A 135,138-nucleotide genomic window follows, 5' to 3' on the forward strand; every position below is an offset into this window, starting at 1 on the left:
TGACATGTGCAGTCTTCATATCTAATATCTTCCTTCGGGAAAATTTATATTGTTAGATTAAAATTCGGTCACCTAGTTAATTAGGTGTTTTCTTTGTTCTGATTGAAAAAGGTGTATTTATTTGTTCATAGTCATTTTACAGGTGCTCATATTAGTCATATATTATTGTCTTTGTTCATATTCACAATTTCTGAACATATTGTGAGTGAATTATTGTGATTCTGCAGGTATTGTAAAAATGTTCTGCTAAGAGTATCGAAGTTTTTTGGGGGTCTTGGCTCCCACGTGTGTCAACTTCTATATGGATTTGTTGCCCTTCTTCGAAAACTTATGTTTCCAGGTCGGGGATGGGGACACCTATGGCTAAACCTTATGTACAGCAGGTGGGGTCTTTAATCTTAGTCCGTAAGCATTCTCATTCACTTATATCTTTGAAAAGGTTAACCTTAATAAGTGAAAGGACCTTGGCCGAAGTTTGCCAATCTTGCAGCTTAGTTTTAACTTTGGTTATTACTGCTTCATATAGGTTTATCATTGTGGATATATGTTATTTGCTTCTTCTTTTGTGCCGTGCTGGCTCGGACTAGTATCTGATCTTATAGCCCTAGTGATGTCAAACCGGGTACTAGCTCACTCTTAGACATACTATATGCTTCAATGTTAACATTTTAATGTAGCAAACCTCTTAGTGCATTAATGAAGGATCTGTCTGGTTCTTTAGAGCAGATGTTGTCAAGGTACAGAACTGTAGTTGCTTTAAGCACACATCATTATTCTAAAGTAGGATTTCAGTTACCTTATTTCTTTTGAGTCCAACTTGCATCACCCATGGGTAGTAATAAGAAAATGAGGTATATACTCTCTCCCCCCCCCCTCTTCAATATCTATTTTTATGATTTTTAACAGATATTGGTATGTAATTGGTACACTTTGTAAGATATTTGGTGAAACAAAGGGAGAATTGAAGGCAACTGTATAGATGCACTACTAGAAAGCAAATGCCTTATTGGCTTAAGCTATCTAGTTAAGTAAAACTTACTACAACAAAAATCTATCGTACTCCTCAATTTTCTTATTACATTTTGTTGGATTAAGTAGGTTTGAAGTGCTTGTAAGCTAGGTTATATTTATCTGGTTGGATGTTTGTGGGTTCAGTAGAAGCCATGAATCTATAGTTCAGTTGTCCATAAGTTTTAGATTTGTATGATTGTGCATTAGCTATATCGTGAATGAGTAATTGTTGTTGCTGCCTATTATCATTAGACGAGTTAAGCGTGCTTAATTACATGTTATGTAGTTGCATATTGGAGTTTAGAAAAATATGTGCTAAGTTTCAGTGGCTTGGTGATGGCCATGGTATGCAGCGGCCTGTCAATGTCTTGTATCAACTTGGCAGTGTCATGTAGTGATCTGTACTCTGTAGTGTGTCCTGCAGTAGCCTAGAGTGGCTTGCAATGTGGACTTTAGATACATACACCTGAAGCTATACCTTGGAAGGTAGTTACGCATGCCATAGTGATCAAAACACAAGTTCTTATCGAGTTATGCAGACTCAAGCTAGAAAAACTTATTAATGAATTATGATAATTAACTTACGGGTATGACAGGGTGTAAAGTCCTGAATTATTATTAAGGGTATTTTTGTAAATTTCATATTAGATCTAGGGTCGTTTATGTAAATTGGTCGTCGGGTTTATATTTCAAACGTACGTAACTTACTGAAACTTAACTCCGACTCATAAGTCACGTTAGGTAAGCGACCCATATGCTAAAATTTGACAAAATGCCGGTTAGCGATTTTTCAAGTTCAAGTCGGCACGAAGTTAACGGCTTTACACGCATGAGTGGGTTATTGTTATAGCCTGCGGTGAGATAGAATGTAGGAAATTAAATTTAAGCGGAAGGGGCCGGAAAAATAATCACGACGCGAAGTCTAATTATGCCTTAAGCCTAATTGGGATATATTGGGCTTGGGCCTTAATAACTTAAACCAAAAATCGGCCCAACCAAACAAAAATCGCACAAACCCAATTCTCCCTCTTCCCCAATTTCGCTATTACTGAAAACCTAGGAGAGAGAAAATTCATTCTCCCAAATTCGATCGATCCAAACAAAAAAATTCAAACACCCAATCACTAACAACACTCAAATCAAGTGTGGGGATTCAAAATTTAGTGGAATTTGCATCGTAATTTCGCGAAAGGTGAGTTTAAATTCGTTTCAAATAAATAGTTAGATTCAATTTCGATAGCTTGAGGGTGTATTGCTAAAATTGATTGTATTGGGGGTGTTGAAGGTCGGCAGTAGCAGTTTGGAAGAGCTGGAGTGGAGTGAAATAGAGGTGGAGCCGAAAACTAAGGAGGGATCTTGCTGACTCGGTAAGAATTATCTATATTCACTTTATTTTAGAGAAGTTATGTTAGTTTAAACTTGTTTAGGATTTGATTGAGTAATGCACGATTGATAAGGAACACGACAGTAATTGTTGTTAGATTTAATATGAATCGAAGGGTGTGGAATTGGTTGTAGTTGAAATGTGGACTTGGATTGGGATTTTATTACAAATGGAAATTTGTGTGGGATGGGAGGAGAGTGAATATGAAGCATCTGAAGGGGTTAAGTTACTAATAAAATATATGTAAGAATTGGAAATGGCATGTAGTCGACTCGCTGGCAAAGAAATCGGTGTCGGTTGATCAGAACGGTTTGTGGTGGCCTATAGCAGTCTAGAACAAAAATTTTGGTAACTAGAAGGGTAGTACGTTAATAATTACATTAGTGGTTAATATAATCAACGAGTAATTATTTCTTTCGACTTATGTTGAAAGGAAATATTAGTTGTCTTCTTCGGGTTCTAATAGATTTACGATTGGCTTATATGATTTTATAGGAGTTGGATTTGGTTAAGTGGACTTGATTCGGTTAAGTGGGCTTGAGGAGAATGGAGCTTGCTAAGGTAGGAACCTACATACCAATATATAGTCTGCTTATTTTTATGCATGATTTGAATCGTTTAAATTGTAAATAGATAGTTTGCGTATCAACCATGCATGTATATATGATAGTCATGTTTTGTACTGTATTTCCTCGCTATAAACTATATATATATATAGATAGCTTTTGTGTGAAATGGTTTTTTTGAAAAAAAAATCGGGGTAGCGGGATTTGGTTTCTTGGTTAAAAGAGCAAAAAAACTGGTTTTGGGAAGGGTTCGCGTCTCTTGTCTCAGTAAGGAGACAGAGAGATGGATTTTGTAATGCGGGTAAGGATTACCCGGTTGTTTGTAACTAGGTGTGAGGTTCTGGATTGTTCCTGGGGTGGTGGTTGTTATTTACGATGATTCGCCGTTTGGGAATCATCGGTTGTTATTTACTATGACTGGCCCGTTTGGGAGTCATAGGTTGCTTGTACTTGATGGCGGGAAATCCAGGAAATCACACCTACAGAATCAACAGTTTTAAAAGAAAAACTAAATTTGTAACTAGAGTATTTGGAAACAATCGGTAATACGAGTATATATATAGATATTACTATGCTTATCACGAGGGGATTTAGAAAAGGAATTGTGAATTCCTATAAAGAAGGAACTGTTGTCTCAATTCCAGAGACAGCAGTTCGCTCTAGGATTCCAACTGTAGTGTACACCTTTCGAGGTGGTGGGCTACCTTTAAAGGGATGCATCACAGGATGTAGTCCGGGAATTCTTTTTCTACTTTTCTAGATAACCATGTTTGTACGTGTCACGCTGTATGGTGATTAGCTTGTGTGAGGTTACATGCTACCTCGATGAGGTTTAGACGCGGGGAGTGAGAGTTTAGTCCACTCGATGTGTGTCGATCCCGAAAGCGAAGTAGCGGTCGTCGAACGGTTGACCACCGTAAGTTAGGTGACAGCCCAGATGGGGGTGGGTCACATGGCCCACCGGAGACCTAAAAGCTTTGGGGATTTTGTGTGTGCGAAACACAACAACGGCATTTCATCTCCCCGCCGCGGTAAAATCAGGAAAACAACGGTGCATGGTTCACACCGGAAAGTATCTTGAACCGAGATTGCCCGCGGATCAGGCCGAAAATTACCGGTCGTTACCCTCACCATTCTAATAGGATGCAGCGGCCACAATAGTTGTATGATGACTGTGAAAACTATATTTTGAATATTAAAGAAGCATGCCGATATGATTTATGCTAGCTAGTGATTTATTGTATAGTCACGATATTTGGATATTATTATAAAAACCTGCATGTTTTAAATGTTTTGTTATAAGTAGTCTAGTATTGGTTATGTGCGTTTCTACTGGGCATAGTTGTTTGCTCATCCTACTTAACATTTCAGACGAGCCAGTTGAGGGAGGCTTTTCCTAACCCTAGCGATGATGGTTGTGGGGATTTGGGAGGATTCCCTTATGCTTGACGAGGACAGAGTCAAGTTCATATTTTTGGTTGTATAGAGATAGTCTAGTTCATTCTTTTGTTGTATATATTGAGAGCTAGCTCATTTTGGATGTAATACCCGATGTATTAGAGTAATAGTTACCTTAAACCTTTTGTGGATATGTGTATATACATCTGGGTTGTTTAGAAAGTGGATTTTGTATATATATATGGTTGTTGGAAGGGTATTATGAAATGTCCAGGTTTATGACAGGTTTTAGGGTTTACGAATGTCGATTAAACAAAGGAAACTCTATCAAAATTTCGGTAGAATTGGGATGGGTGTCAGCCTCGAGATTCACTCCTCGTCCTCGGGATGTGTGTGTTGGGTCTCGGGGCGTCACACAGGGTTTAGGTATTTGAAATGTTGGATATATATCTTAGAAGGGTTGATCTCTAGAGATTGTATTATTTTGATTTTCAGGTTATGACATGGTTTAGGTATTTGAAATGTTGAAAATACAGAGGAGACTGTTGAAATTTTTGTAAAACTAAATTATGCTAACGTAATGCCTCGAGATACATCTTCATGTCTTTGAGATGTGTGTTGGATCTGGAGGCATTACAACATTCAACGAAGTCCATTGGCTTTGCTTCTTGTCTCGCAATATGCACCTTTCAATGTTATCAATGCTTGAGGCATATACCATATTCTATTTGTTAAGTTGTTGTCATTTGGTTTAGTGTATGAACCCTCATTCTTCTATCATCCTAAGTTATCAATTTCAATGTTTAAGAATTGCGTGTGTTTGAGACTTATTTGCATTTGCTATGTTTTAATTGTAGTTTCAGTTTGCTACTTCATTATCATGAGTTGATTCTAGGTTTAATAATTCTACATTTATTGTTTTTTTTTCCTAAGGGGTTTTTTGTTGTTTTGCTTCTTCCCAGGCATTGTATCCGGCATAGAAGTTTTGCTTTAAAATCGTGGGTAAGTATTTATTGTCTACATCATTTTTACAAGTTTCCAGTTCTTGAATTTAATTTTGTTACCTTAGCTTGAATATAGATATTAGCAATTTAATAGGCCTTATTCATTTAGTTCACGAATATTTTTTTATGAGTTCATCGACTCTAGTATTTTACGTCTAAGGATTTATCTACTAGTGCATCATGACATAGAAGCTTTTTGTATCCTTATCTTTGTAGGCACGAAAGTAAGAGTTCTTATAGTCTAGTTCAACCTTGATAATATTCTCATGGATGAATTGTTATCATGAGGAGTCTTCTAGCTAATCTTTATTGGTTTGCCGTAAACTCAGTTGCTAAGAATTGATATGTCTAATCTTGAGGAGTCTTCTAATCGTTATTGGTTTTGTAGTTTTACTGTTACCAATTAACTATACAGGATTTTGTCGCTTTATGATATATTAAATCTAACTAGTTCTTTTGTTTTGTTTTTTTTTTTTTTTGTAGATTGAACTTAATAGAACGAGGCTATGATGGTTGGATGGATGCATGGATAAGCTAGACGTGAAGTCATTTTCTCGCATGGTGTAAGGCTAGGTTGATTAGATTTTATTTTGTTGGTTTTGTACGTAAACATTTGAAGTTGTATTTTGGTCGTTGGTTGGTTGTAAACTGATGTTGGATGATAATGGAATTACATTTAGTAATGAAAATGAGTTTGTTTTCCAGACTGTGGTGTTATATAAATGTGGATGGCAATGCTTTTATACATGTCAATTGTTATTGTTGTTCATGTGACACAAGAGACATAGGTGATCTACTAAAAGTGAGACAAGAGAGGATCATATTGTGTGGGTTTGCATAAGAACTAACACAACAGTCTATTTCTTGTGTCAGTTTCTGCTTTCCCAGGACAAATTTGTAGAGGTGTACTACTAAAAACCGACACAAGTAGTATACCTGTTGTGTCAGTTTATACTTACAAACCGACACAAGTGCTATATTTGTTGTGTCGGTTTTACAAAAACATGTTGTGTCACCACTACTTATGTCGCTTTGTAAATCTGAAAAACCCGACACATCAGGCTTTTTGTGTCGGTTAAAAAATGACACAACAAGCCTTTTTTTTAGAAGAGGGGTTTGATCACAAAATTTGGTGATATATAACGATTATATCAGATTTTGGCCTCTATATGACCTGTGTAGGATCAGGCTGAAATATCCAAAATGTAGTTGATGTATAAATACTGATATAGTATTTCGAACCTTGGTAGAGCATAATAGTTCACTTGGTATAATACACATTTCTTATCTACGTTTTGCAGAATATATGCAGTTTGATTGGTTGATGATAGAGAAAGATAAAAACAAATGAGTAAATGTCCTCAGTGGCAATGGAGACACGATTTTGCATTTACTAATTAATATCCACTTTTTTGTCTTCTCTTTACGTAAATTTTGGCCCTAGACAGGAGGTGGTGTATTATGATTTTCCCCAACTTTTATAAAGTTCCTAGGTGTTTGTAGTGGATGAAGACATAACACTTCGCACTGGAGAAGCCGACTGCAATCGTAAAGTTCTTTCCCTTTCTTTATGCACATTGAGCTAATATACATCAATTGGGTTGTTTAATTATGGTAGAACTATTGACTGCCACGACTTTATGGTTTTCATCACAGTTCATGTCTTTTTGAGAATGTAAATCTGTCTCAGACGTACTCATAGGAGTAGTATTCAGTGATCTGCAATTCAAAATAGAGCCAATGAGATTTTAATTACCATAAAACAACAAGATGAAAAGTTTCTAGTAGTAACGAGACTTATTGGCTGCCCTTGCAAAGAAGATGATCCAAGTTGGAAGTTGGGGGGAAATCATATTTCCTATTACGAGTTTTTTTTTTTTTTTTTTACAAACATATTTCACATGGTCAAATAAGTTGTTGGGATATATTAGCATTTTTTTGTAGCCCCGTCATCGACAACTCGGCCCTCAGTCATCTAATTCTGACTCAAATCTTATGTACGTATATGACTTAAGAAATTAGCTCAAGTTATCTTAGTGTGCTATTTCATTTGAAATTTATTATGTATGTAAGTTTTGGGAAATTATAAATTTTTTTTTCTCATTAGGTGTATTAATTACTGTCATTTTTCACTCTGATTTATTTAATATTGCAGCAATTACAGTCAAATTTTGACACATTTCTATGGTAATCTCTATAGTAGTCTACTCCATTACCATGATGCTTTTAATTTACACCGAATGTAATAGTAGCAACACCAACATCCACAACTATATCACCTCGAACAACATCAGTTCCATCATCTAAAATTTGCATTTCGACTAATTTTTTATTTCCATATTTAAATATAACTATCCATATTCACCTATTAAATTTCCTCCTCCATATCTGCAAATTAGTGGATCCGAAAGGGAAGTGAACAATGTCAGTTTTTTAAATCACACACTCTCTTCTTTAATTTAGGTGGTCCCTAATGTTGAAATGTTGTTGCAATTCTGCCTTTATGATTTCCTTATTCATCCATGTAGATTGTCAACTGATGAAACTCCCGGTGGAGCATGCATGATTGTTAAATATAGATGCGTACAAATACAGAAACAGATATGCTTAACTTTTTCTGGGCATGCCTTTTAATGTCATTTTAGCTTTCTCAAATTTTCAAACTATTTTCAAGTCTTGAACCTTCAAATCAACATTTTCTTTATTAAAAAACAATAAATAAAATCCATAACGGACCCACCACTTTTAACAAGTCTCTCACTCCCAAAAAACTAACGTCATCCCGAAAATTTTCTCAAGTCTTTCTCTCCCAAAATAAATCACTCCACCCAATTTTTCCAGTACGACCCCAAAATTTTATTTTCTTCTTCTCATACTCATACGTTCTACCAAATAATTAAGGAGAAGATGACAAAAAAACATGATACAACCTTTCTCTTTACAAGGTATTTGAAATTTTGTCATAGCTGGGCAACCCCACAAGCACTATGTATCCTATTACTTTTATATTTTGAATTTTGTTTATTGCCCCACCACTCTCTTTTTTCCTATCAAAAAATCCAAATTCTAAATTAAAGTTAATAACAAAATTGATTATTTAGAAAAGTTGAGTTCACTAATCACTATATATATATATATATCAAAAAAAGAATACAAGTGAATACACATGGGTACACTTAAATTTAGTGAGTGTTTCTCATAGTGGACCCAATGAATTTCATGTTTGTAGTTCTTCTATCGTGTTAGTGTATGTTTTTGTATATGTGATAATAGATGTGCATTTCACATTTCAATCTTCAAGAGTGAGTAAATTCATACAAATATCAAGTGAATCAAAACTTCACAAAACCAGCACAGACACCTGAGATACATCAATCATTTGCATATATAATTGGTGTTTATACCTTATTGTCAAAATAAAACATCAATCATTTGCATATATAATTGGTGTTTATACCTTATTGTCAAAATAAAACATCCAATAAGATACATCTCACATTTCGTGAACTTATAGAAATTTTTAAAAAATAAAAGTAAATAATAATAATAATAATAATAATAATAATAATAATAATAATAATAATAATAATAAATTTCAACTTAATTACAAGCACAACATAAAAAAAGCCCAGTATGGCGCAAATAAGTATAGATCGCACTAGTATTTTTCAGGTCTCTCTTCATCTCCTGGCCTCTTCAACAGCTCCTGAAAAGTTTGTTTTTTCTCATTTCAATCTCCTACCAATCATCAGCCATTAAGTAATATATATTTTTTTTTCTTATTCTTACTATTCATTTTTCCATTTTTCTTATTCTCATTTTGGTTCTACTTATTATTTATAGTTGTAGTTACCAAGAACCAAAATTTTGTTCAATATTTCACGATATCAGAGATATATACATTGAGAAATGAGGTACGCGATATGGATATATGCGACATACTAGTGCCAAATATTGAACCAAGCGATATATATCCCATATATATATATATATATATATATATATATATATATATATATATATATATATATATATATATATATATATGGCCGATTTTAGAAGTACATACTTATTTTAAGTTAAAAGTAAGTACGTAAGTAAAACTTCACTTAGACAATGTAATTTTTTGTGGATATGATATATTCACCATAAAAATCATCTCCATAAAATTTTAGCTCATTTGGAAACATCTAACCTAGATAAAATATGATTGCAAAACCTCAACATTTCTAAACCGTTAGATTTCTTTTTAAAGATGACATCAATTTTTATCTAGGTTAGAGATTTCCAAATGAGCTGAAATTTTGTGGAGATGATCTTTATGGTGAATATATCATATCCACGAAATATTACGTTTGAATTCATTGTCGAAATGAAGTTTTACTTACGTACTTATTTTAACTTAAAATAAGTATGTATTTCTAAGATCGGCCCTGTATCTATCTATATATATATACAAAGATATTCTTTATGAAAAGGAAATTGAAGACGCTAGAAGAGTCTTAATATTAACGTTGTGTATTTGTGCCCTATTGTTACTACAAAAGCTAGTATTAGATGTCTAAATTTATGTGAATTGTTCAATGTACGTGTTTATTTTGTTTAAATAAATAAATATTATTGTGTTATTATATTTTGTAGTATTTTTTTTTAATTGTAAATTTTATTTCTTATATCTCGAATGGGAACTAACTTAATCTCCGGAGTTTGTGTTAGTTACAACAGAATAGACTATACTATTATATCTAGATTTTTTTTTATGTACTATTAAGTTACAACAAAATAGTGTACTAACTTAACCGTCTTATAGTCAATTAAGTATTTCCACTAAATTATTTAGTAGAAATTATTCAATTCAATTGATATACTAAAAAAATGCCTAAATTACTCTGTGCTATTGGCACTGGCAATACCTAGTCAATGAAAGAAGAAAGCAGAGTCGACTCTAAGCTGTCCATTTCAATTGACGCACAACATAAAAGGTTTGATACAATGGTAAAACGTACGTGCTGAAGCCCGAAGGTTCACATCAATAATGCAAGGCTGAAGGCTCCCGTGAATTGGTTTGGGATCACGTGATCATAAATTGTCGTTCAATAAAACTAAATGAGGATATCCTCACGAAAAGTCCACACGAGAATACACTTCTCACGTCTCTATTAGTATAGTATACCATAATTAACATGGACCTTTAAATTAGACCAACCTTTTTTCTATCATGAAATGCCCTTAATCAAAAATTAAAATCAATTATTCAATGTCTTTGAAAAGGACTGTTTAGTCATTTAATAATTAACTACCATCTATACCCTCAAGATTATATAATAATTTAAGGACGTATGTGTAAATTCAAATTGGAAATCAACTATACGCCCCTATTCAATTGTTCGCCAGATACCCATCATTGATTGCCCACATAATTACGTTTTATGAAATTAAATTCAACATACCAACCGTCTCTCTTCCACTTTACGGCTTCCCCTCTTTTGCAAACAGAAAATACAATGATATCAACCATCATTCTCTCTCTTCCAATTCAGTTCTCCCACAAATAATCGGACGTCTCAACCAAGCCTTCAACCAACCCTTCAGTCAAGACAATTCAGGTAGGCCTTTTTGTTTCTTAACCTCCTTTTTTCTGCTTCAGCTAAAGTTTTGATCGCACTTATAGTTCTTTGGTAATGGATATCTCCTCAGTGCGATCTTAGATTATTAGTTCCTTTATAGTTCTTTTAGATTATTTGAAGAGAGTCGGTTTACCATCGACTACAATGTCCGACATTTTGAGGAACGTATCCAGTAATGAAAACGATGGTTGTAATACTGGTCTTCATAAGAAAGAGTTCATATAAACCAATTTGTTTTGAACTTCTCATGTGCAGGTCAGATGTCAACTGTTGCAATGTTGGTGATCTGGATAAAAGGATGCATAGGATTATAGGAAATTTACACTTGCAGATGGAAAAGTTTGGTACCAATATAGACAACACAATGACAAGTGACTGCCGGACTTCAGGATATTCAGATGGATTAGTAAATCAATACAAACTAAGAAAAGTAAAGCTCAGAGTGGGAGGCATTACTCGTACGACACATACCAACTTCGTTGCAGATGATACCTGTGCTGTTGGACTGAAGCCTTCTTGCTCTCTGGATGCTCAGTCATAAAAAAGGTGAATCTTCAGGTGATCCCTTATTCACTCTGTCAAATTTTGAAATGGAATACAGAATTGGAAAAGGTCTCCTTGTGTAAATAATGCGTTCTCATATGTTTTTTTTTGTGAGGGTATCCTCCTCTCTGATTCTCAAACCCGAATCATTTCATAGACATGCACTTGGCAATTTTGGGAACCATCTCGCATCCCTTCGCCTCTCTATAAAAAGTACAAACTACAGATCCTCTGATCACCCAAACCAATCAGTGTGAGTAACCTTTACATTTTCACTTTCACCTAACAACCCCTCTGATCACTAAAATGGAGCAGATACAGCACAAATATGTTGATGTAAATGGCCTTAAACTTCATGTTGCTGAAATTGGAACAGGTTTGAATGCATTACTTGGTTATCTTAGACATTACCATAAAAACTTACGATTGTAGATAACATACTTTGTGTTTATATTATGCAGGTCCTACAGTGGTCGTTTTCTTGCATGGTTTTCCAGAAATATGGTATTCTTGGAGGTACCAAATGATTGCCGCTGCTCATGCTGGATTTCGAGCAATTGCGCCTGAGTTCAGAGGATATGGACTATCTGAACATCCTCCTGAGCCTGAAAAGGCTACATTCAAGGATTTTGTCGATGATGTTGTTGGGATTATGGATTTATTTAACATTCCCAAGGTAGTAATTACTCTGGTTTGGCATCTTGTGCCTATGAATGGGCCTTGTTAAATTCATCGACAGAATTAAAAGAACCACCGTACCTGTGATTAAAAACAAGCTAGGGAACAAAATGTAATACCATGAAACTAAACGAGACTAGAGAGAATGGGGTGACACATTCGAAGTTTTTCTATCAGTATGACTTGGGTACAAAGTGCATGTTCGATTTGGAATTGGAGAAATCAGGTTTCAAAGATTATGCATTAAGTTTCAAATAGAATCTTGACCAGGATTAAGTTATGGGATATCCTTGAATTTGAATGTGTATAATTAATCAAGAAGATGGCCCATTTACTGCCTGAATTTGCATTTCTAAGAGAGCAACTTGCAAGCCCCACTTTTCCCTTTGGCTGCATCCATGCCATCCTCAATGAATCATTGAATCCACAAATACTGTATAACAACTGCATCTACAACTTATGAGTATTGAGTTTTTACATTAATTTGTACCTATTAATCAATTTATTCGATAGCAGAGAAGATGGACTGCCAGATACCAACAATGATTGTTATTATCTTCAAACGAAGTTATACTGTATGTTCTAACATAAATGATTTTTAGGCTTTCCTGGTGTCAAAGGACTTTGGAGTTAAAACGGCTTACCATTATGCTCTGCTTCATCCTGAAAGGGTGATGGGTGTCATAACACTAGGCCTACCTTTCGTCCTCCCAGGTCCAGAATTATTCCCTCGCGAGCTTTTCCCTAAAGGTTTCTACATGTTGAGATGGGAGGTAAGCAAATCTGCTTTACGCTTTCCTACTGCAGCGCTGAATAATTACTGCTACGGAAGTGCTCACTCTCTTGGGCATAATATTTTTGTAGGAGCCAGGACGAGCAGAAGCAGATTTTGGTCGTTTGGATGTCAAAACAGTAGTAAGAAACATTTACATTCTCTTCTCAGGAAGTGAACTTCCTGCTGCTGAAGAAGATCAAGAGATAATGGACTTGGTCGATCCTTCTACACCTTTGCCATCTTGGTTCACTGAGGAAGATCTTGCAAATTATGCTACATTGTATGAGAAATCTGGGTTTCGCACCGCATTACAGGTCCCATACAGGTAAAGCATTGATAAAAACTATGTAAGCCAAGTGTCAACAAGCTGAAAACGCTTAATGACGCTTGACTACATTCCAGGATTTTATAGTAGACAGTACCTTCCGTATGACATACATACCTAGAACACGAGCCGGAAAATTGTTCCAAAGATTCAAGGAACACATACTAATAGGTGCCTTTGAATTCAAACAGGACATGGCTGGAAGGCTATGGAACAACTGATATGAAGGTAAATCTACCTGCCTTGCACATCCAGGGTGAACAGGACTATGTTTATAAATACCCAAGAATGGCGGAATATATGAAGGGACAGGTGAAGGAGTACGTTTCTGATTTGGAGATCACGTTCATACCTGACGGATCTCACTTTGTTCAGGAGCAGTTCCCTGACCAGGTGAATGAGCTGATTATTTCGTTTATGGAGAAACATATTTAATAAAAATACAGTGCCTCCTATTGTTATGGTTCGGTGTGTTAGAGATTCAAATTGGATAACTGTATTTTCTGTTGGAGTATGTAGTAATGAAGCTTATGGTACATGTAAACTACATGAAATGCGCATCTTAATTGTGCATCGGAAACTTCATGGGTCATGTAGCTCCAAGATATTTGCTTCTGTTAAGCTTTTAGATTAATATGTTTGAACTTTCAATCTATCTTCCCGAAGAATCGGATGAAACATTTTCGGGTTGTTGCAATATAATGGAGGAGCCCGGCTATCCCAGGGATTTCCTTATAGGGACGACCTGGGTAGACGGTTAGAAATTGAATGAAACAGAGTAAAAATTGGAAATCTAGTATTTGACTAGCATGTTTACCTGGAATCAAAATATGGATGGTGTTTGAAAAGTGAAGCCTGTATAATCTTAAGAGAAGAGTACAGTGAAACGAATACACCCTCAAGGAACCTCCAATATAGCCGCATACGATACACTACAATCTCACCACCCTGAAAATCACTTGTTATTTGTTCTTTCCGGACAACCTGAATCAGAAGTCTGTTGAAACTTTAATAATACTCAATCTTAATCAAGTAGAAAGGATAGATCTTCTAATTAATCAGTTGATAAACTCCATGATTTCAAATAGAATATGTAGACCACGTAAGGACGATTTTACATATACAGTAGAATGCTGTTAGCAGAAACATTGCTCAAGTTTCCCCCAGCAAATAATTAAAAGACATATATGCCAAGCACAATTATTGCACTCATTTAACAGATACTGTAGAGCTTGTTTTCAGTCACTCTCTCTGTTGTATCCATACAGTTATATTGCTATTGCTTCATTCTGCTTTTGTTTGAATGCAACATAGTAAATCTAGGTAGGGAACTTGTTTTCAGTCATTCTATGTGTTCTATCTAGCACTGCACTCTACTCCCATTCCAATCTACTTTCTTGTATTCATCTTCATGCTGTCAATTTCAGCCACTGGCCACTGCATTATACTCGCTCCTTCCAACATAGTCCACTTCCAGCATTTGAATCATCAAGAAGAGGATCCAAGAAGACCAATTTTGGGCCTAAGTAACTCTAGAGGACACCACTTTTGTTTAGTAAGTCACAAGGACAAATTCCAGCATTAAGTAACCTATGAATCCACAATTTCAGTTTTAGTAACTCTCAAAGACAAAATAAGTTGGTCCGGCATTTTTATATTTTTTAAATGCAAAATCTAGCATAGGCAGGGTGTACCTGCGCTATGGAATCTGGGCCTTCCATCACACAAGGGGTGCGTGTGCATTGCATGGCAGAGTCTTTATTCAAGGTTCTAAATGCCAGCGCACCAATAAAGTTGCGCACTCTAGAAGCTCTATTTTTTAAATACCAGTTTTACCCTTCCGTGTTATTATAGATACAAATCATAGTTTTTTTTTTTTAAAATACTAGTTTCACCCCTATGTGTTATGTTTATAAAGTAGAGAAATTTGGTGATCGTTCGTACCCAAATAGGTGAACATACCTCATATATTATGTTGATAGGGTATGAACATTGATTGTTCATATATACTCCAATAGGCGTTCTTACTAATCATATATTATATTGATGTATGAATAGTGATTGTGCATAGCTCGTGTTGAGGTATGAACAATAATTGTACATAGCTCATGTTGAAGTATGAACAATGATTGGTCATACGAATAGTGATTGTTTATAACTCATGTTGAGGTATGAACAGTCAACATGTTAACTTTGATTGTTCATATAGCTCATGGTTAAAATATGAACAATGTTGTTGTATGAACAATGATTGTTCATACCCCAAATAGGTGTGATTTTACTGATCATACATTATGTTGAAGTATAAACAAGATTATCCATAGCTCATGTTGAGACATGAATAGTGATTGTTCATACTATATACACTAGGTTGTTTCGGTTAGGTCAAGCTGTTTATTATTTTGCATTAGGGGTATACTTGACATTTCATCTACCCGGGCCATTTTTTATTTCGCATCAATAGTATACTTGACCTTTTATCTACCCGGTCCTTGTGAGTGATTAAAAAAAAAGTATGTGGTGTTGAGAGTTACTTTTTCGGTGTTTTGTCCTTGAGAGTCACTTCCTGTTGAATCATTATGTGTATTTAGCTTCAAATGAAACTTACCATAAGTAAGGAAATTGGTTATGGACACTGAGGTAATTATCTGATGAGTCCGTTATAGACATAAACTTATAACCTAAAAAGCAAATTAGCAAAGACTACTATACTTTACAGATTGCATGTGTACAATTGAGATTATTTCTCTGAACTTCATGAAATAAAGAAATATTTATGCAATCAATTTGATTATCAAGAAAGAAGCAAAACATGTCAAGTGGTTGTTAAAGTAGCAAATTACAACAAAAAAAGCAATTGAACTATAAATCTATAACTATTTTACATATTATGTACAGTTATACTATTTTCCTTGATTTTGGTTGCATTGAAGTAATGAAAAAACTACTACGCAATTGATTTGAGTAGCAAGAAATTCCAAAAAGAAAATGTTGTTCATACCTCAACAAATGTCTACTCTTCAAGTTCCCACCTCTTCTTTCATTCTTTATAATATGCCTATGATTGATCACTAGATTTTGTGAAAGTTCAAAACCATAAGGCTAGCAACAATAATTAGTTCTGAAACAAATAAAAATGTAATTACATATCCAATGACAAAGCTTCACATTTCAAAATGCTAACAAAAAACCCACGCAAAGACTGGTGAATGCCTGCATTAATATGACTAGTGTAAGATACTATTAGTTTCATGAATGAAAAAGTTGTAGTCTAGCATTTGGAAGCACTAGTCCATAATGAGGCTACAGTATTATAATAAGGTTACCACCCTCTATTTGATCTACTTCATAATAAGGTTACATTATTATTACTCGTAATTAGAAGTTTGTGCTTATTGTATTGAAAATATTGTTAAAAAAATATGTGAATGGTGATCGATTATGATGTTGTGACACTTCATTCTTTGTTCCTCTTACGACTTCCATGTTTGGAAGATTGAGGTAATACTTGAAGCAACACAATACAAAGAAAACTTATTAGTGTGACTGAGCGACAACATTTATTGTTAAATTTCTGGTATGTTAAAATGTTTTTCGAGACAAAAAAGAAACAATCTAATTAGCTACAAAAATATTAATTTGTAACAATAGCACTATCCAATTTAGTAAACATTAATGTAATGCATGGGACTCTATATATGATGGCGCAACCCACTCCTTCCTATCAAGTATCAACTAAATGTAAGCAAATTGTTCCCCTGTCCTTCTTGGCTTATGTATAAAACAAAAAGATTGCACATGTGAAAGTTCTTCATGTGAAAATTAGGCATAAATATAGAATACTACGCAACACTAAATCCTAAAAGATTCAAACTAACTCTATAACATTTTCGGGTATTTCATTTTTTTCCCCTAATATTAAAGATTTGATAAAATAAAAATAAAAAAGAATTTATGGATAGATAAAATTGTTATTCAAGGCACCGTTGTTCCCCTAGTATTTGATTGATGAGTAAACCGTGGGGTCTACAAGGAAAACAAAGAAAAAAAAAATCTCTCTCATACACTCAGTTCGTCTCCAACAATAGTTCATCTATTCTTCTCCAATAATTAATAGTTCTTAATTCTATCGATGCATGCTAGGATGCAATACGGAGATTGTGGAAAATTCAAGTTTACAGATGATTGAATGATTTTGCTGCCCATGATCTCAATTTTGAATATAATAGAGTGAATGAACTTAATTGATCTAGTCTTACTTTATTTGATATTGGTTACTGGCCGGTGGAATTTTCAGTTTCGTAGATTTATTTTTTATCTGCATTTACGACTTCTGTACAAGGCGTGTTTGTTAGCTATTACGATCTGCAAATTAATTTCGTTGATTTACAAATTAACTTGGGTGTTATTAGTTTGTTCATGATTTGCAAATGAATTTCGTAGATGCAAAAGATATAAGCATAAGTTAGTTATCAGTATAAATAGTGTTGTGTAGTTTAGATATGACAATTTGATTATTTTGTTTGTAGCATGTCCTATGGAAGTTGTCCTTATTGTATTAATTTGAATTCACTGCAAGGCTTATGTGTATCTTAGGAACCATAAGAAATCAAATAGCTATTATTCAATTTTTTGGAATTGTTTAGGTCTTCACAGTTGTGAACTTGTGATGCACCTTGTTTTAGATCCTTAAATTTGACATATTAACACGTGTCTTTGCCAACTATAGGCAGGTACAAAGTGATTTTGCCTACTTAAATTTAGTTTCAGACCCGTAATATATTATATAATGAATTCTTAACTTTGGCTAAATCTCAGATAAATATCAAATGGAACACGTATGACATTCCCCCTAGGACAAGTAAGTTCTACAAGCCACTTTAGCGTGAAACAAAGCCTACTCATTTTGGATATTTAACATTGTGGTTTTATTTTGGATATGTGAATGCAGAGGTGGATCAGCTGAGGAGGAGGGCAACAGATGGAGAGCTAGCTTTATTGAATTTTCTTTTATGCCTTCAATTGTTAAGGTTGGTTGGTTCTGTCATGTGTCAGTAGATTGTACATGCAATGACTCAAAATTTTACCTATGAGTAAACTGGTCATTTTACGTGTTAGTTCAGTGCCACTCTAGGTAATTACGTACTATATGGCGAGGTTTAACATTTATCATTTGGCGGGCTTGATTAATTGATATGGGTTTTTCATTGATGGTTAATTTTATGTTGGGCCTATTGTATTTTGGACTTTTATTTATATTACTAGTTTAAATTATGTGGGCTTAAAACTATTTTGGGCTTTATCTTAATGTATTGGGCTTATTTTTGGGTTTCTTATATTATTGGGTATGTTTTATATTTTTGGCCCGTTTTATTAGTTGGCACACATGGCTTCTTTTGGATGAGGATAAAATCAAGAGTTCGGTTCCCCTATAACCGGAGATTGATCTCTGTACCACACACACACACATCTCGGAGCACACACACAGGTATCGAGGCACACACACACATCTCGGATTCGGATCAACGGCGAGATAACACGGTTACAGAGATGATCTCTGTACCCGGTTGTAGAGATCTCGAGTCCTAAAATCAATAGATGCTAGCTGTCACAAGGGGGAGAGAGAGTAGCACACCTCCTGTTGGTAAAAAAAAAAAAAAAAGATGAGTGAGCGAGTTGATTATGGAGGAGAGGGATCTTTCTAGTTTTGGAGTTTTCTTATCTCTTGTAGTGGATATTATCCTAATTAGGATACTTAGCTAAGAATGGTGGTTCTTTGATATATAGTGGGTTCTTTAATATATATCTCTCTGTATGGGAAGCTAGCTAACAAGCAGAAAAGGAAGGAAATTAAAAAAAAAAAAAAAAAAAAAAAAAAAAAGATACATGTGGCGGCCAATAGTGTTCACCCCTCCACTTGTATGCACTCTTTTAAAAAGGGGAACTTGGGTTATATCGCCTCCTGGAGACATAAGGTGGAGGTGGCCATCTAATAAGAAGGGGAGTCCACGTACTAGTAGGGGAAAACCTTTGCGAACTAAGGGGGAAAAAGAGCTGGTGTTCAGGTAGGTAATTGGAAAGGGGGAGTGACTTTGATTATGTTGTTTGAGCACTCACTGTCTCTACGGATCAAGAGCTATTGGAAGAGAGGCGGGCTGGAGAATTTCGGTACCTAGTTTTCATTTTTATCTTGAATGGATTGTGAACCCTGAAATCATTAGTTAGTAGGTAATTTAATTTGTGCATACTTCATCTTTTAGACTTGTCGTAGACATGCATCATATGTATGTATTGAACAAATATAATTTATGTTGGACATTACCCATATCTTCTAATTTCTTTTGTGGCTTCTGCTGTTGTCAGACCGCAGCAAGGTCGCGTCAAACTATATCAACGGGCAGCACTAGACCATCACCAGGCTGTGTTAGGCCATTTTAGGCAGCATCCAAGTCACTTATATTGCCATATCGCTAGGGCCAACACCAGGCCACGCGTAATTTATTGTTTGATTTTCTTGCGTAACTATATTTTAGTTAGAATAGTATGAATTAATATTCTTTTATTGGTATGGAGATTTGTGTTCATTGCTTGAGAATTCGGGAAAAACCTCGAACAAGTAGAAGTGAAGTGACATACTAGGTAGAATACCGATTCAATGTTGAGAATCGATTATTAAGCAGCTAAAGGTACGTGTTAATCTAGTGTTTTGTATTCAATTTCATTTCAAGTTGATTATTATATCTTGACTTCGTATCCAACGTGAGCGTTGGAGTATCTTCACAGGGATGAACAGGTGCTCTCATAAGTTAGAAAAGGCATACAGGCAAGTTAAGAACAATTTAAAGTGAATGAAGCGCACTTTGATTGATATAACGGTTCTTTTACCTATTCATTTTATTTTTAAATTGATTTCTTTTAAATTGTTTTGTAATAATTTATTATTTCTTTATTGCCTTTAATAATGAATCCACCTTAGCATGCATATATTAGTTACAAATTATGACGTGGATTAGCGTCCAGGTGTGCAGTACCGATCTTGGGTAAAATATCGGTTTTGGGGCGCTGCAGTTACTTGATTTAACTGACATTTGTCGAGATGGTTAAGTAGCCAGTGCCACGAATCAATATATCTTTTAGTAGTTGGGTATACGGCTGGGGTTTTAATATATCAAATGGAAGTATATTATTTGATTTTTAGGTTAGGACAGGTTTTAAATTTATGAAATGTTGGAAATACAGAGGAAACTTTGCCGATTTTTTTTTTAGAATGCGATGTTCAGAGGTTGTTTTATACTTTAATTCTAGTTTTGACTCATGTGAGTCAAACCCGCTTACGTCTTGGTTTTTTAGATTGTTGAATATTTGGACCGAGCTTTTTTATCTGAATATTCAATTGTTTAGAAAATTGGGGCGCTACATTACATAACTTTCTACTCACTCCTTTGTTTTAGAATCTGTTTGTTGTTCCTGAAAATAGATTTCTCAAGCTTTCCAATGGTACCAACCTTGTTTTATAACTCTTACTGGTTTAGTACAGGATTGCCGGCTAAGTTGAGGGTATATTCGGCTAGCTGTATTTTCTGTTTTGAGTGTTGTCCAATTTGGTTCTTATGACTATAACTGTTGTTCCAATGGGTTTTTGCATTTTCAAATCTGTTCTTGTTCTTGTTTGTTCAGATGTCTTGGGTTGTTGACTTGTTGTGCTATTCGAGATTTTGAAACATAGCCAGTAGGAGATCCAGAGACAAGGAAAGCTAGAGTATGCTAGATAAGGTAATCCTACCCAAATTTTTAGTCATAGCTATTCTAGGTCCCATTGAAGTTGACCCAAAAAGGCGGGTTCATTTATAATGAGTGTTCAGAGTGTGCTTAAAACTTTAATGCGTTGCACACACTCGATGATGCTTATTTGAGTTCACATTGGTTTATTTGCTAGGGTTATTATTGTGCAATTACACCCTATGTATTGTTTATAATAACTTCTTCTCATGCATTACTATGTAATTATATGAATGTTTATGATGATTGTGCTCAATGAGTTGTAGTCTAAATATATGTTGGCATATTTTGGTTTTACATTTCATTGGAGATGAACTAAATGTTTTCATATTTGTATGCAGGTTCTGAGAGTCATGCGGTTTGAAAGAAGTTGTGGGCTTGTTTGGGATTACTTTTTTGGGTAGAAGCTTTGGATAGGATTTTGGGGAAATGTTGGATGTTAAGACAATTTCATTTATGTTTTTGTGGTTTATAAAACTATTATATATGTAATGAATCATATTATACTCGTAAACATGGAAATGGTGATCTTTATATGACTTTTGGGTATGTTGGTTAAATTTAATGTGGTTGAGTTGATTTTGTTTATATGTTTCTTTTAGATTTTGTAATTAAAAAAAAAAATTGTATTGGAAATGTGTGATTGAAAACAAACAGGGAAAGGAAAAAAAAAAATCTGCTTTGTTAGAGCGTCCCTAAAAAACATACTTGTAGTGACAAAACAAAATGTCTCTATAGCTCTATAACTTGCAACATATTTAAAAAGCATCGCCAAAGGTTGATCTCTAGCGACGGTAAACAATATTGCAATATGAATTTTAGTATCTTAAATTTGGGGTTGTTACTACGTAACAAAACATCGGTAGTGTAAACAATTACTGACATTTTCCTATATCGTCCCCAAATAATACTTTTTGCCACGTTTTGAATAATCAGACGAAAATATATATACCGACACTTTTTTGGGCTTTACCGACATTATAAAATGTCGCTAATGCAATACTTTTTCTGACGTTTTTGTTTCGTGGCTTCAGAGCTTTTGCGACTATACAACTAGCGACGATCTAGTGACGATAAAAAAAATGTCGCCATTGACCAGTACCGACGTTTTTCTAACTTTTTCCGACATTTTTTTTCGTCGCTAAAAATCGTATTTGTTGTAGTGACTCTATCTTCGACAGCTACTATTCACACATAAAGGAAAATAACATTCATAACAATTCCTTCTTCCTTCTCATAAGCTACAAGAACTATTCAACCACCCCTATCATCTACCGCTTCTTGAACTTGAACTAGATCAGGAAAAATCACTTTTTAATCCAATCAAATTAAACTCTTCTACTTTTATTGGATATATACTTAGAATTTCCGCTTTAACTCATCAACCAATTCTCTAAATCTTCTTGATTGTTCGGACTCGAATATTCCTTTCTCCCACTCTCTTAAACCGAATGAACGAATGCTCTCTCTTCCCACTCTTCCATTCAAAGGTGATCCGATCTGCTTTCTAACCGATGGTTTAACATTGTCAAGAGAATGAGATCACGCATTGAGTTTTAATTTTGTAGTGGGTTTTTCTGTTCAATCCTATTTGTGTTTTGTATATCGTACTTTAGTCGATTTCCACAAAATAGACAACAACTAAAACTGAGAAAGTGAAATGCCCAGTATCTGTTCAGTTAGTAGCACTAATTGTTAGTTGGGTCCGCTTTCTTTCACTATTCTATCTTACAGTTCCCGTTCATCAGTTATATTTATGAGTTTAAGCCCATTCTTTTGTAAATATACTTGGGTGCTAATTTTGATTTTTTTTTATGGCAATTTGCATATCGTAGGTTCATGATGCAACAATTTTTTCTCTAAAATCTTCTAGGTTATTAATTTTTTCCCTTAAAATATTTGCATCAGTAAAATTATTTCATACTGCCTTTATCATTGGCATTTTCTTAATTGTGCTTTATTTAGAGAAGTCTTTCCGATGCGCATCAAGTCTTAGACAACATTCAACTTAGAGTATGATTGTAGAAGCCTTTAGCTTTGTTAAAGGTACTATTTCACTAAGTATAGACACAAATTTAGAGTGTCACTGTCCACAATTAGGCTATCCATGTGAGTTATTTAAGTTTCTTTTAGCGTGAAGTAGTTGTTGCTTTGGAATTGGATGTTAGAATTCTATTAGTTAGTATTAGTTAGCTGGTGAATCTTATAGTATTGCTTCTTTTTCGTACTTTTAAATCTTAATACTTAAAAGTCTATTGTCCCTAATCACGCGTAGGTCTCAAATCTAAATTTTTTCCTATGGTTGAGTTTTTGGATTTTGCCACAGTTGGGATTGAGTGTAGTACTGCAGTTAGTGTGCTTAGACTAGATATAATAGCTGAAGTAGGATTGCCAGCAGGGACATAGCCATAGCTCTTGAAGGGACAATGAAAATAGTTTGAAATCCATTGATAATCAAGTAAGATTTCTAAAATTGAATAAATGATTTTTAAGCATTTGCCTAATCTTTCAGTAACATTTGCTGGGTTTTTATGATGAATCATGTGATTGGACTATTCAACTAAGAATTTCATTATGGTTTCCATCCAATCTGAAATTATATATGTATTTCATGTGATATGAATTGGTTATTGCTTAATATTGTGATTCATTTATGGTTAGAAACCATTTTAGAGCTACCAATTTCAGTTTTTCTAAATAGTCAATTAGTGGTGCTTTGGGGGCCCTGCTTTGAGAAAATCATTCTTAACCATTTGTGTTTTACATTTTTTGATGCGCCTATTTGTTTGATGTGTAGTTCATTTTTCTTTTGCTCAGGTGATTTCTGACAATGTTGGTGATAATGTTGGTGATATTACTAGGATGGGTTCCGATCTTTTTGGATCATATGTTGAGGCCTCCTATGCTACTTTGGTTGTTGCCTCCATCTTCTCCTATGGATTTAACCATCAGTTCACTGTCATGATGTATTCATTACTCATCAGCTCCATGGGTATTATTGTCAGTCTGATCACCACCCTTTTTTGCATCCGATATATTTGAAATCAATGTTGTCAAGGAAATTGAGCCTGCATTGAAAAAGCAACTCATTACATCAACTGTTTTTTATCACTATTAGTATTACAATTGTTACCTAAATAAAAAATTGTAAAGGATGATGGCATACGCTGCCATCATCCTTTACAATTTTTTATTTTGGGGAGCAGAAATTTGTGAAAAATTGGTAAGTTACTTTACATGTCACGTGGTATGTCAAAAATTAGGCATGGTGCACTAAATTGATCTTCTTATTTGTAGGGGACTATTTTTTTGTGTTGCCATTGGTCTATGGGTAACCTCGGTCATTGGCTTCATGATCGAGTACTCTACTAGCAATGCATACATGTTTTCTATTCTAATAAACTTTTCTATATTCTTTATTATTTCTTGATCCGTCCTATATCAACTCTTATTTTCCGTTGTTCTGTTGCAGCCCCGTGCTAGATGTTGCTAATTCCTGTAGAACTGGAGCTGCTACTAACATTATTTTAGCCCTTGCATTGGGATACAAGGCTGTCATTATTCCGATTTTCACCATTGCTGATGTGGTTGGCAAAAGCCACCTGATCCGAGAGAGAACTTATACTCTTGATGCTACTGGAATCACTACTGATCTGCTGCTCTAGTTTCTTTGGCACTCCTTGGTGCCTTTGTAAGCCATGCAAAATCTAAGTGCATCTAAGTGCTATTCAAGCAATACTTTGAGCGCGGTATTCATTTGAAATCACAGCTTCGTGCCAACTACTTCTGATAAGTACTGCATGCTCTAATCAAACCTTTGTCCGTGAAGTATGCATCTTTTAATTTGTTGCCCCCTACCTCAGTGAATACAATAAGTGCTACTAATTGAACTGTGTGAGAACTATTTTTTTCCCCCTTCTTTTCTGCAATGAATGTGTAGCTTTATACTAAAACACTGTTTAAATATAATGACGACAATGTGCTATTAGTCAATCGGTGCATGGTGCATGATCAGCTGTGTGATTGTTCTCAATCAGTACTTTTACTCTATTGCGGTACCACAAGAAGCTTCCCAAGTTCATCTCTGCATTCTCCCCAAACCATGTGGTTCTCAAGTCTAAAACCTTTCCATTCGAAATACAATAATCAAAACATGTACAAATTAAGCTTTGGTAACAAATGTTAGAATCTGTCTGTCTAATACAACGTGCACGAGCACATGCATGATGCTAATCAGGTTTAGATGAAACATCTATGAGGGCACCACAAGACCACGACAGACCAGAAGCCCAGGCCACAATCAGTTGAGAAATTATCAAATTAACCAGCAGGCAATTGCGTTAAACCAATTTACTCCGTAGAAAGGTGAAGTTTTGTAATTCGGATGGTTAGTTATATCTTGTTATATTCTCTATCTAGTTTATAACTATTTAGTACCACAAACTTTCATATTTTTTCCTAAATGGTACCTGAATTTTTTTTTCCTGCCTATTAGTACCATGTAATCTCAATTTGCTTAATTTTAGTACCTCGGTTCACTTGCCATCTCAATCTGTTTGATTTCCATAATAGCGAGCTCATCACACGTGATTAAGAGTTTTTAACTATTTAGTACACGATTTTTTTTTTATCACCTATTACCACATACTCTCAATTTGCTTACGATTTGATACCTCAATATATTTATATGACCAAAATATCCTTGTCTTTAATTTCCAAATTGACACTGCCTCACTTAAGTTACTAAGTCATCTAACATGTCCCAATCCGACGGTGATTATATATTTTCTTCATCCACCACCCGACCTTCTTTTAGATAAAAAATAATTTTGCTTTGTGGCGGTGGGAGTGGAGGTGGTGGCAGGGGTGGATGAAAAAAATACCCTTAGTTGCATATTAGAAAAAATAAAAATAAAATAAGGAGTGACATTTTGGTCAAATAAATATCTAAATGTATCAAATCGTAAATAATTGAAAATTCATGGTATTGATAGGCGAGAAAAAAAGTTCATGGTACTAAATAGTTAAAAACTCTACTCGTCACTATGGAAATCAAACAGATTGAGACGGCAAGTGAACTGAGGTACTAAATTGAGAGTACTTAATATTAATAGGTGAGAAAAAAAGTTAGGATACCATTCGGAAAAAAAATGAAAGTTCGTGGGACTAAATAATTATAGAGGAACAATGTTCTAAAAAACGCTAGGCGGTAGTCGGGCGGTGGGAGAGCGCCTAACGCTTAAGCCTTCTAGGCAGCGCCTAGACAGGCTAGGCGGTAGGAGAGCGCCTAGCGCCTAGGCTTTCTAGGCAGTGCCTAGACAGGCTAGGTGCTAGGCGGTTTTTTTTTTTTCAAATATATCTTATAATATATATAGTAATACACACCTATACTATAAGAAATGAAAAAAATCATTTACCATAACTCAAAAAATAAACACAAATAAAGATACTTATTACAAAAATGTGTAGTAGTTTAAGAAAATCAACTTCATATAAAAACATACTCTTTCTTATAGTGACATATAATTTACATTGAACTTTAGTCTTTTAAACTCATTCAAATCTTAAGCCTACACGGGTAATTAATTTTCAACATTTAATCATTCAAAAAAAAAAAAAAAAAACTTGATTGGACCACCTAGAGCCCGCCTAATCGGTCCGCCTAGACCCGCCTAATCAGTCCACGGATTTTTTAAACGAATTGGGCCTAGGCGAGTCAGTTGGGCACCGCCTAGCGCCTAGAGACTGCCTAGACGGATTTTTAGAACAATGTAGAGGAATGCTAGCGAGCTACCCTGTAGTGGGGTAGCATCGTGATACCTCTCTACAAACAAAAAAACTAACTTTGGTAATCTGTTTAGAGCATCATCAACGCATTTCTAAATTTTGTTGTGACATCTCAGCGTTTTTAGTGAATGAAAATGGTTAAAAACGAGTCAAGTACCAACGCGAAATCCAAAAATTTCTTGTTTCGATTTCGCACGATACAAGTTGTCTCGTTCAAACATTTTTTTTTATAAACGGCAAAAGTTGTCCCGTCCATCATTTCCCTCCATTTCTACAGCACTAAACCATTTTTGCGTCCATTGTTTTCCTCCATTTTCTACGCTATATATCAGATGAATCACTGGTGAAGCATCCATATTTTTTTTTCATTTCTTCATCTCCTCTCATCAGTCATAAACTTTTTATATTTTGTCATGGGTTCTAGTAGTCATAATAGCAATTGGTGCGAAAGAGTAAGTGAACTAATTTTTGACGACGATGATGAAAATGTCGCAAGCGTTCAACAAATGCAAAGTGATGTAGTTGTAGTGGCGTCAATGATTCCGGCTTTCAACGCTTTGTCTGTACCAAAATGGGGTGGATCTGTTGATGGTAGAGAATACACTAACCGTGATCGTGTTGGTGCGCATGAGCGGTTGGTGGCTGATTATTTTGCTGCTAGATAAACTTATAAAGCAGGTAAGTTTCGTCGTAGGTTTTGTACGAGAAGACCACTTTTTAATAGTATATTGGAAGTTGTCACTAATTTTGATCCATATTTTAAGCCTTCTTGTGATGCTCTTGGTTTGCATGGGGTTTCGTGTTTGGTAAAAATGACAGCTGCAATACAGATGCTTGCTTATGGTTGTCTAGCTGATTCAATGGATCACTGGATAAAACTTGCTGAGAGTACGGCCCGAGAATCACTTCATCATTTCTGCAATGTAGTTGTCAACTATTTTGAAGAACAGTACCTGAGAGAAGCCCAACGGAAGAAGATGTAACACACTTGCTTGCATTCGGTGAAGAACGCGCTTGGCCAGGTATGTTGGGTAGTTTAGACTGTATGCATTGGGTATGGAAAAATTGTCCAACTGTGTGGCATGGAACTCATTTGGGCCATGCTAGAAAAAGCGACGATTTTGGATTTTGGTTGTAGACCGGGGAGCTATGGTTTTGGCACGCATACTTTGGAATGGCTGGATCATGTAATGATCTTAATGTGTTAGATAATTCTCATTTATTTGATAATTTAGTCAGAGGAACAGCTCCAACTTGTGTTTATCAAGTTAATATCAATCCTTACAACATGGGCTACACTGATTCAAACAATCTCATCTTCTGCTACTCCCATGGATACTAACTTTGCAAAAGTGCAAGAAGCAACTTGTAAAGATGTGGAACGTGGTTTTGGTGTTTTGCATGCTAGACTTGCAATTGTTAGCAGGCCTGCTCGTCAGTGGGACAGAGGAGCTCAGTGGGACAGAGGAGCTCTATCCCGTATAATGAAAACATGTATTATACTTCACAACATGATTGTTGAGAATGAACGTAATGTACAACTTCCAAAGTGGAAACTACCTTCAGATGAACGGTTGCGGCATGAAGTTGAGATGTAGAGTAATGACCATCTGTTTGTGCAAAACATGGTAGCCAGGACATTAAGTATTCGTTGTGGAGCTACTAATCAACAATTGAAGAATGATCTGGTTGAACATCATTGGGCATGTTATGGTGCACACCGCAACCAAAGGAATAACTAATAAGTTTGTTTAAGTTTGATTTGTCTTAGTTGAATTTTCTGTTAACTGTGTTTTTAAAGTGTGCTTTCTGTATTTTCTGTTAAGTGTACTTTCATCAAGTTTGTTTTGTTTAAATAAGATTGTGATTTGTTGACTAAGATTTGCACATACTTGAAATTAAAAACGTTACAACATACTTATAATTAAAAACGTTACAACATACTTGAAATTAAAAACGTTACAACATACTTGGAATGAAAAACGTTATAACTAAAAATCATCATCTTCATATTCTTCATTTTCATCCCTCAGAAATGGATTGGGAGAGTGTGCTCGCCTACCACGAGACTAACTAACACTTGCAGTTAATCTAGAAGAAGAAAAAGACCCAAACTGTTGAGAAGGATGGGTTGGAATGTATGGACTAGGAGGGGTTGGAATGTATGGAGTAGAAGAGGTTGGATAATTAGGAATAGAAGGAGCAGCAGGAATACCTTGTTCTTGTTCAACCCACTTACAATAGATAGCCGCTTGCTTAGCTTCCCAAAATGTCAGTAGAATACCGCTAAACTTGCTTAGATTAAGCATCATGATATCTTGTTCTTTCTGTGCTTCAAGCCTCAATATTTCGTAATCTTTTTCCTTTTTCATTGAGAGGAACATTTGTCGTTTTAACTTTGTTTGTTATTGTAGATATTTTACAGTTGTAAGTTGATTGTCTCTGACCTCCTCCAGAGTTTGTGCCATTTGGTGCGCAACTTCATCAGCATCTCTTTTCTTAAATTTTCTTCCCTTTGACTGTTTTTCTAATCCGGGCACTTCCCTCGATGGTTGACTTTCTTCATCTAACGAAATATTGGCTATTCCAATATTATTAGCGGTTGATCTACCACTGATGTCACCACTAACATCACTACTAGAAGTGGTTCTTTGTTTTTTTGAACTACTATAACTTCTAGCCTAATAGAAGTGATTCCATTTTGGACTTAAAATTCAAATCCAATAAAAATGCTCAAATTTAAATGGTTCCTTTTGAACAGTTAAAAAAATAGTACGAACTCGTGACATTGTATCATCCGCATTAGTATACCACTAGCATTCACTCTCAATTGTTGATCATAATAACCTTGAAATAAACTTACCACATGTTGGATGATGTGAAAACGCGCTTGAACCGATTCACCAGTTCGTGGTTGCCCTACATGACCAAGCTGGCTCATACGCTTGTTCATTTCATTAGCAATTTTCTCAAAAAAAAACATGTCTATTTTGGCCCGTTCTAACAACTGCATCTTCTGAAATAAAAATCCAACTATGACATAAAATTTCATCTTCTACAGCTGTGAAATTTTTTGAACGACCTTGAACATAGGTATGTTGGCTGTTTTCTTGGCTTTGGTTTTCACTATTTCTACCACCTCTATTTCCTCTACTTCTAGACCTTTGTGAAAACATTTTGTAATTTTGGTGAAGAATAAAAGAAGAAAGAAGAAAATGAAGTGAATTGGTGAAAAATGAGTTAAGCAAATATGCAGTATATATAGGCCCAGTCCAACGGAACTACATATAGCCGTTAATTCTAACGGTACAAAATCGAGCCGTTTAAATTTTTTATTAAAAAAAAAGAAAAAAATGCTGGACGACAAAACTTGTCCCGTCCCACTCTTAGACGAGACAACTTGTCCCGTGCGAGTCATTTTTATATTCTTGACGAATTTGGTTTTAGATTTGACAATTGTTAAAATGAAAATGATGTTTTGATAGCGTGTTGGTGACGAAAATTGCCAACTGTCACATTGGAAATAGATTATAACAAGAGCACTACTTCGGTGCGCGAGATGTATCGTGCGCAGGAAGTGAGGGCCGTGGATCACGACTTCTTGATACAATACACACGCACCCCCTTTGTGATGAGTGGCCGAGATGTGAGGGCGTAGCCTACATCTCGCGCACAGTAGATTTAGCCTTATAATAATGCGTTGATGATGCTCTTAGAAAGTCGCTCATCCAGTGTGAAAATAAATAAGGTAAATTCTAGTGCTTTCCTAGTATATACATCCGAACCAAAAAGGAAAAAAAGGTAGTTTCTCCTTCATCCATCAAGACCTAGGAGACTGAAAATTGCATTAACTCTTTTTTGATTAAGTGATGGTTTTTTGTGTTGATTAAGTTTGTATCGATCTCTGTTTATAACATCCTATCTTGTTCTTGTTCTTATTGAATGCCACCTTAGTCGTGGACTGAACAAATAGGAATAGGAAGGGGAGGAATTGGCAAAAAAAAAATGTAAATAAATTGAACAAGTCAAAAGAGCCTCCTCAAATGAGTAAACCAAGAAGGGAAACCTGGAAATTATTGTGTTTTAGGCACTGTCAATTGTTATTCATTTCTTATTGATTCTTTCTTGCAATTTTCTAATGCATACGCCCCAAACTCTAATTGTTATGAACTCTAAAAAACTTCTTCGGCTGGCAAAGCCGAAAATCAATTTGGTTGTTGACATCGAATCTTGTTGAGTTGTAGCATTGAAGGGTAGCTCGCTAGAATTTCTCATAGTTAATAAAACAACAAAACAGTGCCCATTTTCGATCAGCTGTCCATTTCAATCAACGCACCACCTAAAAGTTTTGATACAATGGTAAAACGCACGTGGTCAAGCCAGAAGGCTGACATCATCGAAGGACAATAATTTCACGCATGGCTGAAAGTTCCCGTGAATTGGTTTGGAAATGGATCATGAGATCATATATGGTCGTTCAAAATGAGAATCAGAATTAAGTGAGGATATCCTCACGAAATGTCCACATGAATAATGCGTTCTCATATGTTTTTTAGTGAGGACGCTCCTAAACCCCAATAACCTTGGCAATTTTAGGACCCTTTTCTTATCCCTTGGCCTATATATATATATATAGATTACATACTGCAGATCCTCTGAACACCCACACCAATCAGTGTGAGTAACCTTTACATTTTCTGTTTCACCTAACCCTCTGATATCACTAAAATGGAGCAGATACAGCACAAATATGTTGATGTGAATGGCCTTAAACTTCATGTTGCTGAAATTGGAACAGGTTTGAATTCCATTACTTGGTTGTCTTATACATTACCATAAAAACTTTTTTTTTTTGCTTAGTAAGTTAAAAATTGTATTAAAGAGAATGAAAAAAACAAAAAATTACAAGGGAAAAAAAGGAGAATGCAAGATTGCATTCCCACATCCAGAAAGCATGTGGTAAACATGATATGGAACCTCCCATTTATACACCCATCACCCATGGGGGCTTGATCATGTGTTTGAAATATCCACCTATAGGCATATTTGATGCTTTCTTAGCTAATAGGTCTGATACAAGGTTAGCCTCTCTCTATATGTGTGACACAAAAATGGATTGAACTCTCCTCAAACAACACTCCCATCTTCCTTTTAGTTTCCACGGCATGGAGCCATTCCTATACACTATGATTGCTGCTGCCGAATTGGACTCAATCCACATGTTAAGCCATCCTCTGTCAATTGCTATTTCTGCACCTTCAATAATTGCGCAACACTCAGCTCAATAGTTTTGCCCACTATGAGCATGAAGTTGCCTTCATAATCTCTAAAAGACAGTCCATAGCCAGAAGGTCCCAGGTTCTCTTTCAATGCGCCGTCAACATTAATCTTGACCTGACCATGAGCTGGGGAAGCCATATACAATGCTGTAGACAAGGGATAGGTCTCGGTCTCATAGATACTCTCTATGGTCGGAGAATCTCCATATGTCTGAAGTGGTATTGTGCATGTATCCCTTCGATAGATGGGCTGCAATGGCAACATGTTGCTTGGTCACACGGTTGCATTACTGGGTTGATGCTTTCATGTCGAAGTAAATCGAATTCCTATAAGTCCATAAGGCAATCATGCCCCCAACCACTGCTGCATTCCACAACTGTTTGAATAATAGAACTCTGCTCAACTGTATGCTTCATTGCCTCCTAAAAAACTTATGATTATAGATAACATACTTTGTGTGTGTATATTGTGCAGGTCCTACTGTGGTGGTTTTCTTGCATGGTTTTCCAGAAATATGGTATTCTTGGAGGTACCAAATGATTGCTGCTGCTAAGGCTGGATTTCGAGCAATTGCGCCTGATTTCAGAGGCTATGGACTATCTGAACATCCTGCTGAGCCTGAAAAAGCTACATTCAAGGATTTTGTCGATGATGTCGGTGGTATTATGGATTTTCTTAACATTCCCAAGGTAGTAATTATTCTGGTTTGGTATCTTTGTGCTTATGAATGGGTCTTATTAAATTCATCGATAGAAATGAGAGAACCACCTGTGATTAAAACCAAATGTACCATGAAACTATAACAAGACTAGAGAGAAGGGGCCGTGGTAACACGTTCCAAGTTTTTCTATCTGTCTGACTTGGGTTCAAATTGTTGAATTTGGAATTGGAGAAATCAGGTTTTGAAGATTCTGCATCATGTCTATAAGACATGTCTGTCTATAATTTATCAAGAAGATGGCACATTTACTACCTGAATTTGCAATTCTAAGAGTTGCAACTCGCAATCCCCACTTTTCCCTTTAGCTGCATCCATGGCATCCTCAATGAATCAACAAGCACTATATAACAACTGCATCTGCAACTTATGCGTATTGAGTTTTCGCGTATCATAGATAGCACAGAAGATGGACTGCCAGATATCAACAATTAGTATGATTATCTTCAAACGATGTTATACTGTATGTTCTAACATGAAATTAAAGGTTTTCCTTCTTAACATAAATGATTTGTAGGCTTTCTTGGTCTCGAAGGACTTTGGAGTTAAACCGGCTTACCATTATGCTCTGCTTCATCCTGAAAGGGTGATGGGTGTCATAACACTAGGCCTACCTTTCGTCCTTCCAGGTCCCGAATTATTCCCTCGTGAGCTTTTCCCTAAAGGTTTCTACATGTTGAGATGGCAGGTAAGCAATTCTGCTTTACGCTTTCCTACTGCAGCGCTGAATAACTACTGCTACGGAAGTGCTCACTCTCTTGGGCATAATATTTTTGTAGGAGCCAGGACGAGCGGAAGCGGATTTTGGCCGTTTGGATGTCAAAACAGTAGTAAGAAACATTTACATTCTCTTCTCGGGAAGTGAACTTCCTGCTGCTGAAGAAGATCAAGAGATAATGGACTTGGTCGATCCTTCTACACCTTTGCCATCTTGGTTCACTGAGGAAGATCTTGCAAATTATGCTACATTGTATGAGAAATCTGGTTTTCGCACTGCATTACAGGTCCCATACAGGTAATTAAGGGGACCTTAAATTATCCCAATTGCTGACTGTTTGAATCAAGTATTTGCTTAATGTTCTAGAACTACACTATACCCTTGCTTGATATAAAGCAAAACATGGAAGAGGTTTCGGGTTGAATGTGTTCGATCAAGTGTTAAGAGCACCTGACTGTGACCTTTCAAAAGGCATCACTACAAGCCATGGAATAGTAAAGGCTTTATTGAAAATTATGCAAGTGTCAACCAACTGCAAACGCTTAATGAAGAGTGGCTAAATCATTCCAGGATTTTATAGTGGACCTTCTCATATGACATACATACTTAGAACACGAGCCGGAAATTTGTTCCCAAAGATTCAAGGAACACATACTATTAGGCAGTGGCGGAGCCACATGGGAGTTACATGGGACACGTGCCCCAGGTGAATTTGGTAGAAAATCTGAAGTATACTTACTGAAGTTACCAATATCTATTATCTAGTGCCATGAAATCCTCCCATATAAATGTACCCAGCCACCACTTCAATACTCACCATCGATAACGCATTGATACCACAATCACTAAAGGACCAAAATGAAATGGACAATTGTTTTCTCATCAACCAATGTATTAAGAATAATATTATTTCTTAACGAAATTTACCTTACCTGACTTTGCAAAATTATTGACTTAAAAGTGAGATGGAGTATTTTAAAATGTCTACCAGCAGCTAGAAGATAGTTTTGATCCTTGTATAAGTTTCACAAGTCAAGTCTAAATTTTCGTATGAAAACTTGATATGTACTTCTCTCATTTCTCATTTTCTGTAGATTTTTCTTTAAATTTTAGTGAAATATGTGATGTATAACATGTCGAATTTCTTGACATTTGGGAAATTTTCATCAAACTTTTGGAATTTCAAACTATATTGATACATATGATTCATTGTTGAATTTTTAATATCTCCATATATGTAAGGTGATATATTACTAGCTGGGGAAAACAGATTGTGATTTAGTTGAGACATTCGGTCCCCATGTGGAGGGGATTCCTGGCTTCGCTACTGCTAATAGGTGCCTTTGATTTCTAACAGGACATGGCTGGAAGGCTATGGAACAACTAATCTGAAGGTAAATCTACCTGCCTTGCACGTCCAGGGTGAACAGGACTACGTTTATAAATTCCCACGAATGGCCGAATATATAGAAGGACAGGTGAAGGAGTACGTTCCTGATTTGGAGATCACGTTCATACCCGGCGGATCTCACTTTGTTCAGGAGCAGTTCCCCGAACAGGTGAATGAGATGATTATTTCGTTCATGAAGAAACATATTTAATAAAAAGACTGTGCCTCCTATTGTAATGGTTCGGAGTATGGTACAATGGTACATGTAGATTACATGAAATGCGCATTTTAATTGTGTATCAGAAAGTACGGTACATGTATCTCCAAGATGTTTGCTTCTATTTAAAGCTTTTAGAATAATGTTTCTGAACTTCCAATCTAACTTCCCGAAGAATCCAATGAAGCATTTTCGGGCCGTTGCATTATACTGAAGTTATATCTTGCTAATGTATCTAGACTTAGGATGACACTACATCTGATGGATCCTCAACTCATGTGCTGTTTATGGCATTTCCATATATTAATTTGTCAAATGCAAATTAAGTGTAGCGAAATTATGTTGAACTCCAGGTCTCCAGCAATAATAGATAATAGTTGAATTGATTTGCCAAAAAAAAAAGATAATAGTTGAATTTGAAAGATGATTGGTTTTTGGTTTCATTCCCAAGGCCAGTCCGATGGGACCTTAACCCCTCGGGACCCAAAACAAAAAAAAAAGGGATATCGATTCTTCCAATGAGATTGCAGCATAACACTTACCGTCTACCGGCATCTCCTCAAATATGCATGTGAGATGTCAGTTCCGGCCGGGTACTAGGGATCTAGATAGGATCATATGATCTTCAGCAACCTCACCCAAAATAATCCTCAATAACCTGTCCTGCACATGAATATATATGTTATCAACCCCATTGACTCTTGGATAGCTAAATTAATAAAAAAAATAATGGGGATTCAAACATATTTGAAACCGAGGGGCTTACATCACAAATTCAAACGTATTCATATCAAAATAAAAAACCAGTTCTTAGCTGTTGATCAATTACTTAAAAAAGAAAAACCAATAGAAAGTAGAAACAACTATAGCGATTCTTAAATTCATTTTATATGTGTATGAAACAAAGATGATAAATGATAGTCTTTCCCCAACTTAATGCAGGACAGTTTAACTGTCTATTGAAGAAGGTGATAATCTATTTTAATTAAGTATATATATATTTCTTAGTAGCTTCTTCAATTTGAGATGAACTCTAGGTGGTCGCGCATTTGAATTCTAAGTAATTAGTAGAATGCAAGCATGCGAAGATTGAAGAAGGTGATAATCTATTTTTAATTAAGTATATATATATTTCCTAACAATCACGACAAGTTGTATTAAGAAACAATGCTTTCGAGTTGGTGTTTGAATCGATTTTTGTAGCATTCTTCAAAATTTGAAGAGTATGCTACCACCACTAGTCTTCACGACAAGTTGATTGATGCTTATTTATGCTTGGATTGATGTTATTTATGCTAGGAGATACATATGGTGGTTAGCTTGTTAGGTTAAATGAATTGAGTGTGTAGAAGAAGAAGAAGAAAGGATGGAGGCACAAGAAGAAGGTAAGGTTTAGAGTCTATTTACCCTAATCTACAATACATATATTTATACTAGAGATGGAATAACCTAAATAGCAACAAGCTAAATAAGGTACGGTCTCACACTTATAGAATGTGTGAAACCGACACTACATACTTCAACACCCCCCTTCAAGCTGGAGCATAGATATCGCTCATGCCCAAACTTTGTTACCAATATAACTCAACCGGACGAATCAATCGGTTTGGTGAAGATATCGCCTAACCGATCTCGAGAAGCCACATAAGAGTACTTATCTCCTTTTGTTTCAACCTTATGTCCGACATAATGACAATCTACCTCTATGTGCTTAGTTCTCTCATGAAATAATTTGATTAGAAGCAATATGAATGGTCATCGATTGTCACAATGAAGAGGGATTGGTAGTCGTACCTCGAAACCTAACTTATGTAGCGGTTACTTAATCCACATTAACTCACTCGGTCCCTTGAGCCATAGCTATATACTCAACCTCTCAAGACTAGACTTTGACACAACCTGTTTGCTTTTACTCTTCCATGTCACCAAATTTCCACAAAGGAAAGTACAATACCCAAATGGTGGAACGCGTCTATCTGAAACCGATCCCGCATAATCGAGATCCAATATCTAACAACATTAAAATTTCCATTAGAACGATAGACCAATCTATGACCAGGAGAACCTTTCAAATACCTCAGAATACGAATAACTGCCTTGTAATGAGGAATCCGTGGTGCATGCATATACTGAGATACTACACTGACTGCAAAGGAGATATCGGGGTGAGTAATAGTAGCATAGATCAGCTTTCCCACCAATCTACGGTATCCCTCAATATCGACATACATCTCTCCAACATCCGACTGGAGTTTGTCGTTCAAATCCATAGGAGTCTCTACTGGGCGAGCTCCTAAATTACCTGTCTCACTAAGCAGGTCTAATACATACTTTCTCTGTGAGAGATGAATTTCACCAGGGAAACTGGTAACTTCAATGCCTAAGAAATACTTCCGCCTCCTAGATCTTTGGTCCGAACCGTCTTGAGAGATTGACTTTAAGTCGATCAATACCCTGTTTGTCAGACCCTGTGACAATGATATCATCAACATACACAACTAAGACAATAATCCCTTGCTGGGTCTTTCGGTAAAACACGAAATGATCATATTCACACCTAGTCATTCCATTAGCCATCAAAACCTGACTAAACTTCGCAAACCAAGCTCTAGGAGACTGCTTGAGCCCATAAAGAGACTTCTTTAATCGACAGACTTTCCCCCCTTGAGCAACAAAACCAGGAGGTTGAACCATATAGATTTCCTCCAGAAGATCGCCATGTAAAAAGGCATTCTTAACATCCAACTGAAACAGAGGCCAGTGATGATGAACGGCAAAAGAAATCACAATACGCACAGAGGCGAGCTTTGCAACCGGAGAAAACGTCTCGGAGTAATCAATACCATATGTTTGGGTAAAGCCTTTTGCAACCAGACGAGCCTTTAAACGAGAAATAGTACCATCCGGATTATGCTTAATAGTGAAAACCCACTTATAAGCAACTGCTTTCTTCCCAGAAGAAAGATCTGTAAGAACCTAAGTGTCATTAGAATACAAGGCACTCAACTCCTCGTCCATTGCTTGCTTCCAGCCAGGGTGAGATAGAGCATCCCCAGTAGTTAGGCGGGACGAGACGAATAAACAAGGGCGTAGCAAAAAAGACTTGACGGATGGTGGTAAATTATCGGTGGAAACATACTTAGAAATAGAATCGAGCATACTTACTAGGAAGACGATAATCGGCGGTGGGCGTTCAAGTTTTTGGAGTGCAATCGAACATCAAGGTCGGATGGAATGGCAATAGGATCCACGGAACCGCGGAAAAGGGAAAAAGGTGAGGCGGCGGGCGATTGAACTTTCGGCCTCAAACTCGGAATGGCAACCGAAGGTACTAGGCGCGCCAGCGCTCCCGAAGGCTATCGGTGGCGCAGTCGCGCCGATCGCTGGAACTTCGACCATCAAGGGGAGCGGTCGCTCTCCTCGGAAGGCTATCGATGGCGCGGTAGCTTCGATCGCTGGAACTTGACCATTAAGGGAGCGCAGGTCGCGCTCTAGAAGGCTATCAGTGGGCGCAGGTAGCGCTCCTTCTTCACTCACTCCCTCATTTTCACCAAGATCATATCCAGCACCACCAGATGGCATAACATAATCCTCAAATGGTTCAGAGGACATCTTCCCTTCTGAAGAGTAAAACGGAACATCTTCAAAAAAAGTAACATCAGCACAGACAAATGATTTGCGCAGATGAGGACTATAACACTTGTACCCTTTCTGTGTACGTGAATACCCAAGGAAAACATACTTAATAGCACGAGAGTCTAACTTATCACGACCTGGCTTAAGATTATGAACAAAGCAGACACAACCAAAAATCCAAGGGGGAAGATGGAAAGAAGATTGACCAGGAAAAAGAACAGAGTATGGTGTTTTGCCTCCTAATACTGAAGAGGGCATACGATTAATCAAGTATGTGGCGCGGCAGTAAGGACTGCCTCTGCCCAATAAAACTTTGGGAGATTTGTTTGAAACATTAAGCATTAGGCGACTTCAAGAATGGGTATGTTCTTTCTCTTAGCAACCCCATTTTGTTAAGGTGTATCCGCACAGGAGGTTTGGTGTGTAATGCCATGGTCATCTAAAAAACTCTGGAATATTGTAGAGGTATAGTCTTTGGCATTATCAGTTCGAAAAACATGCATGTGTGCAGAATACCGATTAGTAATCTCAGCATAGAATTTTTGAAAAACAGAGAATACTTGAGAACGATTTTCCATAATATAGACCCAACAAACACGAGAAAAATCATTTATAAATGTAATAAAATACTTGGCTCCAAAAGGCCGCGGTGGTTCTACAAGGACCCCGACATCCGAATGGACTAACCGAAAAGGAGCACTAGAACACTTATTTAACCTATTTTTGTAAGTAGCATGGCGATGTTTAGCTAACTCACAAACCTCACAACCTAAAGAAACTGAATACTAGAAGAAATACTGAACTAAACTTTGCAAACTATCCGGAGGAAGATGACCAAGACGTCTATGCCAACTGAGCGAGAGAGAGGACTGTAAGAGCACATACGGTGAGAGTGCCCATAATCATCTTGAAAGTAATAGATGCCCCGTGCTCATACCCCCCACCAACTAGTGTCTTTGTTTGTAGATCCTGAAACACAACATGAGTGGAAGAAAATATGACATTACAGTGAAGAGATTGGGTGAGACGATGAACAGACAATAGATTAAAGGGGAAATTTCGAATAAGCATGACTGAGACAAGTGATATATTACGAAGTTAACCTGAATAGTACCCGACCAAGAATACTAGCCTTAGCCCCATTTGCTAATGTGACATATGATGGTGTGTGAGTATCATGCAAGACTAGAAAACAACGGGGATTACCCGTCATATGATCGAAGCTCCCGAGTCAATAACCCAAGAGTTGTTACCACTTGTATGAAGACATATTTTACCCGAATCGGCTAGGGTTCGCGAGTGGGGTAGTTGGACAAACTTCGATGAACTGGAATAGCTTGTATCCGCTTCATCAGGGCTGCAAAGTCTTCTTGAACTCGTTGAAAATCAGTCACTTTCTGATCAACTACTGTGGCATTGTTGGCTTTGTGCAAAGGTGGGCATCTTGTTATATCCCAACAAAAATCAGCACTATGATTTGTGCGCCTACAATGCTCACAAGGCTCAAAACTGCCAATACCAGGACCACGGCCACTCCCTTGGGTACGACCACCCCCACGGCCACGACCTCCTCTACTGCCAATACCACGACCAGAAAAGGGGTTATTATTACTGCTTGGAGGGATCAATAAAGCCGCACTGTCATTGTGCCTTGGAGGAGGTGCAGTAATATGAGACAAACGAGAGTAAGCCTCAAACAGAGTAGGGAGCTTAGATTCAGCTTGAACTTGGGCTTTCACATTAGCAAACTCGGGACATAGCCCAGATAGGAATTTGGAGACTCAAAATTCCTCTCTTTGTTTCTTCAACTGATTTATGTCTGTAGTAAGTGGGTGATATATATTCAGTTCTTCCCACTTGCTACAAAGAGAATTGTAATATTAAGAGATAGACATATCTCCTTGAGTGAGATCAAAGATGTTCTCATACAACTGAAAGATACGAGAAATATTATGAGATTGAGAGTATAATTCTTGTAGATACTCCCAAATCTCCTTCGAGGTTTTACAAACATCTTTCTCCATAGTATTCCATAGGAAATTCTTAACCAAGGCGTCATCTTTTGTCCAGGTTGTCTTTCCTTTATCATCTGGGGGATCTGTCAGATGATTTTCCTTACCTTTTCCAGTAAGATAAACAATAAACAATTGAAGGTAATTGGCCCATTGAAGGTAATTGGCAAAATAAACCTCCAATTTGTCGGATTTTGGAACAACATTACCAAAAGAGAAGAAAAAATAAAAAAAGAATAAATCAATTTATCGGATTTTGGAACAACATTAGTCATTGTAAAGAATAAAGAAAACTAATACTCAAAACTTGATGAAAAAGAATCTCTCTCCAAGCATTCTCTAAACAGCAAAAAAAGCCCGAGATACCATGTCTTTATCTCTTTATCAATTGTTAGGTTAAAAGATTGAGTGTGTAGAAGAAGAAAAAAGATGGAAGCAATACTAAGACACCAACTAATACTAAAACTAGAACCTTAGCAACAAGCTAAATAAGGTAAAGTCTCACTAACCGACACTACATACTTCAACACCGATATTAATGATAACTGGAGCGTTCTTTTGAAATATATTGGCAGTTTTGTTCCAATTTTCAATGGGTGCTTGCATCTTAGTGTTATTCAGTTTTGCTTTCAAGATCAATAGGTTGGGTTAAGCAGAAAGCTTGCCTAATCCCAACTCTCCAAAAGAAAGAAGCATTCGAAAGCGAGAACAGCAATTCTGAATAATCCCAACACACCGATCACAGAGACTTGGCTGTCGAAAGTTTGTGAGTTGAAACTTTGTTTTGGAAACAGAGGTTATTCTTGGTTTCTTCAGTTTTTTATTTTTTATTTTTTATTTCTGTTCTCCATTTGCTTGTTTTAATTAATTTATTAATTTAATTTTTTTAACTTTTTGCTTTCCAACAATTGAACAAATCATCAGCCTGAAGCATTAATTAATTCTTTAGGTATACTTGAGATTAGACAAGATTTTAAACTTTGCAATTTGACTTGCCTCTGGTGATTTGCAATATGCCTCCCGCCTCAAGGTTGTTATTTGACTGTGTTGCTAAACCATGAATGTGCCAAATATGTTTACTAGTTATTTCAGTTTTACTAAATGAACAATTATAATTATCGAAAAAAACTAAATAAACAATTATTCTCCCTGCTTTCAAAAGTTTCAAAGCAAATAAGTAAGTGCCTCCTGATGCTTATATATCTGAAGAAACTTAAAAACAGTCTTAAACTTATGGTGTACGGGGAAAAAATATAAAAATCCTTTAATTTTTTTCTTTTTCTCATCCATTAAATCATTGAATAAAACATCTATAAAGAACAAACCAGCTCCTTAATGAAGAAGAGTTTTCAATTTACTGGAGAATAGATGTCTGTTTCTATTCTTTTATAATCTACTGATATATACAGAGATATATGTCCCCCTTGTTTTCATTTCTCCTTTATTTATTTATGTATTATTTATCCTCTTTCTCAGTTTCAATTCCTTCCGTATCACTCTTCCAGGAACTACTTGTTTTCACTGCTTCCCGTAGCTATATTGTTTAACATAATAAAATGATGGAGCACTACAATGATACTTCAGAATCAATTGAAAAGTACTTGGATGACCTAGCAAATGAGAAGCCACGACCATTTTCATACGAACAACTTAAGAGTTTACATCAGGTTTCAAGAAGCATTTAGGTGATGGTGGGTTTGGAGACGTGTACGAAGGCAAATTCTTTAACAATGTGAAAATAGCTGTTAAGGTTCTAAAAGAGAATACAAAAGATGCTATGAGAAAGCAATTCATGGCGGAAGTATGAGTAGAACCTTCCATCCAAATCAAATCAAACTGTACGGGTATTGCTTTGATAGCAACACCAAAGCACTCGTTTACGAGTACCTGAAACATGGGTCATTACATAAAATTTTGTTTAAAAGTGACCCACCCGGCACCCAGTAGTAGACTGCGAGAAATTGTACAATATTAAGGGGCTCTCCTATTTGCTTGAGCATTGTTGTCCTCAAATAATTCACTATGACATAAAGTCAGAAAATGTGCTTATTGACTCAAATCTTTCTCCTAAGATCATAGATTTTGGAATGGCTAGGCTTTCCAATCAGGTCGAACAATCATCGTACAGAGGGACCAATGGTCATGCCGCCCCAGAGGTGGGAAAGGGGCGACATGTAACTTACATAAATGATATTTATAGCTTTGGAATAATGATGTTTGAATTTTTGAGGAGGAAAAGAAATTCTGAGTGGTTTCCAGGAGAAGTTGGTGAAAGAGTTGAGAATGATGATCTAAACAAAATTATTTTTGTTTGTGACATCAAGGAAAATGATAAAGAAAAGGCAGAGAAATTAAGTCTAGTGGCACTATGGTGTACTCAGCAAAACCACCTAAAAAGGCCTGACATGAGTAGTGTTGTGAAAATGCTCCAGGGTGAAATACCACTTCAGAAGCCACCCAATCCGTTTCCTTTTTACCACTCCTCACCTCAAGGTAGCATGTTTGGTGCTCGACCACTCCCAAAATTCTCTCCTGCTTTTACTAAAGGGGGTAAGTATCATATCATTACAATAGCTATGGTGAGATTTTTCTTAAACTAGTATATCTTTTTCTGCGACTCTCCGATCCACAACTTAGCCTTTCTTTTTCAGCCTGCCTGAGGAAAGTTCTCTTGAAATAGCAGAGGATTCAACCCACAAAGAACCTGGTTCAAGTTCTGCGTCCAGACCACCTTCCAAGAACAGTCCCATTGATCTAAAAAGAGAGAGCGTCAAAACTGATTTGGGCGACACCCGTCCAGAGCAAAATACATTGTTTCAAACAGAGAGCGGAAAGAAGTGCGTTTTGAGGTTTCTGATTCTTCAAAACCCGGAAGTGAAAGAGAACCTAGTAGCAGCAGAACAAATGCATCAGCTTAGAGAGAACCAAGTGAACAATTTAAGAAGGTTTCCGTTTCTCCAAAATCCAAAAATAGTGAATCCTTGCTTGAATAATTCGAAAAAAGGTCTCCTCTTGGAGGTGAAAATTCTGTTATTGTTTACACAACTACAGGGGGGGACAACAAAGAACCATTTAAAGATTCTAATAAAGTTTGTTCAATGATACATTGTTAGAAAACTAATAATATTACCTGATGTCCAGCCAACAGTAATATATAAAGAACCAATAAAAATGGAGCAGTAGCACGAACAGTCGAGGCTTGCATTGTGAAATCACAATATCCTGAGGGTGAAATTGCCGCTGGTATATAAGCAGACCACCTCTGGCACACACCTCCCAGGATTCAACTACAAAGGATCCTACTAGACAGCACTCACGCGGATTCCAGGAACTCTCAGATGCACTCTAGTAGTATCAAATCATAGTTGTAAAGCAGAGAAGAAGAAGATTAATTGTAAAAGCGTGTGTCGTGTTGTGTTTAGACTAGTGTTCTTAAAGAAGTGGTAGAGATGAACAATCAACTCATGTTGCAGTGATTAAGGTTGCAAGCCCATTCCCGCACCCACGTGATGCCCAAATTAAGGATTTTTGGAGCTCCCCCCAATCCGGGAAGCTCCAACCATGTGGCATTGTAGGCTCGAGAGAACCTCCATATCTTTATTATTTTTTTTTTTATTTTTATTTTTTTTTTATTTTTTATTTTTTAATTTTTTCTGAAAACTGGTTTCCTGGGTTGGTTCATTTTGAAAGGTGTTTTATGGAACCGTACCAGGGGGCAGAGAGATTTATCTTAAAACCTGAAAAAAGAAGACAATATGGGGGTATTTCCATCTTTATTATGTTCTTTTTCTTAAAACAAGGGGGTTTCATGGGTTGGTTCATTTTGAAGGGTGTTTTATGGAACCGTTTACCAGGCCAGGGAGATTTATCTTAAAACCTATTTTATAAAATAATCACATCAAATACAGATGTTCGACCGAGATATTTACAAGGACACACGTTTTAGGGAGGAGTTGAAGGAGCTAATGTGGTACATAAAGGTGACATTTACAAGGACACACGTTTTAGGGAGGAATTGATGGAGCTAATGTGGTACATAAAGGTTACGTTGTTGTTTGTGAAAGGAATCGAAGGTTGGTAGGTGGAGCTGATGAAGTGACGGAAACGGAAGAAAAGGGCGACTCAGGTACCTTGTTTGATGGGATTCCGAAGGTGCAGGAACAAGTGAACACGAAGCGAACTGCAAAAGTGCCTAAAAGCAGTGCAATCGCGTGATGGGGTTTTCAACCCAAGCGAGCAAACAGCAAAGTAAATACTATGCGAGGATTCCAAAAAGAGCCTAGAAGTATTGAAGGAAATGCGTCCACTAAAAAGGAGAAAGCTTATGATTCTTCAAAACCCAGAAGTTTAAAAGCAAGTGAATCGGAATCTATGTCGAATTGTAAGAAAGAAGGTGCCCTCCTGGAGGCAAAAATTCTGTTACTGTTTACAAAGTTTCTTGGGGTAGGCCATTGAAGAATCTAAGAGCATCATCAACGCATTGTTATTTTTCATTTTCAATGTGACAGTTCACAATTTTTATAGCAATTTTCATCACCAACGCGTTGTTAAATGATCGTTTTGATTTTAAGAATTGTCAAAATTGGAACCAAATTGGTGAAGAATATAGAAATGGTGTGCATAAGAAAACTTGACCCGTCCAAGAGTAGAAATTGTGTGCACGGGACAACTTGACCCGTCCAACAGTGGGACGGGTCTACTTTAGCCGTCCAACATTTTTTTGTTTTTTTTTAATAAAAAATGAAAATGGTTCGATTTTGTACTGTTGGAATTAACGACTATATTTAGTTCCGTTGGACTGGGCATATATATATTACATATATGCTTAACTCATTTTTCACTAATTCACTTCATCTTCTTATTTTATTCTTCACCAAAATTACAAAATGTCTTCACAAAGGTCTAGAGGTAGAGGAAATAGAGGTGGTAGAAATAGTGAAAACCAAAGCCAAGAAAACAACCAACATACTTATGTTCAAGGTCGTTCAAAAAATTTCACAACTGTTGAAGATGAAATTTTATGTCATAGTTGGATTTTTATTTCAGAAGATGCAGTTGTTGGAACGGGCCAAAATAGGCATGTTTTTTTTTTGAAAATTGCTGATGAAATAAACAAGCATATGAGCCAACTTGGTCATGCAGGGTAACTACGAACTGGTGGATCGGTTCAAGCGCGTTTTCACATCATCCAACATGCGGTAAGTTTATTTCAAGGTTATTATGATCAACAATTGAGAATGAATGCTAGTGGTACTAATGCGGATGATACAATGTCACGAGCTCGTACTATTTTTTTAACTGTTCAAAAAGAACATTTTAAATTTGAGCATTGTTATTGGATTTTAATTTTAAGTCCAAAATGGAATCATTTCTATCAAGCTAGAAGTGATAGTAGTTCAAAAAAAACAGAGAGCCACTTCTAGTAGTAATGTTAGTGGTGGATCAACTGCTAACAATATTGGAATAGCCAATATTTCGTTAGATGAAGAAAGTCAACCATCGAGGGAAGTGCCCGGATCAGAAAAACGGCCAAAGGGAAGAAAGTTTAAGAAAAGAGATCTTTGATGAAGTTCGCACCAAATGGCACAAACTCGGAGGAGGTCAGAGACAATCAACTTACAACTGCAAAATATCTGCAAGAACAAACAGAGCTAAAACGACAAATGTTCCTCTCAATGAAAAAGGAAAAAGAAGACGAAATATTGAGGCTTGAAGCACATAAAGAACAAGATATCATGATGCTTGATCTAAGCAAGTTTAGCAGTATTCAACTGATATTTTGGGAAGCTAAGCAAGAAGCTATCTATCGTAAGTGGGTTGAACAAGAACAAGGTATTCCTGCTGCTCCTTCTATTCCTAATTATCCAACCTCTTCTACTCCATACATTCCAACCCCTCCTAGTCCATACATTCCAACCCATCATTCTCAACAGTTTGGGTCTTTTTCTTCTTCTGGATCAACAAAGCGGTTGCTAGTCGGTCTGGGTAATGCGACCACGCTCTCCCAATCCATTTCTGAGGGATGAAAATGAAGAATATGAAGATGATAATTTTTAGTTATAACGTTTTTAATTCCAAGTATGTTGTAACGTTTTTAATTCCAAGTATGTTGTAACATTTTTAATTTCAAGTATGTGCAAATCTTATTCAACAAATCACAATCTTATTTAAACAAAACAAACTTGATAAAAGTACACTTAACAGAAAATACATGAAGCACACTTAAAAAACACAGTTAACAAAAAATTCAACTAAGACAAATCAAACTTAAACAAACTTGATGAAAGTACAGTTAATAGAAAATACAGAAAGCACACTTAAAAAACACAGTTAACAAACTTATTAGTTGTTCCTTTGGTTGTGGCGTGCACCATAACATGCCCAATGATGTTCAACCCAATGTTCACGATTCCGAACGAAACGTCGGAATTTCGGTGGATATTTCGGTTTTTTTAAAAAACGAAACGATATCGAAACGAATTACTCCGAAATGTTTCGCTGGTGGCATTTTCGGTAAATAAGTTATTATTCGACGGCAAATAACGAAAACTAACCGAATACTTCTCAAATTCGACAATACCGAACTGTTCACTCAAAACTTTTTCTCTCTCCCAAAAAACTATTCACCGGAGTATGGATGATGTGGATATTTTCTAGTTTCCAAATTCTAAATCTAAAAGGTAAGAATTTATTTAAATTTTCTAGTTTACAAATTTTTCTCCGAAAAATATACGAGTTCCTAAACATCATATCGATCTTAAGATTTGTTAAGAGTTCGACTATAATCTTTTTAATCCACTGAATTATGTAATTTTAAGGATGGCATTACCGCATTAACAAGACCTGAACTTGAGGATGAACAATGAACAAGTTCAGGTATCATTAACAAGTCTCCACCAGGGAACACACTTAGCCCGCATCATTGAATTAATCCTCCTTAGCCTTTCACTGTGTCGACCATTTCGAAATTCATATATTGAACGGCTACAAGTTAACATTCCTTGAAATTCATATATTGAACGACTTGAAATTCTAGATCTAAAACTTGTGAGTTGTGACTTGTGAGTCAAACATACTGAGTATGAATCTATGATACAGCCATAGTTCATGATTATGAAATCTCATTTAAATGAAGAAGACTAGCTTTCCCAGTAATCATTTTAACTTTTTCAATTGGGAAATGAAGAATAAAAAGCAACAATGTAGTATACTTGGTTTCGGGAAATATAAGAAACTTGTGTTTATATCTTCAACCAAGGTTTTGTACTGTATAAGAAACTTGTTACTCTTTTTGCTCTTTGTTGGACGTACTATAGTAGCAAGATACCATGACTCTTCAAATCCTTTATCCTTGCTATTTCAACCTCTTGACCAATCATAAACTCTTCTTTCCTCATGCTTGCTTTAATACTATTGTTTTTTTTCTCTGTGAAAAATTAATATCATTTAAGAAGATAGTGTGAGAAAAGAATATTGTAATGGAGACAGAGGAACGGAAATGTTTTTTATATGCAAAAAATGGTGCAAGCTAGTCTTCTTACATTGGTTGATTACTTTATTTAATCTGTGTTTCTATCACATTTAAATGAGATTTCGGTATATTTTTCAATGGTTAAGAATATGTTTTCTCTTAACCAATGTGCCAACATGGTTTCTATCACATTTAAATGATGATTCTTGATATGTGGAAGGTTTTATCAATGTATATTTTTTTTCAAATATAATTTCTAGGTTTCTAGTAAGTAGGTTTGCATATTGTTCATAAATGCTTAGTTTTGTGTAACCATTCATGTTTTATGCGTATGCATATATTATTTTATTTTGGATTTTATGAAAATATTGTGGAATGTGTTGTTTGCAGTGGGAACGTTGTAGAATATTTGTCGAAAATGGTAAGATCTAAGGATATAGGATGGGATCATTGTACAAGGGTAGCAGGTTCGAAAAATCACTTTGAGTGCAATTATTGCAAAAAAATCATTAAAGGAGGTGGCATCACTCGTCTTAAACAACATTTGGCGGGTGCATATGAAGATGTGGAAAAATGTGTTAAAGTACCTGGTGAAGCGAGGGTCATAATGAGAGATTTTTTTTTAGGGAAGAAACAAGAGAAATATGATAAAAGAAGGGCTGACAGAGATATAATGGAAACTATGTGCAATCCTACTATTGTTGATTCAGAAAGTGGGGATGATGTACAAGTCCGTTATACAAGAACTCAATCAAGAAGAGAACAATCTTCTTATCGTGGTTCTGGGCAAGACACTGTGGCACATGGAAGAAAGTCTACATCCTCAGTTGATGGCACATTGCGTGACTTCTATCCTTCTCATAAGAGAATTTATCCTAGGGATGTTGACTTTGATGCCCTTAGACATCAAGATGCAAGGCAACCGTCTGTGAAATATATTATTAACAGGGGATTTGGTGATCAGTTTAAAGACTTGGTATCAAAGTTTGCTCTATGGGCAGGGATTGCCCCACATCTTTGTGTGTAAAAATCCTTTCTACCAGCCTATGATAGATGAGGCAGCAAGGGCAGGAATTGGGGTGCAGGGTCCTTCTCTCCATGAGTTAATGCATAAATACTTGAAGAAAAATGTTGATGAATTGAAAGCTTACATTGATGGAATGAAAAGGAAGTGGAAGCAATATGGAGTCACAGTTATGTGTGATGGTTGGACAGGGCCCACTAGGAAGAATATCATGAAATTTATGGTATATTGTGATGGGCAGATCGTCTTCCATACCTCAAAGGAGGTGTCAGGGCATTGTAAAGACCATATTTTCATACTTGCACATATGAAGGAGGTGATTAATATGATAGGGAAAGAGTACGTTGTTCAAGTTGTTACAAACAATGGGAGCAACTACAAGAAAGCTGGAGAAGTGCGTATGGATACTCCTGGTAAATATGTTTAAATTATAATTGATATAAATTTTTGTTAATCTATTGCAATTGCTTATAAACACTTCTTTTGTGTTTTCAATTTCAGGTTACAATTTGTTTTGGACACCTTGTGCTGCGCATTGTATTGACTTAATCTTGAAGGAGTTGGGTAGAAAAACAGCTGTGAAGAAAAATGTTGAGCGAGCTAGGGAGGTCACAACCTACATTTACAATCATCCTCAAGTTCTTGATTTGATGCGGGCTAAGTGTGGTGGAGAACTTGTGAGACCAGGGCCTACTAGATTTGCAAAGCAATTACATTGCTTTGAAGTGCATGGTGGAAAAAATGGACAAGCCGAGAGAGATGTTTACATCACCTAATTGGTTGGCTTAAATGAAGAAAACCATCGTGATGGCACTTAAGGTTGAGGATACCATAGATGATAAGTCATTTTGGAGAAAGATAAAGACGCTTGTTAGAGTTTTAAACCTTTGGTAAAGGTTTTGAGATTAGTGGATCTTGATGAAAAGCCTACCATGGGATATTTGCATCTTTGCATGGAGCGGATGAGATGTGAAGTGCAAAGGGGCAACCAAATATCATGCTTGAATCTTGTGTATTATTGACCGGAGATGGGACAAACAATTGTCACATGTTTTGCACAAAATTGGGTAAGCAATTATAGGTTTTGAGTTCTTTATTTATAATGAATGAAAAATATATTTTGGAGTTTTCTATCTCATATTGAATGCGTATGTGTTTCTCAGCTTATTATCTAAATCCGAGCAAGCAATATAGTAATGATTTGCCAAACCGGGGGGATTTGAGAGATGCTTTGCAAGTAGTGATTGCAAAGTTGGTTGCTGAACCTGCAAAACAAGCAAAGTGCATGATTGAGGTAAAAAAGAAATGAAACATGCTACTTTATTACTTGCCTTTACTTTTAAATATTTAATATTTACAAGTGATATACAGTTAAAGGCCTTTTTGGATGCAAATGGTTCCTTTGGTACACTAGCCGCTATGCATGGCAGGAGTTCAACTCAACCGGGTAAGCGTGTAGGTTTTAAATAAAAATTGTGGTGTTTAGCTTTGTATTAAAGCTTTACTAAAGTCATGTAAATGAATATATGCAGCTGATTGGTGGTTTTCATATGGGAAGGATGCACCTAATCTCAGGGAAGTAGCCATTCGAGTTTTATCTCAAACGTGTTCGTCATCTGGGTGTGAGCGAAACTGGAGCACATTTGGGATGATCCATTCGAAGAAAAGATACACCATGAATAATGAAACTCTGCGTGACTTTGTTTATGTGCATTACAACTTGAGGTTGAAGATGAAACACTTGAAAAGAGTAAAGGAGCAAGATGATCCAATTGATCTACATCATTACTTTGCTGAGTCTGAAGCCGAGGACCCTTTGTTCGAGTGGATTAGAAATCCCCCTCCACTACCCGACTTAGATAGTGAGGACGGGTTACCTGACCCCCTCATTGCACATATGTTAGGAGAGGATATAAGGAACCACGCGCCCCTACCAAATCGACATCGCTTTGATTGGGAAGAAAAAGAACAGCCACCTAATGACACCATTAGAGATTACCATGATTACACTGATGATGAAGTATTTAATTCCGATGGGGAACTAGATAATAATATTATTGGTGATTCAAGTGATGATAATGGTGGTGGTGGTGGTGGTGGTACTAGTGGTGGTGGTGGGCAGGGTGGTGATATGGATGTTGGTGGGGAGGGCGATGATGATGATGATGGTGGTGATGATGGTGGTGGTGGCGGTGGTGGTGGTCTTGCTGAGGATGCATATAAATTGTATTGCCGATATGACAGGGATGTAGATTTTGACCCTTTCGATGGTGATGGTGAGAGGCGCATGGAAGGAACTAGACGAGTTTCAGGGAGTCGCCAGAGAACTAGGAGAGCACAACCCGGTGGAGCAAGTGATACTTCTTCTTATTATGGGAACTACTCGGGTGAAAGTAGTGCTGCCTCTTCCTATTATCGCTATCCTTCTGGGCAAGAGAGCGAGCCATATCATTCCCGTTCTGGTAAAGAGATCGAGTCGTATCATTTCCAACCACATCAGGAGATGGGCCACCAGTATGCAATGTTTGAGGTATTTATAAAGTTTATTTCCAAGTTTGTTTACATTTCAAATCATTTATTTTTCTAATAAACCAATACTTGATTTTGATTTTTCTTAGGAGCCTTCGTCTACTAGTGAGTCAGGTTTTGTGAAGGTAGGAGAAATTTGGGCTCCGACTGCTATTGTTCAATACAATGGATATCCCATCATTGGGTACCTACTTCAGATGGGCACCTACCTTACTCAGAGTTCTTATGATCAATATGTGTATAATTATAACTGGGAGTTCATGAATACTATGAGTTGGGAGCAATATTGCACTCAATTCATTTATTCTCAGATGAAAGCGCATAACTATGTATTATGAGATTTGTGTTAGTTTAAACTATGCTTCTAATTAGGCTTTTGAACTTAGACTTAGGTTTTGGAATTATGTTTCTAATTGATGTTGGGAGACATTTGGACTTGGACTTTTGAAGACATTTGGGTTGTAATAATTTTTCATATCTTAGACTTCTTTGTTATTTTGTAACTTTGTATTTTAGGTTACGTACGTTTGGATATATATGTTTGTTAGTATAGTAAATAGTTTAGTATTTAGTATTTTAAATGAATTTATGACAGGTTTATAGCGTGTAACGTGAAATTTACAGGGTAGACTATGTTAGAAGTTTTTGTGGCTATGCATATATGTATGATTGTATGTTTGTTAGTTTATGACGCGTATGAATTTATGACAGGTTTATAAAGTATAATGTGAAATTTACAAGAGAGACTATGTCGAAATTTTTTGAGCGTTTTATTAACTTTGTGGTTATTTTGAGCCTTCAAATGTTGTAAACTAATTTTCAAACAATTTGGAGGTCGTTTGGGGAAAAAAATGGACCTAAGAGGCTAAGAGTCTAAGACATGAAAAAAATTGACTTGGTAATTTGTAATTTGTATTTTTAATTTTTATTTGTTGGTTAAAATTTAACCAACAAATTGATTTACAATTTAATTAAAATTCCATTGAATATTTATTTGTTTAAAATTAATTGCTCATGTATTTTTATTTCATTTTCATTTTCATTTAATGTTTAAATGAACATAAAATGATAAAAGATGAATAAAAAATATTTTAATTTCGGCCATGTATAATTTTCCGGTGAAAATGAAGACCTTGCATATTTCGATACATCACCCGAATTCCGGTTTTTCGATTTGTCGGAATTTCGACGATTTCGGAATCGTGAACTATGGTTCAACCAGATCATTCTTCAATTGTTGATTAGTAGCTCCACAACGAATACTTAATGTCCTGGCTACCATGTTTTGCACAAATAGATGGTCATTACTCTGCATCTCAACTTCATGCCGCAACCGTTCATCTGAAGGTGGTTTTTACTTTGGAAGTTGTACATTACGTTCATTCTCAACAATCATGTTATGAAGTATAATACATGTCTTCATTATACGGGATAGAGCTCCTGTCCCACTGATGAGCAGGCCTACTAACAATTGCAAATCTAGCCTGTAAAACACCAAAACCACGTTCCACATCTTTACGAGCTGCTTCTTGCGCTTTTGCAAAGTTAGTATCCATAGGAGTAGCAGGAGATGGGATTGTTTGAATCAGTGTTGCCCATGGTCGATATATTCCATCAGCAAGGTAGTAGCCCATGTTGTAAGGATTGTTATTAACTTGATAAACACAAGCTGGAGCTGTTCCTCTGACTAAATTATCAAATAAATGAGAATTATCTAACACATTAAGATCATTACACGATCCAACCATTCCAAAGTATGCGTGCCAAAACCATAGCTCCTGGTCTACAACTGCTTCCAAAATCACAATCGCTTTTCTAGCATGGCTCAAATGAGTTCCATGCCACACAGTTGGACAATTTTTCCATACCCAGTGCATACAGTCTAAACTACCCAACATACCTGGCCAACCGCATTCTTCACCTACTGCAAGAAAACGTGTTACATCTTCTTTCGTTGGGCTTCTCAGGTACTGTTCTTCAAAACAATGGACAAATGCATTGCAGAAATGTTGAAGTGATTCTCGGGCCGTACTCTCAGCAAGTTTTATCAAGTGATCCATTGAATCAGCTGGACAACCATAAGCAAGCATTTGTATTGCAGCTGTCATTTTTACCAAACTCGAAACCCCAGGCAAACCAAGAGCATCACAAGAAGGCTTAAAATATGGATCAAAATTAGTGACAACTTTCAATATATTGTTAAAAAGTGGTATTCTTGATAAAAGTAAAATGACTAGTTTACCTACGAAATGAACGATGAACTCAAAACGTAAGTAAACTAAAACTATTTACGTGTCTATATTTATCAAAGTTTCTACTCTCAATCCTATGAGATATAGTGGAGTAGAGTGATTCGTTCCACTCCTAGTCCTTCCGCATGCTGTGTTCTCTACGTATAAGTACTCTTAACTAAAAAGTCTAATGAGAGATTTACGAAGTGGCAACTAGACTACAATGCAACTACCCACAAGATGCAACTAGTCGACTATTAGAACAACTATGGGAATGCTACGTTGATTCTATGATAAGGAGTTAGAGGGGGATTGATTCCACCTTAACTCGACTTAATCCTACTAACGACGAATCGTCGTAATCCGAATTGAACTGCTTCGCAGGACAATATGGTTACTCTTAATCCCTAATTACCATGGCATTTCTACCAATTCATAACTAGTATGTGAACGATTAAACCCATTCTCATGGTGAACTAATCGTTTCTAGAGTGGAAAGGAAATTACGACGACTCTATGATAATCGGAATCAAGCTTTCATCAAGGCTTCTCACCCCCTCAATGGAGGTTTAGCTGAGAATCATCAAGCTATCATTCCCAATGGAATTTAAACAAGACACGATAGAAAGATTGAAACTTTGCTTATTTAAACCCAATTGAAAACTACTAATGCAATAATTGAATTAAACTAATAATGACAAATAATTAAATCTACGAATTGAAATTAAACAATTAATAGAAATGAAACTAGATTATGGAGAACACTATTTTATTAATCTAATGAATAATAAAACAATGATTCAAATACTAAATTAATAATCTAACTAATCTAAGTCTAGCTATCTACGTAATAAGGGAATTTAGATATACACAATTGTAAATGACAAGAATCGAAATTGATAAAAATAACTATTTTATTAATCAAACTAATTAAGAATAATGATTCTAAGAGTTTAATCTAAAACAAGAATTGAAAATGGAATTTAACTTAATTAATTTACTGAAAACTAGATCTAGAATTCTATATATTTTTAGGTCTAATTAGCTACCATTAACTATCTACCCTTAAACAAAGAGCTAAGCTTTGGTTTTTATATGTTCAGATCCAAAAATCGTGCATGGGCTTGGAGCCATGTTTTGGGCCAGAGAATCAGGCCCAAAACCCAATTCTTTCATTCCAAAAAGGCCTCTTCAGCTGTAGTTGGCTTCAACAGACTTTTCGTCCACTTCTGCTCCTCTGATTGGATCAAGGCTTATACCATTGGACATCTCTTTCCGAGCCGGTCGTTTTGACATAAGGTAGGCCCCATTCCGAGGTCTGAGTCCAAAGATACGGCCTTCGAAAGTTCTGCTGACTTGTGTGCTGTTTCTGCCCGCGTCGACTTTTCAGCTTTTGACCGGGCTTTAGAAAGGCTTTGTCTTCTTGAATCTTGGCCTTTAATCATGGAACTCCTTAGTAACCGACCTTTGCTCCTTTATCTCGCTAAAGTGGCACATTTCTGCACATAATGGACTTTGAAGCCCGAATGCATAAAACAGTGTCGGTGTTAACTCTTAATTATTACTCACATAATTGGTCTAATAGTATGACTGTTACAGGGTTAAAACTACAGTTTTGGGCTCTTATCAATTCTCATACGAAACCTACGACGAAACTTACCTGCTTTATAAGTTGGTCTATCAGCAAAATAATCAGCCACCAACCATTCATGGGCACCAACACGATCGCGGTTAGTGTATTCTCTACCATCAACAGATCCACCCCATTTTGGTACAGATAGAGTGTTGAAAGCCAGAATCATTGACGCCACTACGACTGCATCACTTTGCATTTGTTGAACGATTGCGGTATTTTCATCATCGTCGTCGAAAATTAGTTCACTTAATCTTTCGCACCAATTGCTATTATGACTACTAGAACCCATGACAAAATATAAAAAATTTGATTGATGAGAGGAGATGAAGAAATGATGGATGCTTCACCTGTGATTCATCTGTGATATATAGCGTAGAAAGTGGAGGGAAACGATGAGCGCGAAAATGGGTTGGCGCCATAAAAATGGAGGGAATTGATGGACGGGACAACTTGTGCCGTTTATAAAAGAATCATGTCTGGTCGTGACAACTTTAGCCGTGCGAAATGGAAACAAAATTTTTTCTTATTTCGCGTTGGTACTTGATTCGTTTTTGACTATTTTGATTTCCTAAAAACTCTGATGTGTCACAATGGAAAATAACAATGCGTTGATGATGCTCTAACGAGATTGTGTTTATATTTCAATTGAAACAAATCATGTTTACTGTTACAAACATGTACGCGGGCCACACTATAGAAAGATGGATGTAAAGGCTCCTGTTGTGTTTATCGAAGGAAGGTTGATCGATAGGTGGATTTGATGATCTAAAGTGACTAAGCTGTCATATATACTAGGAACTGGCCATTTTGTCCCACAGAATTCTGAAGTTGTACAAAATAGAAGTAGAAGATGAAGAAGTAGAAGAATAATAACGTGTGGATTGTACTCCATTTGTAATAATAACGTGTGGATCGTCACGTTAGGGCATCTCCAATGGGGGGTGTAAACCGTATAAAGTGGAAATTTTACATCCCAAATGTCAAAAAACTCTTTTCAATGAGGGTGTTATACTGTAGGTAATAGAGTATTAGTTGATAGAGAGGGTGGGGAATTCCCCCTCTTGCTATCAGCTAATAAAAAGCCCGGGCGACACTCGAATAGACGTCTGAGTAAAAACAAATTCGGACATCACTTGGAGTGTCGTCCCTATCTATTTCTAAAGTCACAATTTAAAAAATTTAAACTCGGACGTCACTTCACCGAGTTTAAAATTGAACTTTTTTACACTTTTCCATTGGGAACAATAGAGAGTGGATATTTATGAACTCTACAATAATTTACAATTGGAGTAGTAAAATCCTAATGGCACCTAGGTGGCGCCTATGTGGAGGTGTAATTTTACACCCCCCATTGGAGATGCCCTTACTTGTATAGTTGTACGAAAAACATCTTTCTTTTCAGAAACTCTCTCATGAAAATAAATTGCAGCTTTAACATAGTTAGGCTAAAGTGCAACTTTAACGTAGTTAGGTTGCGTTTGTTTTAGCGAAAACTAATGGAAAAGAAAAGAAAAGTATGAGGTGGTCTACCTTTTCCATAAGTTTGGTGTGTTTGTTTGCTATGGAATGGAAAGATTTTTTGATTCCGAGGGTCAACCTACGGATTTGAGAGGAAAAGAAAAGGAAATGAAAAATGAAATGAAATAGGAAAAAGAAAAAGAAAAATATGAATAAACACATTTCATTTCCATTTCATTTTCTTTTCTTTATTATTTGTATAACTGATATTAGCTTTTCCTTACGTTAGAGATTAGAATATCTAATTTGGTACAAAAGCAACTCAAAGTTCCTTACTCACGATTTTCGTTTTCGTAAAGCTAAAGTAAGGATTCGAACCAACTAAAATCTAGGACACCTACAAATTAGTTATTACTCCAAGGGAACTAATGAGTAAGGTTATACTACTAATGCTAGGTTTTCTTTCCTACACAAACATTAAGAAAAACATTAAAGGTTGAAATCATGCACTTAATACAAAAATACAATTTACTAAGAAAAGGTGGAGAGTTAATCCTCCTCATGTGAAACTATCATTTAGTTGATGATTTGAAAAGGTTTATTGATTCTTCCTAGACTCATAGACAAGCCCCTAATGGAAGAAAACTTGATCCCTAGCATGCATGGCTCACTTAAGAGCTCATACATGTTAGCAAGTGGAACCAAGTAATGACTTATCTTTAAGCTCATTGCTTTGATTCCTAACTAGACACTACACCAACTATCATTTTGGGATAGGATGTAGAGCTAGTTGTTCTTCCTAACAACCTACCAAACCAACAACAATTGTTTTTCCCTCACATGAGTTGGATTAACTCCCCAAAAGGGAAGTTAGCTCATGATCCTTGGGACAAGGAAATTACAACTAGAAAAACAAAAAGAGAGAGAAAGAGGAAGAAGATAAACAATCAAACTCACTTGCTTTTTATTTTCTAGAAGAAAATAAGTGTTTCCTCCATTAAAACTATTACAAGCTTTTCTTATAAAAACTAAAAACTAAATAATTCCCATGACTAAGGAACTAAAATAATACCATGTAAGGAAAATAAGTCAAAGGAGTAAATGGAGTGTCCCCCACCCTTGTCTAATTTCTTCTCCATTTGAGAGAAATCTCATTTTCTCCCACGTGAATCATCAAACCACATTAATTCATTTTTATCCACCACATTAAAACAAAGTGACACCTTGCCTTTTTTCACTATTAACACCTAATCTAATTTATTACATGCAAGGTGTCAACTTTGCACCAATAATTTGTTATTTTTGTCTTGACATGCTCCATGATTGATGACTCATCCAATCTTGTGGCCCCGCATAGTGGGTCCATGTGCAGTCCAGTGGCGGTCCGGTATTTGGGCAGTTTTACAACTTCCCGCCTATGCATAGAGTTCATCGCCCTGATTGTCTAAGCAGCTCTCTTGTCGCATTCGGAGTCCTGGTTCGAGAGGTAGGAGCTTTGGAAGTTTGATGCTTCTGTGCGGATTTGGAAGAATTCATATATACGCCGTTTCTCGTGCTTTATCGCAGGTTTAACCAATATTTCCATGTTTACTGCAAATACCTGCAAAAGTATGAAAACATATTTATTTTATGATTATTAAACACATAATTAACCAAATTTATATGTCTCAATGGGGTTTCATAATACACTTTTGGGTGCTTATCACACTACCCCCAAACAGCACTTTGCTTGTCCTCAAGCAAAGAAGAGACACTAGAATAGATAAGTGGCCAAAATGTGTAGTCCTAAACTAATTCTCGTTTAGCGAGTGCGGTTGCATTGACCATATGCAACAAGGCCTTAAACCACTAGGAATTCCTAGTGGACTAGTTATAGCCTCGTGAGAGTTTTCGAAAAAGATACTCACAAACTTCATTTATACTTCTGGCGACTTCGATGATGAAACTTCGTTTCCTAAATTAATCTCGGATATCCATACATCTCCTTAGCAGGAACGAGGATTGATTTCTTTGAAACTCGAGTTAATATGTATTCAATAATTAAAACATCTACATATGATTATTCATGTAGTGAACTTTTCATTGAAATGTACTAGCGGGTTATTTCGGATCCCTTGGAGCGTACCTAAATGGGTTCTCACGGTATGTGTCAAAACACAATTCCACTCAAAATTTTACCACTCGGGTTTTTGTTAACTCCGGTTAAGCGGTGGGCACACGTTTCCTCACATCTCAATGACCGGTCGGAGGAGGAGATGTCGATCAATCACGCGTCTACTACTTATTATCACACCACCCTACTCCTAATTGAGCTAGAGGTCTTTATTAGGTATTGTGGGGGCTTAGGTGGATAGTGTACAAGAAAATGGAAATGGATAATCAAAATTCTACGTATGATGAGAATAGGGTCTTCATATATTTACACTAGAGAAATCCTTGTTTTCTTTCCTTCTTCTAACTGAGTTTTATAACCTTGTTCTTAAGCCTCTAATGGATTTTTATTATTATATCTTTTTATTTTTATTTTTATTTTATTTTTATTTTTTTTAGATGGCTTAAAAACATGATTCTATTTTTCTTTCCTGAAGCAAGTAACTAACTTTTATTTGGGACAAGTCTTTCTCTTTATTCTTTCCACATTTCATCCTATTTCTCATACTCATCACTTAGGTAGGTTCTTTTATTTGGTTTAATAAATGGGTAAGGAATTTTTGGTGAAAGTGAAAGGTTTGATGAACGGTTCAGTGGAGTGACTAGCGGTAAAATTTGTAACAGGTAAGAATTTTTAGCTATGTCGATCCAAAGAAGGCCTAAATTCTCGCCTAGGGTTCGGGTGGTGATCAAGTAAGTAGACGCGTGATTTCTCTAATCGGAAAAACTACTCCTCTGTGTCATCACACACAAATCACTCATGTCAAGGTTTTTGGTTAGATTCTCACAGGATTTATAGTTTAAGTAACTAACCGTTGGTTCCAGAAACTTACTGCTATGTACAATCGATGATACTACATGAATATTCATGAAAAAATGTATAAACTATTGCATACGTATTATCTAAAGTTTCTTAAAAACAAATCCTAATTCGGATACTAATGTAAGATTTCTAGACAATTTCCATCATTGAAAAGGAAATAAGACTTTGTCACTAAGTACAATTATTAATATGAAAATAAAAACTATATACAGGCTACAAGATGCCTAATTTTTGCTACAGGTTTAAAGCACCCCCAAACAGAATGATGCTTAGTCCTCGAAGGATCAATAAATAAAGAGAGAAAGTACCTGAGAGCCGTGAGCAAAATTAGGGCTAGATTGCTGGAACAGAGAGGTTGGAGATCATAATATATTATTCAGAAAGAACACTAAAATGTTCAATAGCACACTAAACATAGCACACGATAGATAGCACACGAAATAATGAAAAACAATAGCATACGAAACATGACAACCAATAGCACACCAAACATGAGGTTTATTTAGATATATGTACAATGGCAAGTGCAAGTTTACCATCCAAATAGATGTGAAGGTCCAAGGTCCTCTTTAAGGAAATGCATTTCCTTAGCATCGCTGAATAGATAATAGTCGCCAAATTTCTGCCCATTCTTTTTCTCCGGATTCCCTCAAATTGGTCTTCATCTTTTCGTCCTTTGGGTAACATCGAACATGCCTCGGTATCGAAGGGCGCTTCCATTGATGAAACCTCAATGAGCGAATGATTACGTTTTTTGGGCACATGGAATCCACCTTGACCCGATCATGAAAAGTAGCCGCAAACCGTGGGAAATGTGTCTTCATGATCCGCAAGCGGTGGACCGTAAAAAAGTATATACTTATCTTGAAAAGTGCGAGCTCATTTCAGGTTGGAGACAACACAACCTAAAATGTTAAATAATGCATGACCACGAAGCTAGTGCAATCAATCGACGCTAGCGGCCTCATTGGCGGTAGAAAAATGCCAATCTCCCATAATGTTTAGGAGTACAAATAACATTGCAGTCCCCATGTTCATGGTCATGCTTGCTAATGGAATGGTGATGTTGCGCCATGGCATAAGAAAAGCTGGTCAGACAATAATATACCTTATACCGGCTCATCTCGGATAATAGATCAAGACCTGGACAGAAGCGTTGTTGACAATTCATACACCACCCCATCCTTCGCGCACGTCACTTTCGAGCAAAAGTACTACGACCATTACCAATTCGAGATGGGTGAGATTTACACCAAATGATGAGTTGGAGTTCGCGAGGAAGAGAATAGAAAAGGGAAGAAAAAGAAGGATTTGAAATTTTTGGTACCCATTGTTTTCCAGGAGGCACGTTTGCTCGATTATCAGAAGACATTTATACTCAGTTCTGAAGTAGAGTTTTGTGGACTAAGGTTCCAGCGCTTGCAACCACACGCTCTAGGGATTTTTAGAAAAGAAAATAGAAGAGGGCCCAGCTACCCTAATGGCATACTTTTCCTGTTTAAATACATGGAAAGAAGTACACCAGCGAATCTATTAGTCTGTGTAGACTGGATCATTGAGAAGAGTCTCTTCGACATCTGGAGAGCGCAACTCATGATAATGTTTAAGGCGTTGGCCATTTACTTGAAATTCGCTACCATCATTTACGTTTTTCACAGAGATAGCCCCATAAGGGGTGACAGCAGAGACAGTGAAAGGACCAGACCATCGAGTTTTTAATTTTCTTGGAAAAATGTGTAATCTTGAGTTGTACATCAAAACTTTTTGACCGACTTTGAATTCTTTTCTCAATATGTGCTTGTCATGCACTCTTTTCATGTTAGCTTTATAGGATTTTGAGAGATCATAGACATCACTCTGAATTTCCTCAAGCTCATTTAACTGCAATTTTCTCTTTTCGCCTGGCACGTTAGTGTTATAATTGAGGCTTTTGATGGCCCATAGAGCCGCGGTGCTCAAGTTCAACGGTAGATGACAAGGTTTTCCAAAAACGAGAGCGATCTGAGAGACATCCCTATAGGTGTCTTAAAAGGCGTTACCTTATGCCCACAAGGCATCGATAATCGTAGAGACCGATCTTTCCTAGATGGATTGACGAGTTTTTCCAAAATGGATTTGATTTCTCGATTAGAGACTTCTACTTGACCAATCGGTTTGAGGATGATACGGAGTTGTCACTTTGTCGCGTGACTCCATATTTCTTTACTAATGATTCAAAATTTTATTGCGAAATATTTTCCCCGTCACTAATTATAGCTTTTGGAACACCAAATCGAGAAAAATATTTTCTTTTACTTAACAAAATGACCGTTTTATGATCGTTAGCCGCGATATGCCAATGCCTCAATCCATTTTGACACATAGTCAACTGCTACAAGTATGTATAGGAAGCCATGAGAATTTGGAAATGGACCCATGAAGTCGATGCCCCATACATCAAAGATTTCCACAATTAGAATGGGATTTAAGGGCATCATATTGCGTTGAGTAATGCGACCTAATCACCTGGCGGCGGCGATTGCATGCTTTGTAATGCTCATGTGCATCTTTAAACAGTGTTGGCCAATAAAAAACCACATTGTAGAACCTTGGCGCAGTTTTCTTACCACTAAAATGACCACCACAAGATTGTTCATGGCGGAGAAGGATAACACATCGTTGTGTTCCCGAAATGCAACGGCGGATTAGTTGGTCCGAACAATACTTGAAGAGGTAGGGATCATCCCGAAATAGAATTTCACGATGGATAAAACTTTTTCCGTCATTCTGAGACCAAGATAAAGGGACTTCCTCGGTAACTAAGTAATTTACTATGTCTACATACCAAGGGGACGAAAAAATAGAGTACAAGTGTTCATCCCGGAAAGGAATCACGAGATAGGTTCGGTATCGATATCAACATCAATCGACAAGTCTTGATAAATGGTCTTCAACCACATTTTAAGCTACCTTTTTATCTCTAATTTCGAGAGTAAACTCTTGCAAAAGGAGAATCCATCGGATCAACCTTTGTTTTGCATCTTTTTTCGCTAATAGATAACGGTGCCGCATGGGTCGATTAAAAACAATAGTTGGAGAACCCACTAGGTAAGGATGAAACTTATCCAACGATATACAACGGCGAAAACTCTTTCTCGGTGGTGGTATAGTTACGTTGAGCTTCATTAAAGGGTTTTACTCGATAGTAAATGACAATTGGCTTATCTTCTGGCGTTGCCCTAGTACAACTCCTATAGCATAGTCGCTTTCGGCGTCACACATTAATTCAAAAGGTTTAGACCAATCGGTGGTTGAATTATGGGAGCGGTAGTTAATCGCGGTTTTAATATCTCAAAGGCTTGTTTGCAATCGAAACTGAAATAAAAATGGCATCTTTAAGCGGGAGATTGGTTAAAGGTCTAGCAACCTTTGAGAAATCTTGAATAAATCTCCTATAGAAACCTGCGTGTCCTAAGAATCTTGTGAATGTCTCGAACTATTTTTGGTATAGGAAGTGAAGCAATTTTTTTTCTATCTTAGCTTTGTCGACTTCGATTCCGTCCTTTGAAACGATGTGTCCTAAAACTATTCCTTTAGTAACCATGAAATGACATTTTTCCCAATTAAGAACAAGGTTTTCTCTTCCCAACGTGTAAAGACCTTTTCAAGATTTGATAGACAGACTATCGAAAAGAATCTCCATATATTGAGAAGTCGCCCATGAATACTTTCATAAACCGTTCAACCATATATCACCGAAAATATGAAGCATGCAAAGATTGGAAAGTACTAGGTGCATTGCAAAGGCCGAATGGCATTCGTCTATATGCAAATGTACCAAATGGACAGGTGAACGTTGTCTTTTCTTGATCAGCAGGGTCTATGACTATCTGAAAATAACCTGAATAACCATCAAGAAAACAGTAATAGGCATGACCGGCTAAACGTTCGAGCATCTGATCGATGAATGGAAGTGGAAAGTGATCCTTACGAGTGACAAAGATTAAGTTTGCGATAGTCAATGCATATTCGCCATTTTACTGGGATACGAGCGGAAATGCATTCATCTTTATCATTTCGCACAACTGTAATGCCAGATTTCTTTGGAACCACGTGTACAGGACTCACCCAAACACTATCAGAGATAGGGTAAATAATACCCGCATCTAGTAATTTTAACACTTTCTCTCGGACCACATCTTTCATGGTAGGGTTTAGGCGCGCCGCCGCAGTTCATCGCGGCGTCTTAGCATTTTCTTCCGGTGTATCGCGATGGGTGCACACACTAGGTTCAATGCCTTTAATGTCATCGAGGGACCATCCAATAGCGAGCGATGTTGTTGAATGACATTAATTAAACGAGCTTCACGATCGTCGGTCAATTGTGAAAGAAATAATAATTGGGTGGCGACCATCGGCATCAAGTCATGCGTATTTTAATTCGAAGGAAGAGGTTTTAAATCGGGGGGTGGAGGGGTATTAAAGATTCTTGAGGAAGGTCATCATCCATGTAGTAAACAGATTGATGATCATCCAAGTTACTCGACATCACTATTGTAGGGTCAAATAATGGTACTGACTCTAATAACTCATTTACTTCTTGTGTATAATCATCGTCCTCAAATTCAGATTCGTTAAAGGAAAGAAATTGGTACACTTCATCTTCAGGAAAAGAGTTTGTGAAATACTCTTGCGGAATGTTGTCAATCCTGTTGACCTCACCATCAATGTCGCCTCGAAAGTTGTTTCATCAACTTGAACACATTCACCTCGACCGAAAGATTTCGAAGGACATGGTCATGGAACCATCTTTACAGTTAATAAGAGCATTAGCGATTGGCGAGGAACGGACGTCCTAAGATGATAGAAATGGAATCACATGCAACTTCGATCCAAAATAACAAAGTCTACGGGATAGAAGAAATCTTGGACTTTTACAAGGGCGTTTTCCACAATTCCTTTTGGATACTTTATGGAACGATCGCTAACCTGTAGAGTCATGGTGGTTGGTTTTAGCTCATGAAGACCTAGTTGTTTAAATAAATAATATGGAAGTAAGTTCACACTAGCTCCTAGGTCTAGTAGTGCGAGTGGCCGTGTATTTGTCACCTAAGGTGCATGGAACCGTTGGTCTACCGGGGGTCCTTGTATTTTACTATACCATTGTGTTCGGTGATGGAGGAAACCGTTCAATGAGGAACACTTTGTTGAGGAACATTAGTTCTCCTTTTGTGGTGCACATATCTTTCAAAAATTTTGCATGTTTTGGTAATAGTTTTAAGGCATCGAAAAAGGTAAGTTAATTGTTAAATTTTGAAAAGTCTCTCAAATTTCAAAGAAAATTCTCATCGGGTTTATTCTTTGCCAAAGCGTCAGAAAAGCGGTGCCTTAGGGGCTGAATTTGGCAAAGGTGTCTACTTGCTTGTTTCCTACATTCGGAGGTGTTGAATTTGTTGTATCTGGGGAATCTTCCGTAGGTTCATTATTAGAACTAGATTCCTTGGAACCCTCTTTTCCTTTGGTTGATCATCCGCATCGTGATTTGATTGTCTACGCTTTTCCAGATCGTAGAGTAGTGATTGCATGCACCTCACCTTGGTTGGGGGTGCTTGTACCGAGGGCATTGGTGAGTTCAAAGGTCGTATGTATCTTTGGTTTAGGGTTTGGAACCGCTTGTGCGAGGAAACACTTTCCTTCGACTCTTTTTCTTGCGCAATTGTTAAAGTGATTGTTGGATAGACGTTAAAATTTGAGACTGTCGGTTCATGTAAGCTAAGAAAGTCTCGTTTGTCCTATCTGAAACGGGTTGCGCAGGTTGTGCAACAGGTAGTAGTTCATGATTATTGTTGAGAATTTGTTGATTATAGTTGGGATCTGGATTAGCTGGAACAAGGCTGCTGTTGGTTTGATAGTTAGAATTGGAATTATTTTGAAATTGACTTTGTTGGTATTGTTGATTATTTCCTTGGCGGTATGGAATAAAATTGTTGGTAGGCGAGCAAGTGGATTAAGCGAAACACGGAGGAGCCCCCATTTGTTGGTTATTTTGGCCAAGCCGAAATTCAGATGTTGTCTCCACGGTGCATTGGGAATGTTGAATGCACATGCCTCCTCCGATTGTTGAGTAGGGGAAGCATATAACAAGGGACAATATGCATCAGGATGGTCAGGACTAAGACAAAGGACACAAGGAGCGGTGTCAACGTTCATGACTGGTTTTGGTAGTTGATCGTTTACTTGAACTGCAAGGGCATATACTTTTTTAGTTAGGGATTCTATCAAATTTTTTATTTCGGGATCGGGTTTTACCTCAAAAATAGATGTGGCCTTTGTAACATTGTCCTTTGATGACCGAGACGACTCAATGTTACCCCAGTGTGTACCTTTTTTCGCTTGTTTTTCAAGAAAAGTATAAGCTTCGGTAGCTCCTTTGTCCATGAAGCAACCGCCATTCATTATATCAAGAGTTTCTTTTTGATGATCAGAAAGACCATTAAAGAATGAACAAACAAGGACAGCTTTGTCCAGTTGGTGATGAGGACATTCTAACAGAAGATCAGTAAAACGACTCCATGCTTCTGTAAAAGATTCATGAGGATTTTGACGAAAGAATTGAATTTTCTGAAACATTTCAGTTGTTTTCTTATGAGTGTAAAATTGAAGCATGAAAGCTTGAACTAGTTTATTCCATGTGTCTATGGATTTGTGGGTGTTTGTCCCGCTAGCCAAATTGACGTTTTTCCGCTTAAAGTGAATGGAAACGAATGAAGCAAGAGTTGTTCCTTAGAGATCATGGATGGTGAAATGTGGTTGCCACTTGTTGAAGCTTCCTACGAAGATGATTGTAAGGTTTTTCGTGCTCCAAACCATGATATATAGGTAACAAACTGAAAACGTTTGGTGGGATCTGAAAATCACCAACAATGTCCTCAAGTTTGATCACGGGAAGAAGGTCCTTCCTGTAATGCAAGATAGAAGTCCGAGAGGGGCTTCTCTGCTGGTGGAGGATCGTCGGCCATAATGACATAAGTTGATGGCGATGAAGGATCGTGATGAAGGTAATTAGCAGAAGAAGAACAATTTTTAGGTGAGAACTTACGCAATTGCTTATCGTATTTTTTTCGACAATAGGTATGTTCAATTTCTTTAGTGGAACCAGACCTTAATCTCATGCAAGCATAAAATTAGATCTAACTTACAGAAGGAATTTAGTAGGACTCGAATTTTATTATTATCTTAAGCATTAGAGTTGAACAACATATGCCTAAGCTGCTGCTAACGTAGCAATAAAGCTAGGAATACGTGTGCATAAACCAACAGCCAGGTCACAAGAGAGGTATGAGGGAGGATTTCCGTGCAAGCACGGTTCTAATTAAGTAACCTCAAACTTTCAAATTTCCTAGACACCATTGGAATATGATTAAGATTTATGGAATTAAAATTTATGCAAAGGCGGTATTAATTTTAATTTAATTTATTATTATTATTATTATTTTTTTTTAGAGATTTATGCAAGGGTTAAAATTCAAACATGCAAATACGATCTATTCATACAATACTAGGTGCAGTAGCATGTGAAGATACTCTACTCATACGTATAGCTATACGAATAGGCAAGCTTGTGTTATCGATAAATACTTCCATACGTATAGGCAAATATACATCAGTAATACGTATATGTACGCTAATTTGTAAATCGATATTACGTAAACGTATATCAACGATGCAGGCAAATTTGAATCACTCATAATTATCTAAATACATTAGCATCTTGAGAGATAGTATACATCAGCAGATAAATCGACAAAACTAAACATGCAAGGTATTATACATAAACTAAAATCATTTACTCTTGTATTGCATAATAATTCGATTTCGACAATACTCATTGAGATTGCGAATGTCATATAGAGAGCAGCTTTACCCCGTAGGGTTTAGAAACAACTTACCCAACTCAGATTTTAACCCTCATTGGAATGTTCTCCTCTTTCTTGACAAAATCGACTTATTAGACAATACCGTGTACATATACATAGAGAATACTAAACATGCAATAATAGACACTTATACATATAAATATAGATAACCATGTAAAACAGTACCATTGGTATGTACATATACATTAATATACAATCCATACCCACTTAATCGCATATAAATATGTACGGGCGTATTAATATGATTCTTGCATATTTCTAGCCTAAGACGTAAATAATAATCCATAAACTAATTTATAATAACTACGTACATGGCATTCATGCAGAAAAAATGAAAAATAAAAATAACATTGAAAATTTGAAACCTATAGCTTCCCGCTAGTCCGCCAAAAAATTGAAACAGACGTTTCAATCCGTCGACGTGATTAATCCCAAAAGATATTCGAATTTTTAGGTACTGGTCCAAAATCAGGGTGTATCAGTGGATGCTGGCGGTTGAACAGGAGAGGCAAAGGAATAAATTCACCCGCGGACGCGGGTCAGTACTACGCACGCGACTTCACACATGCGCACGCGTGTCAAGTAATTCAGAATGAGTTCAAATTTTTCCAGAACTCTTATAATTTCCTACAGTGTACTCTCCCAGTCCTAACTTTTAGTACCTGGAAGTGCAACGAAAAATTTGTGAGCGAACAGGTCTATTGCGAGGCAAAAATCCGAAAAAATAACAAAAACGTAATAACGAACGAGAAAGAAAGAAAAGAAGAGAATGGGGGTTCCCCCTTGATGCAATGTTCGATCTGTAGAACACATTCTATGGCTTTAGAACAGCAGCGGCGCCATTTTGATATTGCTCTTTTCTACGTCTTTAGAGATTAGAATATCTAATTTGGTACAAAAGCAACTCAAAGTTCCTTACTCACGATTTTCGTTTTCGTAAAGCTAAAGTAAGGATTCGAACCAACTAAAATCTAGGACAACTACAAATTAGTTATTACTCTAAGGGAACTAATGAGTAAGGTTATACTACTAATGCTAGGTTTTCTTTCCTACACAAACATTAAGAAAAACATTAAAGGTTGAAATCATGCACTTAATACAAAAATACAATTTACTAAGAAAAGGTGGAGAGTTAATCCTCCTCATGTGAAACTATCATTTAGTTGATGATTTGAAAAGGTTTATTGATTCTTCCTAGACTCATAGACAAGCCCCTAATAGAAGAAAACTTGATCCCTAGCATGCATGGCTCACTTAAGAGCTCATACATGCTAGCAAGTGGAACCAAGCAATGACTTATCTCTAAGCTCATTGCTTTGATTCCTAACTAGACACTTCACCAACTATCATTTTGGGATAGGATGTAGAGCTAGTTGTTCTTCCTAACAACCTACCAAACCAACAACAATTGTTTTTCCCTCACATGAGTTGGATTAACTCCCCAAAAGGGAAGTTAGCTCATGATCCTTGGGACAAGGAAATTACAACTAGAAAAACAAAAAGAGAGAGAAAGAGGAAGAAGATAAACAATCAAACTCACTTGCTTTTTATTTTATAGAAGAAAACAAGTGTTTCCTCCATTAAAACTATTACAAGCTTTTCTTATAAAAACTAAAAACTAAATAATCCCCATGACTAAGGAACTAAAATAATACTATGTAATGAAAATAAGTCAAGGGAGTAAATGGAGTGTCCCCCACCCTTGTCTAATTTCTTCTCCATTTGAGAGAAATCTCATTTCCTCCCACGTGAATCATCAAACCACATTAATTCATTTTTATCCACCACACTAAAACAAAGTGACACCTTGCCTTTTTTTCACTATTAACACCTAATCTAATTTATTACATGCAAGGTGTCAACTTTGCACCAATAATTTGTTATTTTTGTCTTGACATGCTTCATGATTGATGATTCATCCAATCTTGTGGCCCCGCAAACGTCTGTGCATACCAAATATAGAAGGGTAAAATTGGAAAGAGTAAAAAATAAAAAAAGTCAAGTCTATCCTTATTAATAAATTAAAACGTGAAATCTGGTTTTTCTAGTAGCTATAAGCCAAAAAATGTGTATATGGTTTCAAAACCCAGCTATCCTAGACTATGATTAAAATTGGAAAGTGGCCCTTTTAGCTTATATATATCGAGCAGGTTCCGTTTATCACACTTTTTATACCATAGTTTATACCATGCCTCATAACTCTATGTACAATGTGAATTATAATATATTTTTTTGTGGATGTGTTTAACTAACTATGAATATCACCTCTACAAAATTTCAACTAATTTGATAATGTTTAAATATGTTAAAAGATGATTGCAAAATTGAAAAATCTGAGCCGTTTAAAAAAAAACAAAATTGAGAATGATTTTTAACTAAGTTAGAGATTTCTAAATGACACAAATTTTTGTGGAGATATTATCAATGGTCAATAGATCATATCCATAGATTATTAGTACTTAACTCATCTTGTAGGGGGGTGTGATATAAACTATAGTATGCAAACATGGTAAACGGAACCCGCTCGGTGGATATATAATTTTTGTTGACCAGTCAAAATTTTGTTTTGTATGTTGAAATATAAAAAAATATCACTGATATATTAATAAAAATTGGTCAAAGTCAACAAAATCAACAATAATCTATATTGGATATTTCGGAAAAATATATCGGATCCAAAATATGTCAATACAACCATTCGATATATCGTAATATATCCATATTGGGTACTTCAAAAACCGATATATATATATGGCCGATATATCAGTTGATATTTTCAGCCCTGCTTATAGCTGTCGTTGGAGTCTGTTTATCATGAACAGTACGGCTTCTTGATTTTTTTTTTTCCGTTAAGGAGGGATTACATCCCTAGCTTTTTATTGAATATATCTAAAATACATCATCTCTTGTCTATCCTCCATTACAATTTGACTGAGTTTAGCATCTAGAGGAAGATAAAACAAACTCACAAAATTCTCTACTATATTAGGACTACCCACATGTAGAGAAGCCAAGTAGTCTACGCCCCAATTGGCTTCCCTATAAACATGTTTGAACTCCAAATACTCGAACAAAGGGACCAACTGTTCAATCACTACAAAGACATTGAGACAGTACCACGGTGGCTTCTCTACTCTATTAATAGCTTGAATAGCACGCAAAGAGTCAGATTCCACTTCCACCTTCTTAAGGTTTAGTTGAACACAACTATGAAGAGCTGTTTGTATAGCTAACATCTCTTGGTAAAGGACTGATTTGTTTGAGTTGCTGCCCGTAAAAGCAAGTATTGTTTCACCCCATTCATCCCTTATAAGACCTCCAATACTTGATCCATCATCCCCGACTGACCCATCTGCATTTGCCTTAACCCTGCCAGTTGCTGGTTTAGGCCAATAGCATTGGATTGGAGTCATGTCCTTGTAGGTAGCATGAAGACCCACTCTAATTAGAAAATTGTGATTATCCGAAGTGTTAGGAACTTGACTCATATTAGTTTGAATGAAGACTCTAAAATCAGCTATAATCTTCTGAATTATATGTTACACTGTTTGCTGAGTATTCTTGAACCTTCGATTATTTCTCTCTGCCCAAATCTCATAGACTGAAGCGCATATGAAAGACTTAATGATTTCAGCTTTAATCTTCTTACCTGAGCACAATCTAAAAATACTTGACCACTCTCTGTTAGAGCTTCTAACATCAGTGATCACCCCCAGAAAGTTCTTCACACCACTAACCACTTGTTTGGAGAAGCTACACTCAAAAAACAAAAGTTTGGAGTACTCATTGCTGGCATTGCAGAAACAACATTGTGAATGAGAGAGCACATGCTTTTGAATAAGGCGATCCTGAGTCTGTAAACCATTCGAGAAGAGTTGCCAAGTGCAAAAAGAATGCCTTGGATGTACCAGCTTGCCCCAAACAAGGTTAGGCCACCTAACTTGAACTCTTCTCCTTCTAATGGCTTCATAAGTAGAGTTAACTAAAAAAAATCCCATTGCATGAAGGCGTCCAAACTGTGGTATCAACATCCAAGTTGCCATGTATCTCAGTAGACTTAATAACCAATTTAAGTTCTTCATCTTGAAGCAAGTCTACTTTAGAATTCCAGCACCCGTCTGTAATCAGAGCATCAATTGTTTCTTCCAGTCTTACCACTATACCCTAATCAAACAACACTTGTTAGTTATGATAAATAGGGGTATCACTGCACCAAAGATCATGCCAAACCTGTGTATTCGCACCATTAGCTAATTTATGTCTAATGAATCTACCTGTAAGGACTCTAGTCTTAAGGACATGTCTCCAAACCCAAGAACAGTACCTAGGAATAGACAGACCAGAAATGTTTAGTCTTAATGTGTTGTGCAAGAACCCACCGAACCCAGAGACCATTTTCTTGAGAGGCCACTTTGAAGACTAAGCCACAGTAGGCTGCCTTATTCCATTTGTTCAAATCTTTTATGGTGAGACCCCTTTCCTCCTTAGAGAGACACATGGTGCTCCAGCTGGCTTGATGCATCTTGTTAGATAATTCTTGACCACTCCAAAGGAAATTAGAGTAGATGCTAGCAATGTGATCCAGAGTAGAAGAAGGGAGCATGAAAGATCTTGCCCAATACACATGAAAAGATGTCAAGACTGAAATGACCAGCTGAAGTCTTCTAGCATGTGATAGAGCCCTCGCTTTCCAGCTAGTTATTTTTGCTGTGACATTCTCCTCTAAAGGCAGACACTCTTTGATACCCAGCCTAGACGCCACCAAAGGGACTCCCAAGTAAGTAATAGGAGGAGTGACAAGCTTAATGTTCATGGAATCTGCAAGTCCCTTAGCATCATCTATGCTCATACCACCAACCAAAATCATAGTCTTTGCATTGTTGATAGAAAGACCAGTTTCAGTAGCAAATAGATCCAATCTTTGACTTATAGAGTTTACCGAATCAAAATCACCCTTAGAGAATATTAAAAGGTCATCAGCAAAATAAAGATGTGACAATTGAATCTTCTTGCACTTGGGATGGAGCATGATAGACTTGGAATTGATACCCTCGCTCCTTGAGCAAGAAGGCAAAAAGATAAAGAAAAAAGGGTCTCCTTGCCTGAGACCCCTTTTTCCTTGAAAGAAACCTTCTATAGAACCATTGATCAGTATAGAGTAATAAGGAGTTGTAACACACAAACAAATCCAATCAATCATTCTTTGGGGAAAGTTAAATTTCTCTAACATATGAACAATAGAGTCCCAGCAAACCATGTCATACGTTTTCTTGATGTCTACCTTAATAGAGCATCTAGGAGAAATATGAGCTCTCCCATAGCTTCAGAGCAACTCATGAGAGAGGAGAAGATTATCTTGTATATTGCGCCCAGGGATGAAAGCAATTTGGTTGGGTGAAGTCAAACTTTCAATAACATTCTTCAGCCTATTGATTATGATTTTGGTAATGCATCTATAAATAACAGTGCAACATGCTATTGGCCTGTACTCTTCCACTCTAGAAGGATTGTTAATCTTAGGGATCAAACATAGAAGCGTGGAATTAACTCCTCTAGGTAGATGACCAGAAGTAAATACATTAAGAACAGCTGTAGTGAAAGTCTCACCTATAATGGCCCAACAAAACTTGAAGAAAAATGCATTGAATCCATCTGAGCCAGGGGACTTATTGTCATCCATAGAAAATAAAACATGTTTGACTTCATCTGGGGTGACACTCATAGCCAAAGAATCAGCAGCTTTTGAGGACAGGACGCTAGATGTAGCAAGTTCATTAAAGAACTTAGGCTCAACTGTGATCTTTGCTGCAGTCCCACGAAGGTCCTTGTAGTATCTCGTGATCTCATTAATAACTTGTTGTTGAGTTTCTAGCTTCTCCCCAGCACTAGTAACCAAAGACCATACAACATTCCTATTTCTCTTCTCTTTTATATAGTTAAAGAAGTATGTTGTTCCTCGATCACCTCCCACAAACCAGTCATCAGAATTCTTTTGTTTAAGCTCAAGGTTTCCAGCCCTAGCTAACTCCCCATACTTAATCATTTCTTCTTTCTCCTTCCTGATGAGTTCTACATCCATAGGATTGATCTGAATTTTCTTTTGAATCTCAAACAAAACCTCTCTAGACTCTTCCACTCTAGCATGAAGACTTGAGAATTGTTGTTTAGACCATCCTTTAAGATTCATCTTCAAGCATTTAAGCTTATGTAACAGAATATACATTAGATTAGAGTCGACCTCCTGGCTCCAAACATCCCTTAGCATATGCTGAAAGTCTTGGTGAAACACCCAATTGTTAAAGAATCTGAATGGACTTGCCTTCTTGCAAAAATCCGCCCAAGTGACTAGAACAAGGCTATGATAAGATATGTCATGTGGCAAGAATTTAGATTAAGAAGCCCAAAAAAAGCTTAACCACTTATCATTAACAAGACACCTGTCTAATTTGGACAAAACTCTCCTTCTCCCCTCAGAGTTGTTAGACCATGTGAAGAAGAATCCAGTGAAGTTTAAATCTGTTAACCCTGTATCTTGTAGATTAGTAACAAAAGCATTCATATCTCTAGGATGTACCGGAGCACCTCCCACTCTTTCATTAGCATTAATTACATTATTAAAATCACCATGAGCACACCAAGGAAGAGAACCAGTATGCAAATTCACCAAATCCTACCATAGTACTAATCTAGCATTATTATCATTTCTTGCATACACAGTAGTAAGGAAATAAGTAACAGCTGACGAGAGAATAGTTTCCTCACAGTGTATAAATTGATCACTCTCATGAAGTTTAGAAATGGAGACTTTAGACGGATCCCAACATAGCCAAACTGTAAAGTCCTGAATTATTATTAAGGGTATTTTTGTAAATTTCGTATCAAATCTAGGGTCGTTATGTAGATTGGTCGTCGGGTTTATATTTCAAATGTATGTAACTTAAGGAAACTTAATTCCAACTCCTAAGCCACGTTAGATAAGCAAATCTTATACGAAAATTTGACCAAAAATGTCGGTTAGCGGTTTTTTGCGTTCCAAGCGGGTACGAGTTAACAACTTACACGCATGAGTGGGTCATCGTTATAGCATGCGGTGAGATAGAATATAGGAGATTAAATTTAGCGGGATGGGCCGGAAAAAATAATTACGACGCGACGTCAAACGAGTTAGTGGTTAGGAGTGAATTAGGACTCAAGCCTAATTGGGACATATTGGGCTTGGGCCTTAAGCAAACAAATCGGCCCAAACCAAACAAAATTGCAAAACCAAATTATCGCACCCAACTTCTCCTTCTTCCCCAATTTCGCAATCTTCTAAACCCTAAGAGAGAGAGACTTAATTCTCCCCAATTTCAGTGATCCAAACCAACAATTCCTTACACCCAATCTTAGTAACACTAAAACCAAGCGTGAAGATTCAAATTGAGTGGAATTTCTTTGTACCGCCGCTGCCAGGTGAGTTTAATTTGTTTAAAAAAACTAGTTTAAACTCGATGTCGATAGCTTGTGATGTATTGATGGAAATATTGAACGGGGGTGTGGTATTTCGGCAGTAGCAGTTGGAGTAGCTAGTGAATTTCGAGCGTACCAAGCGAAATCGAAGTGAAAGGTAAGTTATTTTCGCCTACAGTAAATAGTTTGAACTCGATTTCATTCTATTTGGTTGTATTGATGAAGGATAATTGAAATGGGGTGGGTTTAATGTCGACAGTAGCTGTTGTTGGAGATAGAGTGGAGCGATTTTGGTGGAGGAGAGAGCTAGGAGCGATTTTGTTGCTGAATTGGTAAGAATTTTGGTTATTCACTTCAATTTCGAGCAATTCTTGTTGATTTAGAACTGTTTAAGACTTGAATGAGTAATGAGTGAGGGATAAGGAACACCCCCGATATTATTGTTAGATTTAATATGAATCGAGGGGCGTGGGATTGGTTGTAGTTGAAATTTGGACTTGAAATTGGGATGTGATAGGATTGTCGTCGATATGAGGGCCTGCCATGGCCCGAAATAGCCGTAGAGACCGTCAGAGTAATAGTGCCAGAAATGGCCTGTAGCTCTGTTAACGGTAGTTAGATGAAACTTTATCCGAAACCCCATTCTTAACGTCGAGATTTCTTCTCGTCTTACACTAGTTAAGAATTCCTCGTTGTTCGATCAATTCTAACAACCGACGTATATGTATATGCTGTTATAGGAGTGAATTCGAGTTGATTCGGTTAAGTGGGCTTGAGGAGAACGGAGCTTGCTAAGGTAGGAACCTACATACCAATATATGGTCTACTTATTTTCATGCATGATTTGAATTGTTTAAATAGGAAATAGATAGTTGCGTATCAACCATGCATGTATATATGATATTCATGTTTTGCACTGTATTTCCTCGCTATAAACTATATATATAGATAGCTTTCGTGTGAAATGGGATTTGTAAAATTGGGGTAGCGGGGATTTGTTTTCTTTGTTAAAAGAGTAAAACTGGTTTTGGGAAGGGTTCACGTCTCTTGTCTCAGTAAGGAGACAGAGAGATGGATTTTGTATGCGGGTGAGGATTACCCGGGTGTTTGTAACTAGGTGGGAGGTTTTGGATTGTTCCCGGGATGGTTGTGTTATTTACGATGATTCGCCGTTTGGGAATCATCGGTTGTTATTTACTATGACTGGCCCGTTTGGGAGTCATAGGTTGTTTTTACTCGATTATGGGAAATCCAGGAACTCACACCTACAAAATCAACAGTTTTAAAAGAAAAACTAAATATGTAACTAGAGTATTTGAAAACAATCGGTAATACGAATATATATATAGATATTACTATGCTTATCACGAATGGATTTAGAAAAGGAATTGTGAATTCCTATAAAGAAGGAACTGTTATCGAAATTCCGGAGACGGCAGTTCACTCTAGGATTCCAACTGTGGTGTACACCTTTCGAGGTGGTGGGCCACCTTTAAAGGGATGCATCACTGGATGTAGTCCGGGAATTCCTTTTCTACTTTTCTAGATAACCATGCTTGTACGTGTCACGCTGTATGGTGATTAGCTTGTGTGGGGTTACATGCTACCTCGATGAGGTTTAGACGCGAGGAGTGAGAGTTTAGTCCACTCCTGGATGTGTGTCAGGATCCTGAGCAGTCTGCAGTCGTCGAACGGTTGACCACCGTAAGTTAGGTGACAGCCCGTATGGGGGTCGTGGTCACAGGGCCCACCTGAGCCCTAAAAGCTTTGGGGATTTTGTGTGTACGAATACAACAACGACATTTCACCTCCCTGCCGGTAAAATCAGAAAAACAATGGTGCATGATTCACACCGAAAGAAATCTTGAACCGAGATTGCCCTGTGGATTGAAGGCTGAAAACCGGTCGTGCCCTCACCATTCTAATAGGATGCAGCGGCCACAATAGTTGTATGATGATTGTGAAAAACTATATTTTGTATATCAATGAAGCATGTCGAGATGATTTCTGCTAGTTAGTGATGTATATATATAGTCACGATATTTGAATACTTTTATGGAAACCCTGCATGTTTTAAATGTTTTCTATAAGTAACTATTTATTGGCTATGTGCGTTTCTACTGGGCATAGTTGTTTGCTCATCCTACTTAACATTTCGACGATTTGATTCGGGAGGAGGTTTTTCCTAACCCTAGTGATGACGGTTATGGTGATTTGGGAGGATTTCCTTATGCTTGACGAGGACAGAGTCAAGTTCATACTTTTGGTTGTATAGAGATAGTCTAGTCATTTTGGTTGTATATATATAGAGCTCCGCTCATTTTGATGTATTTATTTGATGTATTGGAGTGTAGTTCATCATAAGCATTTTGGAAGATGTATATGGGCATCACAGTGGTGTATAGGGTGAAGATTTTGTATGTATATGGTTGTTGGAAGGGTATTATGAAATGTCCAGGTTTATGACAGGTTTTAGGGTTTACGAATGTCGATTAAACAAAGGAAACTCTGCCGAAATTTTGTTAGAATTGGGTGTCAGCCTCGAGATTCACTCCTCGTCCTCGGGATGTGTGTGTGGGGTCTCGGGGCGTGACACAAACTCTCCCACTAGGGTCACTGCCATAATTGTCAAACGAAGACCAACCAGGACAACAAATATTCTTTATGTAATCGAACTTATTAATATGAACCTTAGTCTTAATCAACCCCAAAATACAAACATGCTTCTAAACTCTAACTTTATTAACTTCTTCTGCCTTATGGGGATCATTAATACCCCTCACATTCCACACGCAAATGGGAGCACTCATGTAGAACGCTTTTGATTGTTGCGACCACCATACCCTTTCGGTCTCTTCTTACCTCCCTTAGGCGGTTGGGAGTGCACTTGTTTAGAGCTCTTGTTACCTTGTACTGCAGAAAGTAAGTTAGCTTTAACGTTGCTCACTTTCATCACTAAAGGGGTAATCTCTAAGAGCTGATCATCAAAGTATTCAGTCTCACGTTCAGAGACTTCTCCATCCTCCAACTCCTCATTAGTATCTCCCAAAGTCAAGGCATGGTAAGCATTCTTCCTTACTTCAAATTGAACAGATTCATTACTAAGCTCATGAATTACAATATCATAAATGATATGCTCTCCATCCTCAACTAAAACAGGAGGGGTGGGCGAAACAATCTGTTCATGTTCTAGTGCACTAGCTACAAAGGCTTCAACAACTTGAACAACGGGACTAGGTTGCTGGTCAATGGTAGTTGCCTCTCGAACAATAGTTGCTTCAGAAGCAACATATTCAGTAGTATCCTGCACTTTTACACCTGGCATACTGGATTCACCAACCTCCCCAACATTGTCTTTAGCAAGATGTGATCTAGGAATCCAAACTTGCTGAGATTTCTATTTAGAGCTCTTCTTAGAAGGCTAAGAAGGTTTGGGCAAGGTAGTAGATACACACTTAGAGTCTGAGTGCCTAAAAATGTCACAAACGCTGCATCTACTTGGTATCCACGGGTACTCAACCTTCACATCGATAACATCTCCCCCACGCACTTTAACAGGAATTGAAGTAGGGAATTTAGAATCAACAACCACTACAATGCAAACACGAGCATAATATATTCTCTCTTTTTTGGCTGTTGCTTCATCTACATAGATAGGTTTCCCCAAGTAGCTAGCTACATATCCCATCCCATCATCATACCACAACTATTTAGGGATGTGTAAATGAACCCACAAGGGAATAGTGGCAAATTTTTGTTTGTTAATATCAATCTCAACTAACTATTTCCTTATGATGAATAACTTTCTAGCAATAAAATAAGGACCTGCTTCAAGAATTTTCGTCTGATCCTCACCTTCAGAAAACTTGAAGTAGAAGAGATCATCATCAGCGGTGACTTCGTACGAGCCCTTAGTCTTCCATTGTCTACTCAGATTTGCCTTCACAAGATGAAAAGGAAGCCTTTTTTCTATGAAGTACCCAACCAAATAATCACTCAAACCTGAGACACCTTGTTGAATTACATCATCTGGGACTTGTAAAACACCATCAACAAGCATTGGAGAGAATTCTTTAAGAGTAGTTTGAAATCGACGACTACTAGAGTCACCGAACAACTCTCTCCAAGAGCGATTTGGTTGAGTAGCCGCTATGGAGACTGCAATATTAGAAGTTTGAGGCTGATCTATAACCGGAACCTCCACCATCCCATTAGTAGGTGCCATTGTCTCCATCATCAAATGATCTAACTCGCCGTTTCTCAATCAATGGTAGAAGCTTGCCGGCCATGGTCGGTCCAACTTACCAAAAGAGGCAAATTATAGCACAGACCAGGAAACCCACGTGAAAAAAATCTAAAAGAGGGTAGAAAAGAAAGGGAAATGACTATGATACCCTCGCTCACTAGAAAAGAAAGAAAGAAGCAAATTCTTGACTTTGATTTAAGTTCCTGTTTACAAAATCAACAAATTGGTACACGTCCTAGTAAGAAATTGGATTGGTGACACAGGGCAATGATTTTGGTTTTGAAATTCAGCAGTGAATTCCAATGAAATCGCAAATATTAGCTGGCATATTCCCAAATATAATTGAATGGTCCACCCTATATGGGGGACTAACGCGCCACTCCTATCGACTTGTTTAGAAATTTAGATGAAGATCCCTCTAGCTCTCAGACATATTTTGTACACTGTCCTAGAAGAGGTGAGAAAATTCTTTGGAGCAACCCTTCCTGATTAAGAATGTCATAAAAGTTATCATGCACATGTCTACGACTTTGCTAGCATAATTCGGAATACGGGAATTATTCGGTATGGGAATAACTCGAGTTTCATTCGTTTACATGTTAGAAACATTCGGTCAACAATTCAGTCAAAAATTCGCAATACATTAATAGTACGTAGTATGTTTTATACAAGTATTAAACATTTTGAAATAAAAATTCGGATTTCAAAAATTTAGTACACTTAAAGAGAAATTGAGAAATTATAATATATATTTGTCAATATAATTAAAACGTTCCATTAATTTTACTCAACTTATTATAATTTTACTCAAACTATATATTATAATGTTCTACTTATAATTTTACTTATAACTATATATTATAATTAGAGTAAAATGTTCTACTTATAAACTATATATTACAAATATATAATTAAAGTAAAATGTTCTACTTATTATAATATACGTTCTACTAATTTTACTCTAGTATATTATAATATATATTTATCAATATGTCTCTCTCTTCTATATTTACATCTCTTTTAGAATGTAGATTTGTAAATTTGTATAGGAAAATAAGAATTATAAGCAACACATTCATGTCTTTATGTTAATTTACTCGATCATTTGATTTGTAAAAAGAAAAAAATAATGTCTTTCATAGATATACAAAAACTTTTAAGTCATGGTCAATCTCATATCTCTTTTCCCTTCTATTTTTTGTTTCTTAGGGCATCACCAATGCAGCCCTTAAATGGACCTCTATCTCCAAATTTGAGGGAGCAATTGAAGAAACACCCTTCCAATGCAGCCCTTATATGGGACTCTATTTCTACCATCCTTGAAAAGTGTCTCTAATTTTATCGGAAGTTTTAAAGGACCTGGGTTCTACAAACAAAATTCTGCCCACAACTGTTGAAAAGCATCCAAGAGAAATAATACAAAAGACAGTTGGTTTAATTCTTCGCTCAAGTGATCTAGGAAGTGTTAAACCCAGGTTCGAAGTCACAAAGCTTCTCATTTTAGCTTTTAATTTTTTTTTTTTCGAATTACAAAATAGAATAGTAAATATGTTCTCACTGAGAATCGAAGCAGTGGCCTATGTTTGCCTTAGCCAAGCCATCGCCACTACACCAACTTAAGGTGAATGATTGGTTTTTCCAGGAGCAGATCTTCATTTCAAAGTTCTGCACTGTAGAACCCCTCCATTGTAGCTCCTTCATTTTGCTTTTCTCCTTTAACCAGACCTCTAAAAGGATGACGTGGCCCTCTATTTTGAGGGCCAGCATTGGTGATGCCCTTATTTATGTTTCTTTTTGCTACTAATCCTTATAAGAATTTGGTTTTCAATTTTTTTTTATATAAAGAATTTTTAAATAATTCGGTAATTCGTGTTTTATACGTTTATAGTGAAAAAAAAACGTGAATTATTCTGAATTTTTGAAAGGTTCGGAAGTATTAAACATTTAGGCCTTCAAAAATTCGATTCGTGAATTATACGCGAATTATTCGGAGTATTGCTAACAAGGGTCTACGGAGCTTTGCGAGCACACCTATTCATGCATCTCGGAGCGTCATGAACTTGTGGAGGGGTTTTATCTCTTTTTTGGCAGAAAACACACATTTTCAACCCATATCTTGAGAATTTCTTTGAGTAGGCAAGAATCAGTCACATTATTTGAGCATGAACGCAGGTCTCATGCGCATGAGAGGAAAATCTACTACTTCGCACCAATGAAATAAAGTGCATTTCTCGGGCCAGCCCGCCAGTACCTGTTATCGGATTACGTGGGCTAGATATTATTTCCACAAGGGAATCCCCATTCGTTGTCACTGGCATAGAAAGTCGTAGATTTTGAGCATTTCTTGGTTGCCAATAAACTCTTGACTTGCAAAATACTATTGAATTTATCTATAATAGAGCAGGAGGTTAACATCCGAGAAGATGCAAGGATTGAAACTAAGCAATTTGGTCAGACGAACTAGAGATATTGACTTATCAACAAAGAAACTGTCTTCCTCTAAAAAAATTTATTAGATCATGCTCCTATCATATATACAAGTCGGAACAATTTACTGAATGAAACACAAATAGTTGTAATTAAGCAGAGTGAACTATGCTTCAAGAGAAACAAAAGCAGGACATTCTTTTATTTTATATACAGTTTGAAGATCAACAATGGAATGGATTGAGAATTCTATAACCGCACTAACGTCTAACAGAGATCGCGATGATTCTTTACACCACGCTCTTTTTGTAACACTTGCAATGCTGAAACTGAGGAACTACATCTACAGAAAACACAGCAATCCCACATAATCCGGTTGAGAATGCTTCCCTTTTCAACCTTCAGCCGTCTGCTTTGTTTGTTCCACAAGTGAACCCCAAAACTATTTTCTCGAATGTGCTTCAGCTTTGCAGTCAACCATCTTAAATGGACGGCATCAATCGGTCCATGAAATAGGCTCTGGATTCTATTCCAGCCGACAGGATAAAATGCCAGCGGCGGCAATACAGTGAAGTTAAATCCAGGTCTATCAGTTACTCTTGAAACAACTCTTGAAACCAGATAAGGTCCATTGTGACCCCATTTATTTCCATTGAATGAAATAGCAAAATCTTCAATAAACTTGAAAAGAAGTGGATGATTCTTGTCAAAGATCATAACAGCATTGTTTAAACGACTCCAGTTTCCGGTCTGAACGTCCATAGTTTGAGCTCCAATAACATTTCTCAAACTTTTGAAGCTCTTTAGTACTATAACATCTGTATCTAAATATATTCCTCCATATTTATATAAAACAGCTAATCTAAGCAAATTTGAGAGATTTTGTCCTAGTGGAACTTCTCCAGGATCTACATTCCCTTTCTTCAATCCATCAAACCAAGCTTCTGCAGACGTACTCCTGAAGATATATTCAAAATCTGGCGAAATTGCCGTAACCTTAAATCCTTGATCTTTAAATGGTTTTAACAAATAACTTCCTCTATCTGTATCCATCGAACTTGATATTATGAGCAAACAAGCATGTGGGTGCGACTTAAAAACACTCTCAATGCTAAACCTTTCTCTATAACCAAAAGACTTTAAAGAAGAAATCCAAGTCATGAAGAACCGAACCTTACACGAAGAGTTTAAACTTTAAACTAGAGTCATGAAAGAACTCCTTTGCTCTAACCGAAAACTGCGTGGACGACGAAGTAGTTTGCAAAATCTTGACAAAACGCTTAGTTTTGCTAAATCTTTTTGGTTTTCGAGTTGAAGAAGAGTTGAAACTTTCTGTTTTCTGCAAAAGGGACATATGTGTATATGAGTTTGAAACTGGGATTTCTTCTTTAACTGCATACATAACTGAAGACGATAAAGAAGAACGTCTTCGTGTTGTTCCTTTGTCGTCCGTTTCTGATGAGAAACTGTCTGATTCTGGGCTGATCTTGGTTGGAAAAGGGACATGAAGATAGAAAATGCTGGCACAATTGTAAGAAAGAAAGAGGAGAAGAAGAAAAGCAACAAGAGAAGTTGGGAAGCAAAAGAAAAGTGTTAAAGGTGGTTTTTTAATTTTCTTTACAAGAAGTGAAGAAGAGTTGTTTGTTTCATTCATGGTGGAAGGTTCTTAAGACTTGTTTTTGGTTTACTGAATAGTTTCATATTCGAGAAGAAGATTTGAAGAAGTTGCTGAAAAACATTTTGATGCTGGTTGCAGCAATAAAAAAGTGGAAATTTTGAGGAAACTAGCAAGTAAGATATTCAGTTTTTTTTTATATACTCGAGGAAAATGCGGACGTGGGAAGTGTGAAGGCTGAAGTTTAGATGTAGGTAGGTAGTTATGTAGTTATGTAGTTTTTGGCTTTGCTCTGAGTTGGTAGTGTTTTGTTACTTGGTATTATGGTATGTACTACGGAGTATGGATGCGTCCTCGTGGCGGCGGTGGCGCGGACAATCGTAGCAAGTAGCAACACCACTTACGGAGTTACAGCGTTACAGGTGCTTTCGCCCTTGCATCTTTTGACGCGCTATAAAAACACTCTTGAAAGCAATGCGTTGGGCATAATTCAACGCGCCTACAAAGCTTCAAAATGATTTTTTTTTTTTTTTTTTTAATCGGTTTCATTTACGGAAGGTGTTAATGGGTATCAGTTTAATCGGAACCAGAACTAGAACCGTAGAAAAATTATGGTTCCAGTTCCTAATTTTAGGAACTATTTAAAAATGGATACTAAAAAAACATGACCATATAAAACTAGAACCAAATAGTGTTTTAAACAAAAGAACACGAACTGAATGTTATCGTACTTTTAACATAAAAAATATCTAAATAAAATATATAAAAACTCAAAATGTTCATTTATATATTATTAAATTATATTTTTTAGTATAATATATAGTTTTCATGGTGTTTAATATTATAAATAATATAAATATACAGCTTACAACTTTAAATATATGGTTTTACTTAACTTTATTATTGAATGACATAATTACTTATATCAATATTTAAAAAACAACTTGTTCGTGTAGTATATTTTTGTGTTTTTAGAATATATTTTTTAATAAGATCAATAAAAAAATGTGTGTAAATGGTAAATATTTGAAGAACCAAAATGAAGAACGGAACCGGAAATACCCACTAAAAATCAGTGGTTATGGATAAATTCCATAATTTTAAAAACATTGAAAAACCAGAACCAGAACGGCAAAATGAAATGGTTCTTGGTTTTTAGACCATTGACACCCCTAGTTTCATGTATTACAGCTGGATCAACCAATTTGTTCCAACCGTCCAAAAATGTTCTAGCGTCCAAGCATTGAATAAAATGAATAGTCGTATATTTTTTGAAAGGCATTTTGAAAATTTCTGAAATCTAACTACTTTAAAGAGAATGTTTCCATGAACCGTAACTGTTTCCGTTTATATTCCTATCCTATCCAATTTCGATTATTATGGTTATGTTAGAACTGAAATTTGTAATAACGTGTGTAAAGAAGGGGTAAACCTGTCCATTACACATTAAAATTTAGTATTTTGAAAGGCATTTTGGAAATTTCCGAAAAATCTCACTTTCTTAATAAAAAGTTGCAACCTTGCATATGCCCAAACAATTTTTCCCTGGAAACTAACCTAAAATATCTATCTAATAAGATAGGGTGTTTTTTTTCGCTACAAGACAAAACTATAATAAAGGACGGTCAGGATCATTTCTATCACCATCCCACGGCTACTGAGTAGTGATTAACCTCGAGATACGAGTTATAATTAGAATTTTGAAACAGGACACTGCCGGGAACGGATCCCATTTGGTTTTTATGGGCTTTTCGCATGCAAGTCGCGAGTTCGAGCCCAGAGAACACTGACGAGTTTCAGTTTTTTTTTTATTCAAATCTTCTTAAAACACACAGTCGACTCCACTACTTACCCTCCACTCCGTCACCATCAACAAGAAAAAAAAAACCCTCCGCTCCAAAAGTGAGTATCATGCAGCATGTAGGTATCAATTTTATATACTTAATTAAATAAAGTTTAGCTCAATAGCTCACAAAAGTTTTAGTCAACATTAGTTAAGAGTTTGCAGACCCGCACGAATTTCTTTCACTCCAAAGGCATCACTTTCTATAAATTTTTACTTCAGCAATTTGAAACAATGTTATTAAAATGTTCAAATATCAATGTGAGTTTGTTATCTCAGTTTTTACAATTGCTTATCACTTAAGGATTTTCGATGTCAGGCAAGCTATTGAAGGGTTGATGAAGAGGCAAGCTATTGAAGAGTTGATGAAGACCAGCAGTGGTATGTGTACTGCAGTCACTCTGAGATTGTTGATCATTTTTTTTCCGCTAAACACATGATTGTTGATCACACCATCTCGATAATCAAAGTTTTTCTTAGCTATATGCCTATAGGGGCTCAGCACCACAAATCCTGTTGGCAAGTTCAAGTCTGGTTTGAGCCACATTTAAATAACTCATATGACTTATTAACTCAGTTCATGCCTATGTAAGCCATTTGAATGTGGGAAATTGGGAATTATTCAAATACAGAGAAAAACAGAGAATGGAATCTTATTTGTTAGTTGATTTTGGTGGGAGCGTTTCCCATTACTTTCATACTAACCCTAATCACCTCCTTCATTCGATGAGCCAGTGTGTTTCAGAAATATGTTAGTATATTTTTTACATTTAATCGACCCTTTTACAATATTCTTCAGTGATTAAAATGCATATTTTTAATATTTATTCTCTTTTTTTTTCCAATGTTTAAACTCCTATAGCTGTGGCGAGATTACAGTTACACTGTCACTGTAACACAAAGTCAATGTATACTAAAGCTGAATAATAGACTTAATTGAATTAGAATTTTATATGTTAATTCCTAAATATATATGAAAATCAATATATTTCAGTGTTTTTCAATTAGGTGTTCTACTATTTACTATTTTGAGTCTTCGCCGTGCTCTTTGATTAGAGCTCCGTTTTGATTTTTTAACTTTGCGTGTTTCCAAATTTTTGTGAATCCTCAAGATAAGGGTTTGAATTTAATTGTTGGAATATGACATTAATGGGAAAGAATCCCACTTCGTTTTTACGGGCTTTTCTCACACCAAGTCGCGGGTTCGAGTTAGAGCCCAGCATCAATTTCGTTTTTTTTTGGCACTCCTTTTTTTTCACTCACTAGAAATATAAAATTTTGCCCTCAAACAAAAAAACACCTCCTGATATCCAAGCTTTGTTACAAAGTTTCAGGACTATTTGTTTGAGAATGTTCAAGGGGTTGTAGCTAATGAGGCTAATAAGGTTAAGGTTTATGGGAAGGACTTTATAAGGTTGGCAAAGGGGGAGGCGGCGGATGATTTTTTATTTGGGAGGGTGTAGAAGATGGGGGTGGGTCGGCAAGGCTACTCAAAATTTGATAGAGGAGTTTGAGGAAGCAGCACAAGGAGGAGGAATACAGAGTTTGGCATTGGGTGCTTGGAGAATAGTTTTTTGGTTGGTGGTTCTGGTGTTGAGGTTGTTAAAATTTTTAGTGATGGGATTCAAGGGAAGGGTGTTTATGTGAAGTTTGATAATGGGAGTTCTAGATTTGGTTCACATTTTGGCCATTCGGTTTCAACACCGAAAAAAATCTTCTTATGAGGGCTGAAATTAATACGCTGCATATGAATTCGACTATGGGTGAGGTTAGTTCTCATTCGACTGAGCTTCATCAGCTTGACATTGAAATGAGGAGGATAGTTTTGGAATGGAAGTTTGAGAAAGACGAGACTGATATTACAATGAGTGATATAACTAACAATAGTAAGGGGTCTCAGTTGGACCCTTCAACATCGATATTCTTTGGTTTGGATGATAATAGGATTTGTAGGTGGGATAAGCGTGATCGAAAAGATATGATTTAGAATCTCGCAAGTGAGAGTACATCCGTTGGACATCAGTTTTCTAGAGGGACGAACTTTCAGTGTTTTTCCATTATTGGTGGTGGTTCAATTGTGGTTGGATCTTTTAGTGGTAAAATTAGATTGTATTTGCCATTACTGGTGGTGGTTCAGTGTGTCATGAGTGCCGTCTGGCACGGGCATCAACTAGTATAATATAATGCACAACAATTCATGAGATTGGGGGTGCCTTAGCCACCTCCATGGCACTCCTCTGTCGCGGCTCTGTTGCATCCACTCGTGGCTGCACAATTCCGTCAATTCGTATCTTAGACGCCGCGTCCACTAACTAGTGTATTTTGATATGGGAAATTGAACATGCACTTGATCATTGTGCTATATATAAACCAGCCCAGCTAAGAGTAAAAAGGATCGAATTGGGACCCGATTCCCGCTCAGCATAGACAAACAGTTAAACATAGAACGTGGAAGAACCGCAATAGTGTGTCTTACTGTCTTTTCCTTGGTTGTAGGGCAATTATGTACAACGACATCTCTCACTTTGAGAGTCTGTTACTAGGCACCGCAATCTTCTCGTCCATGCATGGTTCATTTTGTCGAAATATGTAAGTCCCTCTCCCCAGTTTCCATAAGGCCTAAACAACCAAAGTAAACGTACTCAAGTGTACGTCTCGACATATAAATCATTGAAAATTGGTAAATTTTGTACATTTCATTTACAAGTCAACCAATTCTATGGTGGGGTGTTGCAAAATTTCATTCAGATAAGTTCACGTGCATCTCAAATCATTTTGTATGCGGGAGTCTTAAGATTGTGGGCAGTTGATGTGCAATTCTTGGTCGAAAATATCCTAAAATAATTTGCACCATACTTCTTAGCAATTTCATTTTATTATCAAATATAGTGTTGTGAATAACGTTACCCACACCAAACAGATCAATCCTACACAAAGATTGATCTTTCTCAATAAACAAGACTTCAACACCCTCCAAAGAATATCCCAACACTTCGAATATCAAATAACAAAGATATATGAAATAAAACAATCAATGTAAAGAAGAACAAACCACAAGACGAGATATATATATGGTTGGTTCGCATTTACCTACGCCCACACCGCGAAGTTCCAAGCTTTACTAGATGTCCTGAAAGAATGGCGATTCACAAGTCTCTCTCAATTCACTCACAAAGAAATGAACACTCAACTCACAAGAATTGTTCTCAGAATCAATTTCTCTTTTCTTGGTTTTGGAAAAGTTAAATTTTCCAAAAGATCGATTTTGTTTTTATACCAAAACCAAAATTTCGATTCTTATCAGAATGGACCTTTTGAAAAAAAGGCCCTCGAGCGCTGCTATACTGGCTCGAAAGGCTGGTGCGCAATGTGTTAAAAAAGCTGGTCGCGCTTTTTGGCGCTGGTCGCTTAAATCATCGAGTCATGGCCTTGAAGTCGCTTCTTGGCAAGGCTGGCATCTAATCGTGAGAAACAGAAATTTTCTCTACATATAGATATCTGCTAATGATTTTATTTATTTATTTATTCAATATGTTTTATTATTTTTTTGATGAAACTGCTATGACTAGATTCCCAAATTAAACCATATACAATTTTTGCCAAAAAAAATTCATATTAATTACAGCTACAACAAGAGCACAACTCCCACTGAAGGAGATTGGACGAGAGCTGAATTTCGAATTAGACCAAATTAGTTTGACATATGTAACAAACTTTGTTGATTGATTATGGGAACTGTAGTGAAAACATATTATGAGCTGATTTTCTGTTAGTTATGAATTAATTGGATTGATGACTTTGGGGCACGGGCTAGTAAGTGTGTGAAAACATATTACTGTGTAGGAAGGAACAGTTAGAAGGCAAAATGGAAATGAGAGCTGTGTATGTAATGCATGTTCATGGATTAAAATAGGTCGTTTGGGGGGGAAACAAACGTGTATCTCCATGACTTGTGCACATTGTCACTGCAAAGATTCACAATTACGATGTGCTCCAAATGTTAAGTAATCCAATATTAATCTAAAAATACTTTGTGCCGTGATTTCCCGTGTCTGTGTCTCATAAACTTGTTTAGTAAAATATATTCTGTCTAATTGTGCAATTGACCATTGTAGGTGAAATGAAACATGTATCAAACAAAATTTCACTTTTCGTTTGTCCTGATCTACTGGTGGTACTGAATATTGAATACTATACGCGTTCGCCCCTTCAATTCCAACTTCTTTGGACGATTGGACCTTTCAATTTTGTAGGATTTCAATTCCTCATTCCTAGCCTCCTAGGCATGAGTAAACTATTTCTGAGGTGGTTAGTACCGTCCGTTTTCAAACCTGTCACTACAACACACGTGTCCAATTCATCATATTGTATCCGCACAACTCATATATCACAAGATCGTACTACGCTACACGGACGTAGTTACAACCCAGAACCAGGACGTCCAAATACCAGATACAGGCATATATGGAAACAATAGATCTGCAACAGTCCTGAAGATCAGTCAAAGCACCACATAAGGAAACATTTATTTTGTAACAGCTCAACGCCTATAAATACAGATAGATACGTAAGGCTTGATTCAGGTTGACCTAAAGAACTTGATAAGTAGACAACTCTTCTCTAAAAACCAGAAAAAGAGCATAGTCATTTCCATCTAAATCTCAATCTCAGTTTGCAGGCAAAGCTACATACCAAAACAGAGGCAAAGGTAAGACACAACTACAGATTTTGTTAGTACCACACTGCCACTTCTATTATATATAAGCAGTGATGATTAAACTACAATATATTAGAACACAATTTCCGTGAAAAAGGGATAGAAAAATAATAAGAAAAGAGACAAGGGCTTAATTAAGCAGATCTTCATTCGAATTGAAATGCGTATCGTGTGCGTAGTTATTAATTAAGGGTGATAATATATTCACCGCTAACATCCATAACTACCCCCAAGGAACCTCTCTCCACCAGCACAACTACTGCTGCCATTCGTATCCGACTAAACGATTCACATAGCACGAGCAGCTCAAGAACCAATCCAATCTCAACGAACTCTGAAGAAATCCACAAACGCAAATAAAGTGTCTCTTACTGTTAGATCTTTTAAGAAACTCCTTTCGTTTGATAAACCAAATCCATTGTTTTGGTCTAGAGAAAAATGAATTGTGGAATTGGGGTATGAGTTTCATTGCATACCATTGTTGTACAGTTACACTAGCCCAAACATTCAATTTTTCTTTATTAACTCCTTGAAGCAATTTCAGATTTATTAGAACCATTCCATTATTTTCGATCTTTTCAAGTTAATCTTATCTTATCTTATATATATAATGGGAAAACTTGCCCCGTTTATTAGTTTCCGTATTTTCTATTTTAGACCAATCTTTTGGTCCAAAAGAATATCCAAAAATTTCACCCACGAAATTCTGAGAAGTATTTAAGTGTAAGGGTATGTTTGTCATTCAACAACCAACGGAAAAAACCAAAAACAAAAAAATGTTTCTTTCAGAACAGTCGCACCGTTTCGCTTATTCTCCCAAAACAAAGTATTAAGAAGGAAAAAAAATTGTTCGGTGTCAGATAATATGTAAGTTCTTCTTCTCCTATTTCACATTTTAATTTAGTTCTTACTGAACATGCAGTCTCTCTTTTATCAAGTTAATAGGCAATGAAGACTTGCAACCCTTTTCCCATTTTAAATCGTTTCAATGGTTTATTTCTATTTCAATTTTTTTTTTTTGGTTTTAACTTTTAATTTTGCAATTGTTCCAGTTTCAGAATAATGCCGCGTCATTCAATACTCGCAATCCCGTTTTAAAGTTCAGGCGCACTCAAGAACATGTATGTCATCTTCTATCTTTTTACTTGCCGCCGTTTATTAGTTTCCGCATTCTCGCTTTTTAACACTATCTTTTAAATCAAAAAGGTTTCCAAAAATTCCGTCTGCAAAATTTTTCTGAAGCCTTTCTGTAAAAGGGCAAATTGGCAATTACGTTTTCCCCATAAGAACTACCCGAGAAACACATGCACCGTTTCGGTTGCCAGTTAAACTTTCCAAATTTATTTCAGAATACCTTTAGCAGGCAATCACATATTTTTTTTTTCTTCAAAAACACGTGTGTTCCTCTTCTTTTCTCTGTCTTCTTCATCACTTACATCTTCCACATGATTTTTTATTGTTTCAGAAGACATGTTTAATCACAATTGAATTTTGAAACATATCGTCAATTCATATTTTTTGTTTTTATGACTCAATTATGATTATGGACCAAAGGTATGCGGCTTAGAGTCAAAAAATTCTAGCTACTTGGGGAACACCGCCATATGAAACTCTGATCTATTACTTATTAAGGTCTCTGAGTTCCTAATGTCTGTTTCATAGTTATTCTCACAAATTCTTCACGTGCTACCAATTTTAAAATCATTCCAGGCGCAATGAATCTCGAAAAGTCTACTTTTGTCCTTCTTAATACAAATCTCTTGGTTGTAATCAAAATCTTTTTGATTCATTATTTGGTGGAGTTCGTTTTTGTTACAATCACTTATAGGAATGCATTGATGATGCTCTTAGTTCCCCCGAAATATTTTTGTTTATGTAAATTTTAGAAAGTACCCTGGTAATTCTACCACTAATGATGATGCAAAAGTTACGTGATCTTCGACTTCTTGGAGAGGATGGATGAGTATGCTCAGTCAAGACTCAAAAATACGATTGCAGCGTTGCTATAGTTGGTTGGTTGCGCTGCCAATCTTGGCAAGGATGGTAATTGATGAGAATGAATTTAAATCAGGACCACTTTTTCTAGGTAGAGCTACATAGCTGCTCTGTTTGGTAGCTTTTTTTGTGAATTTGTTACACATGTTCAGACTTCAGTGTTCATATTGCCAACTCTTAATCCTCTCAATTGGGATGCTTTTAATTATGCACCTCTTCTCTAGGAATAAGTTTGTTATTGATATTGTTGTGTTGGTTTCAGATGCAAGACATTGGTTCAGGGTGTTTTTGAGTAACTAAATTCTACTGTTAGTTCTATTAAAACTTTGGCATCTACATTATTCTTGCAGGTCACTCTTAAAGGATTTAGGTCGGGCAAATTAAGTACGTTGGTCACAACAAATGTCGCATCACCTGGTTTGAACATCAGATGATACTGTTCATCATTCGGGTTTGGGTATGTAATTTTCATGTTCCTCCGAAAATTTCTTGGGGATTCGTTACTGGTATTTGATCTGATGATATTTTTTTATTTTGTAGTATCTTGATGTGTAAATGACATCAATCTAGGAGAAGAGGGACAAAGTAAAAAGAACTTATTTTGGTTATGCCTTTTGAGTTTTATCTTGGCCTCTACCGTCATGTCTACTTATTATCCTAGCCTCTACCGACATGTCTTCTTATTATGCTGGCCTCTACTGTCGTGTCATCTTAATTATAAGCATTCCGTTGGATGCATATTTTACGATCTAGGAAGACGATAGAAAAGAATTTAAGCATGTGTCTACTCAGAATGGTAAAAGTTAAGGGCTTCCTTAATACAACATGGCTTTTATTGGTTTTTTATACCTGCCGACTACATTTGCATACTTACAGATATTAAGCTATTTTCAATTGTATCTAAAATCAGCAGCTTATGCCCAATTGACTTGATCGGATTTATCAATAGTAAATTTACTTACAAAGGCACTCTCCAAGGCAACTGTGTAAGTCCAAATTCTCATTTAGGGCGTGATATAGTAACTATTTTTATCATGCACTTACTAACCTTGGTTTCTCATGGTTATACATTTTATTAGTCTTCTTTGAATTATAGTCCTACATCTACTTAACTTTATCTTATTTTACTTAAGTTAGATAGCATACATGTTTCCTTTCCAATTTTTATTTTCTATATTGTCTCTGCACTTAAAAAAAATATGTCCTACTTATATTTGTATCCGTATCTTAATATTTCACATTTATATGAGCATATTGTTTAGTAAATGATGCATAGCAGTATAGCAGGCAGTTAGGTAACCCCCATGTCCCTACCGTGTAATATAGTGTGTAGAAATAGGTTTGTGAAATTTTAACTTGCTTATGTCAATTTTAGAAGACATAACACTGTGAGATTTTTAAGATGTATCTCTGCAAATTAATGTGGGTCCTTGACCTTGAAAACTCTAAATTGTATCTCTACATTAATGTATCTCTACATTTGCATACTTACAGATATTAAGCTATTTTCAATTGTATCTAAAATCAGCAGCTTATGCCCAATTGACTTGATCGGATTTATCAACACTAAATTTACTTGCAAAGGCACTCTCCAAGGCAACTGTGTAAGTCCAAATTCTCATTTAGGGCGTGATATAGTAACTATTTTCATCATGCACTTACTAACCATGGTTTCTCATGGTTATACCTTTTATTAGTCTTATTTGAATTATAGTCCTACATCTACTTAATTTTATCTTATTTACTTAAATTAGATAGCATACATGTTTCCTTTCCAATTTTTAATTTCTATATTGTCTCTGCACTTAAAAAAAATATGTCCTACTTATATTTGTATCCGTATCTTGATATTTCACATTTATATGAGCATATTGTTTAGTAAATGATGCATAGCAAAGATAGCAAAGTGCGCTTAGGTAACCCCCATGTCCCTACCATGTAATACAGTGTGTAGAAATAGGTTTGTGAAGTTTTAACTTGCTTATGTCAATTTTAGAAGACATAACACTATGAGATTTTTAGGATGTATCTCTGCAAATTAATGTGGGTCCTTGACCTTGAAAACTCTGAACTGTTCGCATCATTCATCAGGGAATTTAGGGCTCTTGACCTTTAAAAGAGATCATTTTTCTGTATTAGAAACTAATGCTACTACTCATATAGTTAGAGCTAGATAATTTCTGAAGACATTTAATGTTTCGTGTTCAATTTCAGTTCCTTTGGACCTTGAGGAATATCGGAGATTCGCATGCTGCTGTGTCAGCAGGATCATCTGAATCAACTAAGGATAAAATATTGCAAAGCAATGTATGTATCTTGCTAATAAAATATTTCGAGAGTGCATTAGGCAATGGGATATACAACTGCGTTGTGAAATTTATGGGAAGTAAGATATATTAATTCTTCTTTTATCCTTTGATCAGGTAAGCAAGTACTTCTCTGATCCTCAGTACTACTTCCAAGTGAATGGACAATACGTGAGGAACAAGCTAAAAGTTATTCTTTTTCCTTTTTTACACCGAGTAAGCACAAAGTCATTTGAAATTTCTCTAATGCTGTTTTTTTTTTTTAAATTTCTCTTGGGATTTTTGTTTTGTTCTTTTGTTAATCCGCTTTTGACTCTTCTGTTCAGGGCCATTGGACAAGAATAACTGAACCAGTAGGTGGCAGACTCTCCTATAAACCTCCAGCTTTTGACATAAATGCTCTTGACCTGTACATCCCCCTGATGTCATTTGGTACCTATGTGGTCCTTGCTGGCTTCACATTAGGCCTCATTAGAAAGTAAGACTGCATAATTAGGGCCATACAATGTTTTTTTCCCCTTATGAATACGTTTCCAATGTTCCTCATTTCCTTCATGTGATGCAGGTTTAGCCCAGAAGCTTTGAGCCTTCAGTTCACAAAGGGACTACTTGGATGGTTTCTGCAGTAACGCTACTAAAGGTATCATTGTATTCGTTGGGGAGTGGGGAAGCACCGTTGTTGGACATTGTCGCATATGCTTGGATATGCTTTTACTGGGATGTGTGTGGCTGTTAAGGGGAGGAACATGTAGAGTCACCCCTAAATTTTTGGCGCGATTCTGAGAAAAAGGGTACATGGGGCATTTGACAAGAAAATCGGTTAAACCCATTTCTTCAAATCAGTTCGCCTTTCCGGTCTATCTTCCTCAAAAAACGGAGTCTCTCTCTCTTTCACAAATAATAACCAAAACACACCGCTACAAACGGACAACTGTTGCTTCCCCTTACCATAATTGCTCCATTTATGATTTCTCCATCTCCAAAAGCTTCTAAACCACGTACAAACTGGTTCGACACCATTCCACATTTGACAACACTTTGCAGAGGGAGAGAAATTATGGGAGATTGGTAACCAACGTTTAACACTGTGCAATCGCAATGGAAGAGGTTAGTTTCTTAATGTTTCTTAAGTTTGTTGCCCATTTAGCACTATTTCACACGTTCTTTGATGTTGTCAACAATTTCATTATCTAGAACAATATTCTTTGTATTTTTATTAAAAAAAATATGAAACAAAATAGCTTTAATTATTTATGTATGTTTGCTTATGTCTCTGGATTTGTAATTGATTGTGTGTGAACCAGTTTTTCCTACGCACCAAAATAGAGTGATCCTTTTGTATGGACTCTGCTTTTGTGCGTGCCATAAGCCTAGCATTTCTTTTTGCATGAGTATTTAAGAAACTCAATAGTATGCAATTAAATATGGAGTTCATATTATTCTACTACCAAGTGCCTCTTCTTTTAGTTGTCCCTTAAAACCACTACTACTTTGCCATTGATATGGGTTATTTAGCCCTTTGCTTAGATGCTAAAGCAATAGAAAACATTCCAACTAACTGATTTCATATACCCCTCTCTAATGGTCTCAAGTGTAGTTTAAATGCTAGATCATACTAATGTTCTTATGATCATGGCTACTACGGAGGATTGTCCTAGGTTTAATGCTTTGACCACTTCTATGCGTCACCAATCATGTTAATATTTCTCAATTTTAAAAAATAATTGTCAAACCTTGAGAACATTGAATAGTAGCATTTTTAGTTTTGCTTCTATATTTATTGTCGTAGGTAAACATTTTGAGGATATGGTACTATGAATTTTGTATTATATATTCATGGTTCTGCCTAGGTGTGAAGCAAGGAACTTGGACCCAGGATGGCTAGACACAGAAAGGATCAGTGCAGATACATCCTACACATGGACTTGATATCTCTTTAGTGGGCATTGGGAGAGATGAAGATGCTTTAACTAATGTGGGCTTTACTGTGCATCGGCGGGACAAATCAAAATCTGAGAGCATGATGTGACCATCTTCATGAACTAATATGTTTTCTGGCTTCAAGTCTTGGTAGACTATTCCAAGCATGTGTAGGTATTCCAAAGCAAGAAGGACCTCTGCCACATAAAACCTGCAGAGATGATGACATGAATTAGTCCAGATTAGAGGTTCTACAAACATAAGCTTTTCTAGTAAAACTAATAATCATGAAAGTTTTCTTGGATGCCTTTTGTGTATTTCAGGATGTTAAACACTTCCCAAGAATTCATTGGACAGACATCTCAACAACAATTTCTTCATTAACATGATACAAGAATGAGATTGGGCTGAAGATGACCTTCACGTCAAACTGGACTCACAAGGATTTCAAAGACCAGATGACGTCTGAAAATCCACAAGGGCACGATGACGAGGCTCCACTAGCAAGTGTAAAGAAAAAAAAATACAAAGGTTCTCATAATCCCAAATCAGTCAGTCTTCCTACTTTGTACGGAAATGTTACATGATATGAGGAATACAACTGGTAAATACAGAATTATAGATTTATAGGAGATTATTCGCATCTCTACCTTCCACTTTTCTTCAGTACAAGAGGTTTAGATACTTGCAGGAATTCTTATTTTGCTTACTAACAGATGTTTTCGTTGGCAAATTGGATGGGAATTTCGCAAACCCAATTCAACTAACTCAACTATCATAAAATTTTGACAAGAACTATAAGAACAGGGAAGAAGCATGCTTTAGTGTCTCAAGTCTGAGAATCAGTTTGAATATTGGCTGTTTCAAAACTAATTAATGAGTCGAGAATGAAGTAAAATCCCAACAAATGAACAAACGTTTTATACAGAAAATAACTAATGGTGCATATATACAAATGCATGTGCGTTCTATGTCTATGCGTGAAATGTGTGTTTTATTTGACACTAAATGACGACAATGCAAATAGTATATCAGCAGTGCATCTTAGTTCAAATTTCCTACCTGCTGCTTGCTCAGTGAAAATACTTCCAGGCTGCTGTTGGCGCAATATGTGCAGGTCTCCCCCTGGGCAATACTCCATGACCAAGATCCAAGATGGAAAACTTATTTGTAGTAAAATAAACAAATAGCGTAGGGAGAAACGGATGATCCAGTACTTGCAGTATATCTCTTTCAGTCAGGGCCCTAGGCATCTACTTCCTGCTACCCAAAGACTCGTTGTTCATAATCTTCACAGCAAACAGGCAGTTTGTTCCAGTCAGCTCAGCAAGATAAACAGTTCCTAAATCTCCACTACCTGCAAGGCTAGCCATTCTCCACTCGCAACTAACATGTTTATGCTTTAGATCTCTTGGTTTCGAAGGTAAAATGTTATGGAACCATCAAACGGTGCCTGAAGCCTAGCAGAAGAGGGCATCTGAAGACCTGTCATAACTACGGGTTTCCAATAGAACCCATCAACTACATTCAACAAGAAATGAACCTGAACTTATCAAAGCTAAGAGCAGAACCCATAAACAACTAAAACAAATTGATAAAACAAAACAAAGGGAAATTGAAGCTTAGCACTGAAACTAATTTAATTAATACCGATTATTATTATTATTATTTTTTATTAGCCAACCAAATCCCAAACCAACGAAATATCCCAAAGTTACAGTTCCCACAAAAAACTTAATTCCCAAATATTTGTTAGCAAAGAGAACCAAATAAACCTAACTTGAACAGTTCAAGGAGCACAATTAAAACAAAAAACTTGGAAATTCGCTAGCTAGGGTTTGGGTAGAAGGAGAGAGTGAGAGAGAAAGCATACCTAGTTCACTTCTTTCTTCGACGATGAGCATTTGACAGAGGAGACGAGGTTTTCATGGAGGCTTGAAGACTTGAGATAGATGAGCATCGGGGAGAACTTTGTTAGAATAAAGATGAGGTTTATTTAATTGTGAAGCGCAAAATTAATTTGGGATACTTGAAATTTTTCACTGAAGCACGAAATTTTGATTTTCAGCCAAGCGACAACAGCTTGCGTTGTAGTGTCGATTTTAGTAGAACTGACACAATTGAAAAACTTGTAGTGTCGGTTTTCGATGAAGTGACACAACAAACCTGATCCTAATACAAACAAACCTTAAACCGACACAAAAAGTTGATGTGTCGGTTTCCCACATACCCGACACACCAAAAACCGACACAAAAACCCCTTTTTTTTAGTAGTACCCCTTAATCCCTTGAGACTACTAACTAATAGGAACACATGGTGAACTTAATCAAGTTTAGGTGAGCTTGTATTTTTCAATGTTAGATGTATGGTAGCTCCGTGCAACTGATTAACAAAGTACCTTGACCAAAATAGGTTATTCTTTATTTGATGGAGTAAATTTTAATTAGATTGTCTAATTGTTTGCATCAGCACACTGGAAGAAAATATAAGGTAAAATTAGATATATTTATTATATTTTGAGACCAAAAAAATAAGGATGAAATTATGAATGAATCTTATAGGATTTGAAATAGTACAATATTTAGTTGGGGAATCTTAGCACCGCTCGCTCGAGAATTTGCGTAATCTGAGAACTGAAAATCAAAAAAGTTGTTATCCTAAAACCAGAACCAAATGAGAGGAAAGATTCAACAAAAATAGAATGAATCCATTCTATCGCAATAGAAAACATTATTAAAAAAACAATAGTTGCCTTGTATTATGGTGAAGTAATGAATGACACACCATTTTAATAAACCAAGGAAACTGTTAGAGCCCATCTAAAGTTGATTTTGCCTCCCCCATAACATGCTTCCATAAAATCACCCACTTGAAAAAAGAGAAAATGAACAATTGGTGAAAGTTGATAAGTGAAAGCGGCAACTGGATTTTAGAATTCTCGCCTCATCTAACTATCTAGCAGCAGGATAAAATGGTATTATATTATAATTTAATATTTGTTGACCACATATGAACTAATCAATCAATTTTTTTTTATTATTTATTTGTTTTTAAACTAACCTGTTGTTTTGGAAATCGAAGTGAAAAGTGACTTCAGCCTTATTCGTCTTCTTTCATGGCAAATTTATGAATATATGGCAGGAAGAAGAGAGAAGAGTTTGGTGAAGTAATGAATGACACACCAACCATGAGAAAAGTAGAGATAAGTGAGAATCTCATCTCAAAAGATGTGTGGTGGGAATATTTTTTTATATGTTTGGCATTTGTGATTGTGGTGGGATGATGGTGGCCGGGGATTGTTGTGGTTTAAAACTTAAGCTGCGCCAAAAAGCTATGTATTACCTGAATGATTAAATTGCAAGGAGTTTTAATCGGAGAGCGCGACCAAAAAAGAAATCAGCAAGCTCATCAACCTTAGGACATAACACAGTTGCAAAGATTGAATTAGGTGGTTACTGAAAAGTATTCATTTCATGAAGCAATGTAACAAAAGCTAGCTTCTTACCTCGTCCTTATGCGATAAAGAGTAACAAAAAAGACTCTCCAGTGTTCACCTTTGTATTCATTTTTTTCCGATGGCAACGGAAGCAAAGAGAAGTGGTTGATAAGGAAGTTAGATGGTGGAAAAGAATCCAATGTGCGAGACAGTGGTGAATGGTGATTATTTATTTTTTGGTTTTATATTAGTAGGGACAGGATGTTTGTGAAGTATATAGGGACGGGAGTCGGTATGGTTTGAACTGTGGAATGATTTGTTTATAGAGTAGTAACTGTGGAATGATTTGACATTTGTTGCACAGTGGAAATCATGCTGTGTTTTATTGTATAGATATATATGATAGTAGGTTAGAAATGTTACAGACTAATTTTGGACAAGGACATCACCTTTTGGGGACTAGTATTTAACTCGTGCATTAAATGGCGTGAAACTTCACATTGAAATGGAGTGATTAGCAGTGGTGGAGCCAGGAAATCTATCCAGGGGTGGGCCTAATGTGGGCATGACTATTTTTTTAACATTTGATTTGGTTAACATATACTGTTTTAATCCATCCGGGGGGGGGGGGGCAGCAGTGTTGAAATGGTCTTGCTGTTGACCTTTTAGTACTACTATTTTTTTTTGTCACAAGTTCAGGGGGGCCTATGCCCTACCTGGCCTGTACATAGCTCCGCCAACGGGGATTAGAAGTTAGTACACACTAATCACTCCATTTCAATGTGAAGTTTCACGCCATTTAATGCACGAGTTAAATATAAATTTACATATAAAAATTTCACATAGTTTTACATATAAAACAAGTTAGTTTCACGCCATTTTTGTCACATAGTTTTCTTTACCTATGAAAGTTTAAATTTACATATAAAAATTTCAATTTACATATGTAAAATTGAAATTTTCATATGAAAATATAAATTTACATAGTATTTTACATATGAAAATTTAAATTTACATAGTGACATCAACCCGTGTTTTTGGACTTAGGGAGATTTTTTTTTTGAAAATTGGGTTCTCAGCCCAATTACTTGTTTCTTGTTTACCACCGAGAATATAACTGGACTTGGTTTAACACAATTACCTAGTTAATTTCTCAACCGGTTGTGGGCTTGTGGTATGTCGTGGTCTCATGGAGTTATGTTATGTGGACTGTTAGGCTTGTGGCCTAACTCATGGTGACCTCATAGATCTCGCATCTAAGCCTATTGAGGTTTGAAATAAAAAGGTGGTAGTGGGTGATATTATTATTTAGACCATTGCTTCCTAGCTATTCGATGTAGTGCAGTTATTTGCAGGTGGGAAATGATTAATCAAGATTGTTGTGGAGAATAGCCTCTAAAGGATATAGTAAAGTTGAATTCTAACGGTGCCTCTTTTGCCAATCCAGGTCCTTCAGGTATAGGAGTAACTTTCAGAAACTTTACTGGTGATTTTCTTATTACTCTTCATAAGAACTTAGGTGTCAGCACCAACTAAGTAGAATGTATATGCTATTGTTTTGGGAGTGGACACTGCGATTGCACGAGGTTGGTTAAAAATTTGGATAGAGTCTGATTGCACTGCAGTAGTGGCTTCTTTCACTAGCAGAGAAATCATTTGGGAACTACAAGCAAGATGGAAAGCATGTCGGATGAAACTTCAATTCCTCTCCATTACTCACACATAGAGAGAGGCCAACATTGCAGCTGATATCTTGTCAAAAACAGGTGCATGCTTGCAACAAAATGCTTCGGTCATCACTGAAGGAAAGCCTTCATGGTTTATCCGATGGGAAAAACCCTATAACAAATTTGTGAGAATAGGCTAGTATTGTGTGTTGTGTACCCAACTTGTTGGAGTACACATAACATCTCGGTTAGAATCAGGGTTTGGGTTTCCCAGACTCAAACCATTCTTTTGTATTTTTCTCTTTATTAATATATTTAAACTTACCTAGCAAAAAAAAAAAAAAAAAAAAGAATGGCCTCTAAAGAAAGTCTTCACATAAAATGCAAAAGTAAATATTACATAGCCAGGCCTCTCTAATCCTGAATTGTGGATGATGAGTGCCAGCAAATACATAACAAATTTGTGGACAGACAACTATTTGTTGTCCACAAAACATCAAGTGCTGATTGGTGGTTTTGCTACCCGAAAAATGTGTTTTTCTGCCCAAAAGTTGATTGGACCAATGAAAAGTTGATGTTTGTGGACAAGCATGTCCACAAATTCGTTCTCCAGTAAATATGGGTTTCCATAGCAATATATTCACTTAACTGATGCCATAGTTCTATTTATCTATGTCCATATTCTCAAACTCAATATAATAAGCTACCTAATTAATGAACAGTAGAACTACACAAGTAGAATATCCTTTTCCAAATAATGTATATTTGTTTTGCATGTGTCACTTATAGATATGAACTTCAACTTCTACCTCAAAGTTTCATCTCGTCAATTATTATTATATTATTTAAAAAAAATAAGATGAGGTTAGGCATACCCCTACATACCTGTTTATTAATCAAGAGATCAAGTCTTACACAATTGGTCCCTGAGGCATCAATGTCATTCATTCTCTTATCCATGTGAATTAAATACAAAAGTAGAGTACAAAGTATGTAGAGCATAAAGTCTATGATTATACGATTATGGTCTAATTGTTTTTAGTAAATTCAAATTTACTAAAAGTTGAAAATAAGTAATTTACATTTTTATTATTTAAGCATGATTTAGAAATGTTTATCTAAAAGTCTAAGAGCAAGTCCAATGGGGCTAATGACCATATAGCACCCCAAACACCAAATGACCATTCCAATGGAGCTACTAGAAGGGTCCTAAATTTGGCTTGTGTGATAAACTCAGCTGAATTTATGGTTGATAAGCACCCAAAATTGTAATATAAAACCCCTTAAAGACATAACATTTTGGTTAATTATGTGTTTAATAATCATGAATTAATTATATTTTCGTGCTTCAACAGGTTTTCGCGATAAACATAAAAATGAGGATAAGTCCAGTATTTAAGCACGGAATAATGTGTCTACATGAAACATTCTGATTTAGCCCATGCAAAGTGAAGTTGTTGTACTTGTGGTTAGTAATTCAAAGTTGTATTGAATGAGGTTCACCATAAATTGTTTGGAGCTTGAATGATTGGGAGTTTTAGAAAGAAGGAAGGTAGATTTCTTTTAGGACTTGTTTAGTTAACTCAAGTTGTATGAAGAACATTAGAAAGACTTGTTGAATGAAGGATTGAAACCACAAACGTTGAAAGGAAGAAACAACTTGAAGAAATGAAGAACAATTTTAAGGAAATAACTTGATTGAAATGAAGAACAAAGAAAGAAATAACTTGATTGAATTGAAGAACAAAAAATAAAGAACTTGAATGTAAATTACTTGAAAAATAAAATCCTGCACTACTCATACATGACATTAGAATAAGTCTAGGTGCATTCTCTCATCCTACTTTTGAGTTCTTATACCCCTACTTTTACAAAAGACTGATTTGCTCTCTCCCTCGACAATCAAGACACCTCACCAAGTTTGCTTTATGCTTTTCCTTTTTTGCTTTTTGATTTCTTCTTGATCAAGTTAGGTTTTAGAGAAAGCCTTCTTTTGGATCAATGACATCTATCTCTGGTCTTTTAAGTTAAGGACTTGACTTTCAACTCTCTGGTTTGGAGTCTTTGACCTTTGACCTTTGACTTTGACTTTTTCAGCACTTTTTCATAGCAGCTTCGAGTCTTCATAATAACCATAAATAAGGCTCATTTTGATGCTAAGATGCAGCTTTTATGATAAGTGGTCTGAATTGCTCTGTAACCTGAAAAAGACAATAAAAGCTATAAGTTGTCTTTTCATTATGCGTAGAAGGGATGTAATGCAGTAATATAAGAATAATAAAATCCACATTTGGGAGCTGATCACCACCCCCAAATAGCATTTTGCTTGTCCTCAAGCAAAGATGAGAGAAAAAACTAAGATCACAAATGAGTGATTTATTATTAATTATACTAATCTCGTTTCGCAGAGTGCGATTGCATTGACCATATGCAACAAGGCCTTAAACCACTAGGAATTCCCTAGTGGACGAGCTTTAAGCCTCATGAGAGTTTTCCAGAAAAGGTACTCACAAACTTCTTTTATCTAGTACAAAGGGTCTTGTCTCCTTATTTATTCTCAGAAGTCTATACATCTCATTAGCGGGGAATAAGGACAAACTCCTTTGAACTTAGAATAACATATGTACAGTAATTTAATCATCTAAAGATAAATGTACAAACATGAGCAATGAAATGCAAAAGCAAAGTCGTTTCCAAAACTTTTGGAGAGCGTCCTTAAAGTGGGTTCTCACAGGGGTGTGTTGCAATTTGTGACTCCATATGATTTAGAAATTTTTAAGAGTTCTAACTTTGCTCTTTCTTTTTTTTTTTGCTTTTGTTTCTAATATCATCTCCTTTTGATTTTGAGCTTTTGGGAGATTCGATTTTTTACTCTTTTAAATTTTGTTAGAGTTTTGGTTTTTGATGGGTCTTTCTTTTCTTTTCGAAGCAACTAACTGATCTGTTTTTGTACAAGGTCTTCTCTTCTCTTTTTTTGATATCTATATAATTCTCAACTCGTCAACTAGGTAAGCTTTTTATTGTGTGTTGTAACGGGTTAGAGATTTAAGGTGAAGAATAAAAAGACTTTTAGAAAATGGTGAAGGCTCGAGAGGGGTAACTAGAGGAAAACTATCTTTTTGTGTTTTTAACGTTTATTTGGCTATATCGATCCAAAAAGGGACTAAATTCTCTCATAGGATATGACGTGGTGATCAAGCAAGTGGATGTGTGGTCTTTCTATCTGGACATCCTTTGTGTCATCACTCAATAATAATTCAGATGAGGCTTTTGGCTAGATTCTCATAGGATATGGAACTTAATTGTTCTAATCTTAGTCTTGGAAACTCACTGCTATATACAATCAAATGCTTATGCATGTCATTCATGAAAAGATGCATAAACTATTGTACGTATATTAGTCTAAGTTCGAAGAACGAATCCTTACTCTATTGCTATAATGAGACTTCTAAACTTTTTATTCATTATAGAGAAAAGAAACAAGACTTTTTAATACTAAACAAAAAAATAATTTTGGTCTTTTTCGTAAATTTTTTTTAGAGAAACATACTATCTTATATATAATGGGAAAACTTGCCGTCGTTTATTAGTCCCCATATTCTCTTTTTTAGACAAAACTGTTAAATCAAAAGGGTACCCCCAAAGTTTCCCCCACGAACTTCTCGGAAGGCTGTAAGTGCAAGGGTATGTTTGTCATTCAACAACCAACGGAAAAAACCAAAAACAAAAAAATGGAAAAATACGGTAACTTCTCCTTTCAAAATATAGAGCCTCCAATTTTTTATTTTCTCCTTTGTATGATTTTTATATTCTCTTCTCTTCCTCTTAGTATCCCCAAACTCCAATATTTTGTCTCCCTCCTTCTTTTTGTAGGAATTGCACTGATGCAATGGATGAGGTTAGTTTTTCCCATGTCTTCTATTCTTTTCTAAGCTCATCCCTCAGTTTGAGCATTTCGTTTGTCTAATTTTATTTTATTTCATTATTGTGTTTGTTCTTGTGTTTCGACGAACAACAGAGTCGGCCAATCGGGTATACGCAACAAATGACTGATACTCGAAGAAGACCTCTGCATAGTATTAGGGATAGAAATAGATATCAAAGGCGGTATCATGCATTCCCAGGACTATAAAACTCAACGGGTCTGCACAAAATAGAGACACCATTTTGCGGTTTCCCAATTAAAAAAAAAAAGTAAACTGTTCGCTCGTCTTCTCCATTCATATTAATCAGGAAAACTGAAACATTGGCTATAGCACGAGGTGGTTAAGAAAATGTAAAATGTGTTCGTCTCTTGAAACGTCGATCCCTTCTTCCACTTTGCAGTTATTTCATTCCAGTTTTACCTCCTTTTGTCATTTGTCTACTATTTTCAATCGCTCCTAACCTTTATCACTCCCTCTTCAAAAGTCTATATTCAATTCCTGCACTCTTTTCCTCAGAGAACGGTATAAATTAAAATGTCTATATCATCCTCTCCTCTCACTCTATTTACATTTTAATTTATTAATTTTTTTCTTAGATTATAGTTTCGCATTCTCTCTGTTCGGTGAAATGCTAATCAGTATTTTGAAATCATTTGTGTTCCATTCTCTGCAAATAATGTGTACTCATTGGCCTTTTCCCATCGTTAGATTTCTTAGCAGAAGAACAGTAAATGCCCCATCTCGCCTTTTCTATTTATTTTCTAATTATTCATTAAACAAAATTTATTGGTTACAAAAAACCATGGGTTCTAAGTTCGCTTCTTTCTCACTATTCCTTACTCAATTTTGGTATTTTCTCATGCCATACTCAAACTACAACTGATTTGCTTTAGTCTATACTCTGACTTATTATCCCTTTAAATAATGGTCGTTTCCTTAGTTCCATAGAATTTGTGTTCATTCTTTTTTGTTCAGCATTGTCAATCTTATTATTCGATATTTATGTTTCAATATTTGTTCTGAATCCAGATTGCTTCAAGCAACAATAGTCTATGTTACAAGGGAGGAGGCCAGGAAGTCAAGTTTCCTTTGAAAAAATATCCTTGGGCTGAAACTCGACAAAAGGCAGAGTAATTGTGTGTGTGATCAGTTTTTGAGAAAAAAGGACCACAACAAGTTTGTCAAGTTCTAATAACTCGACACTTGCAATTTCTGTACATTCTCATACCATTATTTATAAGTGTTACGACCTAAAAAATCCATCTCTCCTTTTCTCCCTCTTTTTCTTCACTCCTCTTCTTCTTTTTATCCTGCTGACCTATGGGCCTCCTCTTTCAGACTTATGGGCGTCATAGGCCTAAATAAGGTGTTGGAAAACAATATGCAAAAACAGGATTAACAATGAAATTGGAAGCTGAGGCGCGGACTAGGTCGCTCTCTTTAAGGTATTGCGGGTCTGTTCCTCCTAGTGCTGCATGACGGGCGGAACCTCCGTGATACAACAGCCTCTGTAAATGTCTTGATGATCATTGCACAGCAAAAACCAAAACTGGAAGAGAGAACAAGAACTAATAGTCTACTGCCATTATCAGGGAGATAAGTTTTTCTTCAAGAGAGGAAAGATACGAAAAACTGGTGTGTTTGGTCCAACCAAAGCCTTGTTTTTATAGATTTGAGAGTGTAACGTTAAGCTCTCAACGTTTGGTCAACTCTCAACGTTACAAAATAAAAAGTAACGTTCCAAACTAAAGTGTCGGTTCTGGGACTTACAGCCAAAGCAAAAAAAAAACTTTTTTTTTTTTTTTTTTTGTTTGTAAACATACCAAAACGATTAAAATAACCAACAATCCCCCACTTATTTTAATAACAGAAATCAAAATAAAGAAATATGGCAGTCACTATTAGTTCCAATATATCAAGCATAGATAAAGGTGTTCAAGACTTAAACCTTTACGTAGTGAAGACTGCTCAAAGTATAAGATCCATAAGTGACGAAGTCTTGAACTTAGGTCTTGTGTATACAATGAGTTATCATCACGCATAACTTACTCATTGTTCTCTTTCCAAACTCGCACATTAAAGGCCCTGTGCTTCCATCTACGGATTAAGTGAATGATTTAAAGAATCAGCCTTCATTCTCATAGAAAGCGGCCTATACTTTCACATTCACTAGGTGAGTTCTATCAAGAGTGCTCCTGTAGCTTAGGCACTCCGTCCATAAGGACCATAGAACTTCATTAAGAGTTTTCGTAGAAAACTACAACCTCTAATCGCTTCAGGATCACATACAATTTACTTATCTAAAATTTGGGACAGATAAGTATCATTGTATATCTTATACTCAAACATTCTATGACTTGTTCTTCCCTTTGAACCTAGTTCTTGGGATCTCCAGTCCCTAGGTTGGGTTACCGTCATATACATTTATCTTACAATAGGCTTCAATCCCATACTTCTGGCAGTAGTCCACACTTTTTCTCTGGCCAGAGCTTTAGTAAATGGATCTGCAAGATTATCACCGGATCTTACAAAATCAATAGTCACTGCACCCTTGGATATGTAATCCCGTACAGTACTATCCTTACGACGAATTTGTCGTGATTTACCATTATAAAACTTGTTGTGGACTCTCCCGATAGCCGCAGTGCTATCACAATGTATCAAGGTAGCTGGTACCGGTCTATGCCAAACCGGTATGTGAGTGAGTAGGTCCCGTAACCAACCAGCCTCCTCACTTGCACTAGCCAAAGCAATCAACTCAGACTCCATAGTAGATTGTGCTATAATGGTCTGTTTCTTGGACTTCCAAGATACAGCACCTCCACCAATGCAAAACACATATCCACTAGTAGCCTTAGAGTCTTCTGAAAGAGTATTCCAATCAAAGATCGGTGTACCGCTTCAAGAATAGCAGGAAATCTCTGATAATGAATACCCAAATTGATTGTTCTCTTTAGGTATCTCATTAACCTGCCTATTGCTTGCCAATGTTCAACACTAGGGTTACTAGTGTACCTGCACAAAACACCTACTGCATAGGCAATGTCAGGTCTTGTACAATGTGTAGCATATCTTAAACTACCAATGATACTAGCATATTCCTTCTAATTCACAGGTTCACCATTATTAATAAACAATTTAACACTTGAATCAAAAGGTGAGCAAACAGGCTTACAATCGAAGTAGTTATACTTCTTTAACACTTTCTCAACGTAGTGTGACTGATCTAACCATATGCCATCTAATGATCTTGTAATTTTAATCCCTAAAATTACTTCTGCTTCTCCTAAGTCTTTCATATCAAAGTTAGAAGACAACAAGTCTTTGGTCTCTTTTACCGCTTGCAAATTAGACCCAAAAATAAGTAGATCATCAACATATAAGCATATTATAACACATATTCCATCATAGTACTTATAGAATATGCATTTGTCACTTTCGTTTATGTAGAAACCATTAGCAATCATAAAATTATCAAATTTTTCATGCCATTGTTTCGGTGCCTGTTTTAAACCATAAAGTGACTTCGCTAACTTGCATACCTTTTTACTATTACCTTGTTCCACATAACCTGTTGGTTGTTCCATGTAAATCTCCTCTTCTAAATCCCCGTTTAGAAAGGCTGTCTTAACATCCATCTGATGAACAACTAGATTATGAACAACAGCAATAGATAATAATACTCTGATTGAAGTTATCCTAGTAACTAGTGAATATGTATCAAAGAAGTCAAAGTTCTCCTTTTGTCGAAAACCTTTGACAACTAGTCTGGCCTTGAACTTTTCTATTGAACCATCGGTTTTAAACTTTCTTTTTAAAACCCATTTGCTTCCTATAGTTTTACAACCAGGAGGCAAATCCACTAACTCCCAAGTCTTGTTTTCCATGAGAGAATCTATCTCACTTTGAATAGCTTCTCTCCAAAACTCAGAGTCAGAAGAGGCAAAAGCTTCTTCTATGGAGGAGGGATCTCCTTCCAAAGAAAACGTCATAAAATCAGATCCTAGATCTTTAGCGACCCTAGCTCTTTTACTTCTTCTTGTTGGTTCAGTTCACGATTAATGCGTGTCCCTATCATGCAATCTAGATACATCGTAAGCGTAAACATCTTTGGTAGGGTCTTAGAGGAAGATGCACCCCCACTATTTCTAGATAAATAAGGAAAACTATCTTCTAAAAACTTCGCATCGAATGATTCAATAATAACATTACTCTTCATATCCAGAAATCTATAGGCCTTACTATTCATAGCATAGCCTAAAAAGACACACTCATAGGCCTTACTATCAAGCTTAGAGATTTTGGGGTCATGCTTCCTTACAAAGGCCGACAAACCCATGTCCCGAAATAACTCAAGTTGGGCTTTCTATTTTTCCATAGCTCATAAGGTGTAACCTTAGTCTTAGAACTAGCAATTCTATTCAAAACATAGCATACTGATTAAAACAAACTTCACCCCATAAACTTGAGGATGCTCGAACTAAGCAACATAGCAACAAGTAATTCCTTAAGTGTTCTCGTTCTTACGTTCAACTACTCCATTCATTTCAGGTGAATAAGGAGCTGTCGTCTCGTGAATTATACCATGTGATTGTAAGAAAAGATTAAAATCAGTAGAATCATACTCGGTACCTCTATCACTTCGAATTACTTTTATGTTTCTATCATGCTGATTTTGAACCTCAATCACATAAGCTTTAAAAGCATTTAAAGCATCACTCTTATTCTTCAACAAATAAACATAGGTAAATTTTGAGAAATCATCAATGAAGGTAATAAAATATCTTTTACCACCTCTAGTTAGAACACCTTCAAGTTCACAAATATCAGAATGTACTAATGCTAGCAGATTTGTACTTCTCTCAACTAACTTGTGAGGTTTCTTAGTGATTTTGGCCTTGGTGCATGATTCACAGTGTACAAAATCATCATTCTTCAAGATAGGAATTAAACCCAATGTGCTCATGTTCTTAACATACTTTCTATTAATATGACATAATCTACCATGCCAAACATTAACAGAATAAGCAATCATGTAAGCAGAAGTAGAAGTTTTATTCATGTCAGCAACATTCAATTTAAACATCCCATTACATGCATATCCTTTGCCAACAAAAATTCCAGACTTAGTGATCACATACTGATCACTACCTATCACTTGCTGAAAACCAGCCTTGTTCAAAATAAAACCAGAAACTAAATTCTTCCTAATATCAGGTGTATGAAGAACATCCTTCAAAACCAATTTCTTCCCAGAAGTAAACACCAACTCCACATCACCAGAACCTACAACCTTGATAGTATGGTTGTCGCCTAATAGAACTTCCTGGTTCACAGTTGTAGTATAACTCTTGAACCAGTTTCTATCAAAACAGACATGCCTAGAAGCACCAGTATCAGCCCACCATCCCTCAGAGACATTGACAGAATTGACTTCAGTTATCATTGCCACAAAAGTGTCCTCAGTGACATTAGCCTCATTTATGTTTTTGCAGTTACGAGCATAATGTCCCTTTTTTTTTGCATGTATAACATACAACTTCTGTCATGTCTACTGGTGGCCTTTGGTTCATATTAACCTGGTTCTGGTTTTTATGTGGAGCTTTCTTGTTTTTATTTGGTTTGTTCTTCATTGCCTTTTTATTAGGTTTCAGATTAGAATTGGTTTTATTAGCATGCTGATTTATGATATTAACTTTAGCCTTGGCAGATGACATAGCCACTTCCTCATTGTGGTCCTGTTTTCGGGATTCTTCTTCAATCCGGAGTCTCATAATGAGACTCTCCATCGAAAACTCCTTGGATTTATGTCTAAGAATGTTTCTAAAATCCTTCCATGAGGGAGGAAGCTTATCAATGACGACTGCAACTTGAAATTGTTCGTCAATCTTTATTCCCTCAGAGAGTATTTCATGAACAATTATTTGTAGGTCGTGACACTGAGTCACAACCGACTTGTCATCTTCCATCTGGAATTTAAGGTAACGACTTACAACGTACTTTTTCGAGCCAGCCTCCTCAGTGTCATATTTCTTCTGTAGAGCATCCCACACATCAAAAGCAGTTGGAAGATAGCAAGATGCAGTCGCATAAAGTCGCCGATAAGTGCATTCGGGATATAGTTCTTGCACTTGAAATCCTCAAGATTTCCATTTGTTGACAAAGAATAAGAAGAGCGGGTTCCAAATGCATCTTCCGCCGTGGAGTCGTTTCTCTGTCGAACATTATCAACCTTCACCAAGGTCGATAAAATGTCATCTTTGCTTTCCACCGCTTGAAGTTTTGACCGCAAACTTGAAAGGGCGATTATTGTTGTTGTCGTTTTGAACCGGCTTCCTTCCTCGTGTTCCATTGTTAAACGGACAAACAATACCTTAAAATTGTTGGAAAACAATCTGCAAAAAACAGGATTAACAATGAAATTGAAGCCGAGGCGCCGGACTAGGTCGCTTTAAAGGTAAGGTATTATGGTCCCTCTCCTCCCGGTGCGCATGCACGCTGAACCTCTAGGATACAACAACCTCTGTAAATGTCTTGATGATCACCGCACGAAGAAAAACCAAAACTGGAAGAGAGAACAAGAACTAATAGTCTATTGCCATTATCGTGGGAGAGAAGTTTTTCTTCAAGAGAGGAAAGATACAAAAAAACCGGGTGTGTTTGGTCCACAGAAAGCCTTGTTTTATAGATCGGAGAGAGTGTAACGTTTGTTCTCAACGTTTGGTCAACTCTCAACGTTACAAAATAAAAAGTAACGTTCCAAACTAAAGTGTCGGTTACGGACTTACGACCAAAAGCAAAACGGTTTTTTTTTTTTGTAAACATACCAAAACGATTAAAATAACCAACATAAGGCCATAACAGTTGCCCCCTCTTGGTATCGCGGACCATTAATTTGGCCCGTGGTGCCAAGAAGCCAGAGTTCGTTTTACTATTTCCATTTCCACAAATTCTATCACGGTACACTTATCTTTATTCCTAATACCAAACTTACCTGAACTTCAATATACATTAACAACTATCATATTAGTTCTTTGATATCTAGGAAACTATATTCAATGACCCTTTGAACTGAGAATATGGCCTATGCATTTTCTCTCGTCTCTCCGCCTACAAATTGGTCTTTGATAGTAAAACAAAGGACATTGGTAATGATCTCATCATTCACTCAAAGTAGGATCTACCCTCTTCGGCAAGCAAAACTTGGCTAGCATTCCAAATAAAGAGAGCTCCCATGACCATATAATAATGCAGACGCAAACATTTTACGGAGGAAAACACTCCCTAGCTGTAACTATATCCTTTTGCCAAAACTGAACCCATTTTACTTTTGCAGCCGAATGATATTAATCGTTCTCAAACTGCCGTGACCATCTAGTATCTACATTAGTTGAACTTAAGCTTTATTAAAGCAAAGAAAACTTGTAACCCTTCACAATTGTCTGCTAGATAATTTGGTGCACGACCTATTAACTTTGGCATAAGAATGCTTAAGTATATAATATTCAAGATGACCTTCCCAATACTAATATATCACTAAAACAAAATAAAATGCAATTCTAATCAACTTGCCGTTAACAGGTAAAAAAAAAAAAAAAAAGATCCAGAATATTAAATACTGCATCAAATATATTTTCACAAGAAAAAAAAATGTTAGCAAGTATTCAGATGAGCCAAATAAGTGATCAGATTTTCATAAGCAACTCAGCAACTCAAGCATTATTAATCTTATCTACTTTTTCAGAGTACTCGTTCTTACAAAAATGTAAACTCCATGAGCCAAGCGAACAAACTCAATCACTATCACTCAATACCACTCCCATCTGTATCCTCTTGTCTCCCTAAAAGTCTGATTTCAGACATATTCCGGTATATAGTATAAACTTAACGCAAAATGGGCTTATTTCACTGAGGTGGAATGAATGTAAAGGCAGAATTATGGCAATCAGAAACATTAGATAGATCACCAGCTTCAAAATTACTTCTAATATAAATACATGGGGAACTAGTGATGGAATATCCACCGTAATCAGTTCCTTATGAGAAGAGAAAGCTGCATAAATTAAAATTTTAGAAGAAAAAACACCATGATAGGGCTATTTTAGAAGAAGAAACACAATGATAGGGCTGTACAAAATTACAAATAGATAGCACCCGCTACATAAAGTAACTTAGTGACATCTTCTTCCTTGATCCACCTTCTCCATATAACTCATTTTTTTACCATCTCATTGAAAATGACTGAAACTTCTCGCACTTTCCTAAGCTTAAGCATGAACTTAAGAAGGTTACTATAAGTTTTCGAATCAGGAAAAGCTCCATAGAAAACCATCCCCTTAAAAGAAAGCCCCTTCTTATATGTTTCTACGTTTGAACAAATTATTTTAAACACGAATATATTGTGATATGAGAACACCCTCCATCTCTATGAACGCCAGTCACCATTTTCTTCATAATTATTTATTTCCTTTTGACCAAGTACTTGAGTATCTGTATATGATATTTGTTATATTCAAGATGCCCCAAGTTGATCTTTGCTGGTTTGGTAACCAACCAGGGATCAACTAACAAATGTAACTATTGGATCCGAATATCATCTTGCCCCAAGTACTGCTAGTCCTCAGGGATACTTAGCTCTTTCCCTGCTTAGGTTGCCCCCAAGTATTAATTAGGACAACCATTCATGCCCTTTTCATTTTTCGGACTGGCTCAAATGCCACGTCCAGGACGTACTTGCGCATTTTTCATGTTTTGGAGGGGCCCAAACGCCGCATCCATGACTTGCATCATTTTCATGTTTCGGAGGGGCCCAAATGCCGCATCCAGGACTTGCATCATTTTCATGTTTCAGAGGGCCCAAATGCCGCGTCCAGGACTTGCAACCTTTTCATGTTCCAGACGGGCCCAAATGCTGCGTCTAAGACTTGCGCCCCTTTTCATGTTTCGTACTGGCCCAAATGCCGCGTCCAGGACTTGCGACCTTCTCATGTTTCGGAGGGCCCAAATGCCGCGTCCCGGTCTTGCAACCTTTTCATGTTTCGGAGGGCCCAAACGCTGCGGCCCGGGACTTGCCCTTTTTTCATGTTTCGATCGCCCAAATGCCGCGTCTAGGACTTGCGACCTTCTCATGTTTCGGAGGGCCCAAACGCCACGTCCCGGTCTTGCAACCTTTTCATGTTTCGGAGGGCCCAAACGCGTCGGGGACTTGCGCCCCTTTTCATGTTTCGGACTGGCCCAAATGCCGCGTCCAGGACTTGCGACCTTCTCATGTTTCGGAGGGCCCAAACGCCTCGACCCGGTCTTGCAACCTTTTCATGTTTCGGAGGGCCCAATCGCCGCGTCCAAGACTTGCGACATTTTCATCTTTCAGATGGCGTACCATGTCTCATCTTGGACATCTATTTGTGTCCTTTCTATGATTCTATTCCAATCAACGATCATATTATAAGCAAAGTACCATTCCATTAAGTGAATTCATAATAAGAGATGCAAGTAATAACTCAGTGACATAAAACACGGTAAAAAATTGAAATAACATACGTAAAGGACGAGTCCCATCAACTATTATCTGCCCCCTAAGTCTTTGAATCGGATTGGCGTACCATGCCACGTCCAGGGACCTCCGCCCCCAAGTGTTTGATTCAAACCGGCTTGCCATGCCAAGTCATTCCGCCACATTTGCTGTGAAATTATACCTTGTTTCATCCTTTCAATGAACAATTTTTATTTTTTCATGTTTCATATTTCCATCACTGATATTTTGATATGCGCACAATAAAATTTCTTTTACCAAATTTATAACAAGCAAAGAAAGCTATAACCTTTTAACAAGAAAATAAGATCAAGGCCATACTTAATCACATAAAATTTATTAGTAGTCTAACATTTCATAACTTATCCACATTCATATACTTGTAGTTGTTTCCAGACCAATTCAAATCATATTTATAGCTAGCTTATTGTCATCACTTTGAATGTATGGTTCAACTGTTGCTTGTAAATGAAACTCATTTTAGTAGGGAACCTTTCTTTGTAATGAAGTGGTTATACGTCCTTCCCAAACAACAAAATTAGTACCAATGCAATCTTAATCCCTCTAAATAATCATAGTGCACAACCTATAATCCGGCTATGGGTCGGTTTTGTAATCCGGTTATCATTCGGGTCCGTGGGTGTACTAGATTCTAAAAAGTAAAAACAGAAAGCAACTCAACTATTGAATGGGCTCACTGAGTCCACTCATCATCTTCCCCAAATGAAAGTTAACACTGTATCACAGTATTATAAATGAGATAGTGTGGGGTGATCACAAAACCCTTAATCAATGAATAAAACTTCAAAATTACCCGACAACAAAATAAACACTGTCACCATCGAATCACCAGAAAATAATGGGTTTAAGAAACCCTTGATTTCGCCATTACAAATCAACTACAATGAGCAACTAATGAAAGAGTTATGAAGAAAGAGAACTACGAGCCATTAACTTACAGTGGCAACGTGACCTCTCTTCATTGTAGTCCGATAGAGTATATGGTTCCAAGAGAAATCCAAGGTAGTAACAGGGAGTAACGAAACTCGCGACCGAAACACCTTGTCAATCCCAATCTCATAGATCTGATTTACGCCTCTTATATAACCATTAGTTCATCTTTGAACACTAATCTTTTCTAATAATAGACCAGCAGCTCCATCTTCAGTAGCGGTCACGTAATGGATGCCATTTTGGACGTGCCTCTGTCAAAGCAACTTGTTGCTGGAAAGTTGTTTGTTGGCCAGAAACTTCGGATTTGGAGAGCAATTGTTTGTTTATATTTTATGTGGAGAAATGGTGGTAGGACAGCGGATCTGTTTCACTTGTTTGCGTTTCACCAAGTAGGTGCTTCTTCCACTAATGGGTTAGAGAACAAAACGATGCGGTAGAGAACAATAATTTTTTTTTTTTTAATTCTGTTCCCCACAGATGGCGCCATTGTTACGACCTAAAAAATCCATCTCTCCTTTTCTCCCTCTTTTTCTTCACTCCTCTTCTTCTTTTTATCCTGCTGACCTATGGGCCTCCTCTTTCGGACTTATAGGCCTCATAGGCCTAAATAAGGCCATAACAATAAGGATGGTGGTACATCTACGACGACCACAACTACATTAAACAGTGCACAACATTCATGTATAGATTTTAACATGGAGATAAATCACAATGATAGACAACACGCGGTCCACATGCATGCTAGCACTTTTGGAAACAACGAATCCAATGGTGTCGGTGGATATTCACAAGGTGGTGAAAGTACCTAAGGTTTGGAGAACGTTAACATTTATTATGATATTTTTCCTTTTCAAACTGATTTCCTTTCAATCATGTTAGACGTGTTTCTTATTTTTATAGTTGCCCTAATATTCTGCTTAAGCTTCTCTACTTGTGTACGTTATCTTTTAAACGAAATCGCAGGAAGTGACTGCAGGTGCAAAATGATTTCACACATGCATAAATGATAGCTCCAGGAGCACCTCTTTGTCCTCTAGCCTGTTTCATGAGGCCTTAGTTCAACTCTACTAAAAAGATTTTGAGAATGACGTTAAAAGTCAGTCCTGTATTGTTGTTAACTAGGCATTACCCGTGCGTACTACACAGTTGGTTATGAGATGTTTATTATGTTGTTTGTGACATTAATCTTGGTACACTGCATGTGGCATATGTGGAAATTTATGGACATTTTATTTTGAATTGGAACTACATGCTGGATGACATAATCCCTGGTGTTGTTTATTTTGTGGATATCAGTATGCGGTAACGAATGCAAAAACCCAATTTGAAGTCATGAATTGAAGCCAATTTCATCCACTGTACTCTCATTGCCTTCACATTTTATTATATATATATTTTTTTTTACAAAAAACATAAAGACAATTTTACATTAAAGTCAATAAATATAATGTAACATCAAGCCAGAAATTGTCAACAACACATTTTATTATTATCTTATTGATCTTCTGAATTTCATAGAGCACTTAATCAATGCTCTCCATGCACTGTGAATTGTTAGAAGACTCAAATTGGTTTAGTTTGGCAAAACCACGTAGGCATTTATGGTTTTGTTGAGACATTTTCTTCATTGTTTTCTTCTAATTAGGTGAGCTCTGTAAATGTAGTCGTATATTTTTAAGACTTTTTGATAACCTTAAATGTCTAGCAGGAAACATTTATAGAAATTGTATACCAATCTTCTGGTGTACATTGTTTGCTTTACTCTATTGTTTCTAGAAATTTCAACATGCATGATATCAATTCTAGTTACTGAGCAAATTGTAGAATTGATTGAATTAAAAATATAGGTCATTTGTGATTTTGGAAGCCTTTGAAGGGACTTCCACAAAGTTAGTAAAAGATTGGTAAAGTTTCAAATGGGCCAATATCAATATAATTCAGAAATTCTACCTATGATCTCCCAAAAATTCTAACTTAAAATTACAGTCCTTTTGACTTGTAAGATTTATACCTCATTTGTATCTATAAGACAATTCAAAGAAAAATTCTAAAATTGAACAAACAAAAATAATAATGAATTGTGGGCTCGACATAATATATTTATTGTTTTTCTGAATATATACAACGGAGGTCTCATTCTGGAGGCTTCTTGTCATAAAAAATTGAGGTTTTCATTTCCTGAAGTCCCCCACCTCCGAACCTAAGAATATCACATCAAAATTCAATCAAATAAATACAAATACAATTGAAAACATGAAACAAACAAAAGACCTGCATATGCAAGATATAAAATGTAATAAAAATCTTCATATTCAATATTTTCCACATCTCCTTCTCAAATATGATAGGGTCATTTCCCAAAACTTTTATACCAACATATCTCTTAGATGCCAAAAAAATAAATAAAAAATGTATAGACAATGCCACCACTCCGTACAGAGGCATTGGAAGCAACCATACAGTGTGAAATGCTTCCCACAAATCCAAGGCCCTTCTATCTTGAGTTTCTACATTAACCATGTTAGACTGACGACATTGACTTACCACCTGTACACAAACTTAAATGGTTGGAGAAATATAATAAAAGGTGCACTACACAGCAAAAAATATGTGCAAAAGAAAATAACATGCACTACATAGACAAAAAAGATGGATCAAAGAACCACATGCACTACAAAGTGGTATTGCCTGTACAATTTCTCTCATCCATGGATTTCCATGTGAGAAGCTTGAATGAAGCAGCTGATGTGGCTTCAATGTGAGGAGGCAGCTGTCTATCCTTCGATGAACTATGTTGTAAGTTGTAACTGCATGCAGTTTTTTTTGTAATTCCACTCAATGAGGTTCTACTGCACCCAGTCCTGTTTATTCTTCACCTTCATTTGATAGAATTTTTTATGTTGATAAAGTAGAATTAAACAAAAAGGTGAATACCAACTTTAGATAATGTCGTTAGATTTAACAAAGAAAAAACACTAGCACACTTGGATATTATGGTATGTTCTTCCCTTTAACTTGAGCAGTTTATCCCATTTCAATGGCTTGTGCATACGTAACATACCTACGAACTATATTTATAAAGAAAGAAAGAGGAAAGAGGGGGGGGGGGGGGGGGGGGGGGTGGTTGGATGTAAGAATATGAAAATTTGTGCATCTGAGAAAGATTGTACAATAGGGAAATCAATAATGATAAAAGATGTTATCATGATCCATTAAAGCATAACTGGTTGTAGTAGAAGCGCAGTTTATTATTGTGGTAAAACCCATTGTCATGGAGAGGGTTTTCATATGAAATTATATCAAAATCTCAACTCACATTCCACAATGGCTATACATTATGTCATAACAAACTTCAATGTGAAACATTTATTAAAAGCCACTCTCATATGGGACTTATGTATTATATGGGGGCCTAACTTAAAAATCCAAACACAAAATAGTAGGATCAACAAACCACAAATTAAAAAGTATTGAGGACATAAAACCAAATTAACACGTAGACTGGACTTCTCTCATCTAATTGACTCTTTAGAAGTGTTCCTTAAATGGGCTTTTGGCATGATTTGTCCTTGCAACTAAATAAGCAATCAAATACCCAATAAGAACCAAACGGACCTTGTGATTATCTTTGTCAGTAGGGACACAGGGTCACATGGTTAGGTTTCTCAACTAAAACCTTGGCCCCTTTGGCACCACCTTGGGGATGTCTTTAACCGCATTGACCACTTTGGAAGACGGGAGGTTCTGAATTATATTGTTCTTGAGAAAAAAAAAAAAAGTACACCTCCACCACACATTAAATTGGAGAAATCACAACCAAACTTATCCAATCGGTAGAGTAAAAATATAAGACTATCCTCATGGAAAATATTGGTAGATTATATAGTGCCAATGTTTGAATATACACAAATAACACCATACCAAAATGAGGTTTTGAAACTAAGAGCTTGATTTAATTATGCAGGAAAACGATTATAGGGTTTCTAAAGTCCCAACTAAGAAAACAATAAAAAAGATAGGAGAAAGAGAAGGCCCATTTTCAAATGGGTTAATGTCAAACATTTTATTCATTAAAGAACAAAAACATAAAACATAGTTACATACCCTTGTTCAGACACTCTCGAATTCTCATAATTACATAAAACCCTTTTACTTCTTTTGGGTCAATGTTTTAAATACTTTTAATCAAGTAGTCAATGGCGCATTAATGTATTTAAGAACTTCGACCCAAAAAAATAAGAAGGGAGAACAGTGACACCTCCAACAACCATCAACAACAAATCAACACCCCAATTGATGTTGTCCTGTTTAGTATGAGCCATAGTTACATACCCTTGTTCAGACACTCGAATTCTTGATCAATTTATAGGTAAGGGAAAGAAAAACGCGCCATTAATTTAATGTTAGCTACAATTGAATTGCCAAAAATTTGGATCGGTTCTCAAAACCAAATTGGGGATTTCTTTCATTGGATCTTTAAACCCCCAAACTGGGCAAAACCGTTGCCACATATTAAGCCCACCTAATTAACACACCCACCTAGAGTTGTTTAAATAATAGTTATTGGTTATCTTTCTTTTTTAATTTTCTTATAATTTAATCTAGTCCTAAAGCCCACACCAAACCTGAGAAGATCAACTCTTTCTTTTTAAACCAGGGAGCAATCTCAAAACTAAAAATCAAAACAGGGGGTATCTTAAATTAACCCTATTTTTTTCCCATCTCCACCAAGTCCAAGATATGTACACTCATGACCAAATCAAGAAAAGAGGTAAATCCAGTGAGAAAAATGCTTGTCAATGGCTCATGTCTCATCATATCAATACACCCCAGCTTGAACAAAGAGGGAGATGGTGGAAAACATACCTGTGAGGAAAAAAGCTCTGAGAGATTATCAAGCTTTGATGTTTCTCCTTCGTTGATGAGATTGAGAACCCTGAACCCAATCGAAATCAATAAAATTAAAATACCCAAAGGGAAAAACTTCGAAATTGATGCATAATTCATACATAAATAAGAAAAATGCTAAATGGAAACAACATCTATGTCAAATTTAACTTTATAATCTACAATAATCCAACAATGGTGAATTATGAATTAAGAAAGAAAGAATTTATAGCTATTGACAATAACCCAAGATTAATTAATATATTCTACACATCAACCCTGCCATTGATCGTAAATTGATTAGCATCAACTAACAGTCATCTAGGCATACAACAAATTCAAGGCAAGCTCTCATATTCCAATAGAACAATGGAAAAATGATGATTGATCTGAAATTTGGACCATAAAAAAAATGGCGTTTGTGTTTATCTATTGAACTGGATCTAATCGATTTCATCTTTCAACAACAATCCTCTTACAAAATGCTGAAATAGGGAATTGAACAATGGTAGTTTCTAACGTTGTCTAGAAATTGCTATAAAAACGGGAAAACAAAAATTAAATAAAAAAGAAAATTTGAATCACCAGAATGTCGACTTCTTCTAATGATTTACAATCAACGAATGCCGCCTTCTTCCCCAGAGAAACTAAAACCACGAAATCGATGAGAATAAATATCTTAAAATAACCATATAATAACTATTTCTTTTGTATTTGCAGGAATAGAGTTGATGAGAGTAGAGACAAACCTGCTTGCGCCGAATTTGCAATAGATTTACTGAGATTAGAGAATAATTTTGTCACCAATAAGCAAATAAAGAAATTTATAGAACTGGAATAACACCAAAATATGAAGAAGGAGAAGAATCCCATGCGGTTTATTAAAGTTTAGTCAAGGAGTTACTAAAAGAAATATATTGATGGAGATGAAAAAATTTAAGTAGAATTGATTTTTGGAGAAAGAGAAATGAAGATGAGTAAAGTCTGGATACCCAATTATTCTCGGGCTTTGGCAAATAATGAGTGACACTGAAAAAAGCAACTGATGAACAGAAGAAGAGAGAGAGTGTGAGTTACCTTTGGCAAATTGAATTGAGTTTGGAGATGGGATTTTTGGTTTGATAATTGGGGTTACTTGATTAATTAATGTTGTTGGGTTTTGAGTGGAGAGCAAAACCGAATGGTGGTCGATTTGTAGTGGCTGATGGTGGAGACAGAGATGCTGGCGGAGAAGATGACCGAGAGCACGATCCAGTGCTCCTGGCCTTGTTTAGTTACATAGATCTATGGAAGTTTAATTTTGACCGTTGGATTTGATCTAAGACTTGATCATTATTTGTTCACTTTAAAAACTCACGTGATAGACACTGTGCAAGGGTGTTTTAGTCATTATACAAAAACTCTTTTTGAGACTAACGATTAAATCACGGTCAACGCAAAGTCAACGCAGTCAACCATCAATTTTGGCCCAAAGGCTAATAAACAATCAATTGGTGACCAACTGCAAATTATCCATTATAAAAGTGGCCCAAAAGCTAAATACCCCTTATTAATTCAAGTGAATTATTCATGGTTTAACAGATTTTCAATTCATTAAAGTTGGAATAAAAACATAAAATAATTCTTAACTATTGGGTTTAATTGATTAAATGTAATCGGTTGTGAGTTAACACATTAAAACGTTATTAAAGGCCGGGTTTGTAGGCTTGGGCATCTAATGGACTCAAACAGACTTGCATCCAATGGCGTATCCTCTCCCCAATTACTACCTCCGAAGTTTCCTTTTTCTTCACCAAAATTGATTGGATTAATCAAGACACTATTAGTACACCCATTAGAGCACCAGTGATTGTTACCTTACGTTGCTCCACTACCAAAATTTATCAATAGAGTTAAAGTAGAGCATGACTTTTACTAACTTAGCTTCTCTCAACTCCCCTCAGATAAAACTCTCTATCCCAATTTCTCGCATCAAGGTTCCTCTTCCAATCCAACAAATTTACATAAAAAAAATGCAATCAAATTGAGGTCTGCAATTTCAAATGTTTTTTTGGGATAAATTTGTTTTGCTGTGATTTAGAAATCCTTACAAACATCTTCTTATTTAGATGGTGTCGTCTATTCAGTTTATCAGGAAAATTGGTGTTCTTAGTATGCTTAGTATTTTGCCTAATGTATGATAGTTCTGAAGACTTGAGCTGTTGGGATTAGGAAGGCACAGTTAAATGGAACAAGATAGAAAAGCGATTAACAAGCACGAGCGTGAAAGAAATTACACAAAAGTCTTGCTAGGAACTCAATGTTTTGACCTTGATTAGATTTGCTAAGGATGAGGAAAAATATTAAACCACGAGAACCATACTCTAGCTAGGTACATTTCCTTTTTCTTCCTTAATAAATTCATGTGATGTGGTGTTAGTCTACTTTAATTTATTTTTCATGCTATTAAAAGTCAGTAGATACAATGTTGGTTCTTGGTATCTCAAGCTGCTATATGCATGTATGCTCGACTTGGTTAGCACGTAACAACATTTAAAAGCTTAAGTTTGTTTGTGTTTTATGTCTTGGCTATTTGTCTTTTGTTTTGAAGTTTTTACTTGCTGTGTTTGTTGTTTCTGTTCCCATCCCTTTACACTGGTATGGTACTTTAAAAAAATTCACAACATAGTAGAATGTCTATTGTTGGCTCCAAATGAAATATGGAGGCACTACAAAGCTACACCTTATTTGGACCATTTTTTTTTTTGAAGTAATTAAAAGGGTTAAGACCGGCTACCCCCAAACTATATTAATGAAATCAATCATAAATACAACCTAATGCATCCTCCTCCACTATACATTGTAAGCATTCACTCAGTGAAAGGGTGTAAAACATTATATTATTTGGATCCTTTAGTTTTCTTTCGGATTTGTTTTTTAATTGAAGGGCATAAATAGAAAGACATAAATAGAAGATGATTGTAATGCCCGGGAAGAAAAAGTGTACTTATAGTGGCTCCAAAAGAAATATGGAGGCACTACAAAAGTACACCTTATTCAGATCCTTTAGTTTCTTTCAGGATTTATTTTTGAATGGACGGGCATAAATAGAAAAGACATAAATAGAAGATGATTGTACCGGCCGGGATGAAAAAGTTGCACTTATAGTGGTATGGCAGAGTGATTCATGATCATTACATGAACCCAGAACATTATTACAAATTTGTATTGATTTAATTGATGCCAAGCCACCAACTGAAAGTATACCTAGCATGACTATTTATAAGCATTTCATTGCTCTTTTTGGGAGACCTATCTTGGCTCATTTACAAAGTTAGAGGTTGTTCACACTTCTAATCCATTAGTTTTCCTTATGGTCAGCATTTTAAAACTTGAAGAACCTAAAAGATGATGGAGTGTAATGTGTTTGATAAATTGACCAAGATTATATATTGGTTATGATAGAAGATTATGTCTTTGGAGTGTAATGCAGTGCAGCCAATGGTTTAAAGAAATTTACTGCTTGGGAAGGCACCGGTATATGAATTTCGGGATGGTGAAATTCCATGCTAGACTTTGGGAAATTTATTGTGTTCATTTAATGTGGGGGTGTTTGTCGACCTACAAAATCCAGGTTTCTAGGTACTTCATCTCATGTAAGTTACCCATTTTGATTTCCATTCTTTAGTTTTTTCTTTTACTTCTTTAGGCCAATTCAGTGATGCACACGGTTTTTTTTATATGTTTACGATTTGTTTTACTAAATTTTCTATGCAAAGTTCCTTTTTGGGTTGTTGTTTCCCGTTATGTTCTAAAATTTGAGGTTGCTTTGCATTTTCGATACCATTTTAGGATACTTTCTGTTGTGAGTAATTGTCTTCAATCTCATTTGAGCACCTAAACAATTTCAGCATGCATCCCAATTTATTTGTTTGTTTAGTTTGTGCATGTTGAAGTATTGACGCCACTGATTTCTACCTTTTCAAATCCTTTCTCTTTTGAAAGTGACTCTGAGCTGCTATTTTTTTAACAAAAAGAGGGCTTAGAGGGGTAGCAGATTTAGAACACTTTTGTCTCATATCCTCTACATAAAGGTTAATTTTAGTGCATTATGTTGGTAGACACCCAAAAATTTTAGTTCATAGAGGTTAATTTTAGCCAATTTCCTTTTCCTTCACCAAAAATTAATAGACACCCAATTAATTAGTACACATCGGTTACTCATCTTTTTCCTCTCGCATACTTATTGAGAGTTAGAGCACCACTAATTATTTCCTTCCGATAGTTTCTCTCCGTTTTCCTTTCCCATTCAATAAGAGTTAATTTGATTAGTATGCAATTTCTCTACCAACTTTAGTGGTTTGTAACGCTTAATGTGTTGAAGAAAATAAATGGTGTTTAAAGCATACAACGTTATTTGTAACTTCTCTACTGTTTAAAGCATGTTTTAAAGCATCCTTTCTTTCCCAGAATCATGCGTGGATACTATTTTTCTATAAAAAATAAAATCTTATGCATTCTTAACCTTCAAGAATTTAAGCACTCCCCCTTTGTTTGCGGAAATGTCGATTGAAGATATAATTGAGAGTGTGTTTTCATAAATGCTAATTGCAATAAACAAATTTGACTTATAGTGGACCCACTAATGAAGTCTCATTCCCAGTCCTTCGTGAAGGTTTGACAACTTATTGGCCCTCTTGGGTCCTTCATTGCAAGATATCAAGAACTAAAGATTCCATTGCCCTCAATCTCCTCTACCAATAACGATTATGATTTTAGTTAGATATTTTTGTTATGACATTTATATATAATGACTAATGACCACATATAGAATTCTCCTCTACCAATAACTGACTACGATTTCAGTTAGATTTCTATTATGACATTTATATGTAATGCCTAAGATTCTTTTATACAAATATCAATGAAAAGTACATGTTAATAGCGCATTGTACAACACAAAAAATAGAATTCTTTGGGCTCTTTTTGGTATTTATGCTCATTTTAGTTTGAGAAAAAGTATTCTTTGGGCTCAAAATAGAGGCATTCTCATAAGCAACTGCGGGTCAAAACCCCAGAAGGGCGACCAACCCTACTTCTGCCTACAGAATACGTCATGTTCCCAAAAGCCGGAGCAAAACCTGATTCTCAGATCTAGGGATTGCCTAAGCCTTATATCTAATAAGGGCATGTGAGGTGAAGAAGTGCTCTATTTCGTGTTGTACAATATGCTCTTAACATGTACTTTTCATTGATATTTGTGTAAGGATGTCAAGATGTCACATACCAAGCAGGGCTTCTAAAACCCGTTTTCTTATTGGATTTTCAGCAATTATATATCTTCTTATTGTTGTCAGATTTTAATTTTTTATTTATTCCCAGCAAAGGTTTTATGCATACTTCCTAATTGTTGCCTGCCTATCCATACTAAACCTTTTATTCCTTTTGTTTTTTGATAGGTATTAAGGTATATTGCAAGTTTGTAACTACCTTCTGTTCTCCATTAAAAACAAACCAATAAATTTGCAAAAGTGAAAGGGCATTGAATTAGAAGGCAACGTACTTCAAGCCAGGATGCGGGAAATGATCAAGCCACAAGGAAAACATGTACATTTTCTTCATTTCCCTCATCGTTGGATTGAAATTCAAATTAAGGTATTGTTTCTTTCGTATACTTCCATTGGATGATTTAATTAAAATGATGCTTACTAAAAAATTGTTGTTAAGAAATCCAAGTGTCACTTTATTTGTTAAATCTATTACTATATTTGATCATTTTTCTCTATTTTGCTTTTTTTTTTATATATATATTTTTTGTTGATGTTGGTAGGAAATTGTGAATTAGCCATTTAAGAGTTAATGTGTTTGTATTTTGAGTTGTTTAAATTGGAAATTGTTTATTGATTGTTTCTCCTAGCAAGGATAGTGTAAACCAAGGTACAATAGTACTCACCCCCCCCCCCCCCAAAAAAAATATCACCACCCCAACCAAAAAAAGAAGGATATAAAAGTAGTTTTTGCGGAATGCGCACCAAAGAGGTTTGATCTTTTTCATGTTGTGTTCAAGTGGTGTGAATAGGTAAGAGGGCATAATTTGGTGGAACCAAGTGTTGTTGCTAAAGAATTGTTTAATAGAGCGTGTTGAATTCAGTGTGCATAAATGCATAATATATGTTTGATTTCAGTGATCCCAGCTTATACTTGCTTTTGCAGTAAGCTATTCATCTATAGTATTTTTTTTATTACTGTAAGTTCCTTGCATAAATTGATCTTCAATGTCCATTGAAAGTGGTCTAAGAGATGAAGATACTCAGCTCTAGGAAGCATTCTTGCATTGTATTAGTCAAGTATTTTCAGATACTTTGAAATCTTGCATACTTACTAATACAAATGACATTATTGGACGAGTAGAATTGTCGTTTAGAATGTTTCACTCATACAATATTCAAGTTTCTTCTGAAACCCTGTTCGGTGGCCCTATATGGATTAGAAATTGTTGATCCCTTTATCCCTTGCTTACTATGTGAACTTGAGATATTGGATATAAGCATAAGTAAGGTGTAAAACTGTGACAACTTCTTTAGCCTAAACAGTTAGTACTTTGAGATTTACTAGGGGGTAGATGTTCAACAATGGGTAGAGAATATTAGGGGATGTTCAACAATGGGTAGAGAATCCCATGGCCTTCTCAACTGGGAGATTCAGCTTTAACTTAACAAACAAAGGGTTGGGGGTTATTGGCTGCCCATATTTTAATTTCAGCGAGTCGTTGAAGCATTATAGATGGATTATCAAGTCTCGAAGGAAGTCAAACCTTTAAAAGTGCTAAATTATTTTTCAACCGTTGTAATCTGCTATAGTTAGTGTTGCCTGTGTTTTTAGGATTATTGATTGGTACATCGGTCCTTTCTTTGGATCTTTGATGATTCTCATATATTGCTTAATGCAAAATGAGTAACGAGACATCTATTACCAATGGAGTAATGAGACATTTCTTTTACAATTATGGTTTGTGTTGTGCCTACTACGGCCTCTCTTTCATCACATATGAAGTGGTTGATATATGCAATTTTTGAAATCCATAGATTGTGTTTAGAGTGGTAGTTCTCAAGTGATGTGTGGTTGGACCAAACTTTACGTGGTGTTCAGAAGTTTAGACAGGTGAGTAGAATTTATAATTAATAGTATGTAATTAGAACAAGATTGATACTATCATAAGACTAGCATGAAAAGGTGATCGAGCAACATCTTTCTTTGTTTGGAGTAATTATTACACTGTAACGCAAAGATGTTATTCCTTATTGCAAGTGAATACTAGGAATGTTACTCTGGGTGTATAGTTAGAGTTCAGTGTTGGGAATACAGAATGTGTGCTTCTCAATACTGTAATTACTTTGCAAAAACTCTTGATCGATGGGGTCTATAACACTATAAGCTCGAAGTTAGTTATTTGTCTTAATATTTAAGTTTGGAGAACTTTTATGGACTTTGATTCATTTTCCTCAGTTGGTTATTGCCGCAATACAACAAATAACACAACCAAGTTCCATTTGATAAGAGATGGTATGATGAAATATTGATGGCCTGGCATGTTTCCTTGATAATTTATACCAAAGAAATTCGATTGATGGGAACATAGAAACTATAACACAGTTTATTTATAGGTTTCAAGAAACATCGACTCCTTTGACAAATAATGTTGTTACATAGAACTCTTCTTTAATAATGGTTGGATTTCAATTTGAACATTTAGTTCCTACTATATATACTACTTGATTGTGCCATGTTATATATATATATATATTTTCGTTTCTTTTTCTCTAAGTAATTTAATTTATGAAGTTATTGCAATTTAGTTTATGCTGCATTTTAATTTATGAAGTTATTGTATTGTATATCTTCAGAAATTAATTAGTAAGCGTTTTTTAAGTATGAAAATTAAATAACAAATTAATTTTGTTTTTGGTAACTAAATTAATATATGGTATTGGAAAGGTCCATGGAAATCAATTCATTAAGTAACCTTTTAAATGTCATTGAGGTTTCAAAACATTCTAAGCCATACATGTGTCTATGCAAATCCCCATGCGATCCCGACCACCCTTTGTCTTGCCATTGTGTTTGTTTCTTTTTCTCTAAGTAATTTAATTTATGAAGTTATTGCATTTTAATTTATACAATTAATGCATTTTAATTTATGAAGTTATTGTATTGTATATCTTCAGAATTTAATTAGTAAGTGTTTTTTAAGTATGAAAATGAAATAACAAATTAATTTTTTTTTTGGTAATTAAATTAATATATGGTATTGGAAAGGTCCATGGAAATTAATTCATTAAGTAACCTTTTAAATGTCATTAAGGTTTCAAAACGTTCTAAACCATACACGTGTCTATGCAAATTCCCACACACACCTAACTCAGATCCCCACCCGATCCCGACCACCCTTTGTCTTGCCATTGTGTTTTATTATAATAGATGATAGTTCAACTACATATGCAACTGCATTGAGCTATCAATTGTTACGCCTGGCCAACTATCGACCAACTACATTAGAGGTACAATGACAGATTCCACTTATTCAGCTCCTTTATGTTCAACTATTTCAATCTTTTCTTTTGCAACAAAAATCACTGCAATTTCTGACCATCGAACCATACCTATTTTTTTTAGCCAGTTTCTAATCTTATCTGTCTTTGTTTTGCTATTAGAAGCACTGTAGTTTCTAAACCATTTTTGTTTATTAAGCAAATTTCCAATCTTTCTATCTTTGTTTCTCCATTAACTACATTGTAGTTTCCGCCCGCAAACCTTTTTTTGGGACTTCTTCTCATATTGCATTAACCATATGTCCATATATAGATTTCAATCTTTTTAATGTAAAACTTTGTTACTAATGTAAAGTTTTACACTTGTTTGTGGATATTATGTAGTGCATGAAAAATAGGTTCTTTTTTACCATTTGCCATTGATTCGGGGAAAAAAAAATCATTGTAGGGTCTTTGAGAAAAAGAAGACATGGTTGAAAGACATGCTCTTAACTATCTATGCTATTTGTATTGACACCCCTTTCTCTAATTTGTCACAGGTAACTACTACAATTTCACCCTAATCAAAGAGTACTTGACATGTCTAATTGCTAATATTGGTAACTCTGCTCACTTAATCTAAGATGAGTGGCATGCACAAATGGAAACCTCTTATGTGAACTATCTACATTGTTGCCCTTTCAACTCAATAAGCTGTTTGCAATACTCAATTAGGTATTCATTTCTTTTATGTACTATGCATATTGTCATCTATGAACGTAAGTAGCTGGGAGCCTAACCCAAACCACATACAACATCATTGTAAGCACACACAAAGTGATACCATGTCTTAAGCTGTTCTGTAGCCAACATATGTTATGAAGCAATAGGTATCTATTCCCAATGAGAAACTATCCTATATATGGTCTCTTACAAGGTTTGTAAAATGCCTTCATCTCTTACTTCTTTAAAACTCCTAGAGGTTACCCAGTTGTGTACCTGATGCAACCAATCTCTTTTCATTGAGTATTGGGAATATCGATGATTATTTTGTGTTGTCTGTTTTATTTTTTAATGTTCTATTCATTTAGTATTGCACTTTAAATTATGATGAATGTTATAAACACACTTTAAGCTGTGTCGAATTTAGAAGACAATTTGTGGTTGTATGATTTTCATTTCTAAGTTGAGTAGAAATATTGTCAGAGATATTGTTGTGGACGTAAATTTTACTATTTTATGATAGATGAATATTTTGTTAGGTGCATTAAGAATTTGAGTATTGGCAATAATATTATTAGAAGATAAAATGCAAATAGGTCAAGACTATTTCAGGTTTAATCATTTCCATTTCTAGGTTGAGTAGAGATATTGTTGTCTGACATATGTGTGTGAGTGCTTTCTGACTATTGTAAATAGTCATCATTTATATATATAAGAGCTGAAGCAAAACCATGTATGTTTAAGCAAATTCAATGAATTCAGTGAGGATTGATCTTAAAAGTTGGAAGTACATTACATCTTGGATCGAATATGAAGATAAGAAAAAGATGATGAGTGTGCGGGCTAATTACTCACCATTCAAGCTTCCTGATCCAATTTTTTCTGTTTATATTGATCTTTCAGAGCCTGTAGTGATAAAATTTATGCACATTGGTTTCTTTGCTTCAATTCAAGTCAACAATTGGGTTATGCGCATCATCTTCTAAAAGTTGGCAATTCAAGACGTACATGTTTCATTCATCGCCATTAAACTATAATAAAGGGGAAGAAGAAGACGATGAATGCTTGACTTGCTTAGCAGATATTGATCTCATACTGTACGCACAAAAATGTGTACATAGGTCTATGCAATTGATTTTAGAGTCGCCACTAACTTTATTAACAAAAAGTTGAATAAAACCTATGTGAAGGACTAGCCTTCGAAACTAGATTATTATTGGGTTCGGGAGTCAAGGTACGATGTGGGAAAGTGTTAGGCATCCACACTCGCCTGGTAAAAACCAGCCTTACTTCTATTAAGGTGTAATGTTTTGAGATAGGCGAATGAAGAAAGCTTGAAAAATTAATCTACCAAGTTGGATGATCTTCACTAAATTATTTAAAAACTAATAACAATATGCTATAATAAAACTTAAAAATATAACCTAATATGCAATGCTAAATGAAATAAAAGAGAAAAGAAAGATGTCACCTTGTTTAGAATGTTGTCTCATACTTGATTGTATATTGATTGATTGATTGATAATCTTGATTGATTGTTGATAAATGATGATAAACTTGATCTGGAATCGACAACTGTGATTTTTGGATTGAAATAGATGATTTGAGAAAAAAAACAACTTTTGGTGAAAAGAAGCTTCTACTCAAGATCGAAAAAGGGGAAAAGGAGGCTAAAGACGAAGAACTTCATTAGAAAAACCTCGAAGTCGAAATTTTACCTTCAATTCCAGATTAAACTAAATAAATTCTACTATAAAATGATGAACTAGAAAAGAAAAAAAAAAGAACAACCAAGAAAAGAAAACTACTAGGCTATTAGCTATGAATAACTAGTTCCAAATTATTAATTCCGAAATACTAGCTCCAGATGATCTTTTTGTGGGTGAATGAGACCCATATTTATAGCTTTTTGGGATAGATTTCAATATGGTAATGAGTTTGATCCAATGGCTGAGTATTGATTAAGAAAAATCCAATGGCTTGATATTTTTTTGGTTGCACCTCCTAAATCTGGCCCTTGATTCAAGAGGTGGGATAAGGGGTTCGATCTTGGCCCTTGATTTTTGGATCTTTTAGATGGATTAGGGCAAGCAAACAAACCTTACACGTCCTCGATGAGCCCACAATCCAGAGTTTCCAAATTTGGCTCCAAAATGGCATATTCTCTAGAATATTCTTGATTTTAGGGATCAAATCAAATCAAACAATTAAGGAAGGTTCTCTAGGTTTTTGGAGGCTTGAAAATGGGCTAGAAAACCTAATGAAAAGTTCCAACTCGATCTGGATCCACAACCCAAGATAACAAGTCCAAAATCCACAAAAAAACCCATTTTGACCATTTTATGAACACTACAAATTCCCTTTGACCGGGTCAATATTAGGCAAACCATTCTTCACAAAAGTTGTTCATGAATCCATTAGGAAGGCCCATGAACTCTTAAAAATACCCTTAGGTCAAAATCTTACTCCAAAAAAGTATTGCACTGAACAGTGCGCACAACAGGCTAAAACGGGATATGGCAAGATTAGGGTTTCTGAAATCCAAAAGGAACCTAGGCAAGCTTGTACTCATTTCGAAGGATTTTTCAAGGTGAATTCAAATATGAAATAATCTCATCCAAAGAAAGAGTGGAAAAAATGAGATTTGAGCTCCAAAGGGTTACAGGGGCATTTTGGTTATTTTCAGCTCAAAACTCAGAAAACAACGAAACTTCAGCCATAGCTAGAACATGATTAGGGGAGTCTAAATATGCTAAAAGAAGATGAAAAGAAAGAAGTTTGATGTAGAAATGAAGACTTTAGAAAGCAAATCACCTTATATGATCAAATTTAATTCAAGAAAAAATCGTGAATGAATTATGCCTGGGGTGCAAAAATGGGGTGTCTACACATACATACAAATTTTCATGTCCAAAAAAAAAGAAAACAAGTAAGGTAGGAGACTTTGGTCTTGGTTTGGAGGGAGGAGCTGCATCATTTCTCTTGGTCTCCATTGTTGTCGTATGATTTTGGTTCATGTTGTATCTGTTGGAATTCTATTTATAATATTTGAAAAAAAAAATCAAATTCTATCTATCATCTAATGAAAGATAAGTGAATATCAGGTGGCATAGGAGCACTGAAGGACGCAATAGAACTCGATAAATTGTCAAAACTTTACCATCAAGACTCTCACTTACTGAGATAAAAGAAGCCGCAGAAGGATTCCACCGAAAAAGAATTATCGGTGAAGAAGCTTCTGGCGTTGTATATAAGGGCCCCCTCAAATATGGAAACAAAGTCGCGATCAAGAGATACACTTAGATAAACCAACTCGGTCCCTTCAGTGACCCCTTCCACCAATGAGTTAGCGGTAAATGTGGTATGCTTGAAACTTAATGGTGAAAACCTCTTGGGTTCTCTCTCCCTCCACCTCTCAGTTTAATTGGGAGTCATAATTGTGAAAACCCATTCGTTCTCTCTCCCGATCTCCCCCACCCCTAAATTCTCATTTCTCAACAACGAAGAAGCAAGCAATTAGCGTGAAAATTTCTTATCTATCCAGCTTTGGGTTCGATCTAATTTTATAGGTATTAAATCCTACGTTTTCTTCTTATTTTTTTTTCCTACCGCTACTTCCACTCCTCTCTGGGTTTTACACCCATCTTCTTCCACTTCGATTTTGTTTAATTCACCTATTTATTATTACTAACCTTAATAGATTACTAACATTCAAGAGATTGAAAAAAGGTTAAAAGATTTCTTACATTTTACTGATCAATGGATGGATCACAATCAAGGTAACGTACTTTATTTTCATTGTTTAAGAAATGGGGTTGTGTCAAACTTTGATTTTTATGCGTCTTTTATGTAGTTGGTTTGAAGATGAAAGAAGGTGTTGTGCTTGCTATCGAAAAGCGCATTACTTCGCTATTACTGGTAGAGGTAAGTTTACTACTCGTAAATTCATGGTATAGATGGTGCACACAGTTATGTAAAATGTCAAATTTTGAGAGTCTTTCGTTGATGAGTTGAACAATTTGTTTTTCATGGTATATATATTGAGTTGCATTCAATATATATTGGAAGTGGTGTTAAGAAAGTTGTGTTTTAGGCTTAATTTGGGTTGGCTTAAACGCATCCCTTGAATTCCTTAAACTTCACATTGCATCAGCTACTTCATTTGTACTACTTAATGGAGATGTTTGTCCTTGAGCACATTTTTTTTACACGTTAATTAGCAATCCTCGAGGACTTCTTTTTTATAGTATTCTATTTTCTTGGGGTTGATCCAAAACTTTATTTCTTTTGATTGGGATTAGGGGCCACTCTAAAAGGTATGCTTAGAATGAAATTTGATTTTCACTTTCTTACAATTTCACATCTGTGTCTGTTTATTAAATTGTCATGTTGTGGCTTTCCACTGTATACAATAAAAAAACAGCTAAAACTTTTTTTATGATTTATTAATTGAAGGGTTGTGGTTCCATACCATTTTATCTATTTGTTTTTCATCTCATTTCAAGCCTTCAATGTTGCCAGATATAATTTTCAAAATTTCTTTGTTGAATTTAGTACAATACAATGAAATGGGTAATGGCTATAAATGTTGCTCAATTATTTGTATGATTTTATTTGTGTCCTTAAGCACATCTATTATAACAAAACAAAATAGATGGACAAAGGCTGGTGGGGATTACGTGGAGATCTGAGTTGGATTGGGACACGTGTGCGGTTGGGATCATTTTGAATTTGTCAATTAATTAATTTACTAGCTATCTAGAGTGGTATTCGCCATTGTATTAATTGTTTGTTAAATGAATTAAATCATTTACGTTTTGAAACCCAAAGCTTCTCCCTCCATACGTGTTAAAACTTAAAACACTAAAATAACTTAATTCCATTATAAATTATTTAACGA

General features: G+C 36.1%; 8 protein-coding genes, 5 long non-coding RNA genes and 1 pseudogene across 14 annotated transcripts; 8 read left to right on the forward strand and 6 right to left on the reverse strand.

The window, feature by feature from the left end:
• The first annotated feature begins 10,809 nt into the window (after nt 1-10,809).
• Nucleotides 10,810-13,964, forward strand: LOC147476016 (epoxide hydrolase 2-like). Its single transcript, XM_086584751.1, has 6 exons — nt 10,810-10,969; nt 11,246-11,909; nt 11,995-12,209; nt 12,814-12,984; nt 13,076-13,311; nt 13,503-13,964. Exons 2-6 carry the CDS (start codon nt 11,840-11,842, stop codon nt 13,744-13,746), a joined length of 936 nt encoding a protein of 311 aa, XP_086440877.1. The 5' UTR covers nt 10,810-10,969; nt 11,246-11,839; the 3' UTR covers nt 13,747-13,964.
• Nucleotides 13,965-20,838: 6,874 nt separating this feature from the next.
• LOC147476017 (uncharacterized) lies at nt 20,839-21,658 on the forward strand. The gene is made up of 3 exons (XR_015208352.1): nt 20,839-20,868; nt 20,989-21,084; nt 21,432-21,658. It is a non-coding gene; the product is annotated as an uncharacterized LOC147476017 (long non-coding RNA).
• A 6,031-nt stretch (nt 21,659-27,689) lies between these two features.
• On the forward strand, nt 27,690-28,475 carry LOC147476018 (uncharacterized). The gene is made up of 2 exons (XM_086585605.1): nt 27,690-27,800; nt 28,113-28,475. The coding sequence occupies exons 1-2, from the start codon at nt 27,690-27,692 to the stop codon at nt 28,473-28,475; spliced, it is 474 nt and encodes a 157-aa protein (XP_086441731.1).
• Nucleotides 28,476-31,338: 2,863 nt separating this feature from the next.
• LOC147476019 (epoxide hydrolase 3-like) lies at nt 31,339-35,343 on the forward strand. The gene is made up of 5 exons (XM_086583337.1): nt 31,339-31,675; nt 32,632-32,846; nt 33,393-33,563; nt 33,655-33,890; nt 34,951-35,343. The coding sequence occupies exons 1-5, from the start codon at nt 31,606-31,608 to the stop codon at nt 35,192-35,194; spliced, it is 936 nt and encodes a 311-aa protein (XP_086439463.1). The 5' UTR covers nt 31,339-31,605; the 3' UTR covers nt 35,195-35,343.
• Nucleotides 35,344-36,579: 1,236 nt separating this feature from the next.
• LOC147476020 (uncharacterized) lies at nt 36,580-41,738 on the forward strand. Its single transcript, XR_015209369.1, has 2 exons — nt 36,580-36,673; nt 41,342-41,738. It is a non-coding gene; the product is annotated as an uncharacterized LOC147476020 (long non-coding RNA).
• Nucleotides 41,739-49,363: 7,625 nt separating this feature from the next.
• On the forward strand, nt 49,364-52,711 carry LOC147476021 (uncharacterized). Its single transcript, XM_086585606.1, has 6 exons — nt 49,364-49,756; nt 49,845-50,075; nt 50,507-50,637; nt 50,715-50,790; nt 50,876-51,873; nt 51,962-52,711. Exons 1-6 carry the CDS (start codon nt 49,366-49,368, stop codon nt 52,208-52,210), a joined length of 2,076 nt encoding a protein of 691 aa, XP_086441732.1. The 5' UTR covers nt 49,364-49,365; the 3' UTR covers nt 52,211-52,711.
• A 558-nt stretch (nt 52,712-53,269) lies between these two features.
• On the reverse strand, nt 53,270-56,028 carry LOC147476022 (uncharacterized). The gene is made up of 2 exons (XM_086585607.1): nt 55,764-56,028; nt 53,270-54,057 (listed from the first exon to the last, which is right to left on the reverse strand). Exons 1-2 carry the CDS (start codon nt 56,026-56,028, stop codon nt 53,270-53,272), a joined length of 1,053 nt encoding a protein of 350 aa, XP_086441733.1.
• Nucleotides 56,029-70,963: 14,935 nt separating this feature from the next.
• Nucleotides 70,964-71,500, reverse strand: LOC147476023 (uncharacterized). Its single transcript, XM_086585608.1, has one exon. It carries the CDS (start codon nt 71,498-71,500, stop codon nt 70,964-70,966), a length of 537 nt encoding a protein of 178 aa, XP_086441734.1.
• Nucleotides 71,501-71,626: 126 nt separating this feature from the next.
• Nucleotides 71,627-73,287, reverse strand: LOC147476024 (uncharacterized). Its single transcript, XM_086585609.1, has 4 exons — nt 72,480-73,287; nt 72,362-72,411; nt 72,105-72,251; nt 71,627-71,941 (listed from the first exon to the last, which is right to left on the reverse strand). The coding sequence occupies exons 1-4, from the start codon at nt 73,285-73,287 to the stop codon at nt 71,627-71,629; spliced, it is 1,320 nt and encodes a 439-aa protein (XP_086441735.1).
• An 8,989-nt stretch (nt 73,288-82,276) lies between these two features.
• Nucleotides 82,277-84,082, reverse strand: LOC147476025 (uncharacterized protein At4g19900-like; annotated as a pseudogene).
• Nucleotides 84,083-89,902: 5,820 nt separating this feature from the next.
• On the forward strand, nt 89,903-92,836 carry LOC147476026 (uncharacterized). Its single transcript, XR_015208630.1, has 3 exons — nt 89,903-90,375; nt 91,437-91,505; nt 92,730-92,836. It is a non-coding gene; the product is annotated as an uncharacterized LOC147476026 (long non-coding RNA).
• An 843-nt stretch (nt 92,837-93,679) lies between these two features.
• On the forward strand, nt 93,680-97,289 carry LOC147476027 (uncharacterized). Its single transcript, XM_086584587.1, has 6 exons — nt 93,680-93,983; nt 94,594-94,686; nt 94,803-94,901; nt 95,012-95,163; nt 95,251-95,792; nt 96,536-97,289. Exons 1-5 carry the CDS (start codon nt 93,846-93,848, stop codon nt 95,312-95,314), a joined length of 546 nt encoding a protein of 181 aa, XP_086440713.1. The 5' UTR covers nt 93,680-93,845; the 3' UTR covers nt 95,315-95,792; nt 96,536-97,289.
• Nucleotides 96,673-100,256, reverse strand: LOC147476028 (uncharacterized). Of its 2 annotated transcripts, none has more exons than XR_015209173.1 (4): nt 100,112-100,256; nt 98,479-100,019; nt 97,668-98,099; nt 96,673-96,816 (listed from the first exon to the last, which is right to left on the reverse strand). It is a non-coding gene; the product is annotated as an uncharacterized LOC147476028 (long non-coding RNA). The 2 variants fall into 2 exon arrangements; XR_015209172.1 differs by having other exon boundaries at nt 97,668-98,126.
• Nucleotides 100,257-118,299: 18,043 nt separating this feature from the next.
• LOC147476029 (uncharacterized) lies at nt 118,300-121,681 on the reverse strand. The gene is made up of 3 exons (XR_015209064.1): nt 121,594-121,681; nt 120,988-121,057; nt 118,300-118,997 (listed from the first exon to the last, which is right to left on the reverse strand). It is a non-coding gene; the product is annotated as an uncharacterized LOC147476029 (long non-coding RNA).
• Nucleotides 121,682-135,138: the final 13,457 nt, after the last annotated feature.

The sequence above is a fragment of the Coptis chinensis genome, chromosome 9 (genome assembly GCF_015680905.1).
Source record: "Coptis chinensis isolate HL-2020 chromosome 9, ASM1568090v1, whole genome shotgun sequence".
Lineage (NCBI taxonomy): Eukaryota > Viridiplantae > Streptophyta > Magnoliopsida > Ranunculales > Ranunculaceae > Coptis > Coptis chinensis.

What these genes read in the sequence shown, in the direction of transcription:
- LOC147476027 (XM_086584587.1), top strand. Translation starts at nt 93,846, where the DNA reads ATGTATCTCTACATTTGCATACTTACAGATATTAAGCTATTTTCAATT. An exon ending in ATAAAATATTGCAAAGCAAT is followed by an intron (nt 94,687 to 94,802) that starts GTATGTATCTTG and finishes TCCTTTGATCAG; the next exon opens with GTAAGCAAGTACTTCTCTGA. An exon ending in TTTTTCCTTTTTTACACCGA is followed by an intron (nt 94,902 to 95,011) that starts GTAAGCACAAAG and finishes TCTTCTGTTCAG; the next exon opens with GGCCATTGGACAAGAATAAC.
- LOC147476016 (XM_086584751.1), top strand. Translation starts at nt 11,840, where the DNA reads ATGGAGCAGATACAGCACAAATATGTTGATGTAAATGGCCTTAAACTT. An exon ending in TGTTGCTGAAATTGGAACAG is followed by an intron (nt 11,910 to 11,994) that starts GTTTGAATGCAT and finishes TATATTATGCAG; the next exon opens with GTCCTACAGTGGTCGTTTTC. An exon ending in GCATTACAGGTCCCATACAG is followed by an intron (nt 13,312 to 13,502) that starts GTAAAGCATTGA and finishes GAATTCAAACAG; the next exon opens with GACATGGCTGGAAGGCTATG.
- LOC147476022 (XM_086585607.1), bottom strand. Translation starts at nt 56,028, where the DNA reads ATGGGTTCTAGTAGTCATAATAGCAATTGGTGCGAAAGATTAAGTGAA. An exon ending in TAGACCAACTTATAAAGCAG is followed by an intron (nt 54,058 to 55,763) that starts GTAAGTTTCGTC and finishes ATATATTGAAAG; the next exon opens with TTGTCACTAATTTTGATCCA.
- LOC147476023 (XM_086585608.1), bottom strand. Translation starts at nt 71,500, where the DNA reads ATGACTCCAATCCAATGCTATTGGCCTAAACCAGCAACTGGCAGGGTT.
- LOC147476019 (XM_086583337.1), top strand. Translation starts at nt 31,606, where the DNA reads ATGGAGCAGATACAGCACAAATATGTTGATGTGAATGGCCTTAAACTT. An exon ending in TGTTGCTGAAATTGGAACAG is followed by an intron (nt 31,676 to 32,631) that starts GTTTGAATTCCA and finishes TATATTGTGCAG; the next exon opens with GTCCTACTGTGGTGGTTTTC. An exon ending in ATTTTCTTAACATTCCCAAG is followed by an intron (nt 32,847 to 33,392) that starts GTAGTAATTATT and finishes AATGATTTGTAG; the next exon opens with GCTTTCTTGGTCTCGAAGGA.
- LOC147476018 (XM_086585605.1), top strand. Translation starts at nt 27,690, where the DNA reads ATGACAGCTGCAATACAGATGCTTGCTTATGGTTGTCTAGCTGATTCA. An exon ending in CACTTCATCATTTCTGCAAT is followed by an intron (nt 27,801 to 28,112) that starts GTAGTTGTCAAC and finishes TTGATAATTTAG; the next exon opens with TCAGAGGAACAGCTCCAACT.
- LOC147476021 (XM_086585606.1), top strand. Translation starts at nt 49,366, where the DNA reads ATGATAGATGAGGCAGCAAGGGCAGGAATTGGGGTGCAGGGTCCTTCT. An exon ending in AGTGCGTATGGATACTCCTG is followed by an intron (nt 49,757 to 49,844) that starts GTAAATATGTTT and finishes TTTCAATTTCAG; the next exon opens with GTTACAATTTGTTTTGGACA. An exon ending in ACCAGTATGCAATGTTTGAG is followed by an intron (nt 51,874 to 51,961) that starts GTATTTATAAAG and finishes GATTTTTCTTAG; the next exon opens with GAGCCTTCGTCTACTAGTGA.
- LOC147476024 (XM_086585609.1), bottom strand. Translation starts at nt 73,287, where the DNA reads ATGATTGATTGGATTTGTTTGTGTGTTACAACTCCTTATTACTCTATA. An exon ending in TAAGACTAGAGTCCTTACAG is followed by an intron (nt 72,252 to 72,361) that starts GTAGATTCATTA and finishes TTGTTTGATTAG; the next exon opens with GGTATAGTGGTAAGACTGGA. An exon ending in ACTTGGATGTTGATACCACA is followed by an intron (nt 71,942 to 72,104) that starts GTTTGGACGCCT and finishes AATGGTTTACAG; the next exon opens with ACTCAGGATCGCCTTATTCA.